This window comes from Rhinoraja longicauda, chromosome 25 (genome assembly GCF_053455715.1).
Source record: "Rhinoraja longicauda isolate Sanriku21f chromosome 25, sRhiLon1.1, whole genome shotgun sequence".
Classification (NCBI taxonomy): domain Eukaryota; kingdom Metazoa; phylum Chordata; class Chondrichthyes; order Rajiformes; family Arhynchobatidae; genus Rhinoraja; species Rhinoraja longicauda.
In genome coordinates this window covers 34,295,055-34,439,233 of record NC_135977.1, presented here as the reverse complement: position 1 = coordinate 34,439,233, position 144,179 = coordinate 34,295,055, and the positions used below count along the sequence as shown (strand labels likewise).

The 144,179-nt window shown below is 45.4% G+C and overlaps 1 protein-coding gene and 1 long non-coding RNA gene across 3 annotated transcripts; one reads left to right on the top strand and one right to left on the bottom strand.

The window, feature by feature from the left end:
• Positions 1 to 41,975: 41,975 nt before the first annotated feature.
• On the top strand, positions 41,976 to 142,196 carry susd2 (sushi domain containing 2). Its single transcript, XM_078421327.1, has 15 exons — positions 41,976 to 42,075; positions 60,230 to 60,434; positions 63,024 to 63,175; positions 66,150 to 66,317; positions 68,314 to 68,488; positions 71,609 to 71,810; positions 76,647 to 76,732; positions 87,957 to 88,225; positions 90,478 to 90,633; positions 99,847 to 100,005; positions 103,037 to 103,285; positions 110,030 to 110,302; positions 112,449 to 112,625; positions 113,539 to 113,635; positions 142,133 to 142,196. Exons 1-15 carry the CDS (start codon positions 41,976 to 41,978, stop codon positions 142,194 to 142,196), a joined length of 2,532 nt encoding a protein of 843 aa, XP_078277453.1.
• On the bottom strand, positions 81,985 to 132,709 carry LOC144605775 (uncharacterized). 2 transcript variants are annotated; one of them, XR_013548890.1, is made up of 4 exons: positions 132,639 to 132,709; positions 111,109 to 111,243; positions 86,224 to 86,320; positions 81,985 to 82,369 (listed from the first exon to the last, which is right to left on the bottom strand). It is a non-coding gene; the product is annotated as an uncharacterized LOC144605775 (long non-coding RNA). The 2 variants fall into 2 exon arrangements; XR_013548889.1 differs by lacking the exon at positions 132,639 to 132,709 and adding an exon at positions 131,590 to 131,647.
• Positions 142,197 to 144,179: the final 1,983 nt, after the last annotated feature.

Genomic DNA, 144,179 nt, shown 5'->3' with positions numbered 1-144,179 from the left:
AGCGAGCAGTTGGAAGTCGCTGTGCACGTTGTGACATCAGTAGGATGGGATGAGCTCCTGCAAAGTGAATATCGGGAGGTAAAAGATTAAAAAGCAGGATCTCGAGGTAGTATCGAGGATTACACCTGGGACCACATGTGAATGAGGGTAGGAATAGGAAGATGGGGCAGTTAGAAGTTAGGACAGTACTTGGTGAAGGGGCAGGGATTAAGATTTTTTCTTTCAGAGGTGACCTGTACAAAAGAGATGGGTTGCATCTGAACTGAAGGGGGAGCAAATAACCTTGCAAGGAAGTTCACTAGTTCTAGTGTTTAAACCAGAGAGGCAGGGCGATGGGGATCAGAGTATCAGAAATTGAAAGGGAGTGATGGGACAGTGGAGGTTAGCGTCAGTGAGATGCAAAGGAAGGACAGGCAGGGAGGTGAAATAATACAACGACGCTGATGGGAAGTGGTGCGTTTATTTCAACGCAAGGAGTATTGTGGAGAAAGCAGATGAACTTTGAGACTGGATCAGTGCTTGGGACTAGAATATTGTGGCCATTACAGACACATTATTTTGAGAAGGACATGACTGGCAGCTCAATGTTCCAGGGTTTTGATGTTTTAGACGTGATTGAGGAGGAGGTAATAGAGGTGGAGGAGATGCACCACTGATCAGACAGTGACGGCAGCACTCAGAGAGGACTCAGAGAGGACTCAGAGAGGACTCAGAGAGGACTCAGAGAGGATTCAGAGAGGACTCAGAGAGGACTCAGAGAGGACTCAGAGAGGACAGAGAGGACTCAGAGAGGACTCAGAGAGGACTCAGAGAGGATTCAGACTCAGAGAGGATTCAGAGAGGACTCAGAGAGCACTCAGAGAGGACTCAGAGAGGACTCAGAGAGGACTCAGAGAGGACTCAGAGAGGACTCAGAGAGGACTCAGAGAGGATTCAGAGAGGACTCAGAGAGCACTCAGAGAGGACTCAGAGAGGACTCAGAGAGGACTCAGAGAGGACAGAGAGGACTCAGAGAGCACTCAGAGAGCACTCAGAGAGGACTCAGAGAGGACAGAGAGGACTCAGAGAGGATTCAGAGAGGACTCAGAGAGGATTCAGAGGACTCAGAGAGCACTCAGAGAGGACTCAGAGAGGACTCAGAGAGGACTCAGAGAGGACTCAGATAGGACTCAGAGAGCACTCAGAGAGGACTCAGAGAGGACTCAGAGAGGACTCAGAGAGGACTCAGAGAGGACTCAAAGAGGACTCAGAGAGGACTCAGAGAGGACTCAGAGAGCACTCAGAGAGCACATACTCAGAGAGCACAGAGAGGACAGAGAGGACAGAGAGGACTCAGAGAGCAGTCAGAGAGGACTCAGAGAGGACTCAGAGAGCAGTCAGAGAGGACTCAGAGAGGACAGCTATGGCAGCACTCAGCGAAGATGTACTGGAGGGCTCATCATCATAGGCCATATGGGTAGAACTTGGAAAGGTACAAGCACTCTAACGGGATTGTACTAGATGCTGCACAATAGGAAGAGGAGATAGAGGGGCAGATATGCAGACAAGTTTCTGAAATTTGCCAAAGCACCAGGGTTGTCTTCGTGGGTGAATTTAACATCCCCCTTATATAGTGGTGAAGAAGGCGTTTGGTATGCTTGCCTTTATAAATCAGAGCATCGAGTATAGAAGTTGGGATGTAATGTTGAAATTGTACAGGGCATTGGTGAGGCCGAATTTGGAGTATGGTGTGCAGTTCTGGTCGCCAAATTATAGGAAGGATGTCGACAAAATGGAGAGGGTACAGAGGAGATTTACTAGAATGTTGCCTGGGTTTCAGCACTTAGGCTACAGAGAGAGGTTGAACAGGTTGGATCTTTATTCTTTGGAGCGTAGAAGGTTGAGGGGGGACTTGATAGAGGTTTTTTAAATTTTGAGAGGGACGGACAGAGTTGACGTGGGTAGGCTTTTCCCTTTGAGAGTGGGGAAGATTCCAACAAGGGGACATAGCTTCAGAATTGAGGGACAAAGGTTTAGGGGTAACATGAGGGGGAACTTCTTTACTCAGAGGGTTGTGGCTGTATGGAATGGGCTTCCGGTGGAAGTGGTGGAGGCTGGCTCGATTTTATTATTTAAGAGTAAATTGGATAGGTATATGGATAAGAGGGGATTAGAGGGTTATGGTCTGAGTGCAGGTAGATGAGACTAGGTCAGGGAGAATGGTCGGCGTGGACTGGTAGGGCCGGACAGGCCTGTTTCCATGCTGTAGTTGTTATATGTTATATATGTTATATATGTTATATGTTATATAAGTGGGACTTGCCCAGTGCCAAGGGCTGAGACAGGGCAGAAGTTGTGATGTGTTTCCAAGAGGGTTCCTTGAAACAGTATGTGGATAGTGAGAAGGGAACATACTGGACCTTGTGTTGGGAAATGAGCCTGGCCAAGTGACTGGTTGGAGAGCAGTTTGGGGATAGTAATCACAACTCGATAATTTTTAGGATTGTTTAGAATAGGGAGAAGGCTGGAACTTGTGGGAAGCTACTAAATTGGAGCAAGACAAATTTATTAGGCAGGAGGTCAGGGGTTTTGGGGGGTTACACTGGATGAATTTGGTATTGGCTATATCCACATTTGACATGTGGAAGTGGTTTAAATACAAGATGATTGAAGTTCAGAACCGGCATGTTCCAGTAAGGAGAAGGAATAAGGATGGCAAAGGAACGAAACCTTGGATAACCAAAATGATTGTAAATTTGGTCTACAAGAAAAAGGAAGTGCATGCAGGGTTCAAGAGGATGGAGTCAGACAGGGCCTTTGAAAAATGTAAAGAAAGGAGAAAATAACGCAAGCAGGCTGAGTTAGAAGGGCTAAAACGGGCTAAAAGGGACCTTGTAATGGGTTTGATGAGACAGATTAAAGAAAATCCCAAAGCTTGTTCTATTATAAACATGAATGACAAAGGAGAGAATTTATGCTTGCAGTTTGGGATGTTTGCAAGGTTCAACATCTGTTTTTAACCAAGGAGAAGGACATGGAGGACAGTGCAATGTGTGTGGAGAATGTTAATATGCAAGGGCAGCTTGTTGAGGAAATTTAATACATCCCCAGGACCTGATGGGATTAATTCTAGGTTATTGAGAGTGGCAAGGGAAGAGACTGTGGGATCTTTGATGAATAGGAAAGAACTGTAGATGTTGGTTTAAATCAAAGGTAGACACAAAATGCTGGAGGTACAACTCAGCAGGACAGGCAGCATCTCTGGAGAGAAGGAATGGGTGACGTTTCGGGTTGAAACCTTTCTTCAGATTGATGTTAGGGGAGGGCAGAAAGGGGTGGAGATGGCAAGATGTGGCCAGTAGTGGAATTCCGTTGGAGGTGGTGAAAGTGTTAGAGGATTATATGCTGTTTGATGAAGATCTTTGCATCTTCTCTAGCCATAGGTGAGATCCTGTTTGATTGAAGAGTAACTCATATTGTTCCTTTATTTAGGAAGTAAGTAATTGGGCCGGAACTGATCCTTGAGGCAAACTACTGGTCACAGGCCTCCAGTCTGAAAAAATCCCTTCCACCACCATCCTCGGCTTCCAGCTGGAGAGATGAGCACAAAACCAGGGCTCTGGAAACCTTTTGGGTTTGGAAACCCTTGTGTGGGGGAGGAGTGTTGAGGAATGATTTCACAGCATCATGTAATACATTACTCAGGAGATAGCTGCATATCCATCAGATGGTTTGGGGCAGGATCTCCTAATGCCGGTACAGATAATCTGTGATGGGTTCTGATAGTCCTTCATGCAGATGCAGGCAGCTTGGCCACAGCTGTTTGTGCCCAGTGCCATGGAAGCCGGGATACACTTCACGTAGATGACAAATCTCTCCAGATATTGCAAGGAAGTGCTGACCCCATCTTTTGGTATTCCGCAGGCAATAGCAAAAAAACTATTTTCTTTAAAATAAATCTGTTTGTTGGACAGCTTACCAAGCCCTGACCTGGTGTGCACTTGCCTAAGGGCAGAAACGATTACTGAATTTCAGTTTAGTTTAGTTTAGGTAATACAGCATGGAAACAGGCCCTTCAGCCCACCGGGTCCGCGCCAACCAGCGATCCCCGCACATTAGCACTATCCTACACACACTAGGAACAATTTTTACAGTTACACCGAGCCAATTAACCTACAAACCTGTACATCTTGGAGTGTGGGAGGAAATTGATGATCTCGGAGAAAACTCACGCGGTCATGAGGAGAACGTACAAACTCCGTACAGACAGCATCCATAGTCGGGATGGAACCCGGGTCTGTAAGACAGGTCTATCACTGCACCACCCTGCCGAATTACATAGACTTAATTAATTGTAACAAACAAATGCAGACAATTCAAGTAAAGTCGTTAAGCCAAGTGAAATTTAATTTATTGCCATATACATAAGAACAGTGAGGTACAGACACAATGAAAATCTTGCTTGCAGCATATCACCGGCACATAGAAACATGAATTATACATAAATTATAATAAATTACACATCAATTCTACAAGGCAGTGAAAGAAAATGACTACAAAAAGCAAGATATTGGTGCAAAAATACACAATTAGGAAATAAGACCAGAGTGGTGCAAGAGGTAGCTAGCTAATGGTGCTCTGGTGCCGAAGTGGAATGAGGATGGTGCAGCTTGGTTCAAGAAGCTGGTAGTCACCGTAATGGTCAGTAGTAGTACTTATATTCCCCTGCACAGTGGAGCAGCTGGTAGAGATTCTGCCTCTCATCATCACAGATCTAGTTTCCAGTCCAGACTGGCTGCATGGACTTTGCATGCTCTTCCTGTGGCATCCCTATGACATGTGGATGGGTAGCTTAACTGTAAATTGCCCCCTGTGTATAGGTGAGTGCTAGAATATGGGGGTGTTTATGGGGATGTGGGTAGAATAGAATGGGATGAATGTATTATTAGGGTAACTGGATAGTTGATTATCACACACAAAGTGCAGGAGTAACTCCACCGGGCAGGCAGTACCTCTGTAGAACATGGATAGGTGAAGGATCTCGACCCGAAACATCACCCATTCCTTCTATCTAGAGATGCTGCCTGTCACACTGGGTTACTCCAATATTTTGTGTCTATCTTCAGTGTAAACCAGCATCTGCAGTTCCTTCCTACACATGGATAGGTGACGCTTTGGGTCGTGGAGCTTTCTTCAGATTGATTGTGGTGGAGAGGAGGAGAAGCTGGAAGAGAAGTAGGGGCAGGACAAAGTCTGGCAAGTGATAGGTGGCTACAGATGGAAGGGGCGGGGAGGGGGTTTTGATAGGTAGATGGTTGGACAGAGATTAAGAGACAAAATGTGTGAGATATGGACAGAAGATGTGTGAATTGTGAAGCCAGAGGAAGGAATCTAGGTGGAAGGTGACAGGGGGAGGGGAAGAAATGGGTGTGAATCCTGGTATAGGGATGAGATGGGGGTGGAAGAGGGGGAGATTTACTAGGTTAGCTATCTGAAATTGGAGAATTCCAGCTTTCTCCCACCCCCCCCCTCACTGCTTGTGTTCCTCGTTGATGATCAACATGGTCTCAGTGCACAGTGTAGTCTGTCTCCATGTCTCCATGACTCCCTGCATCCAACTTTTGTTCCTTTCTATTAAATATTATTATCCATTATCCCTCAAGTACACTATATTTTAACAAGTTTGTGAAAACTTATTTTTATTAATTATGAGTTAACAAATTCCTACTTAATAGCCACAGGCAGTTTAGAACAGAACATGAGAGAAGTTTTGTTATAAATGTCCTGAGTTGTTCAAGCATAAATCTGTATGCTTTCACGAGAGGGGTGATTGTTAGCATTGCTTCAATAAACTCAGCTATCAAAGGTTATACTTTTGTTGACCTACTATTAGCACTAATAATATATTTACTTTTTGTGCATGGAACATAAATCATAAGAGCACCAGGTTCTGAAGCCACCATCAGACGGATGCCATGCTGCCTGCCTTGTTTCCTTGAAGATCTATCTCCGTGTCTTGGACTTCACTGTCTTGGAACGTGGATCCTTGGCCATCTGGGCTTTGTGCTTGCTTCCTTCTCAAGTGGTGCTGAGCCAAGGGTCAATGAGGTGGGTACTCTGACAGTGTGGGGGAAGTTGGGAGACCGACCTCAGAATTTCACTTTCCAGGTACAGTAAAAATCCGATAATCTGGCACCTTTGGGATGAGCAGTTTTTCCAGACTACTGGTTGTTAACTCATCGAACATAGCACAGGAACATTGGCCCACCATGTTTGTGCCAGAAATGTTTGCAGTACATTTTTAAAATATGTTGCACAGCGGTGTAATAAATCTTTCAGTGAATCCGGTGAATTTAAAAGAAACGTTGCAGACTTTTGCTCTGAATGCAAAGCTATTCATATACCCATCCTCTGCTGTTCCAGACCACCACTACCGTTGTACCCTGACGACAGTCTGAAAACTATCCCCCTCCCCCCTGACATCAGTCTGAAGAAGGGTCTTGACCCGAAATTCACCCATTCCTTCTCTCCGGAGATGCTGTCTGACCCGCTGAGTTACTCCAGCATTTTGTGTCTATATTTGGTTTAAACCAGCATCTGCAGTTCCTTCATATACTTTACCACCGTTGGTTTGGTGTCATCTGCAAACTTACTAATTATACACATCTACATTTATGTCCAGGTCATTTACATGTATCTCAGACAACAGTGGTCCCAGCACGGATCCCTGCAAACCCCCACTGTTCACAGATCACTAGTAGGCACAGGCTCAGTTGCAGCCCACCCTCCGTACGGCCCCCAACCTCCTCCACTTTGAGCTGCCTGTTCTGCCACAACCCCGGCCACACTCTGGATCTCTGGCTGATATTCTGAGTCAATGTGTGAGTCAGATGGCGATCCATCAGGATGGCGGGTTGTTGGAGATTTACTATAAAAGTGAAAGATGTGAATTTGAGCAGTAAGGAGCAGGGACACACTGTACTCTGTTTATTAAAAGCTGACAGTGTTGCATTCTTGCAAACTCGACTGAATTTTTTGAGGAGATGATGAAGGAGATCGATGAGAGAAGGGCCTGAAGAAGGGTCTTGACCCGAAACGTCACCCATTCCTTCTCTCCAGAGATGCTGCCTGTTCCGCTGAGTTACTGCAGCTTTTTGTGTCTTTCTTTGATGAGAGTTGGGCAGTGGATACTGGCAGCATTAATTTTTGTAAGGCAGTAGATACATTCTTCATGATAGGCTGATCCAGAAGATTAAGATGCATGAGATCCACAGGGACTTGGTCTTTTGGATTCAGAACGGGTTTACTCAAAGGAGACAGAGGGTTAGGATGGAATGTTGTTATTCCGTGTGGAGATGTGTGAGCAGTGGAGTTTGCAGGGATCCATGCTGGGACCACTGTTATTTGAGATGTATGTAAATGACCTGAACATAAATGTAGGAAAATAAATGCAGATGCTGGTACAAATCGAAGGTATCACAAAATGCTGGAGTAACTCAGCAGGTCAGGCAGCATCTCAGGAGAGAAGGAATGGGTGACGTTTCGGGTCGAGACCCTTCTTCAGACTGATGTCGGGGGGCGGGACAAAGAAAGGATATAGGTGGAGACAGGAAGACAGAGGGAGAACTGGGAGGGGGGAGTGGAAGAGAGGGACAGAGGAACTATCTAAAGTTGGAGAAGTCAATGTTCATACCACTGGGCTGCAAGCTGCCCAAGCGAAATATGAGGTGCTGTTCCTCCAATTTCCGGTGGGCCTCACTATGGCACTGGAGGAGGCCCATGACAGAAAGGTCAGACTGGGAGTGGGAGGGGGAATTGAAGTGCTCAGTCAGGTGCTCCAGTTTCCTCCCACACTCCAAAGACGTACAGGTTTGTAGGTTACTGTAAATTGTTCCTTGTATGTAGGCGTGAACTCGGTGGGCCAAAGGATCAGTTTCCATGTTGTGGAAAGTCGAAAGAGTCAGGATGTCATGTTGCAGCATGATAGGACTTTGGTTAGGCTGCGTGTTGAGTATTGTGTGCAGCCCCATTACAGGGATTTGTGACGGGGGTGTAGAAATGGTTGAATAGAATGCAGTCTAGATCAGAGGGTAACAGCTATAAGGAAATGTCAGACAAACTTGGATTGTTTTTTCTGGAGCATCGGAGGCAGATGGGAGACGTGATAGAATTATAGAAAATTAAGAACCATTGATTGGGTGGACAGTCAAGATGGAAATGTCAAAATTTACATGGATAGGACAGGTTTGGAGGGATATGGGCTAAACACGGTCAGGTGGGACTCTTGCAGCTGGGACATGTTGGCCGGTGCGGGCAGGTTGGGCCGAGGGGCCTGTTTCCATGCTGTATCACTCTATGACTAGAGAGCATAGCTTTAAGGTGAGAGGGGTAAAGTTTGAAGGAGACGTGCGGGGCAAGTTTTTAAACAGAGGATAATGGGTGCGGCGAGATGTGGTGGTGAAAGCAGATGTGATCGTGGCATTTACCAGGCTTTTAGATAGACACATGATATGCAGTGGATATGCATATGAATCACATGCAGGCAGAGGAGATTAGTTCAACTTAGCATCATATTCGGCAGAGACATTGTGGGCCGATGGGCCTGTCCCTGTGGTGTACTGTTCTATGTTCTGAAGTAGGGTCCTGACCTGAAACATCACCTATCTATGTTCTCCAGAGATCTTGCCTGACCCGCTGAGTCACGCCAGACCTTTCTGTCTTGTTTGGTAAACCAGCATCTGCATTTCCTTGTTTCTATGTTCTTTCACAGTCACACAAATGAGCATCATTTCTTTCTTCACCACCTCCAATGAAAGTGGACCTGGAGAAACTGGATTGTGGGCACATGTTTATCACTGCATATCCTTTTGCAAATGGGTTTCAACAGCCCACAATATGTATGAATTGGCACCACTTCCTCCTCGCCAACCATCAGCACAGGGGAACCTCACTGCTGTTTTATCACTGTAGAGCAGGGGGTCTACTCACTCTATGCCCATGATTGTGTAGCCGGACACAGTTCTAACTCCACCTTTAAATTCGCTGATGATTATCAGCATTGTTGGACAAATCACGGGTAAAGATAAGTCATAGTATAAAAGGGAGACCAATCATCTGATTGAATGGTACTCTGAACATCAGTGAGACCCTAGAAGCTCACTGTTGACTTTACACGAGAAAGGCCAAGGATCCACAAACATGTTTTCATCGGTGGTGGAGAGAGTCAACAACTTAAAGTTCCTGGGCATACATATTTCTGAAGGAGATTACAAAAAGTGGTGGACACTGCCTGGTCCATCAAAGGTATTAATCTCCCCACCATCAAAAGGGCCTCGGAGATATTGCCTCACAAAGGCAGCCATCATCATCGGAGACCCACACCGCCCTGGCTATACTCTCATTTCACTTCCTCCACCAGGAAGAAGGTACAGGAGTTTGAAAACCAACATAGGCCCCAAGCAATGGAGCTCCAAGTCAGGAACAGCTTCTTCCCAACAACCATATGCTATTGAACACTACAAACACCAACTAAACTTTGAACCACGAACTGTCCAGATTGCACGAGAGTCTTCAGTCTTTGTTTTGTTTTGCAGTAATATTGTTTAAAAAAAATTATTGACCTCTTTTTGTTTGTTTCTATTATGTGATCTGTTACGTACTGTACTTACAGACCTGTTATGCTATTGCAAGTAAGGATTTCAATGTTCTATTTTGGTACCTATGACAATGAAACACTCTTGACTCTTGATTAGCTTCACTTCAGGGAACTTTGGTCGACATTCCTGGGCCTTTGTTGCTTGTGGTCAACATTAATGACTCGGATGGGCACGTAGGATGTTTAACGAATAAGATTATAGATGACATGAAAAATGGTGGGATGCTTTGGATAGTGAAGAAGATAAGGCTGCGGCTAGATTATAGATCAGATGGAAAGTTGGGCAGACAATTGCAGAAGAATTTAAATCCAACAACATGATGCATTTTGGGCAGCCAAACAAGGATAAAACTGTAAATGGATAGGTGCTAAGGAACATTGATGAACACTCTGGAGGTAATACCTCAACTGAATGAAGGAAGATGCCCTTCTCCTCATTGGTTGATAGGAGCATTGAGATACCCATTACATAAGATATTTTATGATTAAATCCCTCAAGAAATACTCTCTTCGAGTTTGAATAATGCCAGAGGCACCGTGTCTGAGTTTCAGATTGCCATTTCTATGTAATTTTTGTTGTTGGCTGTGTAGATGAAGCTAGGAACACATTGGACTCTGTAGTGTGGATACCAAGTGAAAGTGGATGACCCAATTTTGGGAATTGCTTGCTTTTGTTCTGATATCGGGGGTTAGGGGTCATGGGAAGAAGGCAGGAGGACGGGATCGAGAGGGAAAGGCAGATCAGCCATGATTGAATGGTGGAGTAGAATTGATGGGCTGAAAGGCCTAATTCTGCTCCTCTCATGAACTTGAATTTATGGTATAATTGTTCATGGAATATATTCTAGGTTCTTGAAAGAAAAGCAACAGTGTGCAAACCAATTGCTCATCGTCGTGCCTATCCCTCGAGGTCGAGCATGATGGTCTACGTTCCGTTGTGTTTATGAAGTCTCAGGTGGCTTATGAGTCCAATCCTGACTTTGAAAGTTCTTCGGCATTCAGGGCAGGTAATTCCAGATATCAGATCGGGCTTTGGTTGTTGCTGCCTCTCTTCCATTTACTTCTCTTCTCTTCTAATTCTGCACATCTATTGGCTTCGAAGGTCGCTGTTCCTTTTTGGATGATGGTTTGCCAGAGTTTCCTGTCCTTAGCATTGGTTTCCCAATTGTCGATGTCCATTTCACATTTCTTTATGCTGGCTTTTAAGGTGTCTTTGAATCTCTTCTTTTGTCCACCTCTTTTACATTTGCCTTCTTTAAGCTGGGAGTAGAAGGCTTGCTTTGGTAGACGCTCGTCTTCCATCCGAACAACGTGACCGCTCCATCTTAGTTGGTTCTTGATGACCAAGGCTTCGATGTTTGACATTTTTGCTTCATTCAGCACACTGACGTTGGTTCTTCTGTCTTCCCACCTGATATTTAAGCTGCTTCGAAGACATCGTTGATGGAACTTCTCAAGTGTTTTCAGATGGCGTCGGTATGTTGTCCAGGTTTCTGATGCATACAGGAGCATTGGAATCACCACTGCTTTGTACATTAACATTTTGGTGTCCGCTCGGATGTCATGATTTTGAAAGACTCTTGTTCGAAGACGTCCAAAAGCTGTTCCAGCACACTTAAGACAATGTTGAATCTCCTCATCAAGGTCGACATTGGAGGAGAGGTGACTTCCAAGGTACGGAAAGTGATCCACATTTTCCAGGTTGTTTCACCAAGTTGAATTGACAGTTCTTTCCGATTTGTCTCAGTTGGTGACGATTGGTAAATAACCTGAGTCTTCTTGGAGTTGATGGTCAGTCCAAGTTTTGTGTTTGCACTGTTGAAGGTAGTCACGATCTGTTGCAGATGATTTTCTGAGAGAGCTGCAACGCAGTTGTTGTCTGCATATTGGAACTCGATGAGGGAGCTTGTAGATGTCTTACTCTTGGACTTGAGATGGGCAAGATTACCATTGCAATTGTGTACAGACCACTGGAACAGAGTTCCATTTTCTCCTTACAGCTATTCCAATTCCAAATAAAGGATATGTGTACATAAAAACATGAACTTTGGTGAACTGCAGTAATAGGCATCACAAGAAATCATTTGACATGGGAATAATAAATACAAAACCGTTCTTTGTTTTCTCAGCTCCTGTACAGTGATTGAAGCACTGATACACACTGTACAGAACAATGAACATAGCAACAGAACGGCCCATAGTGCCTGTACTGAACAAGTTCAACTAATCTCTGCCTGCATCTGATCCGTATCCTTTCATTCCCTGCATGAGCCTATCTAATAGGCTCTTTTACGCCTGTATCATACAGTATCAGTCTACACAACCAGCACCACTGGTAGTGAGTTCCAGGCCCCCACCACTCTCTGTGTAAAAGACCTGTCCTGCACATTTCCTTTAAACTTTGTCCCTCTCACTTTGAAATTACATCCTATAGTCTTTGATATTTCTACCGTGGGTAGAAAGATTTGACTGTTTATGTGATCTATGCCTCTCCTAATTGTATATTCTTGTATCGGGTCTTCCCTCACCTTCCAATGCTCCAGAGAGAAGAAGCCAAGTTAGTCCAACGTCTTGTTATAGCTAATGCACTCTATTTCAGGCAGCATTCTGGTAAACCTCTTCTACTCCCTCTCCAAAGTCTCCACACCCTTTGTGACCAGAACTGCCCACAAATTCCAAATGTGGTCTAACCAAAGTCTCATGAAGCTGCTACATGACTTCCTGTACTTAATGCCCCTTTCACGAGGGCAAGCATACCATATGCCTTCATTACCACTCTAAATACTTTCATGGGCAGGAGAAATGTTCCCGATGTTGTGGAAGTCCGGAACCAGGGGTCACAGTTTAAGAATAAGGGGTAGGCCATTTAGGACTGAGATGAGGAAAAACTTCTTCACCCAGAGAGTTGTGAATCTGTGGAATTCTCTGCCACAAAACTTGGATGTTTTCAAGGGAGAGATTTAGCTCTTAAGGCTAAAGAAATCATGGGATATGGGGAAAAAGCAGGAACTGAATTTAGATGGAATAGCTGGCTCGAAGGGCCGAATGGCCTACTCCTGCACCTATTTTTCTATGTTTCTATGTAGCAGCTTTCAGGAAGCCTCTGGCCTTGAACCTCCACCCTCTGGCCTTGAAGCTCCACCCTCTGGCCTTGAACCTCCACCCTCTGACCTTGAAGCTCCACCCTCTGGCCTTGAACCTCCACCCTCTGGCCTTGAACCTCCACCCTCTGACCTTGAAGCTCCACCCTCTGGCCTTGAAGCTCCACCCTCTGGCCTTGAACCTCCACCCTCTGGCCTTGAACCTCCACCCTCTGACCTTGAAGCTCCACCCTCTGGCCTTGAACCTCCACCCTCTGGCCTTGAAGCTCCACCCTCTGGCCTTGAACCTCCACCCTCTGGCCTTGAACCTCCACCCTCTGGCCTTGAAGCCCCACCCTCTGGCCTTGAACCTCCACCCTCTGGCCTTGAAGCTCCACCCTCTGGCCTTGAACCTCCACCCTCTGGCCTTGAACCTCCACCCTCTGGCCTTGAAGCCCCACCCTCTGGCCTTGAAGCCCCACCCTCTGGCCTTGAACCTCCACCCTCTGGCCTTGAACCTCCACCCTCTGGCCTTGAACCTCCACCCTCTGGCCTTGAAGCTCCACCCTCTGGCCTTGAAGCTCCACCCTCTAGTCTGTGGCATGTCCACCCTGGGAAAAGGATTCTGACCGTCTACTCTATCCATGCCTCTCACAATTTTATATGTTTCCAACAGATCTCCCCACAGTCTCTGATGCTCGAGAGGAAACAGTTATCGTCCACAAACATATTTACCAACACATCTACACATTTACACATAACACAAACAGTGGATGTCCTAGTCCACATCTCTGAGGAACTCCACTAGTGATAGATCTCCAGCCAGCAGAACATGCTTCCACCAGAACCCTCTGCCTTATCCGCCTACTCCAGTTCTGAATCCAAATGACCAAGTTATCCTGGACCTCATGCTTCTCAATCTCCTGCATCAGCCGACCATGTGGGACTGCATCCACCTTCATCGATCATCTTCCTTGCCTCCTGACAAAACACAATCAAGTTCCCGTGCCTTTTCAGACGCTGCCTGACATGCTGTCCTGCCAGCACTTTATGTGTTGTGCTCAAGATTCCAGCATCGGTATTTCCTTCTGTTTCCATTGTATTGAGTGTGACTTCCTAGTGCAGTAACCCACAACTCTTTCAGCTTCCTTTCAGCCCTGTAGAGATGCCAGCTGACCCGCTGAGTTCATTTTAGAGATAGGACATGGAAACAGGCCCTTCGGCCCACCGAGTCCGCATTGAACATCAATCTCCCACTCACATTAGTTTTAGAGATACAGTATGGAACAGGCCCTTCGGCCCACCAAATCCACGTCAATCAATTCCATGTTATCTCATGGGATAGTATTGAACCCTGCAGGCTCCAGGTAAGTCTCCCGGGCCAATCCCACCAGCAGTCCCAGCTCCCCCATCGTGGTCCCACGGCTCGCTCACCGAGGTCGGAGGACCTATCTGGCTCGCCCACCATGGACTCCGAACTCGGCCCCGAGCCATCGGCATTGAGGGAACCTGCGCTGCCGAGAGCGAGGAGGGGCCGCGAGCAACCACCGAGAACAAGGAGGGGCCGCGAGTAATCGGCGAGAACAAGGAGGGGCCATGAGTAATCGCCGAGAACAAGGAGGGGCCACGAGTAACCGCTGAGAACAAGGAGGGGCCGCGAGTAATCGCTAAGAACAAGGAGATGCAGCGAGTAACCGCCGAGAACAAGGAGGGGCCGCAAGCAACCGCCGAGAACAAGGAGGGGCCACGAGCAACAGCCGAGAACAAGGAGAGGCCACGAGTAACAGCCGAGAACAAGGAGGGGCCGCGAGCAACCGCCGAGAACAAGGAGGGGCCACGAGTAACCACCGAGAACAAGGAGGGGCAGCGAGCAACCGCCGAGAACAAGGAGGGGCAGCGAGCAACCACCAAGAACAAGGAGGGGCAGTGAGCAACCACTGAGAACAAGGAGGTGCAGCGAGCAACCACCGAGAACAAGGAGGGGCCACGAGCAACAGCCGAGAACAAGGAAGGGCCGCGAGCAACCGCCGAGATCAAGGAGGGGCCGCGAGCAAGGAGCGCCAAGAGCAAGGAGGGACCACGAGGAACCACCGAGAACAAGGAGGGGCCACGAGCAACCGTCGAGAACAAGGAAGGGCCCGCGTGTAACTGCCGAGAACAAGGAAGGACCGCAAGCAACCGCTGAGAACAAGGCCGAGAACAAGGCCGAGAACAAGGCCGAGGCAGAAGGACGGACTGTTCGGTGGACTGTTCCACAAACGTGGCCACATTTGTGTACGGCCTCAGTGAGGGCCGTTCCATGATTTTACTGGGTTGGCTGCAAAACACAGCATTTCACTGTAACCTTGGTACATGTGACAATAACGTGTGATTGAATCATTGAATCATTGAACCTGTTCACTCTGGTTCTGTGTTATCCCACTTTTGCATCCACTCCCTACACACGGGGCAGTTTACCATGGCCATTTAATCTAAAAACCTGCACATCATTGGGATGTGGGAGGGAACCGAAGCACCCAGAGGAAGTCCACACAGTCACAGGGAGAACATGCAAACTCCACACTGACAGCAGCCGAGGTCAGGACTGAGCCCGGGCGTCTCGTGCTGGGAGGCACCAATTACAGCAGGTGTGTACGGCACCTCCCACCTGTAGGTGTGTACGACACCTCCCACCTGCAGGTGTGTACGGCACCTCCCACCTGCAGGTGTGTACGACACCTCCCACCTGCAGGTGTGTACGGCACCTCCCACCTGCAGGTGTGTACGGCACCTCCCACCTGCAGGTGTGTACGGCACCTCCCACCTGCAGGTGTGTACGGCACCTCCCACCTGCAGGTGTGTACGGCACCTCCCACCTGCAGGTGTGTACGACACCTCCCACCTGCAGGTGTGTACGGCACCTCCCACCTGCAGGTGTGTACGACACCTCCCACCTGCAGGTGTGTACGGCACCTCCCACCTGCAGGTGTGTACGACACCTCCCACCTGAAGCAGCATGCACATGGCTCTAAGTTATCTCACTTTTGCAACCACTCTCAACACACTTGGGCATTTTTACAGAGGCTAATTAACTAGCAAAGCCGCCTGTTTTGGGAATGGACGGGTGAATGTCTGTCTCATCCAGAAGGATTGTTTAACTCCCTGGATGGAGGTGAGGGAGGAGATGTCGAGATCGGTGTTACACCTCCCATGGTTACAGGGGAAACACTGTGGGGAGGAATGAGTGAATCAAGGGGTTATGGAGAAAACGGTCCCTATAGAAAGCAGAAAGGTGTGGGGAGGGGACGCTATAACCTGTAGTGGCATCCTGTTTCAGCAGGTGGAAATGTTGGAATGATATGTGGGATGCAGTGGCTGGCAGGAACTAAGGGAACTACAGCTGATCTGACGGGGCCGGGGGCTTATTGGGGGCACATGTGAAAGCAAAGTGACAGATGTAAAGACCAAGCATATAGCTGCAATCACACTCTGTCAATATCACCAAAACAAAGGAGGTAGTGATTGACCTCAGTAAGCAAAGCAGTCCATAGACTCCTGTTTACATTGATGGCGTTGAAATGAAGATGATCCAAAGCTTTAGGTTCCGAGAATAAATATCACCAGTAACTTGTCCTGGTCCAGCCACAACAAAGCTGTGGCCAAGAAAGCACACCAACACCTCTACTTCCTTAGAAGGCTTTGGATTTTCAGCATGTCATAGAGTCATAGAGTCATAGAGCAGGGAAACAAGCTCTTCGGCCCAGCTTGACCATACTAACCCAGTTGCCCCATCTACACTACTTGCACCTGCACGTGTTTTCCCCCTATCTCCCTAAACCTTTCCTATCAATCTACCGTTTAAATGCCTTTTCAATGTAATAGTTTTTGTCTCCACCACCTCCACTGGCAGCCCTGGGATGGTGGGACTGTCATATGAGGAAAGATTGAAAAGACTAGGCTTTTATTCACTGGTGTTTAGAAGGATGAGAGGGGATCTTATAGAGACACATAAAATTATAAAAGGACTGGACAAGCTAGATGCAGGAAAAATGTTCCCAATGTTGAGGGGGAGTCAAGAACCAGGGGCCACAGTCTTAGATTAAAGGGGAGGCCATTTAAAACTGAGGTGAGAAGGAGCTTTTTCACCCAGAGAGTTGTGAATTTGTGGAATTCTCTGCCACAGAGGGCAGTGGAGGCCAAATCACTGGATGAATTTAAGAGAGAGTTAGATAGAGCTCTAGGGGCTAGTGGAATCAAGGGATATGGGGAGAAGGCAGGCACGGGATACTGATTGTGGATGATCAGCCATGATCACAATGAATGGCTCGAAGGGCCGAATGGCCTCCTCCTGCACCTATTTTCTATGTTTCTAAATTCGTCAGACATGATCTCCCACATACAAAACCCTGCTGACTATCCCTAATCAGCACCTGTCTATCTCAATACATGTATATCGCATCCCTCAGGTTACTCTCTAGTAACTTTCCTATCACAGATGTTAGACTCACTGACGATAGTTCCCAGGCTTTTCCTTCCCGCCCTTCTTAAATAGAAGCACAACATTTGCCAACCTCTAGTCTTCCAGTATCCAATGATGACTCATATCACAGTCAGAGTACCTCTGTTTACTTCTCCAGCTTCCTACAGTATCCTCGCATATATCTGATCGGCAGATTTATCTACGTTCATGCACGTTAGGACGTTTAGCACCTTCTCAACCATAATACTGACTGCCCTCAAGACACTTCCTTTGTCTGCCCCAGGTTCCCCAGTTCTCATGTCTTTCTCCACAGTAAAAATAGAAGAGAAATACTCATTGAGGACCTTGCCCATCTCCTGTGGCTCCACACAGAGATGACTGCTTTGATTCCTAAGGGGGCCTATTTTCTCCCTGGTTACCCTTTTTCCCTTGGTAAAGTCACAAAATCTCTCTGGATTATCCTTAATATTATCTGCAAGAGATATCTCCTATCCCCTTTTGCCCCCTGTTTTTTTAAGCGCTCTTAGTTCTCAGGTTTCCAGGTTTACACTCAATCTCAGCTGCTCCATGCGTCCTTCTTATTCTTGACCAGAGCCTCAATTTCACTTGTCATCCAAGCTTCCTTGCACCCACCTGCTTTTCCGTTCACTCTGAATTTCACTTCCATTCACTCACGCATGCCATGAAGTCTTGTCATCACACTTTTTAAAACATCTCGCTTTTTGTATGTTCGTTTTCTTGCAAACAACCTACTCCAATCAACTTGAGCAAGTTCCTGTTCAATACCATCATAGTTGGCCTTGCCCTAATTTAGAATTTTAACTCGTCTGTCTTTATCCATAACTATCTTAAACCTCATAGAACAGTGGTCACTGGTCCCTAAGGGCTCATCCACAAACACGTCTGAAGAAGGATCTCGACCCGAAACGTCACCCATTCCTTCTCTCCCGAGATGCTGCCTGACCTGCTCAGTTACTCCAGCATTTTGTGAATAAATCGATTTGTACCAGCATCTGCAGTTATTTTCTTATAACACGTCATCTACTTGTCCTTCCCAATTGTCTAAGGCTAGATTAAGTGCTGCCCTCTCCCATGGGGGGGGTCTGCCTATAGCCTCAGGAACCTTTCCTGAACACATTTGATAAATTCTACCCCATCTAAACCTTTGGCATATGACAGTTCCGTTCAATATTGGAGAAGATAAGATCTCCGACTTTGAGTCTTGGTGCTGCCTGCAACCTCCTGGCATATTTGTTCTTCTAATTCCCATTGACTATTGGGGGTACACTCCCAACAAGGTGATCATCCCTTTCTTGTTCCTGCTTAGTTACTCCAGCACTTTGCCTCCTTTAGGTGAGATGGTTAGGACAACAAAACCTTTCAAGAATCACTCGGCCACTGTGAAAAGGGAACAGTCACTCTTTTCTTTGTTGGTGAGCTGGGTGATGCATTCCCCATCTAAACCTTGGTGGGGATGTGCTGCATGGAGTTTGATTATATATGTTGGGATGTGTTTGGACAGCTCTGATTACCTGATGCTATTATTAGCCCCCTGGACCTTCATCTATCTGTGGAATTCACATGGAGGGTTTGAACGCTTTACGTGGGCTGGTGAAACAAATAAAAAAAATACTGAATCTTAGCACTGTAGCACAACTGAAAGACAAAATAAAGCTTGGAATAAATCCTTGATAAATAGGAAATGTTGTATCTAGATTCCTTATGGTACTGGGCTTGTTATTGGAGTATAATGCAATATGATAAAAGTACAGTTGTATCTCCAACCTTGTCAAGGTTAAAATAGATCAGTGTGTGGAATAACTGCATTTAGCTCATGGTTCAAAGTCAGCCACCAATGGAATAAATTATTTATTACCCCCCTCTTGACATTATGTCAATAAATCATTGGTCACATCCTAAAGCAAAGTCAACCACTAATGGAATAAATTATTAATTATTAATTACCCTCTTATGACATTTAGCCAATAAATAATTGATCACACCCTATGCCCTTTGTCAATGAGAATGTAACATATAATCAGCCCATACTCCAACCCATACAGGCTTTAAGGTCACTGGTTTATTGTGCTCTGTGCTAAATTGCTCAAAATCTCTCAGTACAGCAGTAACCAAAGGTCCATGAACTTGATAAGGGGCAAATCGGACATTGCCCTTGCTGCCCATTACTTTCCAGTTACCTTGAATAGTAAATGGACATGTTCAAGGATTTGGGTTGGACAGCTCTGGTCTAAGTAATGCCATTGTGAATCCCTGGACATTCTGAAAAGGACTTGTTAATCCCTACTCTTTTTTTCCTGTCTGCCAACCAATTTTCTATCCATGCCAATGCAGTACCCCCAATACCGTGTACTCTAATTTTGCCCACTAATCTCCTGTGTGGGGCCTTATCAAAGGCTTTATGAAAGTCCAGGTACACTACATCCACTGGCTCTCCCATGTCCACTTTACTTCTTACATCCTCAAAAAATTCCAGAGGATTTGTCAATCTTGATTTCCCCTTTGTAAATCCATGCTGACTTGTCACTGGTATTACATCTTTGATAATCGACTCAAGCATCTGTATCTCCCCTCTATCTTCTATCATGTTTGAAATGTACCATAATTGTTCCTATTGGTCTTGCCTACATGACCGTTGCCTTACCTAAACCTCCAGTCTCAACTGTGAGGGAATGAAGTGACCTGGTGTTCACAGCTCCTCTCGGGACAGAAATCTTGCCGGGCTGATTCTACTTGTAAGAAAATGTCCATTTCTGTACAATTAGGACACAGTTCCTCGCCATCTACTTGATCCATTTTATCATCCTAAACCTTCATTAGATGTTCAAATGAGATTAGAATGTGTTTTAATGGTAATTTGGAGAAAGGATATAGTGAGATTGGAGAGTGTATCAGTATGAGGCTGGAAGATGTCTTTCTGAAAGTGTAAGCTGAGAGTAGCTGGCGGTGAAAGTGTGAACTGAACTGTGTATTAGTTGGAGCGTGAAGTTGCAGTGCTTATTAGTGCCCTGGGAGGAATGTGTGATGTCAGTGCAAGTGTAAGATGGACATATTAGTGAGAGCTTGAGGTAAGTCTATCATTGTGAGTGGAAGGACGATGTTCAAACTTCCTTGTGACAAAATAAGATTGAAGTGTGGAATTGTAGTTGTGTGAGGGAGTGTCTGCAGTTGTGGTAATGTAATGTTAGGGAGGCTTACAGCCATTACGATTTTTCTTTAAATCACGATTTTTCTTTAAAATTGTGTTTATTTCTGCATTGGTCTAGCACCCTCCCCTCCCCTCCCTCACTCCGTCCCCTCAACCCCCCTTCTTCCCCCCACTCCCCCCCTTCCCCTCCCATCCCCCAGTCACCTACTCCATCTCTCTCTCCCTCCATTCTTAGGGGCTCTCCGGCGGCGCCGCCATTCCTGCCCGTCGGGTTTCCATGGTCACGTGGAACATGGAGGTATTACTGCGCATGGGTGGCTGATGGGCACAGCAAGTGGAAAAGGGATTTATTAAAGTTTAAAATGTGAATAACAAAATATAACAATTTGAACGTTAATAGGATTTCTTGATGCAGGAATTTTCAACATCCCCTTTTCACAACAGGATGTTGTTGTTGTGCAAGGCTACTGAATGGCAGCAAGTAACATGGGGATCCATTTATTTTTGTAAATTTCTGATTTATTTGAAAGCATTATGCAAATGCTATCACTGATATCACATCTTGAGTAAGATGCTCAACACCACAAATCTGTTCTTTACATTTCTAAATTTGGTTGCAGGTCAAATGGAGAGAATCCACAAGTAATAGGAGCAGAATTAGTTCATTTGGCCCATCGAGTCTGTCTTGGTAGTGGCACATGAAAGTATCCCAATGTCTTGTAATTCACAAGCTTGTCTTGAATATACAACAGAGCCTGATCATGATGCCTCTCATCAATCATGATATTTGGATCATTGATTGTTCTTCGTTCTCCTTGTAGGTAATCTTCAGACATTGAATTATATTAGGACACAGGACAATATTAGGATGAATTATGGATTCATAATTGAATCCATAATTGTCGAGGTGTTGATCTCAGCAATCGTCAAATCTCTCATTGCTTTGGGGATTCTTGTCCGCTCAGCATCTTCCATCATCTGTTGCCAATGGTCGTCAGTTTGCTACAAACCTCTTTCTATGCAGACGTCTTTGAAGGAAGGAAGAATATGTCCGTCATGCGTTCTCGATGAATCAAAGGATTCTGGCCTTTTTACGTGATGGAGAAGCAGTCTCAAGTAGTAGAGGTCACATCTTGGAGAAACAGTATACACTCGTCCCAGAACGTTGGCTTCAAAAATACCTGGAAGATTTTCCATATCTTCCCAACCTTCCTTCTTTGGCATTTCCATTGTTCCATGTGTCAAATCGGGGTACATCAGCGTAGTACAGTGTTCTTGCAAATTGATCTCGAGAACACAATTCCATGAATTCAGTGAAAGTTGTTATCGCGATTTCCTCATTTCTCACCAGCATTGACTCTGATGACGACTTGTTGTTCTTGTGGTAGATGTACCTGGAGTCGAATGAGTTGGAAATCCAAGGATTGATCCCACTGCTTCTGATGGACCAATGTATCGGCCAGTAAAGTACTGTGCAATTTAGTCATCCCTGTTAACTCCAAAAACTGCTTGATCACTCCCCTTCAAGATGTACTTGAACACGTAGTTGACCAACTTTACAGAGGAGCATATCTCAACGTTGATGTGGCATTTGAACAACTTCAGGAGTTGAGCACTACAGGGCACCACCCATTCAGAAGTAATAGGTCGATCCCAGCGTCCTTCTTGATGTCCCTGAAATCCTCCCATATCCGGAGATCGTCTCCTGTACAGAGGATATGACTCATCTCCACACCTTGTGCTTTCGATAAACGGCTTTGGGAATCTCTTTCTGCATCTTCCATTCTTCCAACATGGAGAGGTGCGGTCACAGTATGATTCATGAACAGACCTCCCAACATTTGGTTTTACAAATTCATCATTTTGATGTCCAAAATTCAGAATTTTACATCAAATTCATAACATGGCACGTAATGCAACTTTTCAGCAAAAAAATGGTATGCACGCCAAATATGCATACGCGTTGTGCTACATTCATGTGTGAAAAACGACCATTATTTCCAACAGTCTGTAGTTCTTGGACTCCATGTACAATGTCAGGCCCATCATGAGTATATTCTGGTATTTATAGAAAGGTTATTGAACAGAAATACTTTTTACAACAAAGAAAAAATTGTTATGTTTTGGTTTTTCTATTTTGGTTTTTCTATTTTGGTTTTTCTATTTTGGTTTTTCCGTACACATCCCAATTCTCTTGATATTGAATAAAAGAACAATGGTCATAAAATGTATGATTAAGTTGTGAAGAAAGAGTTTCATTTAAAACTGCACATACCTAATTTCATTGAAGACATACTTGCTCCAGTGGTCATCAACAGCAAATCACAACGGCCCGGCAGGCGGCGAGGTGAAGACCAGCGGGCGGTGAGATGAGGCGAGGCCCGGGGAGCGGCAAGGCGACGCGAGGCCTGGCGAGGCAGGGGCCCAGTGAGCGTCGAGGCGAGGCACTGCAAGAGGCGAGGCCCAGCCCGGCAGGCGGCGAGGCGAGGCCCGGCAAGGCAGGGGGGCGGAGAGCATTGAGGCGTGTCACGGCGAGCGGCGAGGCCGGTAGGCGTTGAGGCGTGTCCTGGCGTGCGGCGAGGCGAGGCCCGACGAGCTGAAGTGAGGCCCGCTGAGCGGAGAGGCCTGGCGAGTGGCGAGGCGAGGTGAGCGGCGAGGCCTGGCGGACAGCGAGTCAAGGACCCGGCGGACGGCAAGGCAATTCCCGGCGGGCGGCTAGGCGAGGCCCGGCGAGTGGCGAGGTGATTTGAGGCCGGCGAGCTTCGAGGCCTGGCCCGGCGAGCGTAGTGGCGAGGAGAGGCCTTGTAGACGGCGAGGCCCTGTCCGGACTGGCGACGCCGGACGAGCGGTGAGGCCAGGCAAGAGGCGCAGCGAGGTGGGGTGGAGCGAGGTGGGGTGGAGCGAGGTGGGGTGGGGCGAGGTGGGGTGGGGCGAGGTGGGGTGGGGTGGGGTGGGGTGGGGTGGGGTGGGGTGGGGTGGGGTGGGGTGGGGTGGGGTGGGGTGGGGTGGGGCGAGGTGGGGTGGGGTGGGGTGGGGTGGGGTGGGGTGGGGTGGGGTGGGGTGGGGTGGGGCGAGGTGGGGTGGGGCATGTGTCAAGGCATGTGTTTTCTGGAAAAATGTGAGGCGAAATCGGAATGGCGGAAATGAAATAAGAATGCGGATGCTTTCTGCCAAATTCAGAAGGGTTCGGAGGTCTGCATGACCTCGGAGGTCTTCCTCCCTCTTGGCATGATGTTAAAATAGATAGGTATTGATCAGGTGAGGGGAGGGGGAATACAGTTGGTGGAGGGGGGATGGAGTGGGTGAGTGGGGTTCTTTAAAACAACCTTAACTGTTTTAGGGGGAGGGGGATGGGGGACAGGAGGGGAGGAGAGGAGGGGGGAGAGGAGGGGGAGGAGGGGGGAGAGGGGGGTTAGAGGGGGGAGGGGGGGAGGAAGGGGGAGGAAGGGGGGGAGGAAGGTGGAAGAGGAGGGGGGAGAGGAGGGAGGGAGAGGACAATAGACAATAGACAATAGACAATAGATGCAGGAGTAGGCCATTCAGCCCTTCGAGCCAGCACCGCCATTCAATGCGATCATGGCTGATCACTCTCAATCAGTACCCCGTTCCTGCCTTCTCCCCATACCCCCTCACTCCGCTATCCTTAAGAGCTCTATCCAGCTCTCTCTTGAAAGCATCCAATGAACTGGCCTCCACTGCCTTCTGAGGCAGAGAATTCCACACCTTCACCACTCTCTGACTGAAAAAGTTCTTCCTCATCTCCGTTCTAAATGGCCTACCCCTTATTCTTAAACTGTGGCCTCTTGTTCTGGACTCCCCCAACATTGGGAACATGTTTCCTGCCTCTAATGTGTCCAATCCCCTAATTATCTTATATGTTTCAATAAGATCCCCCCTCATCCTTCTAAATTCCAGTGTATACAAGCCTAATTGCTCCAGCCTTTCAACATACGACAGTCCCGCCATTCCGGGAATTAACCTAGTGAACCTACGAGGAGGGGCGGATGAGGGGCGGATGAGGGGGGGATGAGGGGGGGATGAGGGGGGGATGAGGGGGGGGGATGAGGGGGGGATGAGGGGGGGATGAGGGGGGGATGAGGGGGGGATGAGGGGGGGATGAGGGGGGGATGAGGGGGGGATGAGGGGGGGATGAGGGGGGGATGAGGGGGGGATGAGGGGGGGATGAGGGGGGGATGAGGGGGGGAATGAGGAATGAGGGGGGGAATGAGGGGGGGAATGAGGGGGGGAATGAGGGGGGGAATGAGGGGGGGATGAGGGGGGGATGAGGGGGGATGAGGGGCGGGGATGAGGAGCGGGGATGAGGAGCGGGGAGGAGGAGCGGGGAGGAGGAGCGGGGAGGAGGAGCGGGGAGGAGGAGCGGGGAGGAGGAGCGGGGAGGAGGAGCGGGGAGGAGGAGCGGGGAGGAGGAGCGGGTGAGAGGAGGGGGTGAGAGGAGTGGGGGAGAGGAGGGTGGAGGGGAGATGAGAGGGGGAGAGGAGTGGGGGGAGATGAGTGGAGGGAGAGGAGTGGAGGGGGGAGGGGGGTCGGGCGCTGCGCGATTGCGGAAGGGGTTTGGGCCCAGCGGGTCCACTTGGTCTAATTAGTCTGACCTTTAACTGCTCGGTGGCGGCGGCTCTGGGGCTGAGCGGTGAAGGAGACGGCCGTGGCTGAGAGCGGCGGCAGCAGGAGCGGTGGTGATGCTTAGCAGGAGCTAGAGGGCTGTGCAGCGAATGCAGAGATGGAGACGCCCGGGGTTTAGAACGGCAGCAGCGGTGGCGGTGTGATGGCTCAGCGGGAGCTGGAGAGCGGACCAGCGGCCATGATGGAGACGCCTGGGGTTTCGTGCGGGAAGAAGAAGCAGCGGCAGTGGCGCGTTGGTTCAGCGGTGGCTCCGGGCCCAGCAGTGCAGGAGACGCCTGGGGTTTGGAGCGGGAGTGGCGGTGATGGCGGGGTGGGGGCTCCTGGGCGGAGGGGCGGCCATGATGGAGACGCCCGGGGTTTGGCGCGGCGGCGGCGGTGATACCCCCCCCACTTGGGCCGTGGAAACATTCGGTCATCTGGCAGGAAGTCTGGCTGAACGAAAATGACGACCCTCCCCCCAACTGCGCATGCGCAGTTACCCGGCGGCCATCTTACGTAAGGGTAGGCGCTGGTCTGGCGGCCATCTTACGTGAGGACCGGCCCCGACTGCGCATGCGCTGGTTTTTTATAACTTTAAAATGTGAATAACTTAAAAAATATAACACCAATTTCAATAAAACTACCATTTTTTAACATTAAAGCGACGACGGTGAGTAAGGTGGGCCTAAAATTGTCACGCTATCTTGTACCGTTTTGACTGAAGTTCGATCACAAACAAACAAACAAACGAGAGTTTTAGTATATAGATGCAGTGTGTTTTTTACGCAGAGGGTGGAGCATGCCTGGGGCTTGTTGCGGGGGGCAGTGGTGGAAGCAACTACGATAACGGTGTTTTAGAGGCCATTTAGATAGGCACGTGGAAGGGAGGGAAGGGAGGGACATGGATTGTGTACAGGCAGATGAGATGCATTTATCTTGGCACAGACATTATGGTCTGAGGGCCTGTTCCTTTTATTTTTCTATCAATGTTCTATGATGACTAATGTCCACATATAAAAAACAATAAAAGGCATCTTTATCAGCTGTTCACCAGCAGTATGACTAATTACCTGCAGGGTGATATGAGTGATCGGTGGTGTCTCACTTTCCAATGCTGCTGACTGTCTGCACTTGGGTCCACTGGTTGTGTGTTCACCTCTTTAGTTTTTGCACATGAATCAGAGTCATTTGGTCATATATCACAGAAACAGGATCTCCACACTCATTCAAATGATACAAATGCTTAAAAGCACGTACCATGAGATTTGAAGAACAGCGACTTGCTCACTTATAAGACTTGAATGGAGAGGATGGATTCCTGATCTTCCGATCAAGCTTGTTGTGGCCCTGGTGCTTTTATATCCTGCAGTTTCTCTGCGGCTATCACACTATATTTTGCACTGTTTATTTTCCCTTTGATGCTATCTCCTGCACTTGTGTGGTGCTATGATCTGCCTGGATAGTGCATAAAACAATGTTTTTTTCCACTCTATCCATGACATGGCAATAATAAACCAGTGTATTAAGTTTCTATTCCATGCTAGTTTCTATATCTTCCATTCCTATCTTGACAAAGCTAGCATCTTCTTAAGATAATGGTCCTGGAGCCCACCATCTTGGGAGTTTGCAGACGTTTTTTCTCTCTCATGTCTGGTGCTCACACCTTCTTCAAAATGTAGCCCTTTGTCAGTGGTGGCATCAATAGAAAGATCACGGTGGTTACAGTCTTGCTTGGAATCTCAGTTTGGAATATCTATATTAGCTGCAGTTTGATTTAGCATGTCTGTACTTATGACAGTGTGAAACTGGATTGTATTAATGGCTAAGTTTGGAGTAAGGGCCAGCAAACTTGGAATGCCTGTATTAGTTACAGTTTGAAGCTGCAATGTGTGAGGTTTGTGAATGTTTTAATGACAATGTCTGGCTGAAGATCCAGTTAGTTAGAGAAAAGAGACACAAAATGCCGAAGTAACTCAGCGGGACAGGCAGCATTTCTGGAGAGAAGGAATGGGTGACGTTTCGGGTCGAGACCCTTCTTCAAACCGAAAGGGAAATGAGAGATAAAGCCCATGATGTAGAGAGATATAGAACAAGTGAATGAAAGATATGCAAAAAAGTAACACTGATAAAGGAAACAGGCCATTGTTAGCTGTTTGCCGGGTGAGAACGAAAAGCTGGTGGGGCTGGGGAGCAATGGAGAGAGAGGGAATGCAGAGGTTACGAAGTTAGAGAAATCAATACATACTTTGGGTTGTAAAGTAGGAGTTGTGAAGTTGTAACATGCACAGTAGGAGTTGCAGTGTGTATAGCTGTTATTATTATGCTAGTTCATTTTCTTTTTAAGAATATTAGATCAAAAGTGTATATTTCCTGTCTAGTTCAGAGTAAGCACACCAGCCTGGGTGCGGTAATAAACAAAGTAAATGAAAAAAAACATGCTGTAGGGAGTTAAGAGTCGAGAGTGTTTTATTGTCATGTGTCAAATGGAATAATGAAATTCTTATTGCAGCAATACACTGTAAACTATATAAATAAAAAATAAATGTATTAAACACCATAAAAAAAACCAACAACAATTCTGAATATATATGTACATATAAAAACAAACAATAATAATGCAAAGAACTATTCCCCTAAGAGCAAGGAGGGTCATCGGAGAGTGAGGAGGGCCAGTGGGGAGTGAGGAGGGCCAGTGGAGCATGAAGAGAGCCAGTGGGGAGTGAAGAGGGCCAGTGGAGAGTGAAGAGGGCCAGTGGGGAGTGAAGAGGGCCAGTGGAGAGTGCAGAGGGCCAGTGGAGAGTGAAGAGGGCCAGTGGAGAGTGAAGAGGGCCAGTGGGGAGTGAGGAGGGCCAGTGGAGAATGAAGAGGGTCAGTGGGGAGTGAAGAGGGCCAGTGGAGAGTGTAGAAGGCCAGTGGAGAGTGAAGAGGGCCAGCGGAGAGTGAAGAGGGCCAGTGGGGAGTGAAGAGGGCCAGTGGAGCATGAAGAGAGCCAGTGGAGAGTGAAGATGGCCAGTGGAGAGTGTAGAAGGCCAGTGGAGAGTGAAGAGGGCCAGTGGAGAGTGTAGAAGGCCAGTGGAGAGTGAAGAGGGCCAGTGGAGAGTGAAGAGGGCTGGTGGGGAGTGAAGAGGGCCGGTGGAGAGTGAAGAGGGCCGGTGGGGAGTGAAGAGGGTCAGTGGAGAGTGAAGAGGGCCAGTGGGGAGTGAAGAGGGCCAGTGGAGAGTGAAGAGGGCCAGTGGGGAGTGAAGAGGGCCAGTGGAGAGTGAGGAGGGTCAGTGGAGAGTGAAGAGGGCCAGTGGGGAGTGAAGAGGGCCAGTGGAGAGTGAAGAGGGCCAGTGGGGAGTGAAGAGGGCCAGTGGAGAGTGAAGAGGGCCAGTGGGGAGTGAAGAGAGCCAGTGGAGAGTGAAGAGGGCCAGTGGGGAGTGAAGAGGGCCAGTGGAGAGTGAAGAGGGCCAGTGGAGAGTGAAGAGGGCCAGTGGAGAGTGAAGAGGGCCAGTGGAGAGTGAAGAGGGCCAGTGGAGAGTGAAGAGGGCCGTCAGAGGGCCGTTTGAATACGAGGAGGGCCGTTTGAATGCGAGATGATCGTCGGAGAGAGAGGAAAGCTGAGGGAGAGCCATCAGAGAGCGCGGTGGGCCGCCGAGAATGAAGGAGGAACCCGGAGGCCCGCTTTTTATGAGTTATATGTTTCAACTGCCTGCATTCTAAAAGAGCTGAAGTTATAAACCTATATCAGCCTTCTCTGCAGTTTGAAGATGCAGGCAGAAATTGCATTATATGGTCACTATGGGGCGTGAATACAAGTTGTGGCCATATGACCTGGGACCCTTGAATTAGAACAGGAGTCAGTTACAGTATAGTGTGACAGTAGCCCACTTCTAAAAATAGTTTTGACACTGGGCACAGATTTTTAAACAATTTTCCATGGGATGAAGAAATATATGTGATTTGATCATAATATATGCACCGTGCCGTGTACAGAGTAAACCTTGCAGTGTACAGAGTAAACCTTGCAGTGTACAGAGTAAACCTTGCAGTGTACAGAGTAAACCTTGCAGTGTACAGAGTAAACCTTGCAGTGTACAGAGTAAACCTTGCAGTGTACAGAGTAAACCTTGCAGTGTACAGAGTAAACCTTGCAGTGTACAGAGTAAACCTTGCAGTGTACAGAGTAAACCTTGCAGTGTACAGAGTAAACCTTGCAGTGTACAGAGTAAACCTTGCAGTGTACAGAGTAAACCTTGCAGTGTACAGAGTAAACCTTGCAGTGTACAGAGTAAACCTTGCAGTGTACAGAGTAAACCTTGCAGTGTACAGAGTAAACCTTGCAGTGTACAGAGTAAACCTTCAGTCATGTTGCTCTGCCCGTCCTTTTCTGTTCCCAGTTAAACAAACTGAAGCTCACAGAAAGATTACAAAGCTTTGTGAAGACTCAAAAGACTGCAGATGCTGGAATCACAGGCAAAAACCAAACTGCTGGAGAAACTCAGTGGGTCCGGTAGCATCTGTGGATGAAATTGAACAGATGATGTTTTGGGTGGCAACCTTTTCAGAAGAGTCACAACCCAAAATATTTCGCGCCCAAAACTCTGCAAAAGTGATTTTTTTCCTCAAATTTAATTGCACAAAATTAATATCTTTATTTATTCAATTTCATACTTAAAGTTTATTGATTCAATGGAAACAATAATAGTAATTGGGTAACTTTTGCCAAAGGTAATTTTTTTAATGCAGGTTAGATCTGTTCGGGAGATTAATATGTTAAACTTAAAAATAAATCTGCAACACTAGTAACTTTCCTTTCCTTTTTGCACATTATTATTGAATCATTGAAGAGAAAAGCAATGCTTCCAAGTCTATATAGTGTGAGCTTATTTGGAGGTTGTGGTGTTTAGTAGCCTGATCGTTGTACAGAAGAAGCTGGCTCCTGAACCTGAACCTGAACAGTACAGTTTTTAGGCTCCTCTACTTTCTCCCTGGTGACAGGAGTGAAATGAGACCATGGCCAGTGTGGTGTGGATCTCTGACAATGCTTAGTTTTAGTTTACTTTAGAGATACAGCGCAGAAACAGGCCCTTCCCCCCACCATGTCCACACCGACCAGCGACCCCCACACATTAACACGACCCTACACACACAAGGGATAATTTACACAAACACCAAGCCAATTAACCTACAAACCTGTACATCTTTGGAGTGTGGGAGGAAACTGAAGATCTTGGAGAAAACTCACATGGTCACGGGGAGAACATACAAACTCCGTACAGACAGCACCCGTAGTCGGGATCACACCCGGGTCTCCGGCGCTGCAAGCAATGTAAGGCAGCAACTCTACCGCTTCACCACCGAGGCTTTTTGAGGCAGAAACACTTGTAGATTCCTTTGAAGGTGGGGCTGTCAGTGCCTGTGATGGACTGGGCAGTGTTCACCACTTTTTGCAATCTTCTTCATTCCTGGATGTTGTAGTTGTCGAACCAGGTTGCGATGCAACCTGTCAATATGCTCTCTACTGTGCACCTTGTGGAAGTTCAGGAGTATTTGTTGACATAACAAATCTCCTCAATCTTCTAAAAGGCATTGATGGGTTTTCTTTATCCTTGCACCAATGTGCGGAGTCCAGGACAGATCTTCAGAGATATGCATGCCCTGGAAGTTGACTCTCTCCACCACTGTCCTGTCAATGAAGTCAGGTTTGTGGATCCTTGTCCTTCCTCTTTCAAAGTCAACAATTAGGTCCTTAGTTTTACTGACATTGAGAGTGAGTTTGTTGTTCTGGCACCATTTGGTCAGTCGATCAATCCCACTCCTATACTCTGCCTCATCGCCATGTGTAATTCGTCCAACAATGGTGGTGTTGTCTGTGAATTTGAAGATTGGGTTCGCACTGTGCCCAGCTACACAGTCATGGGCATGGAGTGAGTGGAGCAGGGGCCGAGCACACAGCCTTGATGGTTATCATGGAGGACGTGTTGCTGCCAATTCTAATTAGGTTTGTCTAACTAAGCACACAGGTTTCCAGGGAACAGTTTATACAGAGTGCTTGAGATTGGAGTTTCTGGATTAGTGGGAGTTGATGTGAGTGAGAGTGTGAAATGGAGTCTGTAGTAGTGCATGAGTGAAGTTGAAGAATGTATTTATAACATCCTGATGCTGGAGTTTGTGTGTTGTGACAGTGCGACACAGGAGTGTGTGTGTAGATAAAGGTAATTGACTAATAAATCAAAGGAGTCACAAGGAAGATTTTTTTACCCAGTTTGTAAGGTAGTGTTTGAAAAGCCGCTGAAAGGGAAGGACTTGCTTTGTGTGTGGAAGATGGGTCTTCCCCATAGTGGAAGATAAGTGAATAACATGGACATAATGGTCCCAGATATTGGTGAGGAACTCAACGTGGCAAGGTGCCATTCCTCTTTCCAAAAATAATTTTCAGAGCTAGAGTTACAAGCCTCGTCTGGAGTTCAAAATGGTGCTGGTGTGAGAATTGTGAATAGCCAGTGACTTTGATCATTGATTTTGTTAGGTCGTCCTTCTCTAAAGAGCCTCTGTGAATCACTTTAACAGTTCACTGCCCAGAGGGTGGCATGATATATTCTACCGTAAGTACACGTATGATACCAGTAGCGGCATCTCGAGTCAGCATGTAAAGTTTGCAGCGTGTTAGCAAATGTAAGTTATATCTGCATGCACTTCAATTATTTTCCCATACTTTTTATTGAGCTATATGTTTCAACTGCCTGCATTTTAAAAGTGCTGAAGTTATAAATCTATGTCAGCCTTCTCTGCAGTTTGAAGATGAAGGCGGAAATTGCATTATATGGTCACTATAGGACCTGAATGCAAATTGTGGCCATATGACCTGGGACCCTTGAATTAGAACAGGAGTCAGTTACAGTATAGTGTGACAGTAGCCCACTTCTAAAAAAAGTTTGACACTGGGCACAAATTTTTAAACAATTTTCCATGGGATGAAGAAATATATGTGATTTGATCATAATATATGCACCGTGCAGTGTACAGAGTAAACCTTGCAGTGTACAGAGTAAACCTTGCAGTGTACAGAGTAAACCTTGCAGTGTACAGAGTAAACCTTGCAGTGTACAGAGTAAACCTTGCAGTGTACAGAGTAAACCTTGCAGTGTACAGAGTAAACCTTCAGTGATGTTGCTCTGCCCGTCCTTTTCTGTTCCCAGTTAAACAAACTGAAGCTCACAGAAAGATTACAAAGCTTTGTGAAGATTCAAAAGACTGCAGATGCTGGAATCACAGGCAAAAACCAAACTGCTGGAGAAACTCAGTGGGTCCGGTAGCATCTGTGGATGAAATTGAACAGATGATGTTTTGGGTGGCAATCTTTTCAGAAGAGTCACAACCCAAAATATTTCCCGCCCAAAACTCTGCAAAAGTGATTTTTTTTCTCAAATTTAATTACACAAAATTAATATCTTTATTTATTTAATTTCATACATAAAGTTTACTGCTTCAATGGAAACAATAATAGTAATTGGGTAATTATTACCAAAGGTTATTTTTTGAATGCAGGTTAGATTTGCCAGGGAGATTAATATGTTAAACTTAAAAATAAATCTACAACACTTTACTTTCCCTTTAACACAACCTGATGTACTCATGTGCAGTATTATTTGCCTGCATAGTGCACAAGACCAGACTCCCTCACTGTGTTTCATACATCTGTAAATCTGTGTCCACCAGTTTTATCACCCTCTTGTATGGGGAAAAAGCTTCCTGCAGTCAACACTATCTACACACTTCTTCATTTTATATATCTCAATCATTTACCTTTCCTGCTCCAGTTAAGTTTAGAGACACAGCACGGAAACAGGCCCTTCGGCCCACTGAGTCTGCACCAACCAGCAATCCCCGCACACTAACACTATCCTGCACACACCAGGGACAATTTACATTTCTACCAAGCCAATTAACCTACAAACCTGTACGTCTTTGGAGTGTGGGAGGAAACCGAAGATCTCGGACAAAACCCATGCGGTCACGGGGAAAACATACAAACTCTGTACAGACAGCACCCGCAATAGGGATCGAATGACGGGTCTCTGGCAATGCAAGCGCTGTAAAGCAGCAACTCTACCGCTGCACCACCGTGCCACCTCATGTATTTCCTCATCTAGCAAAGCTCCATCTCGGACGATGTCCTGGTGAATCTCCAGCGCTATCGGCCACTTCCTATTGTGTAGGAAAATAACTGCAGATGCTGGTACAAATCGAAGGTATCACAAAATGCTGGAGTAACTCAGCAGGCCAGGCAGCATCTAGGAGAGAGGGAATGGGTGACGTTTTAGGTCGAGACCCTTCTTCAGACTGATGTCGGAGGAGGCGGGACAAAGAAAGAATATAGGTGGAGACAGGAAGACAGTGGGAGAATTGGGAAGGGGGGGGGAAGAGAAGAACAGAGGAACTATCTAAAGTTGGAGAAGTCAATGTTCATACCGCTGGGCTGCAAGCTGCCCAAGCGAAATATGAGGTGCTGTTCCTCCAATTTTTGGTGGGCCTCACCATGGCACTGAAGGAGGCCCATGACAGAAAGGTCAGACTGGGAGTGGCAGGGGGAGTTGAAGTGCTCAGCCACCGGGAGATCAGGTTGGTTAAGACGGACTGAGCGAAGGTGTTGAGCGAAACGATCGCCGAGCCTGCGTTTGGTCTCGCCGATGTAGAGAAGTTGACATCTAGAGCAGTGGATACAATAGATGAGGTTGGAGGAGGTGCAGGTGAGCCTCTGTCTCACCTGGAGTGGTTCACCTGCACCTGGGATGGTCATGGCATCCTGTTCGGCTTAGACATTGTGGGCCGAGGGCCTGTTCTTGAGTTGTACTGTTCTAGATTTGATGTTCTGCATGCTGAAGGGCCTCTACTGGATCCACCTGAAAGATTCCTCCCCCTCTGAGCATTTTCCACTTAGGCAATTCCAACTCCATCACTATTAAGATTTCTTGCATTAAATTAGATGCAATTTATCTTTGCATTCCTCTCAAGCACAAACAGGCCATTCGGGAAAGAAGACACATTCACCATGTTCAGGATGGCATTAGGTTATTGTACTTACTGTTGATTGCTGGAATAGCTTGCCTCTTTTCCCATCTGTTGGGGTAAATGGATCAGTTTTGGATTGGGATTCAGTCACTCGTGATGTGACAGAGGAGTCAATGCTGGGGCCTCAAGTTATCCATGTCAACGCTCCTGTTCTGCCAAGTTTACTTACTAACTTCTTCTCTCAATGTGAATGTGTCCATAACTCTGAACATCTGATCTCCATTGCCCTGTTTAAAACTTCACTAGTAGCATTATCAAACCATTCAGCAAGGGTGTTGGTTCCATTTCAGTTCAAGTGCAACCTGTCCTTCCTTTTCTGGAATAGGATCCAATGTTTCAGGAACCTGAGACACACCCTCCACACCATCCCTTCACTTTCACATTCTTCCAATCTATTCTTCTGTTCCTCTGCTTGCCAGCTCGTGGCTCTTAGAGAGATTATTAGAAAAGGAATTTCTAGTCATCTGACTCACTGTAAGTTACTGATATATAATCTCTGCTGCATGAATGATCTTCTCCCACATGCCAGGGGCTGTTCACAGAGGCAATATCTTTTGCTGCACAAATGTGAAAGAACCATTAATGACCAATATTTAGAACTTGTGGATTAATCCAGAAATAGGGAAGATAAAGGAGGTGATTTGATTTTTTTTTAAAGAGTGAAGAGAGAGAGGTTTTTACCACTGCTGGAGGAGTCTAAAACTGAGGACAGCACTGTGGCTCAGCTGGTTGACCAGCTGCATCACAGCTCCAATAACCTGGATTCAATCCTGACCTCGCAAACTCACTGCGTGGAGTTTGAAACGCTTTCTCTGTGACCATGTGGGCTTCCTCTGGATGCACCAGTTTCACCCACACTTTAAAGAAGTGTCGGTTCGCAGGCTCATTGGGCATTTTAAATTGCTTCTGGTGTGTAGGTGAGTGATAGAATCTGGGGGAGTTGATAGGAATGTTGTAATTATAATTAATGGGATCAATATAAAAAAGTGCTTGATGGTCCATGCAGACTCAGTGAGCCACAGGGCCTGATATTGTTCTGGCTGACACTAAAACAGAAACAAGGCCTCAAGCACAAACAGGCCATTCGGGAAAGAAGACACATTCACCATGTTCAGGATGGCATTAGGTTATTGTACTTACTGTTGATTGCTGGAATAGCTTGCCTCTTTTCCCATCTGTTGGGGTAAATGGATCAGTTTTGGATTGGGATTCAGTCACTCGTGATGTGACAGAGGAGTCAATGCTGGGGCCTCAAGTTATCCATGTCAATAACTTTGGTGAGTGAACAGATGAACTCTAGCCAAATGTGTCAATGATATAACAAAAGCTGGTTTAGTATATTCTGAGGTGAGTCGAAAAAGCCTTCATACAATTGAGATAGGTTAAGTGAATAGGGGAAAAGATGGGAATTAGGGTAAATTGAGAGGCAATAGAAGGAAGAATGAAAAAGCAAATTATAATTAGTACAAATATTGTGTGTCGAAAGGCCTGTTCCTGCACTGTATCGGGGGGGGGGGGGGCAAATGGGACAGTCAAGGATGGAGCTTAAGGGAAAGAAAGTAAAGGGATACTTAATGATCCCAGAATTAACGGGAAAAAAAGCTCACAAAGGGATAGGAGAGTATGGCCAAGTGTAATAGGGATCGATGTGAAAGGTGAGATGAGTAATTAATTAAATGTATTTTATGTGAATGCGTGAAGTATAAGAAGTAAAGTAGATGAGCTTGAGGCTCAGTTAGAGGTTGGTAGATATGACATTGTGGGGATTACAGAGACGTGGCTGCAGGAGGATCGGGCCTGGGAACAATATTCAGGGTTATACATCCTATAGAAAGGACAGGCAGGTGGGCAGAGGAGGTGGGGTAGCTCTGCTGGTGAGGGATGAAATTCAGTCCCTTGCGAGGGGTGACATAGGGACTGACGAGGCAGAGTCACTGTGGATAGAGTTGAGGAATTGTAAAGGTAAGAAGACACTAATTGGTGTTATCTACAGACCTCCAAATAGTAGCCTGGATGTAGGCTGTAAGTTGCAACAGGAATTAAAACTGGCATGTAACAAAGGTAATGCCACTGTGGTGATGGGGGATTTCAATATGCAGGTAGACTGGGAAAATCATGTTGGTTCTGGACCCCAAGAAAGAGAGTTTGTAGAGTGCCTCCGAGATGGATTCTTAGAGCAGCTTGTAATGGAGCCGACCAGAGAAAAGGCAATTCTGGATTTAGTGTTGTCTACTGAACCAGATTTGATAAGAGAACTCGAGGTAAAGGAGACGCTTGGAGGCAGTGATCATAATATGATTAGTTTTAACCTGCAATTTGAGAGGGAGAAGGTTAAATCGGAAGTGTCAGTGTTGCAGTTGAACAAAGGGGACTATGAAGGCATGAGAGAGGAGCTGGCCAAGGTCGACTGGAAAGGGATCCTAGCAGGAATGACAGTGGAACAGCAATGGCAGGAATTTCAGTGCATAATCCGGAAGACGCAGGATCATTTCATTCCAAAGCGAAAGAAAGATTCTAAGGGGAGTAGGAGGCAACCGTGGCTGACAAGGGAAGTTAGGGATGGAATAAAACTAAAAGAAAAGATGTATAACATAGCAAAGAGTAGCGGGAAGCCAGAGGATTGGGAAACTTTCAAAGTACATCAGAATGTAACAAAAAGGGCAATACGGGCTGAAAAGATGAAGTATGAGGGGAAGCTGGCCAAGAATATAAAGAAGGACAGTAAAAGCTTCTTTAGATATGTTAAGAGAAAAAGAGTAGCAAAGTCAAATGTGGGTCCCTTGAAGGCAGACACGGGTGAAATTATTATGGGTAACAAGGAAATGGCAGAAGAGTTGAACAGGTACTTCGGATCTGTCTTCATTAAGGACGACACAAACAATCTCCCAGATGTAGTAGAGGACAGAGGATCTAGGGGGGTAGAGGAACTGAAAGAAATTTGCATTAGGCGAGAAATAGCTTTGGGTAGACTGATGGGACTGAATCACAAGGGCCTGATGGTCTGTATCCCAGGGTACTCAGGGAGGTGGCTCTAGAAATAGTGGACGCATTGGTGATCATTTTCCAATTTTCAATAGACTCAGGATCAGTTCCTGTGGATTGAAGGATAACTAATGTTATCTCACTTTTGAAGAAAGGAGCGAGAGAGAAAACAGGGAATTACAGACCAGTTAGCCTGACATCGGTGGTCGGAATGATGCTGGAGTCAATTATTAAAGAGGTAATAACGGTGCATTTGGATAGCAGTAAAAGGATAAGTCCAAGTCAGCATGGATTTATGAAAGGGCTTGACTAATCTTCTGGAAATTTTTGAGAATGTGACAAGTAAAATGGATGAAGGGGAGCCAGTGGATGTAGTGTATCTAGACTTTCAGAAAGCCTTTGATAAGGTCCAACACAGGAGATTGGTGAGCAAAATTAGAGCACATGGTATTGGGGGGCAAGGTGTTGACATGGATAGAGAATTGGTTGGAAGACAGGAAGCAAAGAGTCGGAGTAAACGGTGGTGCAAGGCTCGGTGTTGGGGCCGCAACTGTTTACCATATATATTAATGATTTGGATGAAGGAATTAGAAGTAACACTAGCAAGTTTGCAGATGACACAAAGCTGGGTGGCAGTGTGAACTGCAAAGAGGATATTAGGAAGTTGCAGGGTGACCTGGACAGGTTGAGTGAGTGGGCAGATGCGTGGCAGATGCAGTATAATGTAGATAAATGTGAGGTTATCCACTTTGGTGGCAAAAACAAGGAGGCAGACTATTATCTCTATGGTGTCAGGTTAGGTACAGGGGAAGTGTAGCGAGACCTGTGTGAAGTTGCAGAAGTCAATCTTCATACCGCTGGGCTGCAAGCTGCCCAGGCGAAATATGAGGTGCTGTTCCTCCAATTTGTGGTGGGCCTCACTATGACACTGGAGGAGGCCCATGACAGAAAGGTCAGACTGGGAGTGGGAGGGGGAGTTGAAGTGCTCAACCACTAGGAGATGAGGTTGGTTAAGACGGACTGAGTGAAGGTGTTGAACAAAACGATCGTCGAGCCTGCGTTTGGTCTCGCCGGTGTACAGAAGTTGACATCTGGAACAGCGGATACAATAGATGAGGTTGGATGAGGTGCAAATGAATCTGTCTCACCTGGAAAGACTGTTTGGGTCCTTGGATTGAGTTGAATAGTCGGAGATTGGCTGGTTCTAGGGTCAATAAAGAAACGGAGGGCTTCAAGACCATCCTTGTGGGGGATGGAGGTGTAGAGTGACTGGACATCCATGGTAAAGATGATGGAGTGGGAGCCTGGAAACCGGAAGTTATTGAGGAGGCGGAGAGCATGTGAGGTGTCTTGGACGTAGGTGGTGACGAATTTGACCAGGGGGGATAGGATGGAGTCGAGGTAGGTGGAAATTAATTTGGTAAAGTTCTCCTCAGGCACCTTTCACCATAAACCCACTACCCTCTATGTGTCATAAATGGCGGCGCTGCCATAGCAGCTGCGGCTTACCTGCGGTCCATTTGTCTTTGTGTTTTTGTTGTTTTTTTTGTCTTAATTGTAGTTGTGATGTCGTGTTTTTGTGTTTGTGTACTATGTGTGTATGTGGGGGGGAGGGGGGGAACTGTAAAATTGTAAATATGTGTCCCTTCCGAACGGAGACCCGACCTTTGTTTTCTGGGTGTTGTCTCCGTTCCTGCTGCGGCCTACCATCGGCCCAACTCCTGGAGCTGGCGACCTCCAGGGCTCCGGTTCGCTGAGCCCGCGGATCGGACTTACCATCACCGGAGCCGGCCGTCCTCGGAGGCTGCGGGAGGAGCTGCGACTCGCCTTAGGCTCGGGCCGCGTGGATGCCGACATCGGGAGCTCCGGCAGCGGCAGCGTGTTCGCCCGTCCCGGATCGCGGGGCTTGGGTCACGGACATTTCACCGTCCGGCGCGGCCTAAAATATGCTGGGCGGGGGCTTCAATGTCGGGAGCCACGACCGCCCCGATGTGCAGCAACAGCAGCAGCGTGTTCGCCCGCCCGGATCGGACTTATCATCGGCGGAGCCGGCCGTCTTCGGAGGCTGCGGGAGCGGCTTGGACTCGCCTTAGGCTCGGGCCGCTGCGGACCGTCCGGCGCGGCCTGCAACCACAACAACCTGACTGCGGGAGAGGACAGCAGGAGAAGGGAAAGACATTGTGGCCTTCCATCACAGTGAGGAGAGGACTGGAGGAGACTCACTGTGATGGATGTTTCTTTGATGGATGTTTCTTTTTTTGTGTGTTTTTGGGGTTGTGTAATTTTAATGCCTATTTAATGCTTTTATTGTTGGACTGTGGGTGACTGAATTTCGTCCAATATTGGATGACAAATAAAGCTATCTTGAATCTTGAATCTTGAATCTTGAATCTTGAATCTTGAATCTTGAATCTTGAATCTTGAATCTTGAATCTTGAATCTTGAATCTTGAATCTTGAATCTTGAAAGATAAGCTTCTCAATTCCTATTAACTCTTTTCCCTCTCACCTTAATCCTATGCCCTCTGTCTCCCATCCCCTACCTGATTGACCTTCCACAGTTAGGAGCCTGTCCCACTTGGGCGTTTTTTTAGGTGAGTTCCGGCGACTGCAATAGTTGTAGCAGTTCGCCGAAAAACCAGCGTCGGGCCCCCACCCTCACGACAACAAGCTACAACAACCTACCACCTAGTCGACATCAAGCTACGGCAAGCTACCGACAAAAGGCCACCCAATCGTCGCTACTTAAGACGTCCACCTACGACCGCACCTACGACAACCTACGACCACACAGGCAGCAACTACGACAACTGAAGTCAATCAACGTCTACCCGCGACAAGCTACGACAAGCTACGACCCTGTCGACGACAACTGTAATTCTTTTTTGTGCACAATCCGCAGGCATTGCCACTTTCATTTCACTGCACATCGTGTATGTGTATGTGACAAATAAATTTGACTTGACTTGACTTGAACTGGAGACAATTCAGTGTACGAAAATAACTGCAGATGCTGGTACAAATCGAAGGTATTTATTTCACAAAATGCTGAAGTAACTCCTGAGATGCTGCCTGACCTGCTGAGTTACTCCAGCATTTTGTGAAATGGAGACAATTCACGTCATTTTGGCCTCCGGTTTTGACGCCGGTTGACGTAGGTAGTCTCCAATGGAATTCAACGAAGTCAGCACCGGCAACAACCTACGTCACCTGGCGACAATCTGGCGACAACCTACGACAGCGCCCACGTCAGGAGATCGTTGGCGTCGAACCAACAGTCGGCAATTTTTTTTTAACATTTCAAAATCCAGCAGTGACCAGAAAAAGGCTACGACTCTTTGGAGACGACTCACGACCGTACAGGTGACACCCCGGCGACCGTGTGGCAACAGCCTAGTCGCCTGTAGTCGCCTAAACAATCGCCTAAGTGGGACAAGGGTTTACTGTTTGACTTGCTGAGTGCTTCCAGCATTTTCTCTTATTACAGCTGAACTGGGTCCCTGTTAGAAAACAAATGGCAACATGCTTTCAATCAGTCATTTTCTACATACTGTCCTATTTGATTTTTTTCTTCCACTTTATAATGAAGATCCTTTAACTCTAAAAACCGATGTAAGAAATGTGTGGGGAAAGTATTGTACAAAGAGACAGGAGACTGGAATTCACTTCCAGTGGAAGCAGTAAAAGCAGAAATGATAGCAACATTAAGGAGATTTTTACACAGATACATTGAGGAAAGGGATAGAGGGATATGGACAATATACAGGGAGATGGGATTAGTTAGATTGGCATCATAGTCAGAATCGACTCGGTGGGCCGAAGAATCTGTTCCTGTGCTGAACGAGGCCATACACACCCCATATTTCTCTTGGTTAGCTTACAACCCAGCTTGATTTCTTGGTTAGCTTTGGTTAGCTTACAAGATCCTTGATTTCTCTCATTTCAAGTAACCCATGCATACCCCCTCTCCCTGACCCTCCCCCACCCTAGTCGTCCTGCTAGTTTCACTATTTGTGTCCCTTCATTACCACCTCTTTCACATCCAACAATGCAACTTAGTGGGCTTCACATTTTTTGAGGTTATGATTTGTTCTGAACCTTTTCATATCTCTCGTTTCCCTTTACCCTGACTCTCAGTCTGAGGAATGGCCTTGTTCCAAAACGTCACCTATTCATATCTCTCGTTTCCCTGACTCTCAGTCTGAGGAATGGCCTTGTTCCAAAACGTCACCTATTCATATCTCTCGTTTCCCTTTTCCCTGACTCTCAGTCTGAGGAATGGCCTTGTTCCAAAACGTCACCTATTCCTTTTCTTGAGAGATGCTGCCTGACCCGCTGAGTTACTCCAGGATTTTGTATCTATTTTCTGAACTGTTCAATGTTAATTCTTCCTATGTATCCTACATAACTCCAATGTGTTCACTACTTCTGGTTGTAAAGTGCTTTGGGACATTCGGGAGTAAAAATGAATGTTTTATAAACTTCAGATTTTATTTTTTTAAGTCATGGCAATGTCTTGGTCTAAAATTAGCCCTTCAACATTTAAAAAACTATAGTGAGTCAGTTTGAAAGATAATGAAAGGGAGGTTGTGGCAGCTTGTGGGGTCAGTCTTGTGCATTGGTACCTGCATTAAACACAGTCAGATTCAGACTAATTATATTCAATAATACTTTACAGTCAACATTGGACGGCATGAAGCACATCATAGGGCAGTACACTTAAGGTGAGGAAAGGGGCAGTGATACAATTTGTACAGCATCAGTAAGCACTGACCTTTGAAACTAAATTAGGTTCAATAAATGATCCTTCAGTTTCATTGTTCACTTACTTGGTTATCTTTAAACTCCAGACATTCCGAGCAGTGGATGGCTCCATTTCCTCTCCGAGGCATAAGAGTGATTGTTTTCTCCCTTGTGATCTCTGCAAGCATTTCTGAAGATATTAACTCACACGATCTCATGTCTTGTTTGTGAAACTGCAATGAAGCAACACCTCAACATGGCCAAAGGCAAGAGACACAAGACACAACTGTTTTATTTATTAGTGACTGTGCTCATTCTCTACTCCATGGTCCAAACAGGTATGTTGCAAGAATTAATTGGAAATATGTGTACTATTATTCCTGTTGTCTTTTCATTTCTGATACTAATGGATTTTTTAAAACTCCTTTTGCATTTATTTATTCAGTAGTTTTTATTAGAATTTTATTAGCGTCAATCGGAAAATAATTGAATGTGTGGATTTACAATTTACAGAGCAAAATCTTCAAGCCAACATTGAGCACACCAACAATTGGGGGGAAATCAAAACACTTTGGAAATAGGTCTCTGTCTTTCCATGAGTTTTGGATAGGATATCATGGCAATCGCTTCAACTCTCCACTCGAGATTTAACATTTCCTTCACAATTTTCACGCACAGCTATTCATTTTCCCTGAAGTTTATTTGATGTAGAACTCTGAAAGCGATATCAAGAGTCAGATGAGATGCTGACAGATGCAACATGTGTGCTGGTGTCCATTTGGCTGCAAGACACAACCTGCTAGATCTTTGGCTTGTTCTGCTGGGACTGAGAATTGGATTTCTCTCCAGAAACAAGCAAAGCAATAACCATGTGGTCTATGTTTCAGGAATTGACAGGTCCATTTTACAGGAAACCAATGCTTCCCTCTCTTGTATTGAAATGTTATAATTTTTGTTCTGTTTTCTTTTTTCCATGTTGTGATGTACATGTGGTCCAACAACTGCAGAGACTTTTCTGATTGTGTGTGTGTGTGTGTGTGTGTGTGTGTGTGTGTGAGTGTGTGTGTGTGTGTGTGTGTGTGCGTGCGTGTGTGTGTGTGTGTGTGTGTGTGTGTGTGTGTGTGTATGGGTGTGTGTGTGTGTGTGTCTGTCTGTATGTGTGTGTGTGTGTGTGTGTGTGTGTGTGTGTGTGTGTGGTGTGTGGTGTGTGGTGTGTGGTGTGTGTGTGCATGTGTGTGTGTGTGTGTGTGTGTGTGTGTGTGTGTGTGTGTGTGTGTGTGTGTGTGTGTGGGTGTATGTGTGTGTGTGGTGTGTGTGGTGTGTGTGTGTGTGTGTGTGGGTGTGTGTGTGTGTGTGTGGGGTGTGTGTGTGTGTGTGTGTGTGGGGTGTGTGTGTGTGGTGTGTGTGGTGTGTGTGTGCTGTGTGTGTGTGGTGTGTGTGTGGTGTGTGTGTGGTGTGTGTGTGGTGTGTGTGTGTGTGTGTGTGTGTGGTGTGTGTGTGGTGTGTGTGTGTGTGTGTGTGTGTGGTGTGTGTGTGTGTGTGTGTGGTGTGTGTGTGGTGTGTGTGCTGTGTGTGTGTGTGTGTGTGTGTGTGTGGTGTGTGGTGTGTGTGTGTGGTGTGTGTGTGCTGTGTGTGTGTGGTGTGTGTGTGTGGTGTGTGGTGTGTGTGTGTGGGTGTGTGTGTGGTGTGTGTGTGTGTGTGTATGTGTGGTGTGTGTGGTGTGTGTGTGGTGTGTGTGTGTGCATGCGTGGGCTCAGTTAGAATAAAAAGTTTATGTTCATAGAAACAAAGAAACAAAGAAACATAGAAAATAGGTGCAGGATGAGGCCATTTGGCCCTTCGAGCCAGCACCACCATTCATTGTGATCATGATTGATCATCCACAATCAGTAACCTGTGCCTGCCTTCTCCCCATATCCCTTGATTCCACTAGCCCCTAGAGCTAACTCTCTTTTAAATTCATCCAGTGAATTGGCCTCCATTGTCCTCTGTGGCAGAGAATTCCACAGATTCACAACTCTCTGGGTGAAAAAGTTTCTTCTCGCCTCAGTTTTAAATGGCCTCCCCTTTATTCTTAGACTGTGTCCCCTGGTTCTGGACTCCCCCAACATCGTTATGAAGGCCAACATGCCATTAGCTTTCTTCACTGCCTGCTCTACCTGCACGCTTACATTCAGTGACTGGTGTATATGGACACCAAGGTCTCGTTACACTTCCCCTTTACCTAATCTGACACCATTGAGATAATAATCTGCCTCCTTATTTTTGCCACCAAATTGGATAACCTCGCATTTATCTACATTATACCTCATCTGCCATGCATCTGCCCACTCACTCAACCTGTCCAAGTCACCCTGCAACCTCCTAACATCCTCTTCGCAGTTCACACTGCCACCCAGCTTTGTGTCATCTGCAAACTTGCTAGTGTTACTTCTAATTCCATCATCCAAATCATTAATATTGTAAATAGTTGCGGCCCCAGCACCGAACCTTGCGACTCTCCACTCTCCACTACCTGCCATTCTGACAGTATTTTGGAATAGCTAGAAAAGCTTTGCAGACAATGAAGTGAAAAATATCAGGATGTAAGGGAATATTATTGCCAATTTGCAAACTCTTACAAACAGCTGTGAGAATCTGTTTAGCTGATGTTGGTGGAGAGAGATAACACTCTATCGGTGCCCATATAACACAATAGATTGAGGGATACCAACAGGGGAAATGTCTCTCTGACCTCTTCAACCCATATCACGTGCAGTTTGGGTGGGTTTCTGGCTGAGACGTGCTTAGTGGGCAAAATTAGAGCACATGGTATTGGGGGTAGGGTACTGACATGGATAGAAAATTGGTTGACATACAGAAAGCAAAGAGTGGGGATAAATGGGTCCCTTTCGGAATGGCAGGCAGTGACCAGTGGGGTACCGCAAGGTTCGGTGCTGGGACCCCAGCTATTCACGATATACATTAATGACTTAGATGAAGGGATTAAAAGTACCATTAGCAAATTTGCAGATGATACTAAGCTGGGGGGTAGTGTGAATTGTGAGGAAGATGCAATAAGGCTGCAGGGTGACTTGGACAGGTTGTGTGAGTGGGCGGATACATGGCAGATGCAGTTTAATATAGATAAGTGTGAGGTTATTCACTTTGGAAGTAAGAATAGAAAGGCAGATTATTATCTGAATGGTGTCAAGTTAGGAAGAGGGGATGTTCAACGAGATCTGGGTGTCCTAGTGCATCAGTCACTGAAAGGAAGCATGCAGGTACAGCAGGCAGTGAAGAAAGCCAATGGAATGTTGGCCTTCATAACAAGAGGAGTTGAGTATAGGAGCAAAGAGGTCCTTCTACAGTTGTACCGGGCCCTGGTGAGACCGCACCTGGAGTACTGTGTGCAGTTTTGGTCTCCAAATTTGAGGAAGGATATTCTTGCTATTGAGGGCGTGCACCGTAGGTTCACTAGGTTAATTCCCGGAATGGCGGGACTGTCGTATGTTGAAAGGTTGGAGCAATTAGGCTTGTATACACTGGAATTTAGAAGGATGAGGGGGGATCTTATTGAAACATATAAAATAATTAGGGGATTGGACACAGTAGAGGCAGGAAACATGTTCCCAATGTTGGGGGAGTCCAGAACAAGGGGCCACAGTTTAAGAATAAGGGGTAGGCCATTTAGAATGGAGATGAGGAAGAACTTTTTCAGTCAGAGAGTGGTGAAGGTGTGGAATTCTCTGCCTCAGAAGGCAGTGGAGGCCAGTTCGTTGGATGCTTTCAAGAGAGAGCTGGATAGAGCTCTTAGGGATAGCGGAGTGAGGGGGTATGGGGAGAAGGCAGGAACGGGGTACTGATTGAGAGTGATCAGCCATGATCACATTGAATGGCGGTGCTGGCTCGAAGGGCTGAATGGCCTACTCCTGCACCTATTGTCTATTGTCTATTGTCTATTGTCTATAATCCCACAGTCGGTAGATTGACACCATTCACCCCTCAGCCAAGCACATGCACCAAATGTCCACAACTATGGTCCCTGAGGTACTGAGCAGGATTACTATTGAGTGCACCAGTGTTTGAAATAAAAAATATCTTCAGATATTGGAATCTGAAATAATTACGGCAAAGTGGTGCAGCGGTAGAGTTGACCGTAGATCCGGGTGCTGTCCATGCGGAGTTTGTACGTTCTCCCCGTGACCGCGTAGTTTTCCTCCAGGTGCTCCAGTTTCCTTCCATATTCCAAATACATGCAGGTTTGTCAGTTAATTGGCTTTTGTAAATTGTTCCTGATCTTGATTAGTGCGGGTGTCTGAGGTTATGGGGAGAATACCGTCCGAATACAGTTCGCATACCGTCCGAACAGGTCCACGGATGATGCGGTCTCCCAGGTTCTACACACCGCTCTCTCTCATCTGGACAGCCAGGGGGGCTATGTGAGGATGCTGTTCATTGACTTTAGTTCAGCATTCAACACAATAGTCCCCGGCAGACTGGTTGAGAAGCTGCTGGAACTGGGGATTAGCACCCCTCTGTGTGCCTGGGTCCTGGACTTTCTCACTGCCAGGCCCCAAGTGGTGAGGATGGGGGAACACATATCTAGCTCCCTCACCCTGAACATAGGATCCCCCCAGGGCTGCGTCCTTAGCCCCCTACTGTACTCCCTGTACACACATGACTGTGGGGCCAGGTTCAGCTCAAACTCCATCATCAAGTTTGCTGATGACACTGTGGTGGTGGGCCGGATCTCCAACAACGATGAGAAGGCCTACCGGGAGGAGGTGGCTGATCTGGCACTCTGGTGCCAGGACAATAGCCTCCTCTTGAATGTCACTAAAACAAAGGAGCTGATTGTGGACTTCAGAAGGGCTAAACATCCAAGGACGTACACGCCACTGGAGATAATTGGGTCTATTGTGGATAGGGTGAGCAGTTTTAAATACTTGGGAGTCCGCATCGCAGAGGATCTGACGTGGGCAACGCACATTGCCGCACTGGTGGGTAAGGCTAAGCAGCGCCTTTACCACCTTAGACAACTGAGGAAATTCAGAGTGTCTCTGAGGATCCTTCATTGCTTCTACTCTGGGGCTGTAGAGAGCATCCTGTCCGGCAACATTACAGTCTGGTTTGGGAACAGCTCTGCCCAGGACAGGATGGCCCTGCAGAGAGTAGTGCGTTCGGTAGAACGCACCATGGGAACTACACTCGTCCCCCTGCAGGACCTATACATCAGGAGGTGCAGATCCAGAGCAAGCAAGATCATGAGGGACCCCTGCCACCCCAGCAACAGACTGTTCCAGATGCTACGATCAGGCAAACGTCTCCGCTGTCACGCTGTGAAAACGGAGAGGATGAGATGGAGCTTCTTCCCACAGGCCATCAGGACTGTTAACTTTTATAACCCCAGAGACTAAATTTTTGTCGACACTAATAGTAACTTATTAACTTTATTTATATGCTGTAACTGTAATTCTTTTTTGTGCACAACCCGCAGGCATTGCCACTTTCATTTCACTGCACATCGTGTATGTGTATGTGACAAATAAACTTGACTTGACTTGACTTGAAGGCAGGAGAATGGGGTTAGGAGGGAGATTGAATGAATGGAGTAAACTTGATGGGCTGAATGGCCTAATTATACTCCTATTCCTTATGACCTTATGACCTTATGATCTGGGACCTGACAACAGAACGAGGGAAGGGAGAAGGGTCTCTGGGGTGGTTTACAGGTACTGCAGAGAGTGTGAGCTGAGATTGTGTCCTTCAGGCCTGGAGGTGAGCTTGAAACAGTAAGCTTCCAACCCCAAGGGAAGATGCCCCTCTGAGTCTCATTTGTTGTGTCATTGGGCATTGGATGAAAAGTGGAGGCACCGCAACTGACTCTTTCAACGCATTCCTAATTGTGAGCCATGAACTCAAACAGGTGGCAGAGATTTACAACTTGTCGTGGTGTGAAATTGGTCTTTAGCGGCTAGGAAATGAAAATCACGTTGTTTTTATCATGGCTCCATTTTTCTTCCAGAGGGCATGTAAAGGTTTTTGGTAAAATAAGCAGCAAAAGGGCCATTTACTCACAGGATCAGGTTAAAAGTGGACTTCTCTGCTTCCTTCCGTATTGAGAGAATTTCTCTGCTCTGTGAGGCAGTTATTTATTCCATCATAATAATATCACATGATGTCTGGTGAAACACAGCCAAGAACACCAGAAATATTTTAAACTTTGATAGTAATGATTAATTACATTGGCATGTTTCACACTGTTATTGTCCACAGGAATGAAGATTTAAATGGTGGGAGTTGATACAAAGCTGGGTGGTAGTGTGAACTGTGAGGAAGATGCTATGAGGTTGCAGGGTGACTTGGACAGGTTGTGTGAGTGGACGGATGCATGGCAGATGCAGTTTAATGTGGATAAGTGTGAGGTTTTACACTTTGGTGGTAGGAATAGGAAGGCAGATTATTATCTGAATGGTGTGAAGTTAGGAAAAGGGGACATACAACGAGATCTGGGTGTCCTTGTGCATCAGTCACTGCAAGGAAGCATGCAGGTACAGCAGGCAGTGAAGAAAGCCAATGGCATGTTGGCCTTCATAACAAGAGGAGTTGAGTATAGGAGCAAAGAGGTGTTAAATCAAGTTTTTTACCTTCAGTCTGAATAATCACACGTAATACTGGATGAGCACATCAGATTTATTCCACCATGGGGTTCTTCCCGTGAGGATCTCCAGACACAACACTAGTGTCTGAAAAGATCTCAACTCAGGGGAGGGGAAGAACAACTTCTCCACGATTGTTTACTTTTTTATACAGAAAGGGAAAAGGGGCGTAACAGATAAAATCAAGGACCAATTACAAATCTAATACAATTCCCATGGTTACAGAGAAAACAAAATCATTAATACAGGTCACATGCTCAGAAACCAAACCATTAATATAAGTCACATGCTTTCGGGGAAACGCATCAATTTACCTAGAGTGGATTCAAAACTTTTCCTACTTTCACACGCACCCATATAAGGAGTTGTTATTAAGAAAGAAACTTTCTTTATCTCTATAGACGAGCAATCACTGCTTTCCACTGAAAATAAGCATTCATTTTATATTAGCTAAAACAACAAAAGAAACCATCTCAACTACAACAAAATACAATATCTCTAATTGACTATATCAGCTAATAGCATAGATTCTCAGAGGTCCTTTTGCAGTTGTATAAGGCCCTAGTGAGACCGTACCTGGAATACTGTGTGCAGTTTTGGTCTCCAAATTTGAGGAAGGATATTCTTGCTATTGAGGGCATGCAGCATAGGTTTACTAGGTTAATTCCCGGAATGGCAGGACTATCATATGTTGAAAGACTGGAGCGACTAGGCTTGTATACACTGGAATTTAGAAGGATGGGAGGGGATCTTATCGAAACATATAAGATTATTAAAGGGTTGGACACGTTAGAGGCAGGAAACATGTTCCCAATGTTGGGGGAGTCCAGAACCAGGGGCCACAGTTTAAGAATAAGGGGTTGGCCATTTAGAACGGATATGAGGAAAAACCTTTTCAGTCAGAGAGTTGTGAATCTGTGGAATTCTCTGCCTCAGAAGGCAGTGGAGGCCAATTCTCTGAATGCATTGAAGAGAGAGCTAGATAGAGCTCTTAAGGATAGCGGAGTCAGGGGGTATGGGGAGAAGGCAGGAACGGGGTACTGATTGAGAATGATCAGCCATGATCACATTAAATGGTGGTGCTGGCTCGAAGGGCCGAATGGCCTACATATTGTCTATTGTCTATTGTCTAGCTGGGAACTCCAGAAAAAATCAGTTTATGATATCAAGAACCAGGCATTCCTACACTTCCCCACAATGTATTAATTTCTTCACCTATATTACTTGTCCCTTTGCCCGTTTTGGCAAAAGATCGACAGCTGTATGTACATACAAGCAAAATGAGATCACTCTTCCACACGAAATGCATTTTGGTTGGCACAACGTGAAAAATTGTGAAAAGCTGAATTGAACCTATGCAGGCATAGGTAATGTTATGAATGAGATGACTAAGAGTTTTATTTCAGGGCAGGCTTGCCGTCAACAAGCTTAGTAAACAACATTTCAAGTTATTGCAGCAATGACAAAAGATAGGTGGTAACTGGTTCAGTGAGTTGGCCGGGTCCTGAAGAATATTCTGCCAGACTGAGTCTGCAGCTGATGGTGAATTGCCCGACGTGAGGGACAAACCTACCAGATCTGAGAGGAAGAGTTCTTAAAGCATGAATAGAGTCATAGTGATACAGTGTGGAAACAGGGCCTTTGGCCCAACATCCCACACCGGCCAACCGGCCATTAATGTGCAAGGTCTCATCATGAGAACATGCATGCAGGAATGGACTTACAGGAAGTAGGATGGGGGAGATATAGACAAGATGGTTTGTGTGAATCTGTAGGCTGGCAATGGATGTTGGCGGATAACCTCTCCTCTGATATGGAAATAAAGAAGGGTAATCAAAGATGGTCCAAGTGGCAGTGGGGTCAGGGTGCAAATGGCAGCAAAGCTGATGAAATGTCTGAGTCCTATATGAGAACCAGAAGTGTCAGCTTAGTTACCACTAAAATCAAAATAATTAAGTTCATGTTCATGAGTCGTAGGAACAGAAGTAGGCCATTTGGCCCATCGGTACACGTGACAATCAATTAAACAAACAGAAACTCCACCATTCAATCATGGCTGATCTATCTTTCGCTTTCAACCCCATTCTCCTGCCTTCTCCCCATAACCCTTGACATCCTTACTATTCAAGAACCTGTCAATCTCCGCCTTAAAAGTACCGAATGGCTTGGCAATGAATTTTACAGCTTCACCACCCTCTAACTAAAGATATTCATCATCTCCTTTCTAAATGTACTTCCATTTATTCTGAAGCTATAACCATTGGTTATAGACTCTCCCACTAGTGGAAAGACACTCTCCACTTTCACTCTATCCAAGGGGCTGCAAGGGTTTGCAGCACCAGAGACCCGGGTTTGATCCCGACTACAGGTGCCGTCTGTACGGAGTTTGTACATTCTCCCCGTGACCGCATGGGTTTTCACCGAGTTCTTCGGTTTCCTCCCATACACCAAAGACATACAGGTATGTAGGTCAATTGGCTTGGTATAAGTGTAAATTGTCCGTAGTGTGTAAATTGTCCCTGTTTTTATATTCTAGAAATAAATGCTAACCTTGCATTTGTCTTCCTCACTACCAATAGTGAGGGAGGGAGCCTGCCTGGAACTGAAACAGACTGATCCACTCATTTCCAAAGTGACAGGCATAGTTTGAACCGATGGAAAACGAGAGAGCGCTGACAAAGTTGTTCAATCAGTCAAAGGAGAGTGGTGATGGAGGAGGCTGGTTGGGCCTCTGGTCAAGGAAGAAGCAAATAATTCTCAATGCATCTTGGTGTGGGATTGAGGTGAAGATGTATTGGATTACTGTAGTGGACATTAGCTGGCAGGAGCAGGATCTTTGTACTTCTGCAGTTCCACTTGTAATGTTGACTATAGTTTACTCCCCCGCTCTCTCCCCCTCTCTCTCCCCCTCTCTCTCCTCCCCTCTCTCCCTCTCCCCATCTATCTCCCCCTCTCCCCTCTCTCTCCCTCTCCCCCTCTATCTCCCACTCTCTCTCCCCCTCTCTCCTCCTCTCTATCCCCCCCTTTCTCCCCCCTCTCTCCCCCTCTCTGCCCCCCCTCTCTGCCCCCTCTCTCCCCCTCTCTATTCCCCCCTTTCTCCCCCTCTCTCCCCCCTCTCTCCCCCTCTCTCTCCCCCTCTCTCTCCCCATCTGTCTCCCCCTCTCTCTCCCCCTTTCTGCCCCCCCTCTCTGCCCCCCTCTCTCCCCCTCTCTATTCCCCCCTTTCTCCCCCCTCTCTCCCCCCTCTCTGCCCCTCTCTCTCCCCCTCTCTCTCCCCATCTATCTCCCCCTCTCTCTCCCCCTCCCTGCCCCCCCTCTCTCCCCTCTCTATTCCCCCCTTTCTCCCCCCTCTCTCCCCCCTCTCTGCCCCTCTCTCTCCCCCTCTCTCTCCCCATCTGTCTCCCCCTCTCTCTCCCCCTCTCTCTCCCCCTTTCTATCCCCCCTTTCTCCCCCCTCCCCCCCTCTCTGCCCCCCCTCTCTGCCCCTCTCTCTGCCCCCCCCTATCTGCCCCCCCCTCTCCCCCTCTCTCTCCCCCTCTCTCTCCCCCCTCTCTCCCTCCCTCTCTGCCCCCCCTTTCTGACCCCCTCTCCCCCTCTCTATCCCCCTTTTTCCCCCCTCTCTCCCCCCTCTCTGCCCCCCTCTCTGCCCCCACTCTCTACACCCCCTCTCTGCCCCCCCTCTCCTAAAAAAACTCAATTGTTAGTGAGACACTCACTGCCATATATCCCTAATATCCCGTGCTAGCTATCCCTAATTAGGCCATCGCTGCTGCGGGGGGGGGGGGGGCAGAGAGGGGGGTCTCAGCCTCCCCCCCTCAGCCTCCTCCTCTTGCCTCCCCCACCCCCCCTCTCGCCCCCCCCCCCCCCGCAGCGATGGGCTAATTAGGGGTAGCCAACATGGGATATTAGGGATATATGGCAGGTCGTGTCTCACTAACAATTGAGTTTTTTGAGGAGGTGACAAAGGAGATTGATGAAGGAAGGGAGGTGGATATTGTATGCAGGTATTATAATAAGGCTTTTGATCAGATTTCCCATGGTAGGCAGATGGTTAAGATTTATGGATTCACAATGAACGGGTTATACGGTTTCAGAACTGGCGTATTCATTGAAGACAAATGGTTATGTGAAACATAAATATTCTGGCCGGGTGTTTGTGACCAGTGGAGTTCCGCAGGGATCTGTGCTGGGACCTCTGCTGTTACTGTTATATAGAAATGACCTGGACGTAAATGTAGATGGGTTGTTGAGTAAGTTTGCTGATGACACCAACATTGGAGGAGTTGCAGACAGTGAGGAAGGCTGCAGAAGATGTGGCCGGATACAGATCTGCTGCAGAAATGTGTGGAGAAATGGCAGATGGAGTTCGACCAGAGCAAGTGGGAGGTGTTGCACTATGGGAGGTTAAATTAAGGGGAGAGTATACAGTTAATGGCAAGACCCTTAACAGCATTGATGTGCAGAGGGCTCTTGGAGTTCAAGTTCATAACTCACTGAAGGTGGCAGCACAAGTATACAGAGTGGTAAAGAATGGTATACTTGGCTTCATTGCAAGTCAAGAAGTCATGACTTGGTTAGGCCACATTTGGAGTTTTGCTTGCAATTTTGGTTGCCCTATTACAGGAAAGATTTTAAAACGTTGGAGAGGGTGCAGAGGAGGTTTACCAGAATGTTACCTGGATTGGAGGGTTTCGGATACAGGGAGAGGTTAGATGGACTTGGATTGTTTTCTCTGGAATTTTGGAAATTGAGGGATAACTTAATAGAGGCGTTATGCGAGGCATAGATAGGGTAGACAGTCGGAACCTTTTTCACAGGATGTAATTGTCCAATATTAGAGGGCAAAGCTATAAGGTGAGTGGGGATAGTTTAATGGAGATGTGTGGGGCAAGTTTTTATACACAGAGTGATGGGGGCCTGGAATAACTTGCCAGGGATGGTCATGGAGGCACTTACGATAGTGGTGTTTAAGGAGATTTTAGATAGGCACACGGAAATGCAGGGAATAGAGGGATATGGATTGTGTACAGGGAAATGAGATCAGTTTCACGGCATCATTGTGCGTTGATGGGCCCATCCCTGTACTGTATTGTACTGTCCTCTGGCTCAAAGGGCCGAATGGCCTTCTCCTGCACATATTTTCTATTGTCTATTGTCTATTGTTCTAAGTGGAGGTTTGTGCATGTTTATACCAGTCAGAATATGTAGACAGATTGTGGAAGGATGCAGGAACCACAGGCTTGTTGTAGAAAGTGACTTTAACTTCCCCAATTTTGACTGGGACTTATTTGGGACAAGAGGACAAGAGGATTAGACTGGGTCAGAATTTGTTGGATGTATCCAAGAAAGTTGCCTTCCAGGATGCTGCAGAGGTACAGAAATAGAGTTGCTGCCTTACGGCGACAGAGTTCCGGGTTCGATCCTGAGACATAGAGTCATAGTCAGAGAGTGAAACAGCATGGAAACTGGCCCTTCGACCCAACATTCCCACCCCGGCCAACATGTACCAGCTACACTAGTCCCACCTGCCCGCATTTGGTCCATATCCCTCCAAACCTGTCCTATCCATGTACCTGTCTAACTGTTTTTTAAATGTTGGGAGAGTCCCTGCCTCAGCTACCTCCGCTTGTTCCATACACCCACCACCCCTCAGATTCCTATTAAATCTTTTCCCCTTCATATTAAACCTATGTCCTCTGGTCCTCGATTCACCTACTCTGGGCAAAAGACTGTTCAACTACCTCATCTATTGCTCTCATGATCTTGCACACCTCTATAAGATCACCCCTCATCATCCTGCGCTCCAAGGAATAGAGTTCCAGCCTACTCAATCTCCCCCTGTAGCTCAGACTCTCCACTCCTGGCATCATCTTTTCTATACCCTCATCCAAATCATTGATGTAGATGACAAACAGTAACAGGCCCAGCACCGAACCCTGAGGCACACCACTAGTCACAGGCCTCCTGTCCGAGAAGCATCCTTCCACCATCCTTCCATGAAGCCAATTTTCTATCTCTCCTTGGATCCCATGCGATCTAACCTTCCAGAGCAGCTTACCATGTGGAACCTTGTTGAATGCCTTACTGAAATCCATATATACACCATCCACAGCCTTGCCCTCATCAACCTTTTTGATCACGTCTTCAAAAAACTCAATCAGATTTGTGAGACATGACTTCTCACATACAAACCCATGCTGACTATCCCTAATCAGCCCTTGTCCATCCAAATGCCTGTATCCTATCCCTCAGAATACTCTCTAGTAACTTTCCAACTACTGATATTAACCTCACTGGCCTATATTCCACAGCATTTTCAGGTACATGGATAGGAAAGATTTAGAGGGATATGGGTCAAACTTGGCCAAGTAGGACTAGTGTATATGGGGCACCTTGGTTGGCATGGCCATGTTGGGCTGATGGCCCTGTTTCCATGTGGTCGGGCTCTCTGACTCTATGCCTGAAAAGAGCACTGAAACAACCAAAGGTACTGAACGATCCTAGAATAAATGCAAGCCTTAATTTTTTATTTTCTTTAACCATATCATACTCTAATTTTACCAAATCAAGTTGCTAGAAAAATGTGATAAATTACTCACCCACCCAGGAATACAAAACCTATAATCTTGCCAATCCAACATCACTGTTCCAAAATCACTCTACCATCTTTGTCTCCATTCCTCCTGATCAATCCATTTACTATGACCCAGAGGTATGAATATTGATTTCTTTAACTTCAAACAACCCCTGCATTTCCTCTCTCTCCAACCCACACCCAAGTCACACCAGGTTCCCGTTTTCACCTGGCAAAAAGCTAACAATTAATGGCCTGTTTCCTTTATCATTGTTAATTGTTTGCATATTTTTCTAGCCGAAAATTCACCCATTCCTTCTCTCCAGAGATGCTGCCTGTCTTGCTGAGTTACTCCAGCATTTTGTGTTTATCTTCGGTTTAAACCAGCATCTGCATTTCTTTCCCACACAATCCATTCAACCGTTGGGCAGAAGCATTTGTGCATATTGCCTCTGCGTAGTTTGAACTTGAACCTTTGATCCCACTGGTTTTGAAGTTACACAATATGACATTAAAGGTTACCAGCTCTTAATGCATTAAAACAGATGGGATAAAGTTCCACCAAGATCAATGGCAAGAAAGAACAAAATGAATGTTCAGGCCATGTATATGTCATTTTGGGCTCAAATAAGTTTAGTTTAGTTTAGTAGTTTAGAGATACAGCGTGGAAACAGGCCCTTCAGCCCGCCAAGTCTGCGCCGACCAGTGATCCCTGTACACTAGCACTATCCTACACACTAGGGACAATTTACAACTCAATTAACCTACAAACCTATATGATAATGGAATGTGGGAGGAAACCGGAGCACCCGGGGAAAACTCAAGCAGTCAAGGGGAGAATGTACAAACTCCGTACAAACAGCACCTGCAGTCAGCATCGACACAGGTCTCTGGTGCTTTAAGGCAGCAACTCTACCACTGTGTCACCGTGCCGCCCTGATTGATTATAAAGCACATTCTCATCCCAAAGAGCACACATCTGTTTTGGTATTAACTAGTGCCTATCCATTAAACCTGGATCTGTTGCTATTTCAGACAACCTTCCCTTTATCTAAGTGATCAGGCTGGTGTTGTAAGGCAGTATTGTGGATGGTGCATAAACGAAGCTTATGATTAACAAAATATAACATTTAAACAGTAATTTATGTGCTTTGCTCGAGTCTAATTGCAGGTAACTGGTAACTTGAAGCCCATCTTTCCCACATAAATAACTGTCTGAGTGTTTATTTAAGGCAGTTGAAACAAGAAATAAAAATGTTGTCATTCATAAATGTTGTCAAATATTGCCTAAAATCTTATTATTGCTATTCCTTGGCTATGATCTATGTTTAATAGATTAGACTGTAACAATATTTTATAACAGATTAGACTGCACCAACAAATCTGTACAGTAACATGATCAAGGTTGGGTCCTCTCCCACATTAGGTAATTATCAGTTTCGTTAGAAATTAAGTGTGTAGATAAGGATGGGTGCCTATACCCTGGTAATATGAATTTATTTCATGCCTTTTCTTCACTCATTTTAACTTCCTTCATTTTCTTTGTCTTCATATTAGCTTTTATCATGATTTTTACATTACTGGATTACTCGTTGCTCTTACTTCTTTTATGTCAAATTCTAGTTAATCTATTAAGATATTTTAACTGAGGAAACAACATATTTTAATATTGTAACAGAAAGATATAGATTAGTCTATAACCACGATGCAGCAGGTATCTGGCTGTAGATTCTTCAATCAGTTTCCTGCTCTCTTTATAAATCCCTTTGTATCTTTAGTTTCCAAGGAATAGTTATAAAGTGGGACAGTACAGAAACAGGCCCTTCAGTCCACCACTTTCATGCCACCCATTGAATCTATTTACACCATTCCATTTACCAGGTCACCATTCCATGTCGTAGGTTTGCAGCCTTCTATGCCTTCAAAATGTTTCTTCTTATTCTCCTTTTAAAAGAGTTACTGCACCAGAGACCTGGGTTCGACCCTGACCTTGGATTCTGTCTATGTAAAGTCTGCACGCTCTCCCCGTGTCCTTGTGGGTTTCCTCTGGGTGCTCCGGTTTCCTCCCACATCCCAATGATATGTAGGTGTGTAAGTTAATTGGTTTCTGTAAATTGCCCCTAGTGTGGGATGTGAAAGAGGGATAATATGGAACAAGCATACGGGTGATTGAAGGCCGGTGTGGACTCAGGTGGCCAAAGGGCCCGCTTCCACGTTGTATCTATAAACAAACATAAACGATTCTAATGATGTCTATTCAAAATCTTTAGTTTCTTTGTGTGCAGAATAATTTTATAGAACATACTTTAATTTTAAGATTATAAGGCTCCATGCCTTCTTATTATAAACCATGGGTCTATATCGGATATTTTTCAGCTGCTAAATACCTTATAGACCACCCAATGTCCAAAAGTAAACTGGTGTCACCCGATTGAGTAGCATTTAGATTCCTTGATGCTTATGGAGACACAAGAGACTGCAGATGCTGTAATCTTGAGCAAAAGACAAAGTGCTGGAGGAACTCAACAGACCCAGCAGCCTGACTGGAGGGTAAAAGCCGGAGGACATTTCGGATCAGTCTGAAGAAGGGTTCTGACCTGAACATCATCTGTCCTTATCACTCCAAGGATGCTTTTTAGCCTGCTGCGTTCCTCCAGTTATATCCTACTATGAAAAACAGTCAGGAAACATGAGAGAGAATGAAATGCCAGGATAATGTGGTACATAAAGGGGCTGGAACACAGCCAACAATATGTCCCTGTGCTACACAGGAATGTAGATTGCTGATGCCACCTTTATTTATGCTCTGCCATGAAACTACAGCCATTCAGACTTGGCTGAACTCTGTTTGAGATGAAGATGCAAAATGTTATGGATGTCTGGAAATGGAGCTTATGATTAACATCATGTTATATTTAAACTGCATTTTTATCTTTTTCACAATATGATCGTAGTTTCAGGTCAATTTATCAGGTAATTAGCAACATCATTGACTAAGTAAATGTATGTCTTCATGTTTTTATTTGTGTCATTGAATTTAGGAAGACATAACCAGATTGCTCAACTGATCATTATTATCCCTGGCTCCTAACCTTGGATTATTTTATAGCAGATTAAATTGTGCTAAATTGTGCGGTACAGTGGCTGGCACAGCGGCACAGCTGATACAACTGCTGCTTCAGAGCCAGAGACCTAATGTGAATGGGGGATCAATGCTCAGCAGAGACACAGTGGGCCAAAGGGCCTATTTCCATGCTGTATCACCAAAGTAAATGAAAGAAGTTTTGATCAGAATTCTGAATTAATTGCCTGAACATATCTGATAGTCTGAACAGCCAAAGGGGCGTGTTTCAATGCTGTATCTCTCAACGATCTATCTCTTTTATGGTGCTTTATGCTTTATAACAGTTTTCTTCTTAATTTTATTTTGGCTAGATTTCATCTTGACTGCCTCTTGATTTCATCTTGACATTTATATGTCTGAGGTACTGCATACAAGATAGAATTAGGGTTAGCCTTAGAATTATTAGGGTTATAAATTCACATAGAATTCTCAGAAGTCTGAAAGCAATTTTGTTAAATTCACATCCAATGGAAAATTGATTTTTACTTGAATTGACCATTTATCTAAGGACTCCTATGGACCTTCTACAACACTGTGGTGGCATCAGCCATTTTCTATGGAGTGGTCTGCTGGAGCAGCAGCATATCAGCAGCGGAGGGGAAGAGACTTGACAAGCTGGTCAGGAAGGCCGGCTCTGTCCTGGGTTGCCCCCTCGACTCAGTGCAGGCGGTGGGAGAGAGGAGGATGATGGCAAAGATAACATCGCTGCTGGACAACAACTCCCACCCCATGCTGGACACTGTCACTGCACTGAGTAGCTCCTTCAGTGACAGACTCCTTCACCCCAAGTGTGTCCCAGCAGACCAGTCAACAGTAACAGTAAAGGAATAACACAGTAAATGATGACAATTTATCCTTGACTTTATTTTTATTTATAATGAACGTTTCTTGCTATCCACTTTGCTGCTGTAACACTGCAAATTTCCCCGGTGTGGGACAAATAAAGGAAATTATTATTATTATTATTATTATTATTATTATTATTATTATTATTATTATTATTATTATTATTATTATTATTATTATTATTATTATTATTATTATTATTATTATTATTATTATTATTATTATTATTATTATTATTATTATTATTATTATTATTATTATTATTATCTGTAGTGAGCTTGGCAATCAAGTTTACTGCTGGCTAATATTTAAAAGCTGTTACCCTTGAGATGAATTTCCCCCTTATTTTCCATCACATACCTAGAGTTAAATAAGATGTTAGAAAATCCATATCAACTGAGGACATCTACAGTTGCAATTTTATTTATATGCCATTTGAAATTTCTTAACATTAACTAACTATATGGAGTGAATAAGCAAAAGCTGATTATCATTTCATCACTGGATTTTGAATATGACCGTGTAACCAACCTTGTTCTGAAGAGTGCTGTTTACTGGGTAATGCAACCAGAGAATTCTCATTGGAAGTTTTCAGTTGTGAAAATCTCGACACTTGCCACATGTTAATGGCAATGCTGACTTAAGCATTCCAAGCTGGCTTCTGTGAATTTATAAAGTGACAATCTGACAGCCTCTGCTTGGGAATGAACAATCTAGTCTGCCCCATTACTGGTTAGCTGGTGATGAAAACAACTATCTCTTCTTTGTTTGCTTGATGCATTGCCTGTGGATAATCAATAATATTTTGATTCACTGTATGTGTGGGAGGTGGAGAGGCAGTGAGAGAGGAAAAGGGTTCAGAACATCAAGACATCCCAAACCACTTTACTGGAGTGAAACACTGATTGTCCCTCACAGTGGTCCCCCATCGCCGGGTCCTCCATTGTCCATTGTTCTTCCCCACCCCCCCCCCAACACCCCTCACAGCGGTTCCCCCACGATGGGTCCCTGTTCTCCCCCCCTCCACACCCCTCACGGAGGTCCCCTCACGCCGGGTCCCTGTTCTTCCACCCCCCCCCCCACACCCCTCACGGCGGTCCCCTCACGCCGGGTCCCTGTTCTTCCCCCCCCCCACACCCCTCATGGCGGTCCTCTCACACCGGGTCCCTGTTCTTCCCCCCCCCCCACACCCCTCATGGCGGTCCCCTCACGCCGGGTCCCTGTTCTTCCCCCTCCCTTACTGCGGTTCCCCCACGCTTCCTTTGTTGTCGTGAGCACAGTTAGATTCTGTTTTATTTTTAATTTCCAGATGCTCAGACGTTTTGTGCAGGCCAATGTGGAAACAAACTGCCTCAGTGTTCTTGTCATGTGAGTTGTGACCCATTGGGAAACTGTTGTCCAGATTACTGGAGATTCTGCTTAAGGATATCTCCTCAGTCAGGAACCTTAATGGGAGGCAAAGATTTTGTCATTGTTAACAATACATTTAAAGCTGAAGACAATATAGTCTGCAGGTGAGTCTCATGTAATCACTTTGATCATGTTTGCACTTGGGACCAATTGATACAAGCTACCTATTGTTATTGGAAAGCAATATCTTCAACTTTGATCATGCTATTAAGACACTGATAATGCATTGTATCCAGATGCAAAGACATAGGTGATTTTGATATATTTAAACAGAGTAAATTTCTAATGCCAGAATCGTAAAGGTATGTACAGTGGCAAAGCACAGAAGGATGCTTTCCCACCTGTTATATCCATACTGGAAAAGTTCACAAACAAGGTTGAATCTTCTTTCCAAATCTTTGTCTATAATGTTAGCCAAAGGCTCTTCAGATCTTTATTAAATGTGATGAGGGTTTCCCCTCCATGGCTTTTTCATCATCCATTGAATAAAAATATTTTTCCTCACCATTCATTTACTTTTCTACCAATTAACTTAAATTTATGCTATAATTATTGTTCTCTCTGCCACTGAAACCAGGTTCTTCCTATTATTCCTATCTAAGCATCTAATCTCAAGTATATCTCCCTTGTCCCAACAAAAATACATCACAAAAGTGCCAGGTAAATGCTGTCTCCAACAAAAAAAAGTCTTGCCACCTACATTCAGTGGCATTACCCTCACTAAAAGCCCATCATTAATATCTTGGAGTTACCATTGACCAGACTCACCACCTGAATTAAGTGACTAAAGGAATGGATCAAAAGCTATGCATTATGTGGGAAATGGAAAACTCATCACCTGATATTCCAATGCCTTTCCAATCCACAAAGCACTGAACTGGATAATTGCAGCTCCAACAGTTTGCACCAAGCTCAACAGCATAGAAGGCAAAGTAACCCTCCTAATTGCCATATGTCAACCACCTTGAACACTCAGTTCCTCCACTACGAGTATGCAATCTTAGAAATATACATGGCAATTGTTGCTGTGACCATATCATCATAGAAACATAGAAACATAGAAAATAGGTGCAGGAGGAGGCCATTTGGCCCTTCGAGCCATTCATTGTGATCATGGCTGATTGTCCCCAATCAATAACCCAGAGTCCCACATGAGGCACACTCAGGGAGATCTTCTCCCGGAGGACTGTACAGTTCATGAAAGTCATCACAAAGGGCAATGAAGACAGGTTTTGTTAGAAATGTCAAATCACAAAATCAATAAATATTAGAAAGCCCAGTTGTTATATTTTAATCTTGTATCTCCCTGTGGACAGGGAGACCATTATGCCCGGTCTTAGTCCAATCCTATTAAATCTGTTTCCCCATCTCATTTCCCCACTTATAATTCCTCACAAGTATAATTCTCCAGCCCTGTCAATAACCTCATAAACCTCTCTTCACCACCTCTCCTGTTTCAGTGACATGACTATAACCCAACGTTTCAGCTGTGTTCTGCATCATGTTTTCTGTGGTTGCAATGTCATAAAGTCATACAGCACAGAAACAAGCCCTTCGGCCCAACATTATGCCCCATCTAAGCTAGCCATAAAGTCATAGAATCATAGAGTCATAGAATCATAGAGTCATACAGCGAGGAAACAGGCCCTTTGGCTCAATTTGCCCACACTTGCCCACACGTGCCAGCTACACCTGCCGTGTTTGGCCCATATCCCTCAAAACCTGTCCTATCCATGTACCCTGTCGAACTATTTCTTAAATGTTGCGAAAATCTCTGCCTCAACTATCTCCTTTGGCAGCTCGTTCCATACACCAACCACCCTTTGTGTGAAATAGTTACCCGTCAGATTCCTATTAAATCTTTTCCCCTTCACCTAAACCTGTGTCCTCTGGTCCTCAATTCCCCTACTATGGGCAAGAGACTCTGTGCATCTACCCGATCTATTCCCCTCATGCTTTTATTCACCTCTATATGATCACCACTCATCCTCCCGCTCTCCAAGAAACAGAGTCAGTGTATTCAACCTCTCCCTATAGCTCAGACCCTCGAGTCCTGGGAACATCCTCGTAAATATTCTCTGCTTCCTTTCCAGCTTGATAACATCTTTCCTATAACATGATGCCCAGAACTGAACACAATACTCTAAATGCAACCTCATCAACGTCTTATACAACTGCAACATGACCTCCCAACTTCTATACTCAATTACCACTATTATCACATTTAGCCCAAATCACCTATAAACCTTTCCCGCCCATGAACCTGTCCAACAGTATTTGAAGTATTGTTATCGTACCTGCCTCAATTACTTCCTCTGACGTTTTTTTTCTTTTACCCACGATCCTCTGAAAAAGTTAACTCACAGGTTGCTAGTAAATCCATACTCTCTAACCTTAAACCTATACCCTCTAGTTCTTGATTCCCCTATCCTCAGAAAAAAAATCTGCATTCACCCTTTCTATATTATCCCATCATTTTATAGGATGCAGATGCATGGCAGATGCAGTATAATGTGGATAAATGTGAGGTTATCCACTTTAGTGGCAAGAACAGAAAGGGAGATTATTATCTGAATGGTGTCAGATTAGGAGAAGGGGAAGTGCAATGAGACCTGTGTGATCTAATGACTTCCAAGCTAAAAATCTCTACTACATGTTTCTACTGGATTAAACATGAAATTATTCTCTTACAGGTTCAAAAATTCCATTGTTACCACGGGGTATGTTGATGATCAAAAGATGGCCCACTGCGTTTCACCATTACTCTATGAAAATGGAAGGATACCTTTTGAATTGTCAACAGACGATGGAAAGAACTACCTTCACCAGGGGACATGGGTAGCAGGTCAGGTTCACCAGGGGACATGGGGAGCAGGTCAGGTTCACCAGGGGACATGGGGAGCAGGTCAGGTTCACCAGGGGACATGGGGAGCAGGTCAGGTTCACCAGGGGACATGGGGAGCAGGTCAGGTTCACCAGGGGACATGGGGAGCAGGTCAGGTTCACCAGGGGACATGGGGAGCAGGTCAGGTTCACCAGGGGACATGGGGAGCAGGTCAGGTTCACCAGGGGACATGGGGAACAGGTCAGGTTCACCAGGGGACATGGGGAGCAGGTCAGGTTCACCAGGGGACATGGGGAGCAGGTGAGGTTCACCAGGGGACATGGGGAGCAGGTGAGGTGAAATCCTTGCACTGAACCTTTATCTACATGTGACCTTCATTGGTAACAGATTGGAAAACCAGCACAATAAGTGAATTGTAGAAGGCTGACAGAAAAGAAAGACAAAATATTTCATTTTCGTGCCTATCTGCGACGTTCCAACATTTTATAATCACAAGTTATAGGAGTAGAATTTGGCCATTCAGCCCATTGACTGTACTCCGCCATTCAATCATGGCTGATCTCTGCCTCATAATCCCAATTTCCTGCCTTCTCCTCATAACCCTTGACATCCATTCTAATCAAGAATTATAATCAAGACTTTGTCTATCTCCTCAGAAGCATCACCCATTCCTTCTCTCCAGAGATGCTGCCTGTCCCGCTGAGTTACTCCAGATTTTTGTATCTATCTTCGGTTTAAACCAGCATCCGCAGTTCCTTCCTACTCCTTAAAAACATCCACTGATTTGGCTTCCACAACCCTCTGTGGCAATGAGTTCCACAGATTAACTACCCATAGATTTTCCATAGATTTTGTGTCTACCAGCATCAGTAGTTCCTTCCCACACAACATCTTTTATTTCTTGTGTATTGGTGAAGTCACTAAAGATGAAGTTGTTAATGAAGCTCAGAGGCCATGGGACCTGATGAAACTGCTCGCATGTGGCCTTCAAGCAAAACCTTATGCTTCAAGTATTAAGCCTTAGATCACAACCGTTCACCTGACATTCCGGGTACCCTTTATTTATTTCTGCTGACTTTTGGAAGAAAGCATAGAAGATACTATCAGTTTTGTTTAACTAAATGAAAACAGTTTTTTCCTGTTATTCCTTTATCATGTATCTATACACTGTGAATGGCTCGATTGCAAACATGTATTGTCTTTCTGCTAACTGAATAGCACGCAACAAAAGCTTTTCACTGGACCTCGGTACACATGACAATACACTCAACTAAAAACTAAACAAAACGAGGATTTTAATAATGACTTCCCTGTTTCAGCTCTAACATTACACATTGGGTATTTTGTGTGCAACTTGCCTCTTTAAGATTCACCTGCAGTATGAGAACAATGTGCTACTTTGCAGCAACTTTCATGATTTTTAAGGCATCTGGACATCTGGTTGGCAAACTTCTGGGGTCAGGTTTGGCTACTGAAATACTATGTAAAGCCCACTGATGCTACTGAATGCCACAGTGAGTGACATCGACTTCTCCAACTTTAGATAGTTCCTCTGTCCCTCTCTTCCCCTCCTCCTTCCCAGATCTCCCTCTATCTTCCTGTTTCCACCTATATCCTTCCTTTGTCCCGCCCCCCTGACATCAGTCTGAAGAAGGGTCTCGACCCGAAACGTCGCCCATTCCTTCTCTCCCGAGATGCTGCCTGACCTGCTGAGTTACTCCAGCATTTTGTGAATAAATACCTTCGATTTGTACCAGCATCTGCAGTTATTTTCTTATACCACAGTGAGTGACATTTGCTGAACTTAATAGCTGAAGAATACATGTGATGAATACCTCAGTAAACATACCCATGGGCACTCTCTATTTATTGTTGGCCTGATCAGTAAGGTATTGAATTGCCATATAGGATAGGTTGGGACTCTATTCCAAACGGCACAGACATGCACATCAATGAAGACCCCTTTGGCAGATGGCCTTCAGAAACACTGGTTTAACTCAGATGGTCTCAGTGATGAGAGAAATATCTAAATTAATGGAAACAACCTTGATTCACCTTTCTCCACATGGTTGGGGACCACACTTGCAGCTCACACTCCCTGAATTCAGTCTTGCTGTCAGAATGTCAGCGCTCTGCTGCTGAACTCTGTTATGAGTTCAGGAAATGCAGACAGTTGGATAACCTGGGACCTGAAGTCCAGCTCTGAGTTGGCAAACCATGAGGTGATCTGTGCCCCAAACTGCTAATAGCTGACAGATCCTGAGTCAGCCCAATATCTCTAATAATATTTTACCAATTTATGGCCCAGGCAGTACAGAAGGACCTTGTGTACAGGTCCAAATATCATGTTTGATTTCTTAACCAGTTTAGTTTAGCTTAGTTTAGAAATATAGGACCTTCAGCCCACCGACCAACAATCCCCACACACTAACACTACCCTACACATACTAGGGACAATTTACAATTAGACCAAGCCAATTAACCTACAAACCTGTACGTCTTTGGATTGTGGGAGGAAACCGGTGATCCCGGAGAAAACCAACCCAGGTCACGGGGAGAACTTACAAACTCTGCCCTGACAGCACCCGTGGTCGGGATTGAACCTGGGTCTCTGGTGCAATAAGGCAGTAGCTCTACCGCTGCGCCACCGTGCTGGTAGATCTACCTGTCTACAGGATGCTACCCTTCATTAGCTAGGCGATAAAACATAAAAACAGGGAGATTACAACTCAGAATATATGATAGTAAAAATGTGATAATCGAGCATTCATACTCCCAGATACGAAACCAACATTTAGGGAGTGTGAGGTAAGAGACTCAAAGTGTTGCTGATGCAGATTGGTCTCACATTTATGCTCTCAATATGTATGGTCTCCCTTTCCGCATAGAAATGCCAAGGTCAGAACCGCCCAGATTACCTACTGCTTGTAAATTATTGTAACCATGTTTCTGTTGATTCTCTCCAACCCTGCAGTGCATCACGGTAAATTTTCCCCCTTGAAGAAAGGTGTGCTACACAATGAAACCAAGTGGCAGTACTATGGTACACCTGGTGTCACAGGGACCCTGACATTCATGTGGAACGCATCGATGATCCCAGAACCAATGTTACATATTGAACTCTGGGGTTACCAAGAAAACGGTAAGTAACTGCTTGGTGTAATGTCGGAGGATTGAGATCATACACATTAGAATGTGAACTTGACAACTGCACCTCCGTCAAGATGCTGTGCTGCCATCTGTCTGACAGATCCAGTGACCCTGCTTCAATCCTAACCTTAGGTGAATAGAATGAATAGAACAATACGGCACATTGCACGTGCTGAACATGATGCAGGTTAATGTAATCTCCTCTGCCTGCATGTGATCCTTATCCCTCCCTGCCATACAAATGCATCAATTTATTCACAAAATGCTGGAGTAACTTAGCAGGTCAGGCAGCATCTCGGGAGAGAAGGAATGGGTGACGTTTCGGGTCGAGACCCTTCTTCAGACTGATGTCAGGGGGGCGGGACAAAGGAAGGATATAGATGGAGACAGGAAGATAGAGGGAGATCTGGGAAGGAGGAGGGGAAGGGAGGGACAGAGGAGCTATCTAAAGTTGGAGAAGTCGACGTTCATACCGCTGGGCTGCAAACTGCCTTAAATGCCACTATCACATCAGCCTCCACCACCACCCCTGGCAGTACATTCCAAACATCCACTGCACTCCACAGCTTGACAGCTATTATCTCTAATCCAGGCAGCATTCTTGTAAACCACCTCTGCACCCTCTCCAAAGCCTCCACACCCTTCCTGTAATGGGGTGACCAGAACTGCATGCAGTACTCCAAATGTGGCTTAACCAAACTTCAATAAAGCTGCATCAGGACTTCCTGACTCTGAATCCAAGCACACTACAAGCCTTCTTTCCCAGTTTATCTACTTGTGTTGTCACTTTCAGACAGCCATGGGCTTGGACTCCAAGATCCCTCCACACATTAATCTGGGAGTATGAAGGAGCTTGCCGTGAACTGTAGACTTTTCCTTACATTTGACTCCCAAAGTATAGCATCTCATATTAGCTCTGATTCAAATCCATTTGCCGTTTTCCCAGGCCATTTCTGTAGCTGAATATCCAGCCTTACACTTTGACAGCCTTTGTCATCACCAGTTTTGGTGTTGAATGCAAATTTACTGACCAACCCATTCACATGTATGTCCAAGTAGTTTATGGATCCCAGCACAGATTTGTACCAGCATCTGCAGTTATTTTCTTATATTATTTAATAGGTTTATTGGCGATTGTAAATTGCTCTGTAGTGAAGCTGGGTTTGCGGGCAGAGGAGTTGATGGGTTTATGAAGGTGAACAGACTATCAGGAAATAGGTAGGAGAATGAATTGGTGGGAACATTTACGGGCCACGTGCCGTCTTTTGTATCATAAGAAGCTTTATTTTAATCTACCTTTTATCTGGAGCTGTAACGTGGTATTTTCTCTTTTGCACTATGTGATGTACTTATGTATGGTATGGTTTGCCTGGATTGTACACAAAATGTTTTTTTCACGCTACAGGTGACAATAGTAAACCAGTACTAAGGTAAACAAGATAAATCATGACATTCCAACTTGTGGGATCTTCTCTCCACTGTCCTTCCTTTTGTGGGCCAACGGCCAACTTTTCCAACTATGAAAGTCATTTAACACTCTGTACCTCTCCAATGAGGTATGTAGGTTAATTGGCTGGGTAAATGTAAAAATTGTCCCTAGTGGGTGTAGGATAGTGTTAATGTACGGGGATCACTGGGCGGCACGGACTTGGAGGGCCGAAAAGGCCTGTTTCCGGCTGTAGATATATGATATGATGATATGATAATGACATCTAAACCTGGCCCAGCCATTAAAATCGTTTTGCAACTGGAAATGGAAAAATTAATTTGCTGGTACAATTTCAGAAATCTAGTAGCGGATCCATAACCTTTGGATTGCAGGCTATCAAAGGCTGGTCTCTATTATATATAAGAGCCTTTGGGATTTAAATTCAGTGAAATATACACTATGCAATTGCAGAATTTAACAAAGCATTCTGTCGGGGAAATGTGGGGTGATTTAATAAACACAATTTGAAATAGGCCACTTATTGCAAATTTCTTCTCAGGTTCACCTTACTCCAATTCCTGGAAGGGAACTTGGACATATCTATACTCACTTGGAAAATCTGTTCGGAACAGTGGAGTATTCACCTTCACCCCCATACCTGCTCAAAAGGCCTATTTGAAATGGGAGATTGGAATGTTACGCCTCACTGGCCAGGCGGAGCCAGAGGGTGCAGTGTGAGTACACTAAGTCTGTAAAAAATCTGCTCATTCCCCAGGGTCAGCCATTACCTAGACATTAAACTGTAAACCTTGTGTTGTGGTCAGTGTTGACTTTCAATTTCTGTGAAATGAACCAAAGCAGGGAACTACATTCTAAGGCCAGGCCTTGAACAAAGCAGGGAACTACATTCTAAGGCTAGGCCTTGAACAAAGCAGGGAACTACATTCTAAGGCTAGGCCTTGAACAAAGCAGGGAACTACATTCTAAGGCTAGGCCTTGAACAAAGCAGGGAACTACATTCTAAGGCCAGGCCTTGAACAAAGCAGGGAACTACATTCTAAGGCCAGGCCTTGAACAAAGCAGGGAACTACATTCTAAGGCTAGGCCTTGAACAAAGCATGGAACTGCATTCTAAGGCTAGGCCTTGAACAAAGCATGGAATTACATTCTAAGGCTAGGCCTTGAACTACAGTAAAAGACTTTGCAGTTATTTAAAAAAATCTCCATATGTTAAAGATATTTGAAAACTATTCCAACAAATTAACTAATTAGAAAATATATATTTAAAAATACCACCATCTTCATTTCCTTTTCATCCATGAGGCAAGAGGTCGTGGTAAGGTATAATTAGAGCCAATCATGGGGTTATTGGACTTCTGAAGAAACATTTTCAACAATGTATTAAACAAACCCCATTGAATGATTTATCTGATAATGCTATCTCTTCTTTATCTATGTTGGATTGTTACAATGGGACATTTTGAGTAAACCATGTAATAAAGATTATAGTCAGATTACAGAAAGATTATAATCAGCTGTATATCAATTGCAATCTTTGAAGCCATCTCCCTCCTGATTGTATTATTGATTTCATTTCTCTTTTAAATGTCACCATGCCTTAGTTGACAGTACTTCCAGCATTGAATCGTAAAATCATACAGAACAAAAACAGGCCCTTCGCCCCAACCCGTTCATGCTACCCAAGATGCACCATTTAAATTAATCCCATTTGCCCGCTTTTGGCTCAAATTCCTCTAATCCTTTTCTACCATGCACCTGTCCAATCTTTAAAAATGTTGATATTGTATCTGACTCCAATACCTCCTCTGTAACTCATTGCATGTACGCACCACCCTCTGTGTGAAAAACCTGCCCCTCTGATTCATTACCCTCTCACCTTAAATCTACATCCTCTGGTTTTCGAATCCCCTCCCCTAAGAAAACCACTGTTCCTTCACTCCATCTTTTCCCCATGATTTTACACCTCTATAAGGTCACCAATCGGCCTCCTGTGCTCCAAGGAATAAAGTCCTGCCTGCCCAATCTCTACCTGTAGCTCAGATCCTTCGGGTCCTGGCAACAGAACTAAAGCAGCAGCGTTGTAGCAGATGGCCTCATTGCTGTCAGGTCTGTCGCCTGGTCAAAAGTATTGTTGAAGGAAGCAAAGGTGACAACCTCTAAAACATCCTCACCCTCACACAGCTGTGCTCTCTGCCTTAGCCTATCCGTGCTGCCACACCACTGCCTGCTCCAGCCTTCGCTGGGCACCAACACCTTACAATCTTGATTAAATCGACAAATCTGCTCCAAGCCTCCCCTCCCCTCCCCTCCCTCCCCCCCCCCCTCCCTATGACCAATGTTTGTGTCGAACATTGTGTGGATATGGTAAGTGTGTGATAAATGATCCAGCTGGCTAATAACATTTGTAACTGCTTCCATCAACCTTGGCCACAATAACGTTCTCACTTTGGGCATTAATCTCAATGCTAATTGCTTCTGCCACTGCCTTGGGTGGCACATGAGCATGGTCAGTCTTTTCCATTCAGATCTCAGTCTGCATGAGCAACATAGGTTGTTGGCTCCTTGATCCATGTTGCTCTTGTTCATGGTCCCAAGTTGTCCAACGTCTTCCCTCTGTGATTGGACCCTCTTTAGGAGTTGAAAGTAGGTAAATTCCTGCCGTTTGTTCCATTTGATGGCCAGGTCTCATGATGTCTCTCGTGTTTAAGACATGCTGGTGGAGGAAGCATAGTGATTGGCATTCTCTGGCTACTCGTGTGTGAGCAGCCAAATTATTCCCAAGTGGAACTTTCCAAAATGGCATTAGTGCAAAGTACTGTTCCATTTTAGTAAACAAAGAACTTCAGATGCTGGTTTATATTTTAAAAAAGGCAGAAAGTGCTGCAGTAACTCAACGGGTCAGGCAGCATCTCTGAAGAACATGGATCGGTGATGTTTCGGGTCAGGACCCTTCTTCAGACTGAGTGTGGTGGGGAGGGCAAAACAGCTGTAAGAGAGGAGGGGCAGGACAAAACCTGGCACAGGTGGATACATGTAAAGGTTTTTAAATCAAAAATCCCCATCACCTCTACTATCAAAACCACTCTTCACCTGGACAATCAAAAATCCCCTTCACCTGTATCCACCTATCACTTGCCAGGCAAATTCCCTTCACCTGCTCCACCTTTCTTCCAGTTTCTTCCCCTCCCTACCACAATCAGTCTGAAGAATGGTCTCAACCCAAAACGTCATCTGTCCATGTTCTTCAGAGCTGCAACCAATATGCCCCATCTACACTAAACCCACTTACCTACGTTTGGCCTATATACTTCCAAACGTTTCCTATCCATGTACCTGTCCAAATGTATTTTAACTGTTATTGTACCCGCCTCAATTACCTCCTCTGACAGCTATTTCCATACACCACCACCCTTTGTGTGAAAAGGTTGCCCCTCATGTTCCTATTAAATCTTTCCCAACTCACCTTAAACCTATGTCCTCTGGTTCTTGATTTCCCATCTCTGGGCAAAAGACTGCATTTGCCCTATGTTTTCCCCTTGGATCTTATACACCTCTATAAGATCACATTTCATCCTCCTGCACTCCAAGGATTAATGTCCGAACCTGCTCAACCTTTCACTGTAGCTCGGGCCCTCGAGTCATGGCAACATGCTCATAAATTTTCTCTGCACCCTTTCCAGCCACGTCTTGTTTCACCCTTTCGTGTTTCATTTTGATATCAATGTTCACACACCAATGAATTGCAGGCCACTGTCAGTGGACTTTCTTTTGATTTGCGAAGTTTATAGAATAGCAAGATCAGTTTGTCATTGAGGTGCTTTATATTAATTCAGGAACGTGAAAGCGCTCTGGAGTCCAAGCCACGCTCTTGCCTGGCACCTGGGAGAAGACTTCAGGAGAAATTCTGCTGCCTGGGCAACGGAAAAGTGCCTAAAATGGGTCGAGCATGAACAGACCCTTCCTGATTTCCTGTCGGAGATCGCAGACTGCCCCTGTACACTGGCACAATCTCGAGCCGATACTGGGCGATTTCACGTGAGTGCCATATTTCATTGAGCAGAGAACTAAACCGATCTATTATATCTTTCATCTTAGATGGACATTGTAAAAATAATCACCCCCTTTACTCCCAAACTCCCTGTTTCCTCTGCACATAACCCTGGTATATACTGGGGTATCAATCACCTATGCTAGTTGCCTTTACACTCAAGCCCTGCCCTTGTTATAACCAGAAAGCCAAGACTTCACTGACTCCACATTGCAGGCTGCTCTGAAAGGTTAGATCGCATGGGATCCAGGGACAGCTGGCTAACCGGATACAGAAATGGCTTCATGGAAGGATGCAGGGGGTAAGGTGCAATTCTGACTGGAGGTTAGTGGCGAGTGGCGACTTGAGATATTAGTTTTAGGCCCATTGCTGTTTGTGGTTTATATCAAAGATTTGGCTGAGAATGTACAAGGTATAATTAGTTAGTTTGCAAATGACGCTACATGAGGTGGTATTTTATTTAGTGCAGATGATTATCAAAAATGACAGATTCAGCTGGGCAAGTGGGCTGAGGAATGTCGTGGAGGTTTATGCAGATACGTTCACGGTATTGCATTTCAGAAAGTCTAATCTCTGCAAGATCTACACAGCGAATGGTCGGGCCCTGGGAATGTTGAAGAGCAGAGAGATCGAGGAGTTCATATAACATAGAACAGTACAATGTAGGAAGGAGTTGCAGCTGCTGGTTTAAACCGAAGAAAGACAGCAAGCTGGAGTAACTCAGCCGGACAGGCAGCATCTCTGGAGAGAAGGAATGGGTGACGTTTCGGGTCGAGAAATGTAAAATGGAATTTAATCCGGGCAAGTCACGGTGGCGTAGCGAATGCAGCACCAGAGACCCGGGTTCGATCCCGACTATGGGAGTTTGTACGTTCTCCCCTAACCCTCGTGGGATTTCTCAGTGATCTTCGGCTTCCTCCCACACTCCAAAGACGCACAGGTTTGTAGGTTAAATTACTTGATAAATGTAACAATTGTCCCTAGTGGGATCGTGTTAATGACGAGGATCGCTGGTTGGCACGGACCCGGTGGGCTGAAGGGCCTGTATCTCTAAACTAAACTAAACTAAAGGTGTTGCATTTTTGGAGGTTGAATGTATGTAGAGTGTATACAGTTACTGGCAAGACCCTTAACGGCATTGATATACAGAAGTTTGCAGAAGTCCATGTTCATCGCTCACTGAAGGTGGCAGCACAAGGAGATAGAGTGATAAACAAGGCATATGCTATGCTTGCCTTCATTGCTCAGGGCATTGAGTGTAACAGTCAGGAAATCAGGATGTAACTCTATAAGACATTGGTTAGGCCGCATTGGAGTATTGCGTGCAGTTCTGGTCGTCCCATCTGGTAAGGATGCGGGGACTTGGGAATGGGTGCAGAGGTTTACCAGAACGCTGCCTGGATGAGAGGGATTCAGGAACAAGCAGAGGTTGGATAGACTTGGACTTTCTCTGGAATGTCAGAGGTTGAGGGGAGATGATAGAAATATATTCAATTATGAGAAGTATAGATGGGATAGACAGTCAGAGCTTTTTCCCAGCGGTGGTGTTGGAGGCAGATACGATAGTGGCTTTTAAGATGCTTCTAGACAGGCACATGGTAGTGCAAGGAATAGAGGGATACAGATCATGTGCAGGCAGAAGTGATCATTTTAACTTGGCATCATGTTCGGTGCAAACATTGTGGGTGGGAGAGCCTGTTCCTGTGTTGCACTGTTCTATACATAGACACAAAATGCTGGAGTAACTCAGCATCTCTGGAGAGAAGGAATGGGTGACATTTCAGGTTGAGAACCTTCTTCAGAAAAATCTTTTGCTTAGCTCCCAATATTCACTGTAGGACCTCATCCCATGCCCTACTCATGTCAATGTTATGGACATACCCAATGACTTCTGGCAGCTCACACTCCACTTTGAGAATGTTCTGCAGCCGCTCTGAGATATCCTGGACCCTGGAGTCCCGTTTGCTGCCTCTGAATCTCCAGTCTGTCCCCCTAACTATCGAGTCCCCTATCACCATTGCTCTGCTGACTTCACCCGGCCTCTCTGTGCCTCAGACCTAGGCCTGGAACCACAGAGCTGTTCTCCCCTAAATGGTCATCCCCTCAACAGTATCCAAGTGGTTTACCTGTGTTGCAGGGCTATGGACTCGCGGGAATCCTGAACTCTTTGTCTGCTCTCTTTCCTGATGGTTACCCATCTATTCTCTGCCTGCCACTCAGGTGTGCCCACCTGTCTATAACTCTTATCTATGACTTGCTCTCTCCTGGGCAAACTTGAAGGTATCCAGCCTCAGCTTCAGCTCCCGAACATGGTCTTTAAGGAGCTGACCCAGGACCCACCTCCTGGGGATGTGGCCCTCAGGGACACTGGGCATCTTCCTGAGTTCCCACATCCTACAGGCTAAGCACTCCACTGCAGTAGCCCCAGTCTCTACTACATAAGACCAAGTTGCACTCCGAAACACAGCTACAGAGCAAACCTCATCCAGCAGTCACGCTCACCGAAGCCTCCTCTCACCAAAGCCTCCTCTCACCAAAGCCTCCTCTCACAGAAGCCTCCTATCAGAGAAGCCTCCTCTCACCAAAACCTCCTCTCACAGAAGCCTCCTATCACAGAAGCCTCCTCTCACCAAAGCCTCCTCTCACCAAAGCCTCCTCTCACCAAAGCCTCCTCTCACCAAAGCCTCCTCTCACCGAAGCCTCCTCTCACAGAAGCCTCCTCTCGCCGAAGCGGACTGAGCCCAAACCTCAGGTTCCATTCTTGCTCTGGCTGGTCCACTTAATAACCAGTTACTAAGCTACCTTTGGCAGCTGTAAACAACAATTAGCCAAGCTGTGACACTTGCCGACAAATCCCGCCAGATGAGACGAACCAACTTGAGGCTACCTCTTAACCTCTTCCCGCTCTCGATTTAAATCCCGACTGATGGGATCCTGTGCAGGATGAGGCTGGAAGCCAGTACTGATGGTGATGAAAGAGGGTTCAGAACAGACAGGAGAAGGGAAGGGAGTGAGAAAGGACTGGTGGTTAGAATTGCATTAATTTCAATGCGAGAGACCTGATGACGGATGAGCTTAGAGCATGGATAGATACATGAGACAGGGATGTTGTAGCCTTTACAGAAACCTCTGTGCTATCTACAAACGGTCAACAATGAGCTTTTGATTTGAGATTTCTACGCCATTCTAAGAATCTTCTGTCTTAGAGCTCCAACTGTGTTTCTGTGTAGATAGCAGATAGAAACATGGTGGCTTTGTCATGGTGATTCTCTGCTTGTTAGCAATGAGAATAACTGGAGAAAACATGGCTTGATTTAAATGCATGAAAGACAATGACCATGCCCGATCATAGTTTGGACGCTTTAATTAATTATTTAATTTTCAATTAAAAAATTAATTAATTAAAATCGTTGAAAACATTAGCGAGGCATTGGTGCTGGTTTCTGACGGGCACCGTGATGGACGCACCACACATCTCTGTCCTCCATACAGCTGGCCAGCTCCTCTTTTGTCTCTACATATGTGTTTTCCATCAACGTCTTCAGCATGGTCTTGTTTGGTCGTCCCAGGTTCTGTCTTCCATGGGTGGGTTCCCACAGCACAACCTTGTTTGCTGGTATTTCTGGATGGCAGTGGCAATGACCAGTGAGCCTCATCCTTCTCGACCTGATCCTCTCGGTAAGAGCTGGAATCTCCCCATTGCGCTGGGCTTTGGTGGTGTGGCCCTTCCAACTGACATTTTGAACTTTTTTGGGTGTAGATACCATCGAGTAACTTGGACAGTGCGCGAGTGAGAGTCCATGCCTCAAACCCGTACAATAATATTGTCTCTACAATTGCATGGAAGAATCTCAGTTTGAGACCCTTAGACATCTGAGACGTCCAGATTTTCCCCGTGATATTGAGGGCTTTCCATGCGAGCGCTTTCCGGACCTTGATGTCATTCTCTGAGCTCTGCATCCTCGCTCCCAGGTACTTGAAGTCCTCCACTTTCTTGAGAGATGCACCGCCACTAACTCATGAGCCTAAGAGGCTCATTGTCACCACCGTTGAAAGCCATGTACTCTTGGTATTGAGGTGGAGGCCCACTTTCTCGCACTCCGTCTCAACACTGCCGAAAGCATTGGTGCTGATCTTCCACTAATCAATATAAGGACTGCATGATGGGATACTTGCAACCCCTTTCCAATGCAGCAACATTACAGAGTGGAGCTGGAGACCAGGCACCCAAGATGTTGCAGCAGTTAGTCCTGCTGCCTCGCATCATTTGATTCTGACCCAGAGCAGGGGTTTGCATGTTCTCTCTGTGACTGCATGCATTTCCTCTGAGTCTCTGGATTCCTCTCGCATCCCAAGCATGAGCTGCTAGATCTCCAGTTGCCCTCTGTAATGTTAGATCAACTATAGGTACTGGGGATACAGGGAGGGTTGATGAGCACGTAAGAGAGAGATCACAGGGAAATTAGAGGGGGAAATGGGATTACTCTGAGAATCATCACATACTCCATCGGCTGAATGGCCTCCTCTATGGTGACAAGTATGTGAAATGGGAATATGAAAAAACCAGGGAATTTTTATTCATGCTAATACATTTTAGCAATATATATATTTTCTGAGACTAATAGGGAAATGTTGAACAGAATTCCCCTTTGTGCTTTCTTTTTTCCTTGAGTAGAAGCTGGAACATTGCTCAATGGTGATGCTCGTGCCCATGACAAGGGCATGGGCTCAGATCTGTGATGGCAGGGGAGGGATTGTGAATCCAGGATGTGGCTGGGGATGACTGGGGCTGCATTGACTGGTCAATCTCATTTCTACTGCAGCCAGACTATGGATGTGACATTGAACATGGCAGTATGTGCACCTACCATCCCGGAGCTGTCCACTGCGTCCGCGCTATCCAAGGAAGGTAAGTGGAGGACTTCAAGTACCTGGGACCTTTCACAGGACTGTCTAGGTATTCTGGGAGTGTTTCGACGTGAATCATAATTTCTGCTCTAGCCTGCGTTGCTTTTCACACCTTGAGTGGGCAGTGTGCCAGATACTGGCCCTTCATCCAAGACCCACCTCACCTCCTGACAGCCTGCTGGGCTGAGCCTCTTCTTCATCTGCCAGCTGTAGACATTCCACTTGAAAGATTAGATTAGATAAAATGAGGCTTATTTATTGTCATGGGGTGCAATGAAATTCTTTGTTCACCTGAAACTCACCGAGCAAACAGCATACACTTAGCACTGATTAATACAACAACAAATATAACAGAGTGCAAAACCAGAATGGTGCAAACATTGGAGAGCAATCTGAAGTCGTGCAAGACAACATTAAAGACCAATAATGGAATAACTGAATGAGGTAGAGTATGTTGCAGCTAGGAAGGGGGTGTGAATGTGGTCATTGGTTCACAAAGCTGATAGCTGTAAGGAAGAAGCTGTTCTTAAGTCCAGACATTCAGCCCTCCAAGCTCCTGTATTTTCTCCCAGAAGGCAGGACTGGAAAGGGAATGGCCAGGGTGATTAGTGTCATTGATCCATCCAGCCTTCTGATGCAACACATTGTGAAGATGGACTGGATGGAATGAAGTGACAAATCTGTGATGGGCCGCACTGCCATCTGATGGAATAGTTTCTCTTGTAATTCTATTCTCTATAATAGTTTGGGAGAATCCTTGTGAAAATTCTGGATCTTCTTAAATGCCTGGGGGAGTAATTACCCTGAGGCATTTGACAGTCAGGGTGGAGGAGATAAGCAGGAAGGAACTGCAGATGCTGGTTTAAACCGGAGATAGACACACAATACTGGAGTAACTCAGCGGGACAATGATTCATCTCTGGAGAGATGGAATGGGTGATGTTTCAGGTCGAGACCCTTCTTCAGACTAGAGTCATGGGAAAGGGAAATGAGAGATATAGACGGTGAAGTAGAGAGATTTAGAACAAAAGAATGAAAGATATGTAAAAGGTAACGATGATAAAGGAAACAGGCCATTGTTAGCTGTTTGCTAGGTGAGAACGAGAAGCTGATGTGACCTATGACCAATGATGTATGTCGGTCAGGAAGTTCAGACACCAGTTGCAGATGGAGGCCCCAGGACCAAGGTCTAGATGCTCAGGGATTAGTTTATTTGATAAATCGGTTTTAAGGCCATTAAATTAATTAATGAATAACATCCTGAGATATTTATGGTTATTGTAAAGTTGATCCAGAGCTGAATGTAGATTGTGTCCTTCATAACCTATTTGTCTTATATGGAAATTGCACAGGGTTTTGATCGTCTGGGAGACTGGTGCTGATGTAGGTCATCATCGCTCTTTTAAAACACTTCATTATTGAGACAAATCACTTTGTTTTTTCTTGGTGACTGGAATAGGATATATAACATAGAACATGGAACAGTACAGCCCAGGAATGGGCTCTTTGGCCCACAATGTCTGTGTTAAACATGATGCCTAACTGATCTCATCTTCTTGTACATGATCCATATCCCTCTATTCTCTGCACTTACATGTGCCTAAGTCAAAGCCTCGTAAACACCACTATCGTATCTGCATCTACAATCATCCCTGGCAACCACCATGCTCTGTGTGAAAAAATTGCTCTGCGCATCTCAATGAAACTTTTCCCCTCTTGCCTTGTAGCTATGTCCTCTATAGCTAGTGTTAGACATTTCCACCCTTGGAATAAAGGTTCTGACTGTCTACCCTACCTATGCCCCGCAAAATTTTATACACTTCTATCAACTCTTCCCTCAACTTCCGATGTTCCAGAGAAAACAATCCAACTCTATCCAACCTCTCCCTCTAAATGAAACCCTCTAATCTAGGCAGCATTCTGTGAAACCTGTTTTACACAAAGGATAGTAGGTAAATGGAATGGGCTGCTGGAGGAGGTAGCTGAGGCAGGTAACATCACATCGTCTGAAGAAGTGTCTCAATCTGAAACGTCACCCATTTCTTCTCTCCAGAGATGCTGCCTGGCCCGCTGAGTTACTCCAGCCTTTTTTGTCTATCACATAGTTTAAGAAACCTTTGGACATGTACATGGAATGTAAAGGTTTGGAGGGATACGGGCCAAACGCCGGCAGGTGGGATGTGTAGATGGGGCAAGATGGTCGGTGCGGGCAAGTTGGGCCGAAGGCCTTGTTTCATGCTGTTTGACTCAATGATTCCTCTGTAGCCTCCAAGACTTTCCTGTAATGGGGCGACCAGAACGGAATGCAATTCTCCAAATGCAGGCTAACCAAAGTGCTGCATCATGACTTCCTGACTCTTATATTCAATGCCCCTAACAATGAAGGCTAGCATGCCCTACGCCTTCTTTGCCACCCTGTATACTTGTGCTGCCACCTTCAGCAAGCAATGATCTATGACTCTACAATCCCTCTACACATCAATGCTGTTAAGATTTCCTTGAAATAGACAGGATGCAGTAAACTGTTGAGTGACGATGTTGACAAAGACTGTAACCAGTTGATCGCTGCATGATTTCAAACTCGCACATAGACACCATCCTTGCTGGCTGCTTTCCGAAGGTTTACCCTCTTGAAAGCATTTGTGACTTCTGCTACCAAGATGCATGGGGCAGAGGCAATGGGAGATGGAGATCTCATCTAGGTGGATATTCGTTTGCCTGTTCAAAACGAACATAAAAGGCATTCTGATGTGGTGGTGATGCATTGTCGCCAGAGATTGTCCCTGATTTCAGCTTGTAGCTCATGATGGTATTCAGGCCCTGCCGCAGTCATCTGGAAGTTTATGACCCCTACCTCCAATTTCATCTTCCTCTTTAATGAGGCACTGTAACACTCTGTGCAGACATACAGGGGCCTTCCTAACATTCATTAAATTGCAAATGCTTATCTGGGTGCCAAATAAAACTGGCAATCTGCTGACAGTTATGATCTGGACGTCTAATGGTGTCAACATGGGACATTTTGTCCAAGTTGTTATTCTGGAGCAGATTGCATGATGTATCCAGAGTGTGAGACTCTTCTACATAAATTCCCATTGTTTGCCAAAGCTAGATCAGTGGTGTCACTCTCCGTTCCGGAGTCTTCTTGAAGCAGAAGGACCTTATACAACTGCAGAAGGACCTCCTTGCTCCTATACTCAAATCCTCTCGTTACGAAGGCCAACATGCCATTAGCTTTCTTCACTGCCTGCTGTACCTGCACGCCAACGTTCAGTGACTGGTGTACAAGGACACCCAGGTCTCGTTGCACTTCCCCTTTACCTAATCTGACACCATTGAGATAATAATCTGCCTCCTTATTATTGCCGCCAAAGTGGATAAACTCACATTTATCTACATTATACTGCATATGCCCACTCACTCAACCTGTCCAAGTCACCCTGCAACCTCCTAATATCTTCTTCGCAGTTCACACTGCCACCCAGCTTTGTGTCATCCGCAAACTTGCCATTACTTCTAATTCCATCATCCAAATCATTAATATATATTGTAAATAGTTGCAGCCCCAACACCGAGCCTTGCAGCACTCCACTCGCCACTGCCTGCCATTCTGAAAAGGACCCGTTTATTCCTACTCTTTGCTTCTCTATCCATGTTAATACCCTGCCCCCAATACCATATGCTCTAATTTTGCTCACCAACCTCCCGTGTGGGACCTTATCAAAGGTTTTCTGAAAGTCTAGATACACCACATCCACTGGCTCTCCTTCATCAATTTTACTTGCCACATCCTCAAAAAATTCCAGAAGATTAGTCAAGCGGGATTTCCTGATTAGTCAAGCAGGTATCAACACCAGTTGATCGGGCTATTTCCTAAATATCATTCCGATGTTTCTCTATAAATGTGGTGATGGAGTGAATATAACATGGACACCGACTTCTTCTTCAATCTCCCACCCTACCCATTTCCAGTTGTTGGCATAAGGGATCACTTTCCAGCTATCTGACACCCTGTTGTAAAGTAGGCTTGAAATTCAGACTGATATTCCAATTGGAAGACATTTGATTTGATTTCTATCTCTCGTAATAAATTGTTGTGAATTGAAATCCTGCTGTGCAATATTATTAACTGTGAGTTCATGTAGCCCATTAACACAGTTGGTATTTATATCCCAGAGGGCAATTTTAGAAACATGGAGACAAGACTGGATAATTCATCCCTCAGCTGTGACCTGTCATCCAGTGAGGTGATAACTGTTCTATTCTACTCATTCCAATAAAATAATGAAGCACTTGTGTAGACAGGTACAATACGTTGATGCCAGAGCTGAGACGTTATAACTATCTGGACAAGTTTCATTAATTTTCTGCAGAGGGAAGAAGGCAGTAGTATTATGTCTCGATAAAGGTCTTTAAAATTCAGAGGGGTTTGGAAAGAAAAGTTGGAAAAGATGCTTCCATTTGTGGTAGTCCAAACTAAGGGTCTTAAATGTATCACTAATAAAAATATACACTAAACTTCTGTTTCAAAAGGGACAGGAAATGGCTATTTCTAGGAGTACGAATGCGCCACTGTGCAAAGGCGTAGTGGTAGAATTGTTGTCTCACAGCGCCAGAGACCCGGGTCTTATCCTGACCATGGGTGCTGTCTGTACAGAGTTTGTATCTTATCCCTTTGACCACGTGGGTTTTCTCAGGGTCCTCCAGTTTCCTGCTACATTCAAAAGACGTTCAGGTTTATAAGTTAATTGGCTTCGGTAAAAATTCTAAATTAGTCCTCATGTGTGGCACAGTGCTACAGGGAGATCACTGGCCAGCATGGACTCGGTGGGCTGAAAGGCCTGTTTCCACGATACATCTCCAGTCTAAAGTAAAAGAGAGTAATTGACAATATGAATATTCATACTCCAGCACTCAATATCTTTTATTATAAACCAGGATCTGCATTCCCTTGTTTCCATATGAATGTTCAGTATTTTAATAATAATAATAATAATAATACATTTAATTTATATAGCGCTTTTCAGGAAACTCAAAGACGCTTTACAGAGCAAGCAAGACATAAAAACAAACAAAAGATTTGTCCAGACGGAGAAGCGGCGAACAAACAGCGCCAGCGTCCTCCCACGTCAGGGTCCCCCCACGTCAAGGTCCCCCCACGTCAGGGTCCCCCCACGTCAGGGTCCCCCCACGTCAGGGTCCCCCCACGTCAGGGTCCCCCCACGTCAGGGTCCCCCCACGTCAGGGTCCCCCCACGTCAGGTTCTCTTGAGTAGGAACTGCTGATACTGGTTTACATCGACACAAAATGCTGGAGTAACTCAGCGGGCAGGCAGCATCTCTGGGGAGAAGAAATGGGTTACGCCAGCATTTTGTGTCCAACTTGATTCTGTTAATCAGTTAGCCGTACTTCTTATGTAACTACTGTGCAATATGTTGTGAAGAACTGGTCATTCACAGGTGAATGAGTAGGTGGGGTACCTACCTATCACAGGGAAGAGGACATTGACCCTGCATGTGGAAGGCAGGGGACGGGGCAGATGCAGCCGTGCAGCTGGGAGGTGCTACCTGCACCGTCCCATGCATTTTTCAGGCCCAGCAGTGCATGGACATAACTCATTCAAATTGGGATGGTCATCCTGGAGGAGAGAGGGAAAGATCAAGCAAAGATCAATTATACTTTATGTGTAGGAAAATAACTGCAGATGCTGGTACAAATCGAAGGTATCACAAAATGCTGGAGTAACTCAACAGGTCAGGCAACATCTAGGAGAGAGGGAAGTGGTGACATTTCGGGTCGAGACCCTTCTTCAGACTGATACTTTATTGTCACATGAACCGAGGTACAGTGGAATGCTTTGTTTTGCTGCCAACCCGGTTAAATCATACAGCAGACCTCACCTAGGCAGTACACAAGTGTTGGGTGATGTTTCGGGAGACCTTTCTTCAGATAGCTACTCCAGCTTTTTGTGTCTATCTGTCGGTTTAAACCAGCATCTGCAGTTCCTTCCTACACAAGTGTTGCCATGATTTGGCACCAACAAAGTTACAATAGTTCACCGAACATTCCTAGCTACTGTCTGCTGTCACACGAGAATGAGGTTCCATTCCAATTAAACTCCAAACTATGAACTGCACTCGGGACTTGGGGCTTTGTTTTTGTCTTTATACTATGTTATTTGTTTTGTATACTGAGCTTCTTTTTGTTGTTTATTAAGGCGTCCAGTGAGTGCTATGTTTAGATATCTGTGTGCTGCTGCATGTAAGAATTTTGTTGTTTCATTTCAGGACGTATGACCATAATATATTCTTGATTGGTGACTCTCGACTCTGGAGGAGGAAAGGGAGGCAGAAAGGTGGACAGGCTGAGGAAGCAATTCCAGAGTTTAGGCCTTGTTTGTGAAAGATGAACCAGTTAAACTAAATCATTAAGAGGGTGGAATTGGGGATGAGGGATACAGATACCTCAGAATGATGCGAAGCTAGAATGATATCACCAAGATAGGGAACGATGAGGGCATTGAAGGGATTTAAAAAGACATATTTCAACATTGGGACATTACTTAATAGGTAATCGTGAAAGGTCAGCTATGTTAAGGATGAAAGAGAGTTGGTCTAAAGGAAAGTATGCTCAGAGGTTTCAAGTGTGTAGAGGGTGAAATGAGGGAGTGTGTTTGAATGGTCAAGTCAAGACTAGGCACGGATAAATGTTTCAGGTGGGGATGAGTTGAAGTAATTGCAAAGCTGTGGCAGCTTTTGCACTATTAAATTTGGACACGTGATATTAGATCAGTCTGCTCACTTAGTTGGATACGTTAGATCCTCTGGCATTGTATTCAATTAGAGCTGGAGTTACTTAAATAATCACTCTCCTCAGATGAAAATGATGGGACAAATAAAGAATTCCATTTTCATGTGTGGGAAGGAACTGCAGACACTGGTTAGACACAAAGTGCTGGAGTAACTCAGTGGGACAGGCAGCATCTCTGGAGAGAAGGAATGGGTGACGTTTCAGGTCAAAACCCTTCTTCAGACTGAGAGTCAGGGGAGAGGAAGACTAGATATGGAAGGGTAAGATGTGAAAACGACAGATTAAAGGAGACGATGATCAAGGGAATGTGGAATTGTTAATTGTTGGCTAAGGGGAAGGTGAAAACGAGGCATACAATCGGTAAAATTAATCAGGAGCACGGTGAAACAAGTTGGAGAACTAGTGTAGGGGAGAAACAGAGAGCGAGGGAAAGCAAGGGTTACTTATTCCCATTTTCAGTTATATTTTTGAGTGTCCCAAGGACATCAGTTTCTATGTGCCTCTTTTACTGTTTTTGATTGTCCCATTTCTTTGGTTGTTGTTTTTACTGTTTCTCACTTACTTTCTCCCTCTATGTCTGTCTCTCTCTCTCTGTGTCTCTTTCAATCAGCTTTTTTCCCTTATTGTTTTTTTTCTCTCTCACTCATTCACTCACACACATATCCACTTTCTCATTCGCAGAATATCTCAGCAGGTCAGGCAGCATCTCTAGAGAACATGGATGTTTCAGGTCAGGACCTTTCTTTACACCTGACCCAAAACATGGATCTGAGGTTCCTTGTCTCCACTGTCTCATCCCCAGACTAAGTGCGCCATCTAGTGGCTTGTTTCTACTGTCTCATCCTCAGACTAAGTGCGCCATCTAGTGGCTTGTTTCTACTGTCTCATCCCCAGACTAGGTGCGCCATCTAGTGGCTTGTTTCTACTGTCTCATCCCCAGGCTAGGTGCGCCATCTAGTGGCTTGTTTCTACTGTCTCATCCCCAGGCTAGGTGCGCCATCTAGTGGCTTGACAATAAAGGACCAATGCATTTCTTCCTATTCTCTCCACTCAATCTTCAGTTCACTGTCATTTTGCAACCACGTGATTGGAATCAGCTGGAGTGGGTAGTTCACTGCTTAGTAATTATGTTGTGCATGGAAGTTCCTTCTCACAGAGGGTGGTGTCCCAGGAATTGTCTATCCCACAGGGTTGTGGTGGCTGGATCATTGGCAGTATTTCCACTGAAGATGGACACATTTTGAAGAGATGGCAAGGACTATGGGGATCTAGGATGGAAGTGGAGTTGAAGCTTGGGGTGGATCAACCATGATCATGTTGAGTGGTGGGATTGAGTTAAGGGGTTATTTCTACTCCTATGGTTTTGTGTTCTTGTGTGCAAGTTTAGTGCTGCAGGAATTACCTCTGCCTGTCATTGATTTGGAAAGTTAGATCATTCATAAAATATTCAAAATCTTGCTGTTGTATTTGGCCCTGCATAACCTGTTGTATTTGGCCCTGCATAACCTGTTGTATTTGGCCCTGCATAACCTGTTGTATTTGGCCCTGCATAACCTGTTGCCCATCATTACCTTCTCTCATTCGGTGCAGCTCCAAGAATGATTCAATTTAAATTTCTCATTCTTCAATACAAATTGTTTGAGGGCTTTGACCCTCTCTATTTCCTCTACCTCTACCACCTCCTGAATTTACTGAGATATCTGTGCTTCTTACAGATAAGACCATAAGACAGGAGCAGAGCTAGGACATTCAGCTCATAGAGTGTTCTCTGCCATTCGATCCTGGCTGATCTACTTTTTCCTCTCAACTGCACTCCTCTGTGCTTCTCCTGTAACCTTTGACACCCTTACTAATCAAGAACCTATCAATCTCCACTTTAAAAATTCCCACTGACTTGGCTGAAGAAATTTCTCCTAATCTCCATTCTAAAGGTACGTCCATTTGTTCTGAGGCTATGCTCTCTATTTCTAGTCTCTCCCACTACTGCAAACATCCTTTCCACATGCACTCTTAGAGACCGTTCATTATTTGGTAGGTTTCAATGAGATCCCCCTTATCATTTCTAAACTCCAGCAAGTGCAAGCCCAGATTCTTCAGACATCAACCAAACCATCCCTGGGGTCATTGGTGTAAACCTCCTCTGGACCTCTCTGCTGGGGTCAATGACCCTGGGGTCATTGTTGTAATCGCCTGCACTTTTGGACCTCTCTAATGCCAGCACATCCTTCCTCAGATATTGGGCCCAAAGCTACGCGCAATATTCCAATTGTGGTCTGAGCATCCCTGCTTTTATGTCCTCGTCCTCTCAAAATGAATGCTAACATTGCATTTGTCTTCCTTCCTACCGACTCAACCAAACTTTAGGGAATCATGCACCAGCATTCCCAAATCCCTTTGCCTCTCTTATTTCTGAATCCACTCCCCATTTAGAAAATAGTCTGTGCCATTATTAATTCTACCAAAGTGCATGATTGTACAGTCTCCCATAATGCATTCTATTTGCCACTTCTTTACTCCTTCTTCAAACCTGTTCAAGTCCTGTTCTGTGGACTCCCTACTTCCCCATTCTTAACTGCTCTCCACCAATCTTTGTTTCATCCATAAACTTGGTCACAAAGCTATCAATTCCATCATCCGGCTTCACTAACATATAACGTGAAAAGTAGCAGAGCCAACACTGACCTTTGCAGAACACCACGAGCCAGCAGCAGTCAATGTGAAACAGCCCCCTTCATTCAAACTCTTTGTCTTCTGCTGGACAGCTGATCTTCTATCCATTCTAGACACAAAATGTTGGAGTAACTCAGCGGGTCAGGCAGCATCTCGGGAGCGAAGGAATGGGTAACGTATTGGGTGGAGATCTTTCTTCAGACCCTACTAGTACCTTCCCTCTAATTACATGGGTTCCATATTGTTTTGCAGCCTCATGTGCGGCACCTTATCAAAGATGTTCTGAAACTCCAAGTAAACAACACCCACTGACTATCCTGCTTGTTACTTCCTCAAAGAATTCCAACAGATTTGTCAGGCAAGATCACCCTTTAACAAAACCAACTGACTTTGGTCTATTTTATCATGTGCTTCCAAGTACCAAAAACTCATCCTAAATAATGGACTCTAAAATCTTACCAACCACTGAAGTCAGACCAACCAGCCTATAATTTCCTTTTTTTGTTGCTTGGCTCTCTTCTTATACAGTGGTAACATTCATGATTTTTCAGTCCTCCGGAACCATTCCTGACTGCAGTGATTGTTGAAGGATCACTACTAATGCGTCCACAATCTGTACAGCCACCTCTTTCAGAACCCTGCCATGTAGTCTATCTGGTGCAGGTGATTTATCCACTTTCAGATCTTTCACCTTCTCCATGGTAATAGCAACTGCACTCACTTCAGTCCCTGGCTGTCCTGAGGTTCTGTCCTGTTGCTGGTGTCTTCCACTGTGACTGTATTGAGATGTTTTACTCTACTGTTGACAGCCTTGCCTTCAGGTGTCAAGGCCCGGCTCAGATCATTGTCTTGAAACCTGTCTTCCTCTCCATGCTCAGATACTTAAACATCTACCTTTGATTTAGGGATTTAGCCATTGATTAGGAAAATTGAATGACTGAAGCATCACTTGAGACCAAAGTCCATTTCAAGTGCCAAAGATTTAATTATTACACCAATGAGGAGAGAGCTGCTGAGTATCCCAGAACCACGGAAAACATGCAGTATTGTGCATATCTTCAGTCCATGCCCAGCTGCAAACAGACTAGTGATACTTAGCTTTAATCACATAGTAATTAGGACAGTTTGATTACATATTTTGATTATATAGTTTGATCAGTACGGGTGTCATAGGTTAAGGGAAGAAGGCAGAAGAATGGGGTTAGGAGGGAGAGATAGATCAGCCATGATTGAATGGCGGAGTAGACTTGATTCGTCGAATGGCCTAATTCTACTCCTATCACTTATGACCTTAAGACAAACACTGTGCATACCCAACTAGGTGTCCGGCGAGGCATAAAGGGACAGTTTAACAACACTATGGACAGCTCTGTGTTGGCCCAGGATGTTTATCAGACAGCCAGTCCTTTATCCTTGAGCCTACAGAATGACTTCAACATTCAGTTCATGGCAATCCCACCATTAATAGTGAGTGGACAGCCTGTAAAGGCCCATACCAGGAATGTGATCAAGTCTCCTCATTCATCCTACATTTGTTTTCTGTATGGATTTCTACACACCTACTTATGCTAAGCTGCCTTCACCCTGGCCATCTCTAAATTGCCTGATATGATATTTTCTACCCCTGTTGGCCTTGCTTTAATGGAGTTGGAAGTTTTACCACGTTGAATTCACCACACATAGTTTCATTGATGGCCATTCCTTGCAGCAAGGTTATTGTGTTGGTGTTATCCTTCTTCCACCAGTCCCAAGTATGGAGCAGGCCAACAGTGCTGCTACGATGCCAGAGGAAGACAGATACTGACCATAGACTCCACAGGAGGGAGCACTCCCGACCGGGGACACGATTGGGGCTCGCCGCCGTACCAGAGACCCCCCCGGGTGCCTGGCTTCTCCCACGGCCTCTACGATGTGATCAGTTTCTATTACTGCTGCCTGTGGTCTGATAACTGCCAGCAATACACTGATCTGCGACCTTCCAGTGACTGCCGCACCTACAGGCCGCCGAAGATTGGTAAGTGATGGAGATATATTCACGCATTGATGGACAAAGGAACGATTAGACATAGAAACATAGAAAATAGGTGCAGGAGGAGGCCTTTTGGCCCTTCGAGCCAGCACCGCCATTCATTGTGATCATGGCTGATCATCTACAATCAGTAACCCTTCTCCCCATATCCCTTGATTCCACTAAACCCTAGAGCTCTATCTAACTCTCTTTTAAATTGATCCAGTGAATTTGCCTCCCCTGCCTTCTGTGGCAGAGATTCCACAAATTCACAACTCTCTGGGTGAAAAAGTTTTTTTTCACCTCGGTTTTAAATGGCCTCCCCTTTAATCTTAGACTGTAACCCCTGGTTCTGGACTCCCCCAACTTTGGGAACATTTTTCCTGCATCTAGCTTGTCCAGTCTTTTTATAGAAGATTAGACAGAAATTAATTTGTAGAATTGCATAGGATGGATACGGGCCCTTTGGTCTATTGAATCCTCACAAACCATCAATCCTGCACTCATCCCATATGTTATAGATTGGTTGTTGTCATTGGCGATAGTATAGTGAGAGGCATTGACACTATTCTCTGACATGAGGATCAAGAGTCCCAAATGCTGTGTTGCCCGCCTGCTGCCCGGGTTCAGGACATCTCATCTGACCTGCAGAGGAACATGGCTTGGGAGGGGAAAGATCCGGCCGTCGTGGCCCATGTGGGCAACAATGACGTGGGTACAACAAGGAAAGAGATTCTGCTAAGCGTTGAGAGGATTAGAGAGTTGAACGCATGGCTCAAAGACTGGTGTGGAAGAGTGGGTTTGAATTTATGGAACGTTGGCACCAGTATTGGGGAAGAAGGGAACTGTTCTGACGGGACGGACTCCACTTGAACCCGACTGGGACCAGACTCCTGGCAAACCGTATAACCAGGGCCGGACATAGAGCTTGAAACTAAATAGTATGGGTGGGGGGGGTCGACAAATTGGAAGTGTAAGGGTGGAGGTAAAGTGAAAGAGAGTGCAGGAAAAGTTATAGAAGTCTCCAGACTTAATGGGACAGAATATTTAAGATGGGATAAGAGAGTAAGGTTGGGTAAAATCGGGACCGGTGTGAAAGAAGGGGAGGTGAATGTCGATATAAAGGTGTTGTATTTAAATGCATGTAGTATAAGGAATAAAGTGGATGAGCTTGTAGCACAGTTAGAAATTGGTCGGTATGATGTGGGAATTACAGAGACGTGGTTGCAAGAGGATCGGAGCGGGGAGTTGAATATTCAGGGGTATACGTCCTATCAGAAAGACAGACAGGTGGGCAGAGGGGGTGGGGTGGCTCTGTTATGAAGGAATGAAATTCGGTTCTTAGCGAGGGGTGACATAGGATCAGAAGATGTAGACTCTTTGTGGATAGAGCTGAGAAATTGTAAGGGTTAAAAGACCCTAACGGGAGTTATTTACAGGCCCCCAAACAGTAGCCAGGATTTTGAATACAAGTTACATCAGGAGATACAATTGACATGTAAGAAAGGCAATGTTATGGTGGTCATAGGAGATTTCAATATGCAGGTAGAGTGGGAAAATCAGGTTGGTACAGGACCCCAAGAAAGGGAATTTGTAGAGTGCCTCTGAGATGGATTCTTAGAGCAACTTGTAGTGAAGCCTACCAGAGAGAAGGCAATTCTGGATTTAGTGTTGTCCAATGAACCAGATTTTATAATGGAACTCATGGGAAAGGAACCACTAGGTGGTACCTACCACAATATGATAACATTTAATCTGCAATTGGAGAGGGAGAAGGTGAAATCAGATGTTGGTGTTGCAGCTGAGCAAAGGAGACTATGGAGGCACGAGGGAGGAGCTGGCCAAGGTCGACTGGAAAGGGACCCCAGCAGGGATGACGGTGGAACAGAAAAAAGGCAGGAATTTCAGGGAATAATTTGGAAGATGCAGGATCCTTTCATTTCAAAGAGGAAGAAAGACTCTCGGGGGAGAATGAGGTGACCATGGCTGACAAAGGAAGCCTAGGACAGTATAAAACTAAAAGAGAAGGCATAGAACTAAATTTGGCTAAAGTCGACTGGAAAAGGACCCCAGCGGGAATGATGACAACAATGGCAAGAATTTTATGGAAATATTACAATAAAAAGCAGGAAAATAACCTGGAAGTCTGGAGACGTTCAGTTTCACTACTGAGTGCTGTATTTATGGAAACACCCATATGTAAATAACTATCTAAATTCTTACAGCAATATTGTCAGATTTCTTCTCCTCTTTTCCAGGCACGGCATTTGGGGATCCACATCTCTTCACGTTTGACGGTGCTAACTTCACCTTCAATGGGAGGGGAGAGTACACCCTGGTAAAAGGAGAAGGACATTCCACAAGTGGAATTTTGCAAATCCAAGGAAGGACAAAACTAATCAAAAATACAGAAGGTAAGAATCTTTGGGCAACAACTTTATTTACAAGCAGCTGCCTTTTGGGAGCCATCTGTTCTTTCCAAGATATACAAGCCCATTTCTATTTCTCACTACATTACACCAGTGGAACTCTAGCCAGTCATGTGGTAGCAATGATGCATAGAATAAGGGGAGGCTATTTTATAATGTTGCTTGGAATAATGTCAATTGATCAATATCCAGCTGTTTGTGTCCAGTGCACTCTCCTTATAATGGTGTCCAACATTGCCGATTGTCTGCTATAATCGAGTAAGGGATTACTGAGTAATAAAATATCATTGCACAAGTAGTAGAAATAAAGAACTGAAGGTTAGTACCCAAAAGGACACAAAGCGCTGAAGTAACTCAGCAGGTCAGGCAGCATCTCTGGAGACCATGGATAGGTCAGGTCGAGACCCTTCTTCAGACTCTCTGTCTGGAACTAGGCCTGGAATCCAGGTGAGTTGACGGGCCCAGCCTACTGGTGGCTGGGAGAGAGATGAGGATCGGCAAAGTTATGGTGGCCGGAGCGCAGGTAAGGATCAGCGGTAGTGGCATGACCCGTGTGGGTTGGCGTTGGCAGCAGTCTGTCTGGGGCATTGGGGTGGCATGGGGGTAGGGTGAGGAAACCCTGCCCCATTCTCAGTGAGATTCCCACGACCAACTGCCCACCAGAGTTCAGGGTGAAAGGACATCGACCTTTGTTTTTAATTCTGTTTCTCCTTCCAAAGACGCTAACCTGCTGAGTGTACAAAGTTCTCTTTAACAGCTAAAAATGTATTTTTGTTACTGTAACATAAAAATACTAAAGGGTGTTAATTACATTGTTTAATAGTTAAGTGTGGATCGTGGCAATTGGACATGAATTTCAATTGCTTGTCAATTTCCATGGCATAGTGTGACTAGCCGCCTGCTTTCTTAGAGGCAGTGGCGTCTGATTACTGTCCACAATAACCAACATCCATTATAAAGAAATCATTAATAATGTGGGCTTACTGCAATTCATTTCTTCTGACTTATTTCTTTATCGGGTCTAATGGAGAGCTGGTAGCAATTTCTAGGAGGCTAAATAATAATCTCAAAGACACACAGTCTCTTGCAAGTCATGTGACTGTCTTACTGCTTTAGAATTTTGGTTCCATCCTGATCTTTGATGTTGTCTGCATGTTCTTTCTGTGACTACATGATCTTTTCTTGAGTGCTCCAGTTTTCCTCTCACATTCCAAAGATTGTTGATTATTAGGTTAATTGATGACTGTATAGTTCACCGAGTGTGCAGGTAGTGAAATGAAAAGGATGTGTTTATGGGCGTGTGTGAGAGAGCAGGTTGTGGGGCAATGAGATTGATGGGGTTTCTCTGCCAGTCAGCATGGACTCTATGGGCCAAATCACCATCTCCTTTGTCATAAAGAAATATGAGAAAAAAACATTTCAACAGTTCTTTAGAATTCCAATTAATGAGCACATGAAAAGCTTATTTTGAGCTCAGACATTGGCTAATCAATAGGATGTGCTGTTTCAAGAAAACATTTTACACGGAGAAATAAGTGACTAGTTGTTCTGGTCTCTGTATTTGGAAACGAACAAGTGAAAACGAGAATAAAATGATTATTATGCAGGTTGCTATGATTAACAGCCTGAATGGAAGGCAGAAGCAAGTCCAATACTAACTTAAAAATGGAATTGGATTACTATTTGAAACAAGAAAAGTGGTAGTGAAGCTAAACAATTGGCCACTTGGGATGCTATTGATTCCAAATAGAGATTTATGTCCAGAAATATTTCTCCAATATGTAGCTCTAAACGTACTTATAAATTAATCATAGTATACCATGATCATTTAGCCATGATCACATTGAATGGTGGTGCTGGCTCGAAGAGCTGAATGGCCTACTCCTATTGTTTATTGTCTAATGTCTATTGTATACCACAGTCCATCTTTGATCTTTACTTTTAATGATAGTCAAATAAATGGTTGATTGTGAGCATATTAATTGCTCTTGTTTAAAATGAATTGCATCATTGAGGCGGCTCTGATTATAAACGTCAGGAATAACAGTACAAACTGGGGTCTTAAGGAAAGACACAGCTAAGTGAATAGTTGGTAGATATTCCTTAAACGAAAGGTGGTCCAATTATTCAGTCTCCAAGCACCAGATTTTAGGTACAACTAGACCAAGTGGACCAGTTGGACCCAAACCTCTCTTGCATTGATACAGCACCTTCTCCTCCCCCCTCCCCCCCTTCCCCCCTCCCCGCCTCCCCCCCTCCCCCACTCTCCCATCCCCCTCTCCTCCTCCCCATTCCCCCTCCCTCTCCCCTCCCCCTTCCTTCTCCCCTCTCCTCCCCCTCCCCTCTCCCCCTCCCCCCTCCCCTCTCCCCTTCCACCCCCCTCTTCCCCTCCCCCCACTCCATCCCCCTCAACCCCCCTTATCCTCCCTCCACCCCCCTCCCTTCCTCCCTCCCCCCTCCCTCCACCTTTCTCCCTTACTCGCCCTCCCTAGGAGATAGATTTAAACTTTAAAATGTGAATAACTTAAAAAATATAACACCAATTTCAATGAAACGTCTTCCATTAGCACCAAAGAGATGACGGTGAGTAAGGTGGGCTGAAAATTGTCACTCTATCGTGTACCGTTTTGGCTGTAGTTCAGGAACAAACAAACAAACAAATGAGAGTATACAGATAACACATTTCTGGAAACTTTAAAATATCACGCTGCATCTACAACACTTAGACCCTGCAAACTCTCAGAGACAATGCCAATTTCTTTTCTTTCCACAGATGTGGCCTAATATAATTTTTTCCCCAGCTTTTTCTATTTTTACTTCAGATGCACTGTCTTGAATGTAGACAAGAATATTGCAGCCCTTCAGCCCACAATGTTTGTGCCAAACATAATGCCAAGTTAAACTGATCACATCTACATGATCCATACCCCTCTATTCCCTACACTTACATGTGCCTATCTAAAAGCCTCTTCAATGCCACTATCGTATCTGTCTCCATTGCCATCCCTGACAATGTGTTCCAAGCCCCCACCACTCTCCTTGTTAACAACTTGCCCCACACATCTCCATTAAACCTTCCCCCACTATATGTCTACTAGTTTTGGACATTACCACGCTGGGAAAAAAATTCTGACTGTCTATCCTATCTATGTCTCTCATAATTTGATATACTTCTACTATGTCTATTTCAATTTTATCCAACCTCACCGTGTAGCTGAAATCCTCTAAACCAGGCAGCATTCTAGCAAACCTCTGCACCCTCTCCAAAGGCTCCACATCTTTCCTGTAACAGGGTGAACAGAACTGCACGCAATACTCCATGTCGACCTAATCAAAGTCCTATAGAGCTGCATCATGACTTCCTGACTCTTATATTCAATACCATTAGTAATGAAGGAAAGCATACCATTCTCCTTCTTTACCACCCTATCTACTTGTGCTGCCACCTTCAATGAACTTGGACTCCCAAGATACCTCTGAACATCAATGCTGTTAAGGGTCTTGCCATTAACTGTTTATACTCTCATTGCATCCAACTACCCAACACCTCATACTTGCTTGAGATAAGCTCCATCTGCCATTTACTTTCCCATTTCTGTAGCTGATCTGTATCCCGCTGTGTCTTCTGACAGCATTCCTCACTGTCTGCAACTCACCCACATTTACGTGTACGTCATTTATACATATTACAAACAGCAGATGTCCCAGCACAGATCCCTGCAGAATTCCACTAGTGAGAGACCTCCAGAATATCTACCTTCCACCACAACCCTCTGCCTTCTATGAATAAAGCCAGTTCTAAATCCATAGGATCGAGTCATTGTGAATCCTGTACATGCAAGAAACAAAGATCCTCATCTGGTTCCCGCAATCTGCTCTCTTGCCTTCTTCAATAGGCTGTGCTAGATCCCACCAGGCCTGGGGACATCCACCATAAGGTTCTTCAAGAGCCCCAGCATCTCCTCCTTCTTAATCTCAAACTGCCCTTTGCATATTTGTATTCTCCACACTGATCTCGTTGTCCTCCAAGTCCTTCTCCTTGGTAAATACAGATGCAAAGTATTAGCTTAGTACCTCATCTACATCCTCTGACTCCAAGCATAGATTCCCTCCCATATCCCTGAGTGGTCCTACCTTTTCCCTGGTCACTCTCTTATTTTTAGTGTCCGTATAAAAAGCCTTCAGATTTTCTTAAATCGACTCAGCAATCACATTTCATGGCACCTATCAGGCCTATTAATTGCTTGCTCAAGTTCTTTTTTACACAGTTTATATCCTTCATAATGAGGGATATATCCTTCATAAACCTGACATACGCTTCCCTTTACGTCCTGACCAAATTGGTCATTTTCGGTTTCCTAACCTTCCCGTCCTTTTCCCTTCTCCGTACTGGAACATGCTGATCCTGCATTTTGATCAATTGACTTCAAGGGACTCCCTCATGTGGAATTACCCAGTAACAACTGCTCCCAATCTACCCTCCTAGCTCCTGCCTAATGACATTGTACTCTGCCTTGCCCCAATTAAATATCTTCCTCCAACAGCCAGATCTGTCCCTATACAAAACAATCTTAAAACTTATGGAGTTGTGATCGCTATCTGCAAAATGCTCTTCCATCGTAACACCAGCCATGTGGCCAGGCTTGTTTCCCAATACATGGTCTTGTATGGTTCCTCCCCAATTCTCACTATCCACACATTGTTTGGTACAGTTTAGTTTAGTTTAGAGAAACAGGGTGAAAATAGGCCTTTCAGCCCACCGAGTCCACGTCATCCATCGATCTCCCATACATTAGTGCTTACAAATCTGCACGTCTTTGGTACATGAGAGGAAACCGGAAGAAATTCATGTGATCACAGGAAGAATGTACAAGCAGCATCTGTAATCAGTATCGAACCCTTGTGAGGCAGCAGCTCTACCATTGTACCACCCTGGAAGGAAACCATCTTGGATCAACTTAACAAATCCTGCCTCTTCTAATCCTCTTGCCCAGACTAAGTCCCAGTCAATGTTGGGAGGTCAAAGTCACCCACTACAACTTTGTGGTTATAATATAATCCCATTTCAAGATCAATCCCTAATGCCTCAGAAGACGTCCCCTCCAGTATGTCTCTCTGAGTACTACTGTAGCATTCTCCCTGAGTATCTGCAGCATGAGAGTCATAGAGTCATACAGCGGGGAAACAGGCCCTTCAGCCCAACTTACCCCTACTGTCCAAGGTTCTCCATCCATATTTGTCCTACCTGACTGCATTTGACCCATATCCCTTTTAACCTTTCCTATCCATGGACCTTCCAAATGTCTTTTAAATGTTGTTATAGTTTCTGCCTCAACTACCTCCGCTGGCAGCTCATTGCATATATCCACCACCCTCTGTGTGAAAACGTTGCCCCATGGTTTCCTATGAAATCTTTTCCCTCTCCCCTTACATCTATGGCCTCTGGTTTTTGGTTCTCCTACTCTGAGTAAAAGACTGTGCATCTACCTACTCCCCTCATGATCTTATAACCTCTATAAGATGACCCCTCATCCTCCTGCACACCAAGAAATACAGTCATAGCCTAACCAACCCTTTCCTAAAGCAGGGTGACCAAAACTGAACACGATGCTCCAATTGTGGCCTCACCAGCACCTTGTACAGCTGTAATATCCCAACTTCTGGACTCAATACCCTGAGTGATGAAGGCCAATGTGCCAAAAGCTTTCTTGACTGTACCTTATCTACCTGTGACACCAATGTCATGGAACTATGTACCTGCACTCCTAGATTCCTCTGCTCTGCAACTCCCCAGAGTCGTGCCATTTACTATCAATGCCCTGCCCTGATTAACCTTCCCAAAATACAACACATTTATCTGCATTAAACTCCATGAACTATTCTTTTGCCCGCTTGCCCAAGTGATCAATATCCAGCTTTAACCTTTGATAACCATCTTTGCTATCTATAATACCACCTCCTTTGTGGTCATCTGCAAATTTACTAATCATGCTTTGTAAGTCCTTATCCAAATTATTGATTTAGATGACAAACATCAATGGGCCCAGCACTGAACACTGAGGCACACCACCAGTCACAGGCTTCCATTCCGAGAAACAGCCTTCTACCGTCACTCCCTGTCTACTTCTATGAAGCCAATTTTCTATCCAGTCCACTAGCTCTCCTTCCATCCCACACAATCTAACCTTCCATAATAACATATCATGTGGATCCTTATCACATGCCTTGTTGAAATCCATACTTATAATATCTATAGCTCTGCCCTATCAACCTTCCAAGAAGCCAATTTTCTATCCAGTTCTCCCTGGATACAATGTGTTCTAACCTTCCAGAGCAGCAGAACCTTGTCAAATGCCTTGCTGAAATCCATATATACAATATCTACAGCTCTACCCTCATGAACCTTTTTAGATTTGTGAGGCATGATCTTCTACGTACAAAACCATGCTGACTATCCCCAATCAGCCCTGTATGTATCTTATCCCTCAGGATATTCCCTAGTAATTTTCCAACCACAGATGTTCGGCTCACTGGCCTGTAGGTCCCAATCTTTTCCCTGCAGCCCTTCTTAAAAAGAGACACAACATTGTCATATCAGCCCTTGTCTATCTAAATACATATGTCTCTTATTCCTCAGAATATTCTCTAGTAACTTTCTGCTCACAGATGTTAGGCTCACTGGCCTATAGTTCAATTTAGTTTAGAGCATGGAAACAGGTGCTTTGACCTACTGGGTCCACACCGACCAATGATCACCCATACATTAGTTCTATCCTACATACTATGGAAAATTTACAGAAGCCAATTAACCTACAAACTTGCACGTCTTTGGAATGTGGGAAGAAACCGGAGCACTAGGAAAAAACTCATGGGGTAACAGGGAGAATGTACAAAGTCCATACAGAGAGCACTCCAAGTCTGGATCCAACCAGGGTTCCTGGCGCTGTGAGGTAGCAACTCTGCTGCTACGTCACTGTGCCGCCCCTAGTTTCTTTGCAGCCCTTGTTGCAGCACAACATTTTCCACCCTACAGTCTTCTGGCACCTCGCCTATATTTAATCATGACTTTAATGATGATAACTCTCAAAAGGGCGGCATGGTGGTGCAGTGGTAGAGTTGCTGCCTTACAGCGCTTACAACGTCAGTGACCCGGGTTCCATCCCGACTAAGAGTGCTTGTCTGTACGGAGTTTGCGTTCACCCAGTGACCTGCGTGGGTTTCCACCGTGATCTTCGGTTTCCTCCCACACTCTGTAGATTAATTGGCTTGGTATAAATGTAAATTTTCCCTCGTGTGTGTAGGATAGTGCTAATGTGCGGGGATTGCTGGTTGACATGGACTCGGTGTGCCGAAGGGCCTGTTTCCGTGCTGTATCTCTAAACTAAACTCTCAGCCAGGGTATCTCCAATTTCTTCTCTAGCTTCCCACAGTGTCCTTGGACATATCTCATCAGGTCTAGGAGATTTGACGATCTTCATACTCATTGGAAGATTCAGCACATCCTCGACCGTAATACTGACTACCCTCAAGACACTTCCAATGTCCCCTGGTCTTCATGCCTTTCTCCACAACAAAAATGGAGGAGAAATACTCATGGAGGACCTTGGTCACCTCCTGTAGCCTCAAGCACAAATGCCTGCTTTGGTTTCCCTTTTTCCCCTTAATGTATTTGTAAAATACTTTTGGATTCTCCTTAATATTACCTGCCAGAACTATCTTCCTGCCCCTTTTTGCCTGCCTGACTTCCTTATTTAGCATGCTCCTCAGCTGCTAGAACTCCTCCAGGGATACACTTGATCCCAGCTGCCAACCTGTTCGATGCCTCCTTCTTTTTCTTGACCAGAGCCTCAATTTCTCTGGCCATCCAGGCATAGCCCAGACCATCACACAAACCAACCTCCCTTCCCTTGACTGCATTTATACCTCACCCTGCCTCGGCAAGGCCAGCAGCATAATCAAAGACCAGTCTCACCCTGGCCACTCCCTCGTCTTCCCTGTCCCATCTGGCAAAAGCTATAGATAGAAGTGTGAAAACACACACCTCCACCTCCAGGACAGTTTCTTCCCAGCTGTTATCAGGCAACTGAATCATCCTACCACAACCAGAGAGCAGTGCTGAACTACTATCTACCTCTTTGGTGATCCTCGGACTATGCTTGATCGGAATTTGCTGGCTTTACCTTGCACTAAACGTTATTCCCTTATCATGTAAATGGATCGATTGTAATTGTATATTGTCTTTCTGCTGACGAATTGGCATACAACAAAAGCTTTTCACTGTACCTTGGTGCGGGTGACAATAAACTAAACTGAACTTCCTTTCATCCACCTGCCTTACCCTTCACTTGAACAGAAACTTGCACAGCCATAACTCCAGTCACCACACTTTCAAAAACATCCCACTCTCCTGACGTTCTTTTACCTGCAACCAACCTGCTCCAATCAACTTGACCGAGTTCCTGTCTGATACCATCACTGTTGGCTTTGCCCCAATTAAACATTTTAATTTGTGAGTCTGCCCTGTCCCTATCCATAACTATCTGAAACCTAATAGAACAGTGGGCAAACACCTCTCCACTAGCCCCTCTGAATTTCCGCACATTAGATCGATCATTGCCCTCTCCATGTAGGGCCTCTACATATTGCCTGAGGAAACTTTCTTAAATACCTTTGCCAAATTCCACCCCATCTAAACACTTTGCCCTGTGCCATTCCCAGTCACAATTAGATTAAGTTAAAAATCCCCTACTACAACAACTTTACTAGTCCTGCAGCTGCCTGCAATCTCCTGGCATATTTGCTCTTCTGATTCACGTTGACTATTTAGGAATTGGATAAGATAGGTACAAAAACAACATTTAAAATACACTTTTTCAGATGCATGGAGGGATAGGACCCAAGTGCAGATAAATGGGGTGACCTCAGATAGACATCCTGGTCTGCTTGGACAAGTTGGGCTGAAGGGCCTGTTTCTGTTCCGTATGACTCTATGAAATATTTGTACTGTAACAATGAGCTGTTTAGCAGTGGGCTGTTAACAATGCTGCATCAATCTGCAGGATCACTGCGTAAGAAGTGGGCATGACGTCCAAGTTATATTCAGAACAGTATGATCAACATCTCCAAGATCTTCTTCTGAACTTTTATATGTGTTTTCCTTTATATTGATTGATAACTACCTATTTTTGCTTTCTGCAGGAACAAATGCAAATGTGACTGGCTTTACTGCCGTTGCCATGCAGGAAAGTGACTCTGATTTAATTGAAGTCCGTATTGCTGACAATGAGAACAGTGTGGAGGTACTAGTCAACAATGGAATTGTTACTTTTAATGAACAGAACTGGATGGATCTTAAAGGTGAGTTTTGTGTCAAATTGGTGGTGTTGATCTGAAATGAGCCAATAAATTCCGGACTTTCCTGGGGTGCGTGCCCTTAGCCTGCTGGCAGTGGCTCATAGTTGTGACTGAGCAATGACCATTGTTCTGACCTGATTCACATCTCACCTCAAGCACATGACATAAAAGTCTAGCATGGAGTATCAATGCAGTGCTGAGAGAGTACGTCACGTTCAGAAATGCTGCCTTTCAATTGAGATTTGGTTCAAGCGCTTGTCTTTTCTGTTGGGCAGATAAAAAACACTAGACCGAGTGGACCTGTTGGGCCAAAACCTCTCCTGCATTGGTGTAGAACCCTCTCCTCCCCCCCTCCCCTCTCCCTCCCTACCCCCTCCCCCCCTCCCATTCCCCCTGCCCCCCTCCCTCCCTCCTCCCTCCCCCTCCCTCCAGGTCCCCCACCCTCCCCCTTCCCCTCCCCCTCTTCCCCTCACTCCAACCCCCTCAACCCCCCTTATCCTCCTCCCTCCCCCCTCCCTCCCATCCTCCCCCTTCCCTCCCTAGGAGATAGATTTAAACTTTAAGACGTGAATAACTAAAAATATAACTGATTTTAAATGAAACTTCTTCCATTAGCACCAAAGGGACGACGGTGAGTAAGGTGGGCCTAAAATCGTTGCGCTATCGTGTACCATTTTGGCTGTAGTTCAGGAACAAACAAACAAACAAACGAGAGTTTTAGTATAGAGATGCCAAGGCATTAACTCCGAGTACAGCAAGTGATGTCACTATGTCCAATATCAATACCTAAGTCAATGACCATGAAACAATCATCATCACATTGATTATCCCAATTCACTGCCAGCTTACTATGTCTATGATTAAAAGAAGACTTAATGATTTGTGATGTGCTTTGTGCCCTACAGTGAGAGAGTAGCGCTGGAGTTGGTCACAGCCCCTCAGCCCAACCTGCCATTCAGTGTCATTTCCCCAGGCCTCATCTCTTCTTTAACCGCAGATTTCCCCACAACCCCCAATTCCCTAATCTTTCAAAAAATAATGATCTACTTCCTCATTGAATACCCTGAATAATCTACCCTCTCTAACCCACCTTTATACTAGAGTTTAGAGATACACTGCGGAAATTGGCCCTTCGACCGACCAAGTCCGCATCGACCAGCGATCCTCACACATTAACACCAGCCTACACACACTAAAGCCAATTTACAATTATACCAAGCCAATTAACCTACAAACCTGTACGCCTTTGGAGTGTGGGAGGAAATTGGAGCATTTGGAGAAAACCCACGCAGGTCACGGGGAGAAAGTACAAACTCCGTACAGACAGCATCTTTAGTCAGGATCAAACCTGGGTTCTCCAGCACAGTAAAGCAGCAACTCTACCACTGCGCCACCGTGCCATCCTCCTAACCAAAGAGTTCCCATCATTCAACAGCCTCTGCCAGTAGGTAGCTCCTGTGGAGTAAATATCATATTTCACCTTCAAAACTCGAGGAGAGAGGAGTTGAGTAGTCATTTTTAGAAAGTATTTTTGAAAAATTGGCAAGAGTTGAGAGACAGAGCTGGTTTTGATTGAAGGTAAGCATTCTTCAAGTAAAAACAAGACATTTAAAAAGCAGATTTTGACTAGGCGAGGGAGAGCCAATAAAAGGATGGGAAGGGTGAGCACAGCAAGGCTGTGGGAGCAAGGCTGTGGGAGCAAGGCTGTGGGAGCAAGGCTGTGGGAGCAAGGCTGTGGGAGCAAGGCTGTGGGAGCAAGGCTGTGGGAGCAAGGCTGTGGGAGCAAGGCTGTGTTGAGGCTTTGGTTCAGGAGGCTTTGGTGAGGGTGCTGAGATAAGGGTCAGGGCAGGTTTAAGGTGCAGTCTGTTTTCTGTATAATTCTTTCAAGGTGTTTGGTGTCGTTGGGATGGCAGGTTGGATATTGGAATGCTCTGGATGTGGGAAGTCAGGAGGATTCCCAGTGCCTCTGGAGACTGCACCTGCAGTAACTGCGTCCAGCTGCAGCTGCTTAAGGACTGCGTAAGGAACTGGAGCTGTAGCTGGATGAGCTCAGGATTATCTGGGGTGTAACAGTGTCGTAGACAGGAGTTACAGTGAGGTGGTCATGCCCAAGGTACCGGCAGCAAAGGGAGTAGGCAGGAAGTGCAGGTATCCCTGGGGCTATTCCCATCCACAACAGGTCTGCCTGTGGATGATGCTGTGGGGAGGATAGGCTTGAGGGAGCAGCAGCAGGGTTCTGACCTGCCACGTCAGGTCTGACACTGTGTCACAGACGGGAAGGGAAAAGTCGGACACAGCCGGCACGATAGGAGACCTCGAGGGACTGACAGCATCTCTGGAGAGAAGGAATGTGTGACGTTTTGAGTATGAATATTGATTTCTCTAACTTCACGTAACCTTACTTTCCCTCTTTCCCCACCCCTCCCCCACCCTAGTTCTCTATTCCTTGGAGTGCAGGAGGATGAGGCTGATCTTGTATATGTGAATAAGATCATGAAGGGAATAGATCGAGTAAATGCACAGAGTTGGGGAATCGACACTGAGGGGCAACTTTATTACACAAAGTGTGGTAAATATTATGAGTGAGCTGCCCAAGGAGGCAGTTGAGGCAGTTACTACCTCAACGTTAAAGAAACATTTGGACAGGTACATCGATAGAATAGGGTTAGAGGGATGTGGGCCAAATGCAGGCGTGTGGGGCTAGTATAGATGGGGCATGAGTGTCAGCACGGGCAAGTTAGGCCGAAGGGCCTATTTGCACTCTGTATGACTCTGTATGGCTCTGTGGCTCTGTGACTCTGTGACTCTGTGACTGTCTCTGTGTCTCTGTGTCTCTGTGTCTCTGGGAGATCGTCTTGGCATCATGTTCGACATGGACATTTTGGGCCAAAGGACCTGTTCTTGTGCTGCACTGTTCTATGTTCTATGTTGCTGAAGGCATTATATACAAGTTACAGCCATGTTTATCAGAGTTTGTTGTGGTTGGACTTTGTGACTTTGGTATGAGATCAAAGGCCTGATTCTCCTCCTCTAGGGGTTTTCCTGTACTCGCCCATTGTGCATCATGTCACCATCATGTTTCCCTCTGGGGCCGGCGTGGAAGCACGAGCCAGGGGCACAATTCTGAGCATCACTATCCTGCTGCCGGAGACGTTTCTGAACCAGACGGAGGGTCTGTTTGGAGCGATGAACAATGACCCGACTGATGACTTCACATTCAGAAACGGATCATCTCTCCCAAACGACACCAGTCAGGAGATGCTCTATGAACTGGGTGCCAGCTGTAAGTACAAGCCTTCCCAAGGCACAGCCTCTCTCTCTTTCAATCCACACATTGAAACTTGGACCAATCTAAGTCCAGGTTAAGTTTTCTGATGAGTACTGAGCAAACCTGATTTAGCAGGTCAATGAGTGTTTGCATCTTCCCTCTGTGATACTCTTGTCTACCAAAGCCATCTCCCATCCCTTCCTCTTGTACCCCAAGAGAAACTATCCCTAAGATTCCTGGTGTTCCTTCACTTGATTCTTATCATTTTCTCTTGCAACAGTCTTTCATATCCATGAAACCTATCACTTGTTCCCTGGCAATACTGCCTAATTCCTTCCCCTGTCCCTGCACTGGTAATCTTGCTATAACATGTGTTTCTATTGCAAATTGTATATCAAGGTGATGATGCATTTGGGAATACTATTTGTATTACGTGGGCCCAATTGGTTATAACGCACAGCGAGAGACCCACTTAAAGGTCAGTTTGGAAATTGAAGAGCAGACACGAGGCTGTCTTGTAAAAAAAACTGTATTGGAGAAACGAAGTGTGGAAACGCACTCCTTCAGATTTAGGGGCAGTTTATTCCCAGCTGTTAGACAACTAAAGAGCAGTCCTGAACTACCATCTACCTCATTGGTGACACCTGGACGATCTATGATCGGACTTTCTGGCTTATCTTGCTCTAAATGTTATTCCCTTCATCATGTGTCTTTACAATGTGAATGGCTCAATTGAAATCATGTATTATTAAACCTAGAAACATAGAAAAAAGGTGCAGGAGGAGGCCATTTGGCCCTTTGAGCCAGCACTGTCATTCATTGTGATCATGGTTGATCATCCACAATCAGTAACCCGTGCCTGCCTTCTCCCCATATCCCTTGATTCCACTAGCCCCTAGAGCTCTATCTAATTCTCTCTTAAATTCATCCAGTGATTTGGCCTCCACTGCCCTCTGCAGCAGAGAATTCCACAAATTCACAACTCTCTGGGTGAAAAAGTTCCTTCTCACCTCAGTTTTAAATGGCCTCCCCTTTATTCTAAGACTGTGGCCCTTGGTTCTGGACACGCCCAACATTGGGAACATTTTTCCTGCATCTAGCTTATCCAGTCCTTTTGAATTTTATATGTCTCTATAAGATTCCCTCTCATCCTTCTAAACTCCAGTGAATACAAGCCTAGTCCTTTCAATCTTTCCTCATATGACAGTCCCGCCATCCCAGGGATGAATCTCGTGAACCTACGCTACACTGCCTCAATTACAAGGATGTCCTTCCTCAAATTAGGAGACCAAAACTGTACACAATCTCCAGATGTGGTCTTACCAGGGCCCTATACAACTGCAGAAGAACCTCTTTACTCCTGTACTGAAATCCTCTCGTTATGAAGGCCAACATGCCATTAGCTTTCTTCACTGCCTGCTGTACCTGCACGCCAACTTTCAGTGACTGGTGTACAAGGACACCCAGGTCTCACTGCACCTCCCCCTTACCTAACCTAACTCCATTGAGATAATAATCTGCCTCCTTGTTTTTGCCGCCAAAGTGGATAACCTCACATTTATCTACATTATACTGCATCTGCCATGCATCTGTCCACTCACTCAACCTGTTCGGGTCACCCTGTAACCTCCTAACATCCTCTTCACAGTTCACACTGTCACCCAGCTTTGTGTCATCTACAAACTTGCTAGGGTTACTTCTAATTCTTTCCTCCAAATCATTGATATATATGGTAAATAGTTGCGGCCCCAACTCCGAGCCTTGCGGCACTCCACTCGCCACTGCCTGTCATTCTGAAAAAGACCTGTTTACTCCTACTCTTTGGTTCCTGTCTGCCAACCAATTCTCTATCTATGTCAACACCCTACCCCCCAATACCATGTGCTCCAATTTTGCTCACCAATCTCCTGTGTGGGACCTTATCAAAGGCTTTCTGAAAGTCTAGATACACTACATCCACTGGCTCCCCTTCATCCAATTTACTTGTCACATCCTCAAAAAATTCCAGAAGATTAGTCAAGCATGACTACCTTCCATAAATCCATGCTGACTTGGATTTATCCTTTCACTGCTATCCAAATTGTAATCATGTATTATTAAACATAGATATAGAAAATAGGTGCAGGAGTAGGCCATTCAGCCCTTCGAGCCAGCACCGCCATTCAATATGATCATGTCTGGTCATCCAAAATCAGTACCCTATTCCTGATTTCTCCCCATATCCCTTGATTCCGTTAGCCCTAAGAGCTAAATCTAACTCTCTCTTGAAAACATCCAGTGAATTGGCCTCCACTGCCTTCTGTGGCAGAGAATTCCTCATCTAAATGGCCTGCCCTTAATCTTAAACTGTGATCCTTGGTTCTAGACTTCCCCAACATCTGGACCATTTTTCCTGCATCTATCCTGTCCAATCATCTAAGAATTTTATACATGTTTCTATAAGATCCCCTCTCATCCTTCTAAATTCCAGCGAATACTAGCCTAATCGACCCATTCTTTCATCATACGTCAGTCCTGCCATCCCGGGAATTAACCTGGTGAACTTACACTGCACTCCCTAAATAGCAATAATATCCCTCCTCAAATTAGGAGACCAAAATTGCACACAATACCACTGCCTGCCACTCTGAAAAGGACCTGTTAATTCCTACTCTTTGCTATCTGTCTGCCAAACAGTTCTCTATCCATGACAATACCCTATCCCTAATTCCATGTGCTCTAATTTTGCACACTAATCCCTTGTGTGGGACCTTGTCAAAGGCTTTTTAAAAGTCCAGAAACACCACACTCACTGGCGAGACCTTATCCATTCTACTTGTTGCATCCTCAAAAAATTCCAGAAGATTAGTCAAGCATGATTTCATAAATCCATGCTGACTTTCCAAATGCGCTGCTATAACAACTCTAATAATCGACTCCAGCATCTTCCTCACTACCGACGTAAGGCTAACTGGTCTATAATTCCCTGTTTTCTCTCTCACTCCATTCTTAAAAAGTGGGGTTACATTAGTTAACTCCAGTCCACACAATATATATATATATATATATATAACAACTACAGCATGGAAACAGGCCTGTCCGGCCCTACCAGTCCACGCCGACCATTCTCCCTGACCTAGTCTCATCTACCTGCACTCAGACCATAACCCTCCAATCCCCTCCTATCCATATACCTATCCAATTTACTCTTAAATAATAAAATCGAGCCTGCCTCCACCACTTCCACCGGAAGCCCATTCCATACAGCCACAACCCTCTGAGTAAAGAAGTTCCCCCTCATGTTACCCCTAAACCTTTGTCCCTCAATTCTGAAGCTATGTCCCCGTGTTGGAATCTTCCCCACTCTCAAAGGGAAAAGCTTACCCACGTCAACTCTGTCCGTCCCTCTCAAAATTTTAAAAACCTCTATCAAGTCCCCCCTCAACCTTCTACGCTCCAAAGAATAAAGACCCAACCTGTTCAACCTCTCTCTGTAGCCTAAGTGCTGAAACCCAGGCAACATTCTAGTAAATCTCCTCTGTACCCTCTCCATTTTGTCGACATCCTTCCTATAATTTGGCGACCAGAACTGCACACCATACTCCAGATTCGGCCTCACCAATGCCCTGTACAATTTCAACATTACATCCCAACTTCTATACTCGATGCTCTGATTTATAAAGGCAAGCATACCAAACGCCTTCTTCACCACCCTATCCACATGAGATTCCACCTTCAGGGAACAATGCACAGTTATTCCCAGATCCCTCTGTTCCACTGCATTCCTCAATTCCCTACCATTTACCCTGTACGTCCTATTTTGATTTGTCCTACCAAAATGCAGCACCTCACACTTATCAGCATTAAACTCCATCTGCCATCTTTCAGCCCACCCTTCCAAAAGGCCCAAGTCTCTCTGTAGACTTTGAAAATCTACCTCACTATCAACTACTCCACCTATCTTAGTATCATCTGCATATTTACTAATCCAATTTGCCACACCATCATCCAGATCATTAATGTAAATGACAAACAACAGTGGACCCAACACAGATCCTTGGGGCACTCCACTAGACACTGGCCTCCAGCCTGACATACAATTGTCAACCGTTACCCTCTGGTATCTCCCATTCAGCCATTGTTGAATCCATCTTGCAACCTCACTATTAATACCCAACGATTTAACCTTCTTAATCAACCTTCCATGTGGAACCTTGTCAAATGCCTTACTGAAGTCCATATAGACAACATCCACAGCCTTGCCCTTATCAATTTCCCTGGTAACCTCTTCAAAAAAAAATTCAAGAAGATTAGTCAAACATAACCTTCCAGGCACAATCTGATCCAGAGTTGAGAGAACACTGTAAAATGATCACATCCACGATTTCTAGGGCCATGTCCTTGAATACTCTGGGATGCAGACCATCAGACACTGGGGATTTTTCTGCCTTCAGTCCCATCAGTTTACCTAACACCATTTCCTGACTAATGTGGATTCCCTTCAGTTTCTCCCTCCCACTAGATTCTCGGTCCCCTAGTATTTCCGGGAGATTGTTTGTGTCTTCCTTAGTGAAGGCAGAACCAAAATACTCATTTAATTGTTCTGTCATTTCCTTGTTTCCCATTATAAACTCGCCTGTCTTTGACTGTAAGGCTCCTACATTTGCCTTCACTAATCTTTTCCTTTCTACATACCTATAGAAACCTTTACAGTCAGTTTTTATATTCCTTGCAAGCTTTCTTTCATGCTCTTTTCCCCTCCTCTTAATTAATCCCTTTGTCCTCCTCTGTTGAGTTCTAAATGTCTCCCAGTCTTCTGGTTTGCCGTTTCTTCTGGCGATTTATATGCCTTTTCCTTGGATTTAACACTATCCTTGACTTCCCTCATCAGCCACGGTTGAGCCACCTTCCCTGTTTTATTTTTTCGCCAGACAGGGATGAACAATTTCTGGAGTTCATCCATGCAGTATTTAAATCTTCGCCATTACATCTCGCTTGTCAACCCTTTAAGTGTAATTTGCCAGTCTATCCTAGCCAATTCCCGTCTCATATCTTCAAAGTCTCCTTTATTCAAGTTGAGGCTCTAGTCTCTGAATTAACCGTGTCACTCTCCATCCTAATGCAGAATTCCACCATATTATGATCAGTGTTGCCCAAGGGGCTTTGCAGAACAAAGATCGCTAACTAATCCTTCCTCATTACACAATACCCAGTCTAGGATGGCCTGCCCTCTAGTCGGTTCTAGTTGGTTTAAAAACCCCTCCCGTATACATTCCAGGAAATCCACCTCCTCAGCACTGTTACCAATTTGGTTGGCCCAATCTATATGTAGTTTAAACAATCTATATGTTGATACCAATCTATATGTAGATTAAAGTCGCCCATGATAACCGCTGTACCTTTGCTACACGCATCCCTAATTTCCTACTTGATGCTATCCCCAACCTCCCTACTGCTGTTTGGTGGTCTGTATACAACTCCAACAAGTGTTTTCTGCCCTTGGCTATTTCGCAGTTCTACCCATACCGATTCCACAGCATCCAAGCTAATGTATCTCCTTGCTATTGCATTAATCTCCTCTTTAACCAGCAATGCCACCCCACCTCCTCTTCCTTTCTGTCTGTCCTTCCTGAATTTCGAATACTGAATATTTTCATATTTATGTTCTGTCTATCCTTCCTGAATATTGAATACCGAATGTCTTTCCACTGGCTGGTTAGCATGCAACAAAGGCTTTTCACCTCGGTACACGTGACAATAAAGTAAAACTGAAATATCTTTTCCACGCCAGCTCTCCATAGTAATTAGGCACCATTGTCTCTTAAGGACACAATCTGTCAGTTTGACAGCAGGAATCCACTGAAATGGACAACCAATCACTTCTATTGACACGTGTGCAATGATACTCTGTTAAATACAGCAACAGGTGGCCTTTAGCTTGCAATGACAAAATGAAACTAATAACTATTAAAAAAGACCTTTATGTGTTTTAATCATACATGAATGATAACTATTGTGTTATAGCAGAACTACCTGCACTGTTAATATTCATTCATTTCTTGTATTATCCATTTCATGGTTGTATATGTACTGAAACTATAACTTTAACCTGGCTTTAGACTGCACAACAGGATGTCTGATAAAATAAGACTAGATGACTTTCTATCAAATTTCTCTGGAATGCCATTTTGCCCAAATGAAAATATAATGTTTCTTTTATAATCTTGAATTGAATCTGAAATAATCAAAGAATTACTTGAATAAATGTTGCGGTAAGCCACAGGCTGTTCCCCAGTGCCAACACAGCCTCCTTAACGAGACCATTAGTCTGCTGTTCCCCAGTGCCAACACAGCCTCCTTAACGAGACCATTAGTCTGCTCACTATGCAGTAGTTTTAATATCAGATTGGTGTCGCTGTGTTCCCAGGATCCCATTGGAAATATATGTGACATTAATCCTGGTCCTGTCCGTTCCCGAGATTCCCCCCCCTCCCCCCCCCCCCCCCCCCCCCACCTTCCTTCACCATCATGTCTCTTATTCCAAAAATCACAGGCTTTTCAAATTCAATCTTGGTGCTTGGTCCAGTCTCAGTCTTTGCTTCTCCATGTTCCATCTCTGTGGCCTCGTCAACACTCAATAACCATGACCCTTTGTTCTATTCCCCAGATGGAGCAACTTTTGTTTGGGATATTCTGAGCAATTTTCAATATCTAGCTTTGAGCCATAACTCTGACGTCACCACACTTGCAGAATTCACTGATAAAACTCTTTCTTTTCAGGGGCGATTGAAAATAAGAGCTCACTTTTCACCTATGACAGTCAGTTCTTGTTGGACAATTACTGGCATGCTCCCAAGCATGATCCGGATTTCACACCTGTCTTCCAAGTGCCAGACGACCCAAGCAATCCACTGTATGTTAACATGACTGCCCTGTGCCAAGGGAATGACTTTTGCCGGTTTGATACTCTTGCAACCAAAAGCCTCCAGGTGGGAAATGCAACCAAGCTCTCGTATGAGAATTACCAAACGCTGGTTGAAAGCCTTGAGCCAGGTGAGTTATGTGATCACTATTCCACCTGATATGTTTGCCTGTCCACAATGAATCAGATACAAATTACATTGCAGAAGTAGACCATTTGGCCTAAATAATCTGCGTTACTATTTAAGCTTATCTCTCTCAGCACCTTCTATTTATTTTCCCCTTTTCCATTTTTAGCTTCTCCCTAAATACATCCATGCTATTTACCTCAATTTGTACAGAGAGCTGCAAGATCTACACTCTCACCTTTCTCTGGGCAAGCGTGTGTCCATTGAATTTCCTTAAACTTGAGTTCTCTCACTTTAAACACCTTCATAATTTCATCCTTCCATTCCTCTTCTGTGCTAAAGGGATCAGGGGGTATGGAGTGAAGGCTAAAGGGATCAAGGGGTATGGAGAGAAGGCTAAAGGGATCAGGGGGTATGGAGAGAAGGCTAAAGGGATCAGGGGGTATGGAGAGAAGGCTAAAGGGATCAGGGGGGTATGGAGAGAATGCTAAAGGGATCAGGGGGTATGGAGAGAAGGCAGGTACAGGATACTGAGCTGGATGATCAGCCATGATCATATTGAATGGAGGGCCGAATGGCCTACTCCTGCACCTATTTTCTATGTTTCTATGTTTCTATGTGCTTATATTCCTAATGCATTGGAATCCCCAATCAAAATGTTGTAGTTTTGTTCTTGCACACTAGTTTAACAGTGGGAATTATCTGGGATCAGCTTTTCTCTGTTCTGGGCTGTGTAGCAATAAATGTGAGAAAAATGAAAGGACGTTTATTTAAATGTAATCATTTATATCTCCATTAATTTCTATTTACCTCCGCTTTTGAGACTGATTTGTCCTAGCCTTGCTGCTCCAAGATTCATCAATAAAGCTGCTGAGAATGTCATGGTGACACATGGAGGGAGGTCATGTGCAGGCGATATTGTCCACTGAGGCAATATAAGTAGAGCTGAAAAATAAGAAAGGTGCAATCAATCCAATGGGAATATACTACAGCCTTCCAATAGCCAGTGGGCGACAAAGGAACAGATATGTAGATTGCAAAAACGATGCAAAAGCAATAGGGTTGATGTAATGGATGCCTTTAACTTCCCCAATATTGACTGGGACATACGTAGTTCCGCCATCCCAGGGATTAATCTCGTGAACCTACGCTACACTGCCTCAATAGCAAGGATGTCCTTCCTCAAATTAGGAGACCAAAACTGTGCACAATACTTTAGATGTGGTCTCACCAGGTCCCTATACAACTGCAAAAGGACCTCCTTGCTCCTATACTCAAATCCTCTTGTTATTCAGACCAACATGCCATTAGCTATCTTCACTGCCTGCTGTATCTGCAAGATTATTTTCAGTGACTGGTGTACAAGGACACCAAGGTCTCGTTGCACTTCCCCTTTACCTAATCTGACACCATTGAGATAATAATCTGCCTCTTTATTTTTGCCGCCAACGTAGATAATCTCACATTTATCTACATGATATTGCATCTGCCATATCACGTGCCTGACCTGATGGGCAATCGGAGGAGGAGGCAATGAATGTAGAATGCCGCAGGTAGATAAAGGAGGACAGAGAAAAAAACATTAGATATAGAACCATACACAGAGCTCATATATAGAGCAAATAGGCCTTTTGGCCCAACTTGCCCATTCTGATCTGCATGCTTACATTTGGCCCATATCCCTCAAAATCTTTCTTATCCAAGTACCTGTTCAAATGACTTAAATTTTGTTATAATACGCCTCAACTATCTCTCTTGTAGCTCTTTCCATAAACCCACTGTGTGAAAGGAGTCACCAATGGCTTTAGTCGGAAGATTTAATGACAAAGCGTTCTAATCATCAGAATCAATCATTCTTGCAGAATTAAAGCGAATCAATATATTATCCCAATGGGAGTTATGGAGTATTTGTTCCTTCAGTGATCAAAGTGATCCTACGTTTAAATACTGCTTTTGATGGTTCGGATGTATTTTTCCAAAGCATCAGTTAAAACATTTGTCAGAGCGAGTATGAGCAATTGAAGATATTCTCAACAAATAAGGGAAATCAGTCATAGGCAGAATTTTCAAATCTCCAAACTTCTTTATTTTGGTGAATATTACACTTTACATCCTTCGCTTTCAGATTTGGTGTTTTCTTTCTTTTTCAGTTACTTCCTGTGGGATTTTAGAAGAACCCAAGAATGGGAAAAAGCAAGGAAATGTTTACTTGATCGGATCCACCTTGAATTTTACTTGTAATGAAGGCCATGTATTTTCAGGATCACCCATGCGCACTTGTCTGACAACTGGTCAATGGAGTGGAGAGCCTGTTTACTGTATATCTGGTAAGATAGTTGTGCCATATCTACTGTAGAGTACTTCATCCACAGATATAATAACTTCTCTAAATCTCTAAATTTATCAGGACCCTCCTTGGTAAATAGAGAGGATGAATACTCAATGAGGACCTTGCTCATCTCCTGTGGCTCCACACAGAGTTGACTGCTTTGATTCCTGAGGGGCCCCACTCTCTCTCTAGTTACCCGCCTCAGAAGGTCCATGATGATTTGCTGTCCCCTTCAGTTTATTGTCTGAGCTACCATACCTTTTATGTGTTACATGTGTGACAGGGTTATCTATACATTTAATACAACTGATGGGTAACTGTGAGCATTGCTACACGAGGCAGGAGAATATTGTGACAGTGGAAGCCATGTGGATATTCCTCCTACAGACATTTGATGAGAAATTCAATCACATAACACTTCTCACTGTGCTATGCATTGTAAATTTAATGCATCCAGAATAAAATGCAACACCAAGTGATTCCTGGTCAGCACTGTAAATGTGATTAGTCTCAGAGTGAGCCACCCACATGCAATGTCCATGATTTCCACGGCAGTTATGCACTGGATGATTTCCCCATTAAACACTTTTCTGTGGGGTACATAGACTGAGTAGTAATGCAGGGCTGGATGGCAACCACTGTTTGGTATGTTCCTTACTTCCTGTTCATTCACATGCCCCTCTATCCATCACGTGGCACCAAACCTCCACCCTCTCCCCACCATCTCCAAACTTTCACTCCATTCCCGGCCCCCTGAACCTCTGAGGCACAGGTTCCCCGCAATGCTACTGGTGGAGGCACGATCTCTATGCACCCATGACCATTCCCCCCTGATCACAGATTGAAGATGTACAGAATTTGGGACAGAATTAGAGATTTGACAAGTAATTTGAATTATTTCTTTTAAAAAGAGAACGTTTTGGGCATCGTCTTAGGAACTCTGCTTGCTATATTTTCCCTGGTGCTAATTGGAGTGATCTTGTACATTAATGAAAAACGATTGAAAAGGTGAGTGATCATTTCATTAAGTTCTTCACTGTTTTCTTTTCATTCCTCTTTAACCCTCGAGCCTTTTCTTTCAGTTCCCTCCTACAAAAACCTGCAGTGTGACCCTGCCCATCCTCTCATTGATTCATTACTGCAAGGTCCTTCCTTTAAGGCAGAGATAGATAAATTATTGAATAGTACACGTGTCAGAGGTTATGGGGAGAAGGCAGGAGAATGGGGTGAGGAGAGAGAGATAGACCACCCATGATTGAATGGTGGAGTAGACTTGATGGGCTGATTGGCCTAATTCTACTATTCCTTATGACCTTATGACCTTGTTTGGCAGCTCAAAACGTGTCATTGGAATGAACTTAGAACATAGAACAGTACAGCACAGGAATGGGCTCCTCGGCCCACAATGCTTGTGCTGACCATAATGCCTAGCCAAACTGATCTCATCTGCCTGCACATGATCCATATCCCTGCACATGATCCATATCCCTGCACATGATCCATATCCCTGCACATGATCCATATCCCTGCACATGATCCATATCCCTGCACATGATCCATATCCCTGCACATGATCCATATCCCTGCACATGATCCATATCCCTGCACATGATCCATATCCCTGCACATGATCCATATCCCTGCACATGATCCATATCCCTGCACATGATCCATGTGCCTATCTAAAAGTCACTTAAACACCTCCTATATTTCAAAGAATTCTCTCCAATAGTTTCCTACCACTGACCTAAGGCTCACTGGCCTATAATTCCCTGCATTCTCTCCTTTCTTAAACAATAAAGAGCATTGGGCACTCTCCAGTTCTCCAGGACTTCACCCCTAGCTAGAGAAGAAACAAAGATCCTCATCCAATCCCCTGCAATCTTCTCTCTTGCCTCCCTCAATAACCTAGGATAGATCCCATCAGACCGTTGTGACATCCATCTCAATGCTCTTCAACAGCCCCAGCACCAACTCACTTCGATCTCAAACTGTCCCAGCATATTTGTGATCTCCACACTGATTGCACCATCCTCCAAGACCACCTTCTCAGTGATTGCAGATGCAAAGTACTCATTTAGTAGCTCACCAACATCTCCTTCTCCAAGTATAGATTCCCTTCTTTTTCTTTGAGCGGTCTTATCTTCTCCCTGACTAATTTTTTACATGCATATAAAAAGCCTTATGATTTTCCTTAATCTGACTCGTCAATGACATTTCATGGCCCCTTCTGTCTCTTCTAATTGTCCTACTCACTTTACATTCCTTATAATACCACCTTATTAAACTTGACATAAGCTTCCTTTTGTTTCCTGACCAAGTTTCCAACCTCCTTGGTGAATCATTGTTCTCTTACCTTTTCACCTTTAATCCCTCCTCCTCACTGGAACATGCGGATCCTACACTTTGATCAGCTGGCCTTTAAACAAATCCCACATGTCCTCTATGGACTTGCTCAATAAAAACTTATCTCAGTCTAGCTTCCTTAGCTCCTGCTTAATGGCCTTATAATCTGCCTTGCCCTATTTAAGTATCTTCCCCCGGCATACAGACCTGTCCTTATTCAAAACAATCTTAAAGCTTATGGCCAGGTGTAGGACAGAACTACAGATGCTGGTTTAAATGGTAGATAGACACAAAAACTGGAGTAACTCTGCGGGTCAGGCAGCATCTCTGGTGAAAAGGGATAGGTGACATTTGGGGTTGAGACCCTTCTTCAGACTGAGAGTCTGGGGAAAGGGAAATTAGAGATTTAGATGGTACAGAACAAATGAATGAAAGATTTGCAAAAAGCAACGATGATCAAGGAAAGGTGGAGCACACAATGGTCCATTGTTGGCTGTGTGGTAAGTGATAACGAGTTATATAGACAGTGAAATTCAATGGCCGAAAGTCGACCAGGGTGGGAGAGGGATTGAGAGAGAGGGGAGACAAGTTACTTGAAGTTAAATAAATCATTTCATACCGTTGGGCTATAAGCTTAACAAGTAAAATATGAGGTGCTGTTCCTCCAATTTGCATTTGTAAGCTGCCCAAGCGAAGTATGAGGTTTAACTCCTTTAACCACTTCCCATTCCCACACTGACCTTTCTGTCCTGGGCGTCCTCCATTGTCATTGTGAGGCCCAATGCAAATTGGAGGAATATTTCACTTGGGCAGCTTTCAACTCAATGATATAAGGGGGTCATAACAGGGGATTTTAACTTTCCCAATATGGGGAAGTAGGCTGGCATGGTTGCGTAGTGGTAGAGCTACTGCCTTATCGCGTCAGAGCCCCGGGCTCGATCCTGACCATGGGTGCTTGTCTGTACAGAGTTTGTACATTCTCCCCGTGACCTGCTTGGGATCTTCAGTTTCCAACCATACAGATTTGTAGGTTAATTGGCTTGGTGTAAATGTAAAAATTGTCCCTAGTACGCGAAGGGCAGTGTTAATGTGTAGGGTAGTGTTAATGTGTAGGGTAGTGTTAATGTGTAGGGTAGAGTTAATGTGTAGGGCGTTAATGTGTAGGGTAGAGTTAATGTGTAGGGCGTTAATGTGTAGGGTAGTGTTAATGTGCAGGGTAGTGTTAATGTGTAGGGTAGTGTTAATGTGTAGGGCGTTAATGTGTAGGGTAGAGTTAATGTGTAGGGCGTTAATGTGTAGGGTAGTGTTAATGTGCAGGGTAGTGTTAATGTGTAGGGTAGTGCTAATGTGTAGGGCATTAATGTGTAGGGCAGTGTTAATGTGCAAGGTAGTGTTAATGTGCAGGGTAGGGTTAATGTGTAGGGTGTAGGGTGTTAATGTGCAGGGTGTAGGGTGTTAATGTGTAGGGTGGTGTTAATGTGTAGGGTGTTAATGTGCAGGGTAGTGTTAATGTGTAGGGTGTAGGGTGTTAATATGCAGGGTGTAGGGTGTTAATGTGCAGGGTGTAGGGTGTCAATGTGTAGGGTAGTGTTAATGTGTAGGGTGTTAATGTGTAGGGTGGTGTTAATGTGTAGGGTGTATGGTGTTAATGTGCAGGGTGTAGGGTGTTAATGTGAAGGGTGTCAATGTGTAGGTGTTAATGTGCAGGGTAGGGTGTAGGGTGTCAATGTGTAGGGTAGTGCTAATGTGTAGGGTGTAGGGTGTTAATGTGTAGGGTGTTAATGTGCAGGGTAGTGTTAATGTGCAGGGTGTAGGGTGTTAACTTCAAGCTCCTCCTATTCACATACAAAGCCCTAAACGGGCTTGCCCCCCCATATCAAAAATCTTCTAACCCACCACTCTATCTCCAGGTCCCTCAGGTCAGCCGACTTGGGGATACTCACTACCCCGCGGTCTAGGCATAAGCTCAGGGGTGACCGCGCTTTTGCGGTTGCAGCTCCAAGACTGTGGAACAGCATCCCTCTCCCCATCAGAACTGCCCCCTCCATCGACTCCTTTAAGTCTAGGCTCAAAACCTATTTCTACTCCCTAGCATTAGAGGCCCTCTGAGGGGGCGCTGTGAACTGTTTATGTATGTGCTGTTATGTTTGTGTGCCATTGTATGTTCGTTCTTAGTACCTGAACTGATGTACAGCACTTTGGTCAACGTGGGTTGTTTTTTAATGTGCTCTACAAATAAAATTGACTTGACATGACTTGACTTAATGTGTAGGGTAGTGTTAATGTGTAGGGTGTAGGGTGTTAATGTGTAGGGTAGTGTTAATGTGTAGGGTAATGTTAATGTGCAGGGTGTAGGGTGTTAATGTGTAGGGTAGTGTTAATGTTATTTTATTTTAGTTGTTTATCTTTTTTAAAATATTTTACCTTGTATGTATCGTTAGCTTTTAGAAATGTTTGAATGGTGCACTGACTGGCTGACATTTTACAATTTCGTTGTACATGGCTCATGTTACAATGACAATAAAGGAACTATTCTATTCATGTGTAGGGTGTTAATGTGTAGGGTAGTATTAATGTGTAGGGTAGTGTTAATGTGTAGGTTGTTAATGTGTAGGGTAGTGTTAATGTGCAGGGTAGTGTTAATGTGTAGGGTAGTGTTAATGTGTAGGGTAGTGTTAATGTGTAGGGTAGTGTTAATGTGTAGGGTAGTGTTAATGTGAGGTCGGTGCGACCTGATGCACGGAGGGCCTGTTACCACATTGTATCTCTAAACTAAAAACTGAACCAATATTGACTGGGAATGGCAGAGTGCAAAACGTTTAGATGGAGCAGAATGGGTCAAATGTGTTCAGGAAGGTTTCCTCAGGCAATATGTAGACTGCCCCACACAGGAGAGGGTGAGGAGCCAGAAGACTGCAGGGTGGCAAATGTTGTGCCTCCCTTTAAGAAGGGCAATGGGAATTAGAAGGGGGCCAAGGAAAGACCTGGAACTATAGGCAAGTAAGACTAACATCTGTGGTCGGAAATTTACTAGAGAATATTCTGAGGGATAAAACATACATGCATTTAGATGGGCAAAGGAATGATAGTAAGCATCTTTTTGAAGAGCCGTGAGAGATTGTGTCTCACGAATCTGATTGAGTGTTTTGAAGATGTGACCTAAGTGGTTGATGAGAGCTGAAGTTGCATACATGGACCTCAGTAAGGCATTCGACAATGTTCCGCATGGTAGACTGTTCTGGAAGGTTAGATCGCATGGGATTGAAAATTCACTTCATGGAAGGAATGGTGGAAGGTTGTTTTTTGGACTGGAGGCCTGTGACTAGTGGTGTGCCTGTGTTCAATGCTGGGCCCATTACAGTGTGTCAGCTTTATCAATGATTGGAATGAGAATGTGCCAGGCACAATTAGTAAGTTTGCAGATGATATCAAAATGGGTGGTATTGTAGATAGTGAAGATCACTGTCAAAAATTGCAGCAGGATCTTGATCGGTTGGGGAGGTAGGTTGAAGTTAATGGAGCTTAATACAGAAAGGTGCAAGGTGTTGCATTTTGGGAAGTCGAACATTGGTAGGATCTACAAGGTGGATGGTAGTGCTCTGGGGAGTGCCTCAGAGGAATCAAGGAGTGCGGGTACAAAGGTCCTTGAAGATGGCAAAGGTAGATTGGAGGTCAAAAAGGCCTTCGGCACATTGGCATTTATCAGTCAGAGTGTAGAAGTTGGGAGGTCATGTTGCAGTTGTGTAAGATATTGGTGACTTCACATTTACAATGTTGTTTTCAGTTCTGGGCACTATGTTATAGGAAAGATAGTGTTAAGCTGGAAAGGGTGCAGAGAAGAATTACGAGGATGTTGCCAGGATTAAGGGGGGCTGAGCTGTAGGGAGAGGTTGGACAGGCTAGATCTTTATTCCTTGGGGCACAGGAGGATGAGGGGTGATCTTATAGAGGTGTAAAGGATCATGAGAGGATTAGATAGGGTAAATGCACTCTTTTACCCAGAGTAGGGGAATCAAGGATCAGGGGACATAGGTTTAAGGTGAGCAGGGAAAGATTTAATAGAAACCTTAGGGGCCACTTTTTTACACAAAGAATGGTAGGTATATGGATCGAGCTGCCGGAGGAGATAATTGAGACAAGTACTATCACAACGTTCAGAAAACGTCTGGACAGTTGCATGCATATGGTTCAATGGTTTATTAGCATGTGCCCAAGGTACAATGAAGTACATTTTTTGCATACAGATCAGGAGCACTATCCCTGTACATAAGCACAATTCCCCGGTTAGTGCAGAACAGCCCACTGAGCAATTTGCAGCCCACTATTGCAAATATTAGGCAGGTCCTGCAGCATCTGTGTCGCAAGAGGAACAGAGTTAACATTTCTGGTCAGATTGTTTGTCAAAACTGGGAATGTGAGAAAACATGTTAGTTTAAATTGCGGATTGCGTGGGGATGAATGGATAGGATGAATGAATACATTTGATCAGGTACGGTTTCAGGAGGAAGTTAGATTTAGCTCTCGGGGCTAAAGGAATCAAGGGATATGGGGAAAAGGCAGGAATGGGGCACTGATTTTAGATGATCAGCCGTGATCATATTGAATGACGGTGCTGCTTGGAGGGCTGAATGGCCTCCTCCTGCACCTATGTTTCTATGAGTCCATATGCAAGAGCTGCCATTTCACAGTCCCAGATGCAGTTGGCCACAAAGGCCCATTGCAGCCGCCGCCTCTATTCCGGTCGTCCAGTGACTGTCGTACCTCTCCTTGCACGGCCGTCTTCGACCCTCGTTCGTCATGGGGTGCCTCCCGCAGCTGACCTTCAGGGCGTGGCAGGTAAGACCCCCTGGTTCTTGTTCCTGGGCTTTTTGTCTAGCGTCCGCCACTGTCTCTTCCTTCACCCTCGCTGACTCCCGGTCTGCAGGTTCGAGCAGAGTCCGGACTCGGCGGCTTTTCTCCGGGCGGGCTCCTGGTTCTGCAGTGGGTGACCCAGGCCTACTGTTGGGATTTGGCGGTGCTCACTCACTGCCTGCGACTTGCCGGGAGGTAGGTCAGTTTTGGAGAGATACGGCCAAACGCCGGCGGATAGGACATGTTGGTCAGCATGGGCTAGAGAGATACGGCCAAACGCCAGCGGATAGGACATGTTGGTCAGCGTGGGCTAGAGAGATACGGGCAAATGCCAGCGGATAGGACATGTTAGTCAGCGTGGGCTAGAGAGATACGGGCAAATGCCAGCAGATAGGACATGTTGGTCAGCATGGGCTAGAGAGATATGGCCAAACGCCGGCGGATAGGACATGTTGGTCAGCGTGGGCTAGAGAGATATGGCCAAATGCCGGCGGATAGGACATGTTGGTCAGCATGGGCTAGAGAGATACGGGCAAACGCCAGCAGATAGGACATGTTGGTCAGCGTGGGCTAGAGAGATACGGGCAAACGCCAGCAGATAGGACATGTTGGTCAGCGTGGGCGTTGGACCAAAGGACATTTCCACACTGTAGGACTCTGCAACTCTCTGATATCCCTCTATTCCCTGCATTTCCATGTGCCTATCCAAAAGACTCTTAAATGCCACTATCACATCTGCCTCCTCCACCACCCCTGGCAATGTGTTCCAGGCACCCACCACCCCTGGCAATGTGTTCCAGGCACCCACCACCCCTGGCAATGTGTTCCAGGCACCCACCACCCCATGTGAAAAACATACACATCTCCATTAAACGTGTTTATGATCACCGGATTTGAAAACTGATCAGGGGAAGTATCTTTTAAGTCCTTTCATTACTTCAAATATTTTTATCAGGGCTTGTCACTTCCTTCTTCCTAGAGCCAGCAACCAGTCTTTGCATTCTCTCCTGACAGTTGTAAACTGAAAATCTTACCTCTCCTGATATTTGTAAACTGTATTCACTCCTGATAGTTGTAAACTGAAAAAGTGGAAATTTCTAAACTATTCAGATTTTTTGTTGTGATGGATCAGTGCTTATATCAAATGAATTAGTGTTCTCTCTCTCCTTCCCGAACCCTCTCTCCCTCCCTCTTCCTCTCTCCCTCCCTCTTCCTCTTTGCCCTCTCCCTCTCTCCCTCGCCCTCTTCACCCTCTCCATCTCTCTCCTTCTCATCTCGCTCACTCACTATTTTTAAGGTTATGTCTTGACCTTCCTTCCAATCACCACTTGCCCCAACTCTAAGAAACCTGGGCAGAAATGTGGACTTTATACTTACATGTACAAGTTTGACCTCAGACTTAGAAAGGGGATATACCATAAGGAGACTATTAGGTATTATTTTAGTTTAAATGAATGAATGAATGAATGAATATTTTATTGTCACATGTGTCACATGACAATTCACAGTGAAATTATCCACTTGCATACCCAAGGTATACAAATAGTCGCCACATAAGGGCGCTGACAAAGTTACAAAATATTGACAGTATCCGTGCCAGGTCCCCGTTTGTTCTCCACCGCCCTCCCTCATACCTGTCCTCCATTGCTCTTCCCCTCCCTTGCACCTGTCCTCCATTGCTCTTCCCCTCCCTCACAGCGGTCCTCCATTGCTCTTCCCCTCCTCATGGCGGTCCCCCTTCGTTTCTTCCCTCAGCGGCGTCCTCACTTCCACGTGTCCATCTCGACCATTGATCGCCGCACCGACCTCTCCATTGACGGTGCCGGGTCCTCTCTGACACCTTCATGGCGCCGACCCAGGCCCCAGCTGCGGGCTCCGACCTCGACTGAAAATTCTGACAACCCAGACTCCCCCAGCCACGGGCTCCCCCACCACGGGCTCCATCAGCCACGGGCTCCCCCACCACGGACTCCCCCACCGCGGGCTCCCCCACCACGGGCTCCCCCACCGCGGGCTCCCCCACCACGGGCTCCATCAGCCACGGGCTCCCCCACCACGGGCTCCATCAGCCGCGGGCTCCCCCACCACGGGCTCCATCAGCCACATGCTCCCCTCAGCCTCAGGCTCCATCAGCCATGGACTCTCCCACCACGGGCTCCATCAGCCGCGGGCTATGGCCTCGGTCGCAGGCTCAGACCCGTGGGGGCTCCAGCCTCGGCTACTCTGCGACTGGCCGGGAGGCGTCTGCCGTAGCTTTAAGAACTTTGTTCTTGATGGTCGCAAGCAGTACCTGGTGGGCAAAGCATTAACTCATGACCACACATTATAACAACGTTCACTCACTTGCAGTCTACTTACTCATTCTGTATCTGACACACTTTTCTTCTTGTATTGAATATGAAGTCCATTGTATTTCCTGTAAATCTTTCTCCCCTTGAAGCAAAGGTGTGGCACTGGCTCTTGTCTTTTCCTGTAATCTATTGTCTTTAAGATGTATGTTTTGGATCATCCAAGCACTGCTGTTGGATTGACATATACTTTTCCCTCCTGTTCTTAAGTTTATGCTAAAGACATACTGCACAGCCAAAACATTTGGTCAGCTAAAGCAGAGAAGCATTGGAAAAACTCTCTCAAGAGGGCATATTGGCGTGAACATAACACAACCGGATATTTTTCTTTTAATAAAATATCCTAGTCCATATTCTTGACCAATGCCTCACTTTCTCTCGTCAGCCAAGATTCCTTACGTTTGCCTTCCTTTATCCTCAGCTTGTGCTGGCACACTTTTACAAACATCCCACTTGGCGGATCGACAAGTTCTACAGTCGATCTGCCGCTTTTCCCAACAGTTTCCTTCCGTGCCCTGCGTTCCACACTGGCTGTGATTCTCCGGCACCAGCAGGCCCTCACTCTGACTGTCCCACAGCCCCGGGCCTCACTAACCCACACCTGCAACGGGCCCCAACTATACTTCATCCAATGCAGGATCCAAGCCCTCAATAAACGCTTCCTCGCCTAACTGGAATCCACTAAGGATCGAAAACTTGCCCACCTCCAGACCAGTCCGTCCACCGACACTCCTCGCCTCGACCACCCGCAAGCCCGGTGCTCCACCGCTGGACTGCGCGGCCTGCCCGAACACCACGAGGCCCAGATAGCCACAACACTCACCATCTCTCCGACCCTCACCGCCTCTCCGACCCTCACCGCCTCTCCGACCCTCACCGCCTTCCTGGATGAACCCAGGCCTGGACCGCCGAACCTACCACCGCTGTCGACTCTCCACATTACCAGAGTCCCAGGCTCAGCACCAGGCCCACAGCCTCCACATTACCAGAGTCCCAGGCTCAGCACCAGGCCCAACAGCCTCCATGTAGACTCCAACACCACGTGGACTGACTCTGCTGGGTCCCCCCCCCCCTCCTACAAGGAACCTCAGTCGTGATGGGTCTTCCCCTTCCCCCTCTTTTAACCAGCTTACCCCGTTACCCCGACCACACCCCACCAATACAATAGTCCTCACGCCCCCCTCCTCTCTGAACACCCACCATCTTCCCACCAGATGGTCTGTCCTCAACAGAGGCATCACCTTCGTTCCCCTCCTTCCCCCACCGCAATGAGTTCTGTGTCTGCCACGACGTAGAGCTTTTCTTCCGTCGCCTCTGCCTCCGTGCCTTTTTCCATGGGAAGGAGTCCTGACCACCCAGTGATGACCCCTTCTCCCATCTCCAGCGGTCCCCCTCCTCTTAGACTCCCCAGAATGGCCTTCTACCCTCTCTAGACCTTTTTATTTCTAACTGATGACGTGACATCAACCGTCTCAACTTTTCAACTCCCCTCACCTACTCCAACCTCACCCCCTTTGAACGTACAGATCTCCGCTCAGTAACCCTGACCTTATAATCAAACCCGCCGACCATGGAGGTGCCGTGGCAGTCTGGCGCACTGACCTCTACCGGGCTGAGGCCAGACGACAACTCTCAGACACCTCCTCCTACCTATACCTGGACCATGACCCCACAGATGAGCACCAGGCCTTAATCTCAAACACCATTACTGATCTTCACACTTCTGGCTGTCTGTCCTCCACAGCCTCCAACCTTATTGTTCGCCCGTTTTTACCTTCTCCCCAAAATCCAAAAGCACAGCTGCCCTGGCAGACACTTGTTTCTGCCTGCTCCTGTCCCACGGAAATGATTTCCACGCACCTCGACTCCATCCTATCCCCACTGGTCCAATCTCTCCCGACCTATGTCCAAGATACCTCACATGCCCTTCATCTGTTTAATGACTTCTGCTTTCCGAGCCCCCACTCCCTCATGTTCACAATGGATGTCCAGTCACTCTATACCTCCACCCCCCACCAGGAAGACCTTAAAGCCCTCCGTTTCTTCCTCGACCACAGAACCATCCAATTTCCCTCTACGAACACTCTACTCCGCCTAGCAGAGCTGGTCCTCACCCTCAACAACTTCTCCTTTGACTGCTCCCACTTTCTTCAAGTCTAAGGAGTAGCTATGGGTACTCACATAGGCCCCAGCTATTCCTACCTCGTTTTAGGGTACATTGGACAATCTCTGTTCCAGGCGTACACTGGCTCTATATCCAAACTCCATAACCATTACATTAATGAGTGCATCGGTGCTCCCTCCTGCACCCATGCAGAACTCATGGACTTCATCAACTTCACCACCAATTTCCATCCTGCACTCAAATTTACTTGGACCATCTCCGACACCTCCCTCCCCTTTCTTGATCTCAGTCTCCATCACAAGAAATAGACTGACATCTATTACAAATCCACTGACTCCCACAACTATCTCTACTACACTTCTTTCCACCCTGCTTCCTGCAAAGACTCTATCACCTGCTCCCAATTCCTCCGTCTACGCTGCCTCTGCGCCCAAGATGAGGTGTTCCATACCAGGACGTTCGAGCTGTCCTCATTCTTTAGGGAACGGGGGTTCCCCACTCCCATCATAGATGAGGCCCTCACTCGTGTCTCTTCAGTACCCTGCATCTCTGCCCTTGCTCCCCCTCCCCCTAGTCACAACAGAGACAGAATCCCCCTGGTCCTCACCTTCCACCCCATCAGCCATTGCATACAATATATAATCCTCCGAAATTTTCGCCACCTCCAAGGGGATCCCACCACCAGTCACATCTTCCCATCTCCACCCCTTTCAGCCTTCCGTAGAGACCGTTCCCTCCGCAACTCCCTGGTTGACTCATCTCTTCCCACCCAAACCACCACCTCCCCAGGTACCTTCCCCTGCAACCGCAGGAAATGCAACACCTGCACTATACCTCCTCCCTCGACTCTGTCCAGTGATCCCGACAGTCCTTTCAAGTTTGGCAGAGGTTGTACATCGGCGAGATCAAACGCAGACTGGGCGATCGTTTCGCGGAACACCTTCGCTTCGCCCGTGCAAACCAACCTGATCTCCCGGTTGCTGGACACTTTAATTCTCCTTCCCATTCCCACACAGACCTTTCTGTCCTAGGTCTCCTCCATTGTCAGAGTGAGGCTAACCACAAATTGGAGGAACAGCATCTCATATTTTGCTTGGGCAGCTTACAGCCCAGTGGTATGAATATTGATTTATCATATATCATATCATATATATATACAGCCGGAAACAGGCCTTTTCGGCCCTCCAAGTCCGTGCCGCCCAGTGATCCCCGTACATTAACACTATCCTACACCCACTAGGGACAATTTTTACATTTACATTTTACCCAGCCAATTAACCTACATACCCCGGCATTCCCTTTCCATCCCTCCCCCACCCAAGTCACACTAACTTCTCATTTTCACCCTACAAACAGCTAACAATGGTCTGTTTCCTTTATCATCGTTTCTTTTTTACATATCTTTCATTCATTGTTCTTTATCTCTCCACATCACCGTCTCTTTCTCTTATTTCCCTTATCCCTAACCAGTCTGAAGAAGGGTCTCGACCCGAAACGTCACCCATTCTTTCTCTCCAGAGATGCGGCCTGTCCCGCTGAGTTACTCCAGCTTTTTATGTCTATCTTCACTTGGCTGATGTTCCTTTCCCCTCATACAACCTGCTCCAATCAACTTGAGCGAGACTTTCTCTCAAACCCTTACTCCAATTTAGCATTTTCATTTCTGTAAACATTTTCTTTTGTGATGAAGCAAGCATCGTGATCAAAAGGTGACTTTAATTTGCATATAGATTGGGCCAACCAAATTAGTAACAACACTGATGAGGAGTATTTATTTGAATGTACGCGGGATGGTTTTTTAAACCAATATGTAGGGGAACCGACTAGAGGGCAGGCTGGGTATTGTGTAATGAGGAAGTTTTAGTTAACGATCTTGTTGTGCAAAGCCCCTTGGGCAACAGTGACCATAATATGGTGGAATTCTGCATTAGGATGGAGTGTGACATGGTTAATTCAGAGACTAGGATCCTAAACTTGAAGGCGACTTTGATGGTATTGGCTCGGATAGACTGGCAAATACTTAAAGGAAATGGCAGAACAGTTACACGAGTACTTTTGTTCTGCCTTCACTAAGGACGACATAAACAATCTCCCAGAAATACTAGGGGACCGAGGATCTAGTCGGAGGACCTGAAGGAAATCCACATTAGTCAGGAAATGGAGTTAGGTAAACTGTTGGGACTGAAGGCAGATAAATCCCCAGGGCCTGATGGTCTGCATCCCAGAGTACTCAAGGAGGTGGCCCGAGAAATTGTGGATGCAATGGTGATCATTTTACAGTGTTCTCTCGACTCTGGATCAGTTCCTGTGAACCAGTTCCTGGTTCCTGTAGCTAATTTAACTCCATTTTTTAAGAAAGGATTGAGAGAGAAAACAGGGAATTACAGACCAGTTAGACATTGGTAGTGGGGAAGATGCTGGAGTCGATTATTAAAGATGTTATAGCAACATATTTGGAAAGCAGTGACAGAAATCGGTCAAAGTCAGCATGGATTTATGAAGGCGAAATCATGCTTGACTAACCTTCTGGAATGTTTTGAGGATGTTACAAGTAGAATGGATAAGGGAGAGCCAGTGGATGTGGTGTATCTGGACTTTCAAAAAGCTTTTGACAAGATCCCACACACAAGAGATTGGTGAGCAAAATTAGAGCACTTGGTATAGGGGATTGACATGGATAGAAAACTGGTTGGCAGACAGGAAACAAAGAGTAGCAATTAACGGGTCCTTTTCAGAATGGCAGGCAGTGACTAGTGGGGTGCTGCAAGGCTCTGTGCCGGGACCCCATCTCCATGTTTGCAGATGACACAAAGCTGGGTGGCAGTGTGAGATGCGAGCAGGATGCCCTGAGGCTGCAAGGTGATTTAGATAGGTTGATGATAGGTGATTTCGAGGAATTTGATTTGCCATACAGTCATACCAATAAAAAGTAACAAAACACATTTAAATACATTTTAACATAAACATCCACCACCGTGACTCCTCCACATTCCTCACTGTGATGGATGGCGAAAACAAAAGTTCAATCACTTCCCTTCTTTGTTCTCCTGCGGTCGGGGGCCTCGAGTCTTCTGTTGACGGGACGATCTTGGCTCCCGTAGCTGCCCGTCGAGCCCTCCGCATCGGGGGGAATCTCAGCTCCCCCGCGCCGGGCGACCTACCCCGAATCGGGGCTAGTCGAACCTCCTGCGACTTTAGAGCTTCCCGACATCAGTCTACTCAAGACTGCAAGCTCCTCGAGGTTGAAATCCGCAGTTGGAGCGTCGATCCCGGGCAAGGGATTGCAGACTCCGATGGTAAGTTCACGGCCCCGCGGTGGGGGTTCAAAGTCAGTCCCAGGCAAGGCCTCCAGCTCCACGATGTTAAGCCACAGAGCGACAGGAGATACAATCCGGTAAACAATCGCATTTCCGGCAAGGTAAGAGATTGAAAAAAAGTTTTCTCCGAACCTCTCCCTCACCCCCCACATAAAACAAAGCAGAGAACATTAACACAAACTTTTAAAACACGCTAAAAATAACAAAAAAGACGAAAAAACAGCCAGACCGTTGGCGAGGCTGCCATCGCTAACGGCGCCACCTGGTGGAGGTTATCCACTTTGGTGGCAAGAACAAGAAGGCAGATTATTATCTGAAAGGTATCAGATTAGCAAAAGGGGAGGTGCAACGAGACCGGGGCGTTTTTGTACATTAGTCACTGAAAGTAAGCATGCAAGTAGAACAGGCAGTGAAGAAACCAAATAGCATGTTGGCCTTCATAGTGAGAGGATTTGAGTACAGGAGCAAGGAGATCCGATGGCAGTAGTACAGGACCCTGGTGAGACCACACCTGGAGTATTGTGTGCAGGTAGATACAAAATGCTGGAGTAACTTAGCGGGTCAGGCAGCATCTCGGGAGTGAAGGAATGGGTGACGTTTCGGGTCGAGACCATTCTTCAGACTGATGTCAGGGGAGGGAGCGGGACAAAGATAGAATGTAGTTGGAGACAGGAAGACTAGAAGGAGAACTGGGAAGGGGGAGGAGATAGAAAGGGAAAGCAGGGACTATCTGAAGTTAGAGAAGTCAATGTTCATTCTGCTAGGGTGTAATCTACCCAAATGAAATATGAGGTGCTGTTCCTCAAATTTGCGCTGGGCCTCACTCTGACAATGGAGGAGGCCCAGGACAGAAAGGTCAGATTGGGAATGGGAAGAGCTGGGAGATCAGGTAGATTAAGACAGACTGAGCAGAGGGGTTCAGCAAAACGATCGCCAAGCCTGCGCTTGGTCTCACCGATGTGGAGAAGTTGACACCTGGAACAGCGGATACGATAGATTGTATAATACAGTAATATTGTGTGCAGTTTGATCTCCTAATTTGAGGAAGGGTATTCTTGCTATTGAGGGAGTGCAGCTTAGATCCACCAGGTTAATTCCCGAGATGGCGGGACTGACATATGATGAAAGAATGGATCGACTGGGTTTATATTCACTGGAATTTAGGATGAGAGGGGATCATAGAAACATATAACATTCTTAAGGGTTTGGACAGGCTAAATGCAGGAAAATTTTTCCCAATGTTGGGGAATCCAGAACCAGGGGTCACAGTGTAAGAATAAGGGGTAGGCTACTTAGTACTGAGATGAGGAAAAACCTTTTCACCCAGAGAGTTGTGAATCTGTGGAATTCTCTGCCACAGAGGGCAGTGTAGGCCACTTCACTGGGTTATCAAGAGAGAGATTTAACTCTTAGGGCTAACGGAATCAAGGGATATGGGGAGAAAGCAGGAACGGGGTACTGATTTTGGATGATCAGCATGATCATATTGACTGGCGGTGGTGGCTCAAAGGGCTGAATGGCCTACTCCACCTATTTTCTACGTTTCTATGTTTCACTTCCTTGACAAATGCAACTGTGGAGAGGTATAGACAATGTGTGAGGTGACCTACTGACTTGTGACGGAGAGGCATGCACTGTGGACGATCTCCGCAGAGGCACAGATGTGGCACTGGCTGTGGCAAAGCGATGGCACAACGTCGTGTGACACACGAGCGAACCTCCTTGCTGTTAAGAGTGTTTGAAATGAAGGGAATCTCAGTTTTCTATGTTTGGCAGCCACCTTATCTCTTCACTCTTTCTGGCTGCTGAAACGCTCAATTTCTGGATTAAACGGCTCATGTTTCTCTAAATTACTTCTAGTCCAGCAATACCAGTTTAAGATGTTAAAATCCGATTGTCGTCTTTCCCCTGTCTGTGTCTAGCCTCCTCCACTAGCCAACAGTGCTGCCCTCCCTACACTTCATTGTTCAACAACTGGTTGCAGCTAATCCGCCAAAAGCAACTCAAAAAGCAGCTGAGACGAGGAAAAACCATGAGCATTGACAGGACTGTACTTCAGCCAATTGATCACTCATCTATCAGACCTCACTGGCTGGTTGTTTATCATACAGCATTTTGAAGTTGGAGCAGGTGGTATAGTCACTCAATAAGAGTGTTTCACTTTGTGAATTGAACTATAAATAGAAACCATTGTATGAAATAGTATTCAGTGCCTTTTGAGATGATTGAGTGTATACTGTCCCACCGATAGAGAATAAAGTAGATGGAACAAAAAAGACAATAGACAATAGGTGCAGGAGTAGGCCATTCGGCCCTTCGAGCCAGTACCACCATTCAATGTGATCATGGCTGATCATCCACAATCAGTACCCCGTTCCTGCCCTCTCCCCATACCCCCTGACTCCGCTATCATTAAGAGCTCTATCTAACAGATAGATTGTTTTCGTTGTTCATCTCAACTCCAAGCTGTCCTCGAGTGAAAACGAAAAGCTGGGTACATTGTCGGACTTGAGCCCAGGAATCTATCCCTGATATTCTTAGTTGGTGTTCACCCATGGGAGGATAGTGAATACACTTCAGCAAACACCTTTTGACAGGTGCCAAGCAGCGTTGTTCTAAGGATGAGTTGAAGGAGGAATGCACTTGGTACTGAGAGATGTGGCCAACCCAACCCGTGCAGTATAGCAGCGGGTGTTACTGTGTCATTAAGATGGAAGGCTGCTGTCTGTGCACAGATAGGGAAACGCATTCTGCCTGTATTTTGAAGAGCACATAAGATTGAGCTCCTAATGGCTTTGTTGATGAAATAAATCCACTTTCTAAGAGAACAATGAACACTGATGAATACTCCTTACAAGCATAATCAAACACAGATAGTTTATCTTACCCTGGTTAAAATAATCAACATTTTGTATTACATTCATACCTTCAGGGTATTCCCATTTCCTTTCATCCCTTTATACTTTTTAAATCTACCACATTATTCAAATGTCTATTAAATCAATTAGTGCGGCCCGGTGGTGCAACGGTAGAGTTGCTACCTCACAGCGCCAGAGACCCGTGTTCGATGCTGACTATGGGCGCCGTCTGTACGGAGTTTGTACATTCTCCCCGTGACCTGCGTGGGTTTTCTCCGGAACCTCCAGTTTCCTCCCACACTCCAAAGATGTACAGGTTTGTAGGTTAATTGGCTTGGTACAATTGTAAATTATCCGCGGTGTGTGTAGAGTAACGTTAGTGTGCGGGGATTACTGGTCGGCGCAGACCCGGTGGGCCGAAGGGCCTGCTTCTGTGCTGTATCTCTAAACTAAACTAAACTAAACTTTACGCAATGGGCTGAGGGGTGCGGGGCTTAGTGGTGGTGAGGAGTGGTTCAATGGAGCATTGATTGGGTGCTGATTAGATACGAGCGCAGTCCAAGTACAACACTTGCTCGTTCAGTGTCGGTAGAGTGAGCCATAGTCTTGCCTATGTGTAGGTGATGGAGAATTGGTGCTGTGGTAGAATCATTGCTAACAAGAGGGGAGCAATGGAGAACCCTTGTCCCCAACACACAGAGTGGGCCCAGTCACCACAGGCTGTGGCAGTATCCTGACCGCATGATGAGGGCAAGCACAAACTAGGTCACCAAGGCAAAGAGCTGTCATCTGCCCTTCACTGTTGGCAGGGACATTATTAGATTGCAGAGAGATAATTAGATTATAGAAATGGGTGGAGAAATGGCAGATAGAGTTTAACCCAAGCAAGTGTCAGATGATGCACTCTAGGAGGTCAAATGTAAGGAGAAAGTATACAGTTGATGGCAGAGCCGTTAACAGCATTGATATACAGCATCCAAGCCCATAGCTTCCTTAAAGTGGCAACTGTTGCAAGGGAACAGGTTCAAGGATCTGACTGATAGAACAGAAAAAGGCTCACACTTCAGTTACAGTATAAATCAAGTTTATTGGCAATAGAGAGTAAACAACTACTTACCTAGGTATGCACAAGGCCCCTTCTACAGCAGCACAGCTCTCTCTCGCTCTCTCTCTCTCTCTCTCACTCTCTCTCACTCTCAGCCCCCTCTCTCTCTCTCTCTCTCTCTCCCTCCCTCTCTCCAGCTCTCTCCCTCTCTCTCCCCCCTCTATCTCCCCCCTCTCTCTGCCCCTCTCTCTCCCCCTCTCTCTCTCCCTCCTCTCTTTCCCCCCTCTCTCTCTCCCCCCCATTCCCCCCTCTCTCCCATCCTCTCTCCCACCCTCTCCCACCCTCTCTCTCCCCTCATCTCTCTCCCCCTCCATCTCTCTCCCCCCTTTCTCTCTCCTCTCTATTTCCCGCTCTCTCTCTCGCTCCCCCTCTCTCTCCCCCTCTCTCTCTCCCCCCTCTCTCTCCCCCCCTCTCTCTCCCCCCATCTCTCTCTCCCCATCTCTCTCTCCCCCCATTTCTCTCCCCCTCCATCTCTCTCACCCCCTTTCTCTCTCCTCCTCTTTATCTCCAGCTCTCTCTCTCCTCCCCCTCTCTCCCCCCACTCTCTCGCTCCCCCTCTCTCTCTCCCGCTCCCCCTCTCTCTCTCCCGCTCCCCCTCTCTCTCTCCCGCTCCCCCTCTCTCTCTCCCGCTCCCCCTCTCTCTCTCCCGCTCCCCCTCTCTCTCTCCCGCTCCCCCTCTCTCTCTCCCCCCCTTCTGAGGCACCGGTTGTGATCCAGCCAGTTGGTGAGGCCTTCCTATATAAATCGTTTATTGGCAATAGGGAGTGAACATCGACTTGTCTCGGTGTACACAGGACCCATCTACAGCAGCACCTTCCCTGCCCTTTGTCAGATCTGTTGTCTCCCTGAGGGCCTGGTTTCATCACCAACATGTGGACCATGGGGCAAAATGCAACATCTGCATGGTACTTGATCGAAGATCGGGAGACGTCTGCTCCGACTTATTGCCATGCCCTATCACCCAATAATGAGTAACTAAATAGGAATTAGTAATGTATCTGGGCTGATATTTTTCACACACAGACCCACTGCTGAAACACAGGCGATCCCCGGAGGCTTACGGTGCTTCGACTTGTGATAGCTGGACTTTGCGATGGTGCAAACGGCAGAGACCGTGGTGAGCCGCCGCTCGCTTCCAGCCACGTGGTCGCGTGTATTCAATGCATTTCGACACAATATTTTCGGTTTCCGATGGGTTTCTCGGAACGGAACCCTATCGTAAGCTGTGAAGCACCTGTACCTAGAATCAAAGGGCAATTCTAGTGGCTGAACTTCTTTCCATTTCTTTGATTGCCAACTATGGATTGATTCCAAGATGTTACTGTTTTAGCAATTTGATGCCATATTTTAATTACTCGTCTATTAGAGTGGTTGTTCAATGTGTCAAAAGAGTGCTATAGTAAAAGATGACTTTAACGGACTCCGATGCATATTATAATTCTGTTAGGAATATTACACAGTATCATCACATTTAACATTTATGAGCTGGTTAGAATTCTGTGTTTGCAGCAATATTACTAATTAATCACACAGAGAATAAGAGATGGCAGGTTTGGAACAAATTTCCAAAGGTTCATAAATAATTTGCCCGGAGGAGCCTGCTTAAGCTAGAGTTATCCAAAGCTACGTAAGCAAGATTCAAATCATTTTAATGAAGAGAATATCTTATCCTGGCTGAGATGTATGAATCATTGTTTGATATGCATGAGGTGCCAGAGTATTGAAGGATAGTTAATGTTGTGCCTCTATTTAAAAAAGGCACAAAGAAAAGATTCAGAACTATAGACCTTTCCTATAGATCCCAACAGTCTTTTTAGGTGAGGCAGAGGTTCACTTGCACCTCCTCCAACCTCATCGTGATGTCGACTCCTGTACATCGGCGAGACCAAGCGCAGGCTCGACGATCGTTTCGCTGAACACATTCGCTCAATCTGCCTAAACCTACCTGATCTCCCGGTTGCTCAGCACTTTGCCCCTCCCATTCCCAATCTGATCTTTCTGTCCTGGACCTCCTCCATTGTCAGAGTGAGGCCCAGCGCGAATTGGAGGAACAGCACCTCATGTTTCGCTTGGGGAGCTTACACCACAGTGGCATGAACAATGACCTCTAACTTCAAGTAACCCTTGCTTTCCCTCTCTCTCCATCCCTCCCCCTTCCCAGTTCTCTGACCAGTCTTACAGTCTCTAACTACATTTTATCTCTGTTTGCTTTGCTGTTACCTTCTCCCAGCTAACAATGATCTATTCTACATTTTCCTTGATCTCCACCCCCTTTGTCCTGTTTTCACACCTTACATTTCCTTAACTATGTATATCCCTCTCCCCTGATATCAGCCTGAAGAAGGGTCTCGACTCGAAACGTCACCCATTCCTTCTCTCTAGAGATGCTGCCTGTCTCGCTGAGTTACTCCAGCATTTTGTGCCTATCTTCGGTTAAAACCAGCATCTGCAGTTCCTTCCTACGCATTTCAAACTGGATACAGAATTGGCTTCATGGAAGGAAGCAAAGGCTGGTGGTGGAAGATTGTTTATCGGACTGGAGGCCTGTGACTAGTGGTGTGCCTCAAAAATTAGCATTAGACCCATTGCTATTTATCATCTGGATCAATGGTTCCGATGAGAATGTACAAGACATGATTTGTAAATTTGCAGACAACACTAAAGTAGATGGTATTGTAGGCAGTGAATGGGGAGTCAGCAGCAGCAATCAGCAGCAGCAGCAGCAGCAGCAAGCAGCAAGCAGCAAGCAGCACCAAGCTGTGTTGCTTGGGAAGTAGTGTGTGGGGATTGTGTGGGGATAGTAAGGAGTAAGACCTGTGTGATCTCCCGGACAAGTTTCGATCGCCTAGCTTGGGGTCGGAGAGGAATTTCCCGGATTTTTTCCCAAATTGGCCTGGGTTTTTTATCCGGTTTTTCGCCTCTCCCAGGAGATCACTCAGTTCTTTTGGGTGGGCGGTTGGAGCGGTTGGAGTAGCGGCCGGGCGGTAGGTTTAGTAACCGAGCACGGGGCTTTGTTTAGAGAGTATGAGTGCCAGGGCAGTTTTTTGTTCTGGGTGTCGGATGTGGGGAATCTGGGAGTCTGATAGTCTTCCAGACATCCACATCTGCGCCAGGTGCGACGTGATGGGGCTCCTAAGGGACCGTATTAGGAACCTGGAGCGGCAGATTGATGACCTCCGTCTGGTCAGGGAGAGTGAGGAGGTTATAGATAGGAGTTACAGAGAGGTGGTCACTCCTAGACCACGGGAGGTAGACAAGTGGGTCACTGTTAGGGGGGGCAAGGAACAGAGGCAGGGACTAGGGAGTACCCCGGTGGCTGTACCCCTTGGAAATAAGTACTCCTGTTTAAGTACTGTTGGGGGGGGACAGCCTACCTGGGGGCAGCGACGGTGCCCGGGCCTCTGGCAAGGAGTCTGGCCCTGTTGCTCAGAAGGGTAGGGAAAGGAAGAGGAGAGCGATAGTAATAGGGGACTCTATAGTGAGGGGGTCAGATAGGCGTTTCTGTGGACGCAGTCGGGAGACCCGGATGGTGGTTTGCCTCCCTGGTGCCGGTGTCCGGGATGTGTCTGAGCGTGTCCAGGATATCCTGAAAGGGGAGGGAGAGGAGCCAGAGGTCGTGGTACATATAGGTACCAACAATATAGGTAGGATAAGGGAAGAGGTCCTGAAAGGAGAATTTAGGGGGCTAGGAAGAGAGTTAAAAAAAAGGACTTCCAAAGTAATAATCTCAGGCTTACTGCCTGTGCCACGCGATAGTGAGAACAGGAATGGAGTGAGGTGGAGGATAAATAAGTGGCTGAGGAACTGGTGCAGGGAGCAGGGTTTCAAGTTTCTGGATCATTGGGACCTCTTCTGGGGGAAGTATGACCTGTACAAAAAGGACGGGTTGCATCTGAACCTGAGGGGAATCAATATCCTGGCGGGGAGATTTGCTAAAATAATTGCGGAGACTTTAAACTAGTATGGTTGGGGGGAGGGACTCAAACACAGATAGCTAACAGGCAGTATGTGAGGCAGGAGGCAGAAAAGGGAAACACTCAGACCCAATATGTAGGAGAGAAAGAAGGGAAAAGAAATAAACTGAGAATAAGAAATGATGGGTCCCTTAAATGTGTATATTTTAATGCTAGGAGCATTGTAAGAAAGGTGGATGAGCTTAGAGCCTGGATTGACATCTGGAAGTATGATGTTGTGGCGATCAGTGAAACATGGTTGCAGGAGGGTTGCGATTGGCAATTAAATATTCCAGGATTTCATTGTTTCAGATGTGATAGAATCGGAGGGGCAAGAGGTGGGGGTGTTGCATTGCTTGTCAGGGAGGATATCACAGCAGTGCTTTGGCAGGACAGACTAGAAGGCTCGATTAGGGAGGCTGTTTGGGTGGAACTCAGAAATGAGAAAGGTTTAGCAACACTTATAGGGGTGTATTATAGACCGCCAAATAGGGAACGAGAATTGGAAGAGCAAATATGTAAGGAGATAGCAGATATTAGTAGTAAGCACAGAGTGGTGATTGTGGGTGATTTCAATTTTCCGTATATAGACTGGGAATCGCATTCTGTTAAAGGGCTGGATGGTTTGGAGTTTGTAAAATGTGTGCAGGATAGTTTTTTGCAGCAATACGTAGAGGTACCTACCAGAGAAGGGGCAGTGTTGGACCTCCTGTTAGGAAATGAGATGGGTCAGGTGACGGAGGTATGTGTTGAGGAGCACTTTGGGTCTAGTGATCACAATGCCATTAGTTTTAATATCATTATGGAGAAGGTCAAATCTGGACCAAGGGTTGAGATTTTGGATTGGAGAAAGGCTAATTTTGAGGAGATGAGAAAGGATTTAAAAGGAGTGAAATGGAAATTTTTGTTTTATGAAAAGGATATAATAGAGAAATGGAGGATATTTAAAGGTGAAATTTTGAGAGTACAGAGTCTTTATGTCCCTGTTCGGTGGAAAGGAAAGAATAATAATTTGAAAGAGCCGTGGTTTTCCAGGGAAATTGGACACGGTTCGGAAAAAGAGGGAGATATACAATAAATATAAGCGGCAGGGAGTAAATGAGGTTCTTGAGGAATATAAAGAATGTAAAAGGAATCTTAAGAAGGAAATTAGAAAAGCGAAAAAAAGATATGAGGCTGCTTTGGCAAGTAATGTAAAAGTAAACCCCAAGGGGTTCTACAGATATGTCAATAGCAAAAGGATAGTGAGGGATAAAATTGGTCCATTAGAGAGTCAGAGTGGTCAGCTATGTGCTGAGCCGGAAGAAATGGGGGAGATATTAAACAATTTCTTTTCTTCGGTATTTACCGAGGAGAAGGATATTGAATTATGTGAGGTTAGCGAAACAAGTAGAATAGTGATGGAAATTAGGAGGATTAAAGAAGAGGAGGTACGGACACTTTTGAAAAATATAAAAGTGGATAAGTCTCCAGGTCCTGATAGGATATTCCCTAGGACATTGAGGGAAGTTAGTGCAGAAATAGCAGGGGCTATGACGGAAATATTTCAAACGTCATTAGAAACGGGGATGGTGCCGGAAGATTGGCGCATTGCGCATGTTGTGCCCTTGTTTAAAAAAGGTTCTAAAAGTAAACCTAGCAATTATAGACCTATTAGTTTGACGTCTGTGGTGGGAAAATTAATGGAAAAGATACTTAGGGACAATATATATAATTATTTGGATAATCAAGGCCTGATTAGAAACAGTCAACATGGATTTGTGCCTGGAAGGTCATGTTTGACTAATCTTCTTGAATTTTTTGAAGAGGTTACCAGGGAAATTGATAAGGGTAAGGCTGTGGATGTTGTCTATATGGACTTCAGTAAGGCATTTGACAAGGTTCCACATGGAAGGTTGATTAAGAAGGTTAAATCGTTGGGTATTAATAGTGAGGTTGCAAGATGGATTCAACAATGGCTGAATGGGAGATACCAGAGGGTAACGGTTGACAATTGTATGTCAGGTTGGAGGCCAGTGTCTAGTGGAGTACCCCAAGGATCTGTGTTGGGTCCACTGTTGTTTGTCATTTACGTTAATGATCTGGATGATGATGTGGCAAATTGGATTAGTAAATATGCAGATGATACTAAGATAGGTGGAGTAGTTGATAGTGAGGTAGATTTTCAAAGTCTACAGAGAGACTTGGGCCTTTTGGAAGGGTGGGCTGAAAGATGGCAGATGGAGTTTAATGCTGATAAGTGTGAGGTGCTGCATTTTGGTAGGACAAATCAAAATAGGACGTACAGGTTAAATGGTAGGGAATTGAGGAATGCAGTCAAACAGAGGGATATGGGAATAACTGTGCATTGTTCCCTGAAGGTGGAATCTCATGTGGATAGGGTGGTGAAGAAGGCGTTTGGTATGCTTGCCTTTATAAATCAGAGCATCGAGTATAGAAGTTGGGATGTAATGTTAAAATTGTGCAGGGCATTGGTGAGGCCGAATCTGGAGTATGGTGTGCAGTTCTGGTCACCAAATTATAGGAAGGATGTCGACAAAATGGAGAGGGTACAGAGGAGATTTACTAGAATGTTGCCTGGGTTTCAGCACTTAGGCTACAGAGAGAGGTTGAACAGGTTGGGTCTTTATTCTTTGGAGCGTAGAAGGTTGAGGGGGGACTTGATAGAGGTTTTTTAAATTTTGAGAGGGACGGACAGAGTTGACGTGGGTAGGCTTTTCCCTTTGAGAGTGGGGAAGATTCCAACAAGGGGACATAGCTTCAGAATTGAGGGACAAAGGTTTAGGGGTAACATGAGGGGGAACTTCTTTACTCAGAGGGTGGTGGCTGTATGGAATGGGCTTCCGGTGGAAGTGGTGGAGGCTGGCTCGATTTTATTATTTAAGAGTAAATTGGATAGGTATATGGATAGGAGGGGATTAGAGGGTTATGGTCTGAGTGCAGGTAGATGAGACTAGGTCAAGGAGAATGGTCGGCGTGGACTGGTAGGGCCGGACAGGCCTGTTTCCATGCTGTAGTTGTTACATGTTATATGTTATATGTTATACAGTGGGATCTTAACTAACTAGGCAAGTAGAGCGAGGAATGCTAAGAGTTGTATTCAGATAAGTGTAAGGTGTTGCATTTTGGGAGGTTTAACCAGGGCAGGAATTTCACAGGCTATGGGATGTGGAGCAGATGGCTCTAGAAATTCAAGTACATGTACTTGAATGTGGCGACACAGGTAAATAGGATGAAGAAGGCTTTTGATACTTTGGCCTTCATCAGTCGAGTAATTGAGTGTAGATGGACAGCACAGTAGTGCAGCAGTAGAACTGCTGCCTCTCAGCATCAGAGACCTACAGCTGCTGTCCATGTGGAGTTTGTACGTTCTGCATGTGACTGCCTGAGTTTTCTCCAGGTATTCCGGTTTCCTCCCACATTCCAAAGACATGCAGGTTTGTAGGTTAATTGGCCTCTGTAAATTGTCCCTAATGTGTAGGGCACAGAACTAGAAGGTCGGCATGGACACGGTCGGCCGAAGGGCCTGTTTCCACCCTGCATCTCTAAACTAAACTAAGCTGTAAACTAAAGTTGGAACATCAGGTTACAGTTGTACAAGATGTTGGTGAGGGCACACTTGGAGTATTGTATTCAGTGTTGCTCATCTAGAAGGAAAGATGCCATTAAGCTAGAAAGAGTGAAGAAAAGATTCATGAGGATATTCATGAGGAAGTCCAATACAGGATTTGAAGGCCTGAGATGTAAGTAGAGGTTAGCAGGCGAGATCTTTAATTCGTCAACCCACGAGGCTGAGGGGCAATCTAAAAGAGGTGTATGAAATCATGAGAAGTGTGAATGCACAGAATCTTTTCCCCAGGATAGGGGAATCAAGACCCAGAGGACATAGGTTTCTGATGAGAAGGGAAACATTTAAAAGGAACCTGAGGAGGAACCTTTTCACACAGAGGGTGTTGGGTATAAGGAATGAGCTGCCAGAGAAAGTAATCGAGGAAGGTACTATCACAATATTTAAAAGACATTTGGACAGGCACATGGATAGGAAAGCATTAGAAGGATCTGGGCTTGGCATGGTCAAATTGAATGGAGCATATTCATGAGGTGGACCGATGGTCTGTTTCTGTGCCGAATTGATCCTATGACTCTGTGATCTAAAGGAAAAGCAAATTGGCATTTAATTAAAACCTTCCTAATATGTGAGATTAGTCCAAAATGCTTCAAAACAGCCAACAAATACGTTTTGAAGTCCTTCACTGTTGTGCAGTTATGATACCAACATACATCTTTAATCGTCATGTTATCCCTTGGCTTCTGCCAATACAGCCGCGGTGAGATGAATCAGTTCTTATATCTGTAGTCAGCATTGGCAGAATACGGTCTATATTTATGTGAATCAGTCATTTATTGGACATGGTGAAGATTGGTGGTGTTTCAGTCATCCAGGCTCATATCAAGGTTGCAGGTTAGATGAGGTGAATTTGATAAGTTTGTTCGATGCTCCTAAAAGTGTACAGAATATTCCACCTATAAATAGCAGAGGAAAGCTATTAGTTTGACAAGCTGCTTCTTGTACTGGTCAAAGCATGGGGATGACCACTGGCTGTGACACAGTGCTTGACAAGATGACTTTGCCAACCATTTGAATGTGTTATTAACCATGTGAAACAGCGGAGGAGGAAAGCAACACAAATACCAGAGGTGTTTGTGGATAACATCTGCTCTGGATTTGAATACCACATCTGTAGCTGGAGTAGAGACATTTGCTGTAGGTGGGGCAGAGTTTATGGATTAGCAGGGTGGCATAGTGCACAGCGGTAGAACTGCTGCCTCACAGCACCAGAGACCCAGGCTTGATCCTGATTATGGGTGCTGTCTGTGCAGAGTTTGTACGTTCTCTATGACTGTGTGAGTTTTCTCTGGATGCTCCAGATTCCTCCCACATTCCAAAGACATAGAGGTTTATAAGTTTATTGGCTTCTGTAAATTGCCCCCTAGTGTATAGGATACAAAAATGGGATAACATAGAACTAGTGTGCGGGCATTTAAGGGACTGCACATTTATAGCCCAACAGCGGCTGTTGGTGCAGTGTCCACACGACAATGGTCAGTGCGGCCACATTGGGCTGAAGGGCCTGTTTCCGTACTGTATCTCTAAACTAACCTAAACTAAACTAAACAGAGAGGGAATGGTAAGGCCGACTTGTGCTGGAGGTAGAAGGGTTCACCTCAGAACTATCCGTCAGGGTTATAAGTGAAAAGCTTCACAATGTGTACTCGGTACAAAATCATTACTGGACATTTTTAACATTGGAAGCAAATCACATTTCTGGGGGAAAATGTTTCCAACAAGTACTTTTAAAGCTATGCTACCAGTCCATATTTCATATAGCAAAGTTATATTTTGGGACATTTTAGTTTCTTTGCATTGTACTGATACATTTTTCATTTTATATTTGATTTCCATTTCAGTTTCAAACTTTAAAATTGCCTTCTCTCCAGAGATGCTGCCTGTCCTGCTGAGTTACTCCAGCATTTTGAGTCTACCTTCGATTTAAATCTGCAAGTTCTTTCCTACACACTTAAATTTATGTACTGCTTCCAGTGTAGAAAAGTGGCATTGCACTAGAATGTAATCAAACACACATTTGAAGCTAAAATCCATGTCAGGGCAGATGATCACATGCATGCCGTAGAAATAAATCTTGAGGAGCTTTATTAAGGAAGAGAGAGGCTGCAGACCAAGTGAAATGACTCAGGACAACAGCGCTCTCAGAAAATTGTAGGGCCAGAGAAGATTACATAGAGACGAGGAGAAACCATGAACAGATTTGTAAGTGAAAGATGAGAATTTTATATTCCTCGTCTTTTCATAAAATGCTGCACCCTGTTTATTTATTCCTCCATAATATAGTCAACGGAGGGTGATATGGAGAAAGTGAGGACACCACCTCGCTGGCTTGCCCTGCTTGGAATGTCAGCCTGTTGAATCCAGGGTTAATGTCTCCAGTTCACCCATGTGGGTCAATGTTTCCAGTTCACCCATGTGGGTGGGTGTGCTCCCTTTGGTTTGCAAACATTTTCTTCTGCTCATAATCTTAAATTATTTAGTCATAATGGAGTCATGAAACATTGACTGTTTCCAAATCCTGCCCTGCCAAGGCAGTACAATGGGTCTGAAAATGAAACCATGAAGCATTTGGATGGGGATTTAATGGTTCTACACACCATTGGTTTGATGGATGGTGGAAAAATGCATCATCCATGAAGATGGGTGAACCTGTTGAAGACGGCATGGGGTGTGCAAAGCACTCAGGAATGCCCGAGTGTGACAGTGTGCAAAGGCCACTGATGGATTCAGTAAAGAGGTATATGGAAGTTGTTTTTAACAGCAGTGTCATGTTAGTGAACCTTCATGTAAAATATCACCAGATTGAATGGTTCTATTAAATACCTTTAGATATTTGCATCGTGTTTCTATTTTGAAAGCATAACCTCATAGACATGTGTGCATCCTTATTTCCAGATGGTTTAGCAGCTCCCCCTGCTGCTGGGAGTTCTGTCCAACATGGCATTATTCATCTCGTCTTTCTGATCTTTTGCAGGAAAAAAGCCAAAATGGCTCAAAATTCATTTCAAAATGCCAATCCAGGAAAAATGGATATGTAACTTTTAAAAGAGAGCACATCACCCCCATTGAACCACCACCCCCCTCCTGTCCCCACCCACCCCTCACTCACCCTGATCGCCGAGAGACTCTGTACCTCATTGTCGCCCAGTGAACACAGTCTACAAGGTGGATGGCGGATCTTTCTCTTATTTCAGAAGCCTTCAGAAAAATGGAAAGCTCATCTCTAAGGTTGTGGTGTGATAATCTTTCAGGCAGCTCTGTGCTATGGTGACTAATCAATTAAATCTGTATCTTGCTCAAATGATCATGTTGATAATAACTGGACCTGCAAAAACATTGCTGGGTTTGTCAATCATGGTACCAACACTTAACGACACAATTCAAGCCAGTGTTTATTACCAGGATTGGGAGTATTGTTGATCTTCAGCCCAATGTATACTTTGACTTTGCCCTGAATCACCTTGTGCCAAGTCCCTTTGCTTAAGGAGCTGGGGTGTGGACAGTTCTTTGTTCAGCTCTTGCAGAAGAGATCCAGATGTGGTTCATTGTTAATTTTTCCAACCTAGTTGCTCATCCATTTCCCGCACACTTCAGATTTTAATTTCACTTGAACTTTAAAATATAATCCACCTGAATTGCTTTCTTTGTCTCAGTCTCGACGAACTTAATCTGTAAAACATGTCGGGTTTCAGCACTCCATCTGCAGCATAGACATGTTGAATGTTGCCATTGATGCCCTTAGCAAGGGTTACCAGAAGCAAGAAGTTGCCCATTGTTGTTCCTTTGCAAGGGAAGGAAAAGCTCAGAAGACCTGTTCTCTTCAGACAGAATGACAGAATGCCCACATCTCCAGGCTTGCTGTACACACCTCTATAAAATTAAATTTCTTGCAACTCCCTGCAGCTTTTTAAGTTAAATCAACGAATTTGTGTGTTTCAATTTCTCTGTTATCCAGATTTGCCTGCTTGTTTCGCGCAAGATTTTACAGTCATCTTGAGTCAAACTTTTACTTCTTCAGATAGACACAAAAAGCTGGCGTAACTGAACGGGTCAGACAGCATCTCTGGAGACGAGCAATAGGTGACATTTTGGCTTGAGACTCTTTGAAGTCTGAAGACTCAGAGTCTGAAGAAGTGTCACCCATTCCTTCTCTCCAGAGATGCTGTCTGTCCCGCTGAGTTACTCCAGTTTTTTGTGTCTATCTTCAGTTTAAACAGGCATCTTCAGTTCCTTCCTACACCTTTACTTCTTCACTCTGGACTGAATTCAAATCTAGGATCAAGTCGGGGTAAAAATAGGGATTGAAATCATTTGTCCCACATGCTATCCTTACTTTGACTCGTAAATAGGATCATATTTTTCAAAACTAAAATGATTTTCTGCAAAACAATGATATTTTGCTATCTTTGTAAATTTTTATAGCAATATGATCAATAAATATAGCAGTTTAAAACAAAATTCTTGACTAAGTAATGGAGGCATTCATTTTATGCATTGTCTATTAATTCAAAGTGTAACAATCTGCAGTTTTTTTATGAGTGAATGTATCATGAACTGCTGATCTAATTAAAAGCAATGCAGATTTATATTTTACAATGACAGATGCATTTCCTTACTTTAATAATTTGTCTGTTATAGTGATCTGTAATTTATATCTCTAAAGTGCATTTCCTGTTGTTACCCCACATTCTTACATTGGAGTGTCTCATCAGTTCATCACTGTCAGTGTGCAAGATGCAGCTGCTCCACAACCTATGTAAGGGTTACATCCTGCGGACCCTTGCGTAAATAAAGTTACGTAGGTCGGAAAAGCAAGTGGTACTGTGTACGCGGAGACCACGGGGGAGCTCTGATATGGAGATCGCTGGGAGCTCTCGCATGGAGACCATAGGGGAGTTCTGATGAGGAGACCACTGGGGAGCTCTGAGGTGGGGACCACAGGGAAGCACCAACACAGAGACCACGGGGGAGCTCCGAGATGGACATAATGGTGGAGCTCCGAGGTGGAGACCACAGGGAAG

Coding starts and splice junctions, on each gene's coding strand:
- susd2 (XM_078421327.1), top strand. CDS start 41,976: ATGAAGCAACACCTCAACATGGCCAAAGGCAAGAGACACAAGACACAA. Junction 76,733..87,956: donor GTCCGCGCTATCCAAGGAAG/GTAAGTGGAGGA, acceptor TTCTTCCACCAG/TCCCAAGTATGGAGCAGGCC. Junction 90,634..99,846: donor ACTAATCAAAAATACAGAAG/GTAAGAATCTTT, acceptor TGCTTTCTGCAG/GAACAAATGCAAATGTGACT.